This window comes from Rhineura floridana, chromosome 7, assembly GCF_030035675.1.
Source record: "Rhineura floridana isolate rRhiFlo1 chromosome 7, rRhiFlo1.hap2, whole genome shotgun sequence".
Classification (NCBI taxonomy): Eukaryota; Metazoa; Chordata; class Lepidosauria; order Squamata; family Rhineuridae; genus Rhineura; species Rhineura floridana.
The window spans coordinates 34,603,137-34,706,184 of record NC_084486.1 but is presented as its reverse complement, the minus strand read 5'-3'; the positions used below and the strand labels follow the sequence as shown (position 1 = coordinate 34,706,184).

Sequence of the window (103,048 nt, the reverse complement as noted above, 5' to 3'; positions counted from 1 at the left end):
TGCAAAAGGAAGATGTTCAACAGGCACTAAAGACAATAGAGATGGTGCCTGTCTAATATGTAATGCTAGGGAGTTCCAAAGGGTAGGTGCTGTCACACTAAAGGCTCAATTCCTACATTGTACAGATCTGACCTCCTGATGAGATAGTGTCCACAGGAGGTCCTTTCCGGCAAAGCATAGGAATTGGTTAGGTGTACACGGGGCAAGAAAATTATTTAGGTATCCTGGTCCCAAGATGTATAGGGCTTTGTACACCAGTATCTTGAATTTGGCCTGTTAGCTAATTGGCAGCCAGTGCAATTGTTTCAGCAGTGGTGTCACATGATGGCTTATCATGCGTCATAAAAGGCAAAATGGAGGCTTGTGTTGTCTTGGGGTTTTTTGTGTAATAACCGTTTCTGTTTTATGCTTTTTAAAATATAGCTATTTAATACTGAGGTCTCGTGTAAGTGATATTTAGCTATATCAATCTGCTTCTTGGTTAGGTGGGGTGGAAAAGGTGGCTATATTACAAAAAAATTAAAAATATCCCATATGCTGCCGTAATTGTTAACAAGACAACCATGCATTCCCCCTGACCTCCCCAAATACAGCAGCAATTAAGTATCAAAATTGTGATAAAGAGATCTTGTCTCTATATTTTTATATTTTTGTAACCCACCAGGGACCTTGTGCTGAAGGGAGGAAAAGCAACTGAATTTAATTAATTAATTATTAATATTAATAATATTATAATGGTCCAATATATGTTCCGTTATTACAGTCTTTAACATAATCCATGTGTACTGTGCAGAGACCTTCAGATAACAGCTCCTCAAAACTGGGTTGTTGGAATTCAGCCACGCCTTCAGCAAGTGGAAATAGGCATTCTGGTGTTGTCTGGGCCACTGAAAACAAACTTATGTGGAAATGTGGAGAACTGAACAACCCTGGAAAAATGAGAATCTGAGAGAAACTGAAAATGACGGATTCGGTCATCCTCATACATACTAACTATTTTAGTCTTATCTTATGTATAGACATTTAGCATATGATCCTATCTCTGTGATCGGGGAAAAAAAGCCCAAGGTCATTTTCAGCAGAAGTAGAAAAATAAGTATAAAAACCACGAATAACTTGAATTAGAGAACATTTGTAAAATCAACGGCAAACAGCTGTTCCATAAAGATCCAATCTATCTGAAACATCATAGAGCAAATGTCTTTCTGAAAGAAAACATAGGCTAACTCAGTTGTATGTCTTGAACTGTATAATCATTAAAATTTCAAGGTGGGTGTCAAAAGGTTTCCAACATTTGTCACTAATTCCCTCCTCCTTTAGCACTGATATATTGACAGATTAATCTCCCTTCAAGAATCCCTTCACATTTCAGAAACAAAGAACTAACCAGCAAAAAAAAAAAAAGCCTGGTCATTTTTTAAACAAATCAGTTTTCAGGCCAGCTGCCAAAAAAGCAAAGACAAAGCTTGCATTTTACCAGCAGCTGACCTTTAGGTTAGTCAACAAGTTTTCCCCCGGGTTCTCCTGTTGACCTGGTAATACTGCTAGATTCTCCCCCCCCAAAAAACTGCCAAAAATCCTAGGAGTGCACAGGCATTTCAGAATAAATGAAAAACTAGCCAACAAGGGCATCCATTCAGTTCAGTTTTTGTCCATTTTGAAACAAATGCATCTAGCAACAAATGGACACTTCTTTTAATTTATACCTCACCTTTTCTCCAAGGAGCTCAAGGTGGCATATATAGTCCTCTCCCTTTCTGTTTTATCCTCACAACAATCCTGTGAGGTAGGGTAGGGTAGGCTGACAGGCAGTGAAGGTTACCCAATGAGTTTCATAGATGACTGGAGATTTAAACTTAGGTCTCCCTAGTCATAGGGATGCTAACATACGGACCACTATGCCAAACAGGATTTTTAATGCAGACATTTGTACCATTTGGGAGTGAGAGAGCATAACGTCCTCTGGCAGCAGCAGAGCTTGTCTCAGCAGCTGTTTTCTGGTGGCCTCCATTTTACTTACTATAATGCCCTGGCCTTTGCACTGTTCCAGGGTACTGTGTGTACGTATGCGCATGTGTAGTGGTGGAAGAGGAATTCTACCAGTGATCTTGAACAAAAATGACTGGGATAAGAAAATGGGGGGGGGGGGAGGGTCTTGCACACTCCTAAAAAATATTGGACTCTGTCCACAGACCGACAACGATAGCACTAGGCTCCACCACAGGATCTGTTCTCGGCCCTGCATCCTAACTAGTACCTCCCAGGCCCTGTCCTGCTACCAGACATTTTTATTTACAGCTGACAATCCTATAAATTAGTGGTCTTTCCTGCACACAAACAAAATCCTGCATAAAAACAGCTGGTATGAGCGGTAGTGCTGTGGCTAATTCAGAAGTGCAGGGTCCCTTCCTGAGAGTCACCCCATGCCCCCTCACAGACATGCCCCCTTTCCACTTCCCCTCATTTCCCTTGCTGTCCATGTTGTCTTCAAGTCCATACTCCACTACAAGAGATGTCCCTAGGAGCCAATCAGCATGATAGGGCAGCCTATGTGTTAGCAATTGAGAAGAGTCTTCTGAGTGGCTGACTGACCTCCTTTCACTCTGATTTGCTCCACTCGGCATGAAGGGACAAGGATTATTCTCAGTGGCTAACAAGCTTCCCTTTTATGATGATTGGCTCATACATAGGGAGCCAGCTGGGACCCTGCTCCCCAAAAAGTAAGGGTTCTATGACCCCCCATGATCCCAAACGACTAAACCCCTGGGTATGAGAGGGAGAAGCCTAGGCTTTCCCTCCCCATATCTAGTTTTCTGTGGGCAGAACAGTATCTATCAGGGCCAATTTAAACCAAGAGTGAGGTCACCACCTCAGGTAGCAGATGCTGGAGGTGGGGAGTGAGGGAGCCATGTATACAATGTGACCTGATGTGTGCTCCCCAGTCCAGCCTGCTGCTATCAGTTGTGGTGGATGTTGCTATTTGCTACCTCAGGGTGAGTGCTGAAGAGTCAACTATCTGTCTGGACAGCTTCTGTACACAGAATGGGAAGGTACCATCTTTTCCTTCACTTCAAGCAGCAAAATGTCTTGGTGGGGCCTTGATTTTTATTGCATGCAGGATCATTCAGTCATGTGAACCCCACCTGCAGTTCTGGAATGATAAGAGTCTAGAAACAGAATTATCCCCTCATCTGCTGCTTCTGAGAACTAGGCCATAGTTAGATAGCATAGTTTTCTGTCCTTTTGTGGCTCAGCGGGTAAGCCCAGCAGTTCCCTTGTTTTCCCCAGCAATTGCTTCATGCTGAGGCTACAAAAGACGTTAAGCAGACATGTTGCAAAACCATGCAATAAACAAAGCACCAAATTTCTTACAGCCCACTCTTACGCATCTTCAAGAGGTCTTCAAGTAATTGTACACCAAACATGCCATCCCATCAATGACTCCCAAGAACCTATCACATTTCAAGAGGCTCCTCCACAGTTAATGAAAGTGGGGATGGTTCATCAATTGACACCTTTATCCCTGCTCCCTTAATGTAAATTATACTGTGTGCGTCTTAGTCTTATCGGACGAGGTGGTGTGTTTGGGGAAACCGTAAGAACAGAGTAGAAGGTTGGTTGTACTGTATTTTCTACTAGCATAACTAGAAGATCTACAGCACAATCCAAGCAAAGCATTTTTGTGTATTTCAGTGGTGGATAGGAAAGTGCCTTATACTGAGCCACACCATTGATCCAAAGAGTTCTGTATTGTCTACACTTTAGGAAGCCCCTCTTCAGGGTTTCAGTTTAGAGTCTTTCCCAGCCCTACCTAGAAACACCAGGGATTGAACCTGGACCTTTTGCATGCAAATCATGTGCTCTGCCACTGAGCTATGGCTCTTCCCCATAACACTCTAATTGAAATCTATAGGACCTCCAGGTAAATCCTGGCTTATGCCTCACCTGTTTAAACCTGTTTAAACCAAGACTTTCTTTTTTTCAACAGCATGATGGATGTGCATGCCAGTTCACATTGCATACATTAAACTTGGTTATCAGCATCCAGTTTCCGCCCCCATCCTAACATTGCTGACATCATTACCAGCTTGGAGAGGAAATTGTGTGGTTGGGATGTACAGCTGTTCTTGCTGTTAATATTTTCTGTACCAACAGACCCGTTATGATTTTCATTGATTCATTTTACATAAACAAAAACACCACAACCCAAGTGGCCAAACAGTCTTTGACAAAACAGTTTGCCTGGGAAGCTATGGAGTGTTACAGTAATTCATGCTTGACTTTTGCAGTCTGCTCAACTGATGCGTGGCTAACTCAGAATGGTCTACCTAGGCTACAATCCTAAACATGCTTACTAGGGAGTAAGCCCTGTTCCGCACCAGAGGGACTTGCTTCTAAGTAAACATGCATAGATCTGCACTGTTACAATGCAACAGGAAAGTGGGGAAATTGCTCCATAATTTTTCCAACACACTGAATGTTAACATAGCATGTATGGTTTTGGAAATCCCCACAATGTTGCAAATAAGAAAGAGGAGCTGCCATGCCTTGAGTCCAGCTTCACTTAACAGCCAAAGTAATGCTGTGATTCTGCACACAGAAAAAGTAGAGAATGTGTAGAAACCAGCAATAACAATAAAGCAAGTTTCTAGCCCTCAGCAGCCAGAGGTGGTGTTGAATAAATTGCCACTGCTTAGAGATGGGGCTTCAGTGACTGGAGTAGCTTCTTTTCTCATCTCTACAACTTTAAACAAAAATAAACATTAAAGATTGCTACAGTAGATTTGTGATGTTAAAAGGTGAGGATGATTTAATTATGTTCACCAGACAGGCAATGTTCCTGTGTACCAACAATGCTCAGGACCAATTTACAGTATGTACACCAGCTGCATCTACAAGAGTCTTTGTTGCACTGAAGAATATTGACTATGAAGGAAAGATGAATGTATGGAAATGAAAAAAAAACAAAACAGGAACTCTAATCAGGTAATCCATCTAAACCAGTTTTTAAAATGTGTAACACAGTTATATACACGTTTACACAGGAGTCAGTCCCACTGTGTTCACTGGGGTTTACTCCCTAATAAATGTGTTTAAGATTGTCACCCAATAAAATTGAAGCCAATGATAGCTTTCAAGTCTAGGAATGCTGGGAGTTGGGCTTCTTAACAAGACATTCTCAACCCTTACATAAAACAACAGTTCTGGGGACTCTGAGGGAGATTATGGCCAGTTAAACTGGCTTAAATTTGTTGCACAGAATGTGAAGAGCCTACATTATACTTAGATATGTATGTTGAACTCTATATTTTTTATCAAATGCAGGGGTAAATCAAAGCATTACCAAGCATGCATTTCAAATTTAGGACATTTATACGCCAGTTTTCCACCACCCAAGTGACCCTCAAACCAGCCTGTAATCATAGTAAAAAAACTATGTAGTGAAACACCTTCCATCAAGAAGAAAATTTCAAAACATTCATAAGGAAGCAGCTAAATCTAGAGTAATTACATTAAAAGCACATTTGGAAAGGTCTGTATTCAGCATACTGGGGTGGGCAGGGAAGAGAATCGGCCTCCTGGGGAACAGAGTTTCAAAATCTAGGAGCCTCCACAGAGAAGGTCCTGTCCTCCATACCTACCAGTCTAACCTCAAATGGATGTGGAATGAGAAGCAGAGCCTTTCAAGGTATGAGCAGATGGGCAGACTTATGTAAGACTTAAGTACCCTGGGCTTTAAAAGGTAATAACCAGCACTTTGAATTGGGCCCAGAAACAAACTAGAAGATTTGGAGATGGATGGTTGCTCAGTAGCAGAGCACAGCCTGGCAGTGCTGAAGATCCCCAGGTCAACCCTTGGCTTCTCCAGTTATTTTTGAAGTATCAGGTAGAGGTGGCATGGAAGGCTTCTGCCTGATACCCCGAAGAACTGCTGCCGGTCAGAATAACCAATACTGGCCTAAAGGGACACATATATTTGCCCTGGCATAAGGCAGCTTCCTAAATCTGAACAGTAATAGAGTGATGTGCTTCAGACAGCTAGTCCCTGACAACGGCATGGCCACAGCACTCTGAAGAAGCAGCAGTTTTCAGGCCATCTTCAAAGGCAGCACCCTGTAGAAGCCATCTCTTATGCTGTGCTCAGGGCTCTCAGTGGCTTGCACAACTATTTGCAATTATACAAGGGGTAAGAACAAAGAGCAAGCATCAAATGTCCTGAACAGCCAGATCCTTCAGCAGCTGCCTTCAGCAGCACAGCTGGCCTTTGTGATGCAACGGGGCCTTACCAGGGCAGGAGGCCACCGCTTAAGCTCTCCACAACAGTGGCTTACTGGCTGCTGCTTGGCAATACTTCCCCTTCCTAATGAGGCTAACATAGAAACCCACCCACCCAAAAAACCCTTATTGTCAAAAAACCTCCCAGTGTTGCCTAGTTCACTAAAAGTATTCCAGACTTAAATAACAGACTTCTAATTCCAGAATGGCTATGTAAGGTACTCGACCTATCATTGAAGAATTCCATAATGCGTCAACCACAGACTGTAACAGTACCGGCACAAACAGTGTAGGGGCTCTGTAGGCAAGCTAAATCAAATATGTAGTTTTCCCAATTATACCTCATGCCTTGTTACAACCAACATTTACCCATGAGCTTGCAATGAACTTACCATTTTAGCATCCTGCTGCTATGGTGCTCCCCTTGAATATAGTAATCTTGTCAATTTGTTAACAGAGTGTAAGGCACCTCATATAGGAGGGACAGATCAATGGAAGTAGGATGGGATCATCAAGTCTACCCATGTCTCTCCCACCCCCATCAAGATGTAGGGAATACTGGAGATGGCAGCCCCTGGGGGCACCTCCCCCCCCCGTTAGCTTTCCATAACTGTACTTCATTAATTAGCAACATATGTTGGTGGCTGAACAGCGAAATGATCAGACTGTTATTTATATCTCCAGTCCAAACTGCAGCGGACATGTTGTACATTCTTGTCCTATAGCATATATGAATAGGCTCTGGATGGTGGTAAACTCTCTCTCCAACCATTGTAGGCATCTTGCTCTTGATTTCCTCTTTCATATTTCTCTTTTTCTCCTTCAAAGCATTTTTCCACCCCCAAGCAACTGTGGTCAGCCTTCTCTTTCTCTTCCATCCAAGACAGCAGTAGAAATTGGCGCTTGTCAAAACAAGCCTGCTGCCCAAAGTTCTCACATTTCTCTGCGGCGAAGGTTTATATTAAATAATCTCTGACTGCTCAAGTATTCTCTATTCTCAACATTTGTACTTGAGAACCACAGATATCCAATTTCAATATTGTGAGGCTTGCATACAACTTCTCAAGCACTTTGCCGTTCAGGTTGTATCTTCTGGTTTCAAGTATGAAGTTGGTGGGCCTTTTTGAAGTCTAGGTTTATTTCACTTATCAGAGGCTACTACATTTCTGCAAGCACAAGAACTCTTTATCCATATATTTCCATCTTATGGATAGATACTTTCAAAGCCCACTCCTATGCATGTTTATTCAGAAGTCAGTGCCACTGAATTCAGTAAGACTCAAAAGTATGCCCATCAGATTAAAGCCTTGGTCTTTTTTTACTGACACCAGAAATAAGGCAATGTATGTCTTCACAATGAATGAGCATATATACACAATAAAAACACATTAAATCTTAAAACACCCACCAGAAAGGGCAAGTCTGGAATGTTGTGGTGTAAATTTGTCTATTTGTTAAGCAGAGAATAGCAGCAGTCTGAAATGCGTGTGTGCCTGTGTGCGTTTACCTAAGAAAGCAGGCTTTTACCCTGCATTGAGATCACTGAGACTTAAGACTTAGTAAAATAAGAAAAGCTACTTTATTTATAGAAGTACATAGTAGATAGAAAAGGCATACCTAGTTCTAACTAACTAACTAAGTTGGTGGTGCAATGCCCAGGCTTGGGAGTTGCCCTCGTGGCTAGGAGAGAGAGAGCAGAGACAAATGTTGTCTCCTCTCTCTTGGACAGTCAAAGAAGAAAAGAGAGGAAAGGGCGGAAGGAGGAGGGGCAGATAAGCTTCCCTTAAGACATATCTGTCTAATGGAAGGAAGTCAGTCAGAGCATCACAGGTAAAGGTAATCAAGCCTATCCATCTGGAGGATCCTAACTCTATCTCCCTTCTGAAGCATAAACAAAAGAACAAAACAGGAGTTGCTCTTGCCTCACTTCCAACATGGAAAAATTGTATGATCAAAGAATACTGAATCAATTGACTCTCAAGTCAGAAAGTCCATCCCACAGCAGATAGCTCAACTGTTAACAGATGTATTGAATATAGATCTTTAGAACAATAAGAAGCACATTAAACAAAAACAAATCTACATGTATAGTATACTTAAGAGCCCTGCATCAGATGCCTACAGGAAGCCCACAAGCAGTACATGAACACAATTTCATAAGAGCAACCATTTATTTTATTTTATTTAGAAGTTTTGAAAATATATATTCATCAACAATCTAAACGATACTACTTTACCCCATTACCCCCCTACATAAATCTTCCCTCTTCACACCCTACCATACATCTTTTATTTTCCATTGAAATACACAGTTATAGAGTCCAAGGAGTATGTTAACTTAGCCATAATCTTTTAAAGGGAGTTGGTACTTGACTCATTCTTTCAAAACCCTCTTTGTTTTTCCTCTTTCCTTTTGCTAATCTTAATTTGATAGTTAATTTTTCTAATAGGGCAATTTCCCACACCTTTCGAAGCCATCTGTCCAATGTGAGACCTTCCAGAATTTTCCAGACCCGTGCAATCACCATTCTGGCAGCCACCAACAAGAAGCCAATCAATTTTGTGTAATGTAAATTCTGATTTCCCTCTGTAAAAAGGTTTAATAAAGCCAGTTCTGCTGTAAAGATTAATTTTTGTCCAGTTATTGTTTGAATTTCTGAGAGACCAAAACTGGGCTACTTTATCACATTCCCACCACATGCATAAACGAGCCACGTCCCCCACATTCACGCCAGCAGGAGGGGTCCCCCGTGTTAGTGATTTGTGCAGGAGTCATGTACCATTTTTGAACAATTTTTGAAATTTTTTAAAAGCCATTTCCCTGAAAGATGAGGCCACTGATTTAAATGGGAATTTTAACCACATGCCCATCGAGATCTCATTTTTCGATTTTACAACTCATTCGGTTTCCCATATTTCTTTAAGTATTTGGTTACTGCCCATATCCTTTCCTAGTAAAAACTTATATAAGGAGGAGCCTAGACCTTTTTCAGTATTGCCTGCATTCAATATTAATTTTTCTCCTTGAGTTCTTTTGTTCCCTGAGTTATAATGTAATTTTTCCTTATAAATGTACTGATTTGGTACCGTGCCAGCCAAGAGATGCCCATATCCCTCAACGTCCTGTGCTGGGTATCTCCAGGTATGGGATTGTTAGTCACATAAAAATCCTTTAATCCAAAAATATCATTTTAATTAACTCTTTGTCATCTATTAATCTTTCTTTCTTATAGAAATCTGGATGATTACACAGAGGAACCAAGGGGGATGAAACAGCTCCTTTCTATATTTCCATATCTCCAATATTGGTGTCGTTGTATGTTCTAATTTTATACTTTTTAAAACTTATTTTTTAATATATGGTAGCCCTTTAGGGTTATTATGATGTAATAGATATATTTCAGTTTGGACCCAATGTCTTTCTGTTTTAAGATCTAAAAATGAAATCATATGCCTAATCTGATAGGCCTCATAATATGAAAGTAAATTAGGTATTCCCCATAATTTATTATGTATGATTTTTTCAACTTTTTGGATACCTGTACCCCTAAATATCTAAAGGTTTGTACTAGTGGAACTCCCAGCTTTTGAGAGAAATGTAGGTGGTGGTTTGGTGGTATATTGTTACAAAGGAGATCTGATTTTTTAAAGTTTATTGTGAATCCTGTTACCTCCCCAAACATTTATAATTCTTTTTGAGTATGAGGTAAGGATTCTATAGGATTTGTTACCATGAGTATGACATCATCTGTGTATAAACTTATTAAGTGCTCTTCCTTCTCCACCTTAACTCCATGAATCTCCCTATCAGTTCTGAGCCTGTTGGCTAAAAATTCCATCACTAAGGTAAATAATAGAGGAGATAACAGGCACCCTTGTTTAGTACTTGCTTTAGCCTGTATCTGTCTTGATTTGGTACCATTAAATTTTATTATAGTTGTTGATTGTGTAGATATGCTTTCCATAACTTTGGTAAATTTAGGGCCAAATTTTAAATTCTCTAATGATTTTAATAAAAAAATCCGTTTATGCTGTCAAAGGACTTATAAACGTCTAAAGCCAATAGGAAATCATTTATTTTACTCAAGTTCATTATACTAAACAAATGTCTCACTGGATCTGCTATGTATCTATCTGGAATAAATCCATATTGGTCTGGATGAACTACTTTGGAGATAACCAGTTTTAAATGATTTGCCATGACTAATGCAAAGATCTTGTAATCCGTATTTAAAAGTGGTATTGGCCTATATGAGTCTGGGGAGGTTGGTGTTTTGCCTAGTTTCAATAGCAAGGTTATATGTGAAGTAGTCCATGTCAGTGGCATACGAGCGTCTGTCAGAATTGAATTAAATAGCCTTGTAAGATGTGGGGTCAATGTATCTTTATATAGTTTATAGAAATTTCCTGTAAACCCATCAGGGCCAGAAGCTTTATTTACTTTGAACTTTAATTGTTGCTTTAACTTCTTCTTCTGAAATTGGCGCATTGAGACTTTATCTCTCTGAAACAGATAGTGTAGGCACGAGAGCCCCCAACTGCTATTCCCTTAATTGTTGTCAGTCTAAATCTTTGTTCTTGTACAAATTTTCATAGAATTTAGCTAATTCCTCTCCAACTAGTTTATCATTTGTGATTAATTGGGTCTGAGTTCCCACTTTTAATGCCCTAATCATATTTTTGGTCCTTCTTTGTTTGGTCCTGTTTGCTAATAACCTGGATCCTTTTCCATCATATTCATAATATTTTTGCTTACAGTACAACATATTGACCATTGTATTATCTATGTCTGCCACATTCATCTCTGTCCTTTTGCACTCTATCTGTCTTATTTGTTGTGAGACTGTCTTTTTATAGAGTTCAGTTAGAGTTTGTCATTCTTTTTCCAGCTGATCTTTCTGTTGATTTTTACTTTTCTTCAAATAACTCCACTCTTGTATGCATATCCCCCTTTTTACTGCTTTCATCGCCTCCCACCTGCTCTCCTCCCCAATTTCTTCTTCTGTGTTGTCTTTCAAGTAAATGTCCAATCCTTCCTGTATCTTAATTTGACTTTGAGGGTGGGACGGCAGGTTGGGATTTAGTCTCCACTGTGGCATATATGACCTGGGTATAAAACTTGCAAGATCTACATTTATTGGGGGTGGTCTGTTATGTTAATTATACCTATTTCAGCTCTCTTCACCCTTGTTAATGAAGCATCAGAGACAATGATGGAGTCTAATCTGGAGAATGTTCCATGAGGCCTTGAGTAGAAAGAATGACATGGTCTGCAAGACACTTCACTAAGCCCTTTTTGGTGAAGCTGTGTAAAGAACTTGTATATCAGTTTTTGTTGTTGTCCTCATGCTTCTCCTCTCTCTCTTCCTGCTCTGTGTGTGCTATCTATTTTTTTGTTAGGGTCAAATCCCTGCATATTCAAATTGGTGTCCCCTCCCAGAATGACAGGTGCTTTTGTAAATTTATTCAATTTGCCCAACAAAGTTTGGAAAAATTCAAGTTGTTTTTTGTTGGGGGCCTAAAATGAGACCAGAGTAATGGTGATTTGAGAGTCTAAGATTCCTTCTACAAAAACATACCTCCCCTTCACATCTATAACTTTTCTACTGGGCATAAAGTCCAGTGATTCATGAATGAGCAATGCTACCCCTCTTGCTTTATCAGATCCCTTAGCCAAACATTTATGTTTTCATTGTTTATTGTTTAGAAACCCATTTAATTTAACTTTGAGTCTCCTGTAACATTAATACTTTTGGTTGTATCTCCCTTATCATTTTCTGCAACCTAGTGCGTTTAATCGAGGTCCCCAGTCCTTTTACGTTCAGTGAAGTCACTCTCAACAGATTATTTGTGTGTGTGTGTGTGTTCCATTCCTCCTCCTGTTCTATTATTCCTTTCACACTCCATATTCCTTACTGTTCTCTCCCCCCCCACTCCTCCCCGATTTCTTTCCCCAATTCCCCTGATTACAAACCCAACACCAAGTATATCTATTACCTAAAACTTTGACGTAGCCCTTAACCGGAGGTGTGGCTACTCTTGCAGTTATGTAACTGCGTTGCACCGCCTTTTTAATTTCTTAACAAAGAAATGAAATATTATTTACACTAGGGTACTACTTATTAACTTACAACTAAGCTTTCAAAAACTTTCAAATGAAAAGGAAAGTTAAATCTAAAAAAGGGCAATCTGATCTATTAATGCATAGATCAGTCACGCAAAACAGGAGACTCTCCCAGCCTCTATCTATAAAGTTATTTATGAAACTCAAGGCCCTTCCTTTCCTCTTTTACTACCCCCCCCTTTTTCGTGCTTTCCTATTAGCACTTGGAACATAATCTTTTCACAGTTTACTAATTACGTGCTTGACGGATAAACTTCTATATTGCTAGTTCTTCCTTAATGCTTCCTGTTAGGCAGATCTCTGAGGGTGCGTTGTGGGGTGAAGTTATTGTTGCAAAAAGGAGCTTCACCCCATCATCTGTCCTGCCGTTCTCTATGTGGTTTCTTCCTCCTTACCACTTCCCATTTGTCTTCTTAAGAACATAAGAACATAAGAAGAGCCTGCTGGATCAGGCCGGTGGCCCATCTAGTCCAGCATCCTGTTCTCACAGTGGCCAACCAGGTGCCTGGGGGAAGCCCGCAAGCAGGACCCGAGTGCAAGAACACTCTCCCCTGCTGAGGCTTCCGGCAACTGGTTTTCAGAAGCATGCTGCCTCTGACTAGGGTGGCAGAGCACAGCCATCATGGCTAGTAGCCATTGATAGCCCTGTCCTCCATGAATTTGTCTAATCTTCTTTTAAAGCCATCCAAGCTGGTGGCCATTACTGCATCTTGTGGGAGCAAATTCCATAGTTTAACTATGCGCTGAGTAAAGAAGTACTTCCTTTTGTCTGTCCTGAATCTTCCAACATTCAGCTTCTTTGAATGTCCACGAGTTCTAGTATTATGAGAGAGGGAGAAGAACTTTTCTCTATCCACTTTCTCAATGCCATGCATAATTTTATACACTTCTATCATGTCTCCTCTGACCCGCCTTTTCTCTAAACTAAAAGCCCCAAATGCTGCTACCTTTCCTCGTAAGGGAGTCGCTCCATCCCCTTGATCATTCTGGTTGCCCTCTTTTGGTTGTATCTCCCTTATCATTTCTTCACCAGCTCTCTCTACTCTGTCATTAGGTTCTTCTTCTTCCCGTTCCTGATCCTTCTGGCGGGTCCAGGTGTAGGATTTTTAGAAGTTTGGTGACTTCTGTTGCCATTGTAGGTGTATATGTAGTCCCCTTGTCTGGGACAATCAACTTAAATGGGAAACCCCAATAGTACTTTAAACTGGCTTTTTGCAGCACCAACGTATATGGCCTCAATTTCCTCTATCTCTGCAGAATTTCTGGTGCTAAATCCTGTAGTGCCAATATCGCTGTATCTTTAAATTTTAATTCACCTAGATCTCTCAGATGATGAAGCAGCTCTTCTTTTTTGGAGTATTTGGAAAAACAAACTGTTATGTCTCTTGATCCTTTTAGGACCCAACGCTCTATGTGTCCTTTCTAAATCTTCTTCCTTCAGTTGGAAGTCTGGGAGCAGAGAAGTCAGCCATTTTACTAAGAACCTCCTTGTTCCACCTCTTCATCCAGATAACGAAAATGCAGGTTGGGGCATCTATATCTGTTCTCCAGGTCTTCGAGCTTGAGTCTTGCTTCTACCTGTGCTTTTTAAAGTGTCTCAACTTTGTCCTCCTGCTCTGCCTTTTCCATCCAGCTAGTCATTAATTCCTGTTTAAAGGAGCAGAGCTGACTAGCAAGTTCTCCTCTAACTATTTCAGCTATTGTGTTTGTGGTCTCTGTCTCTCCCTTTGTTTGCCTACTTGCAGAGATCTTTTGTGATGCAAACACCATAATTGTTTCCTCTGAGGGCATTCTCTCTGCTGTACGCCTCAAAGCTACTTTCCATCCTGTTGCTTTGAAATAAAGTTTAAGATCCACCTCTTTTTTTTTTGAGTTCCAGCTATCATTCCCTCCTTGGGCTTAGCATAGGAAAGGTTGAGTCATTCCTTTTTCTCTCTTAGACATAAATTTTAAAAGAGGCCAAGGAGCCCCACTGTACGTTGCCATTTTTCAGGTGCCCAAGCCCCCTGGTGCTTATTTTACATAATTATGTTTTGCTGGTCTTGGAGATAGACTGACTCGTTCTGGAGAGATGGCAAGGAGTTGTACAGGGCAATCTTAAGAGCAACCATATTATTGGTGCATTTTGCAGCATTTCTGCTAAGAACTGGCAAGACTGACAAGGTATATAATGCATCATTCTGAGGAATAGCATGAGCAAACAGAGGAAGAAGTGGGCAAACAGCCCGAGCCTAGCAATCACATGTTAATGTGAACAGGGACTGAACGTTTGAGAGCTTTATTTTCAATTTCTCTGAATCATCTGTATTATTTTGATTATACATAAACTTTTATGCTGGTGAGGGACTTACAAACATGCTTACACATGGATCAGTTCAAAATAACCTCTCACATAGAGCCCAAATTAAGGAATGCTTCCTCTCCTGTAGTTATATCCATTTATTCCAGCCCTTCTTCCTAAGAAGACTGCCTTGAATCTTTGAACTAAAGAGGCATTGTAAGAAGCTTTCTTAAACCATTAAGGCTTTCAACTTAGGCTTCTTCTGCTGTTTAAGCTCTCTGGTTATGGGAGCTACCAGAGCACCTTTGTAATGATCAGAGTATGTACTTCCACTCAACTGGGGATTCTTGGGATTTTCCAACTAAGGAGGTGCTCTGGCAGGATCTGACAGCTGCAGATTTGACAAACAAGTAGTGGAAAACTCCAGACGGCCTGGTTCACACAATCAATTCCTGGCTTAATAAGCTAGGATCTGCACGAGTTGCATACAGGTGAATGGAGCCCCTTTGCAGCTGCTTCACTTCTCTTTTGGCATGCGTGACTGAACAAGCCAGGATTCCGCTCTCAACCAGGGCTCCAGGAAATTATAGGTCATTTAGCTTAACATCTGTTCCAGGAAAGCTAGTGGTAAGCATGGTAAAGATAGAATTACCAAGCATATAGAACATGTCTTGCTGAAGCAGAATCAGCATGGCTTCTGCAACGGCAAGCCTTGTCTCACTGACCTTTTAAAGTGTCAACAAGCATACCGATAAGAAGTGATCCAGTTGACATTGTGTATTTGACTTTCAAAAAGCTTTGGCAAAATACTTCACCAAAGACCCGAGTAAGCTTAGCAGTCTTGCAATAAGAGCAGAGGTACTTTTATGAACCAGTGACTGGTTAAGAAACAGGAAGCAGAGGGCAGGAAAAAGTGGACAGCTCTCCCAATGGAGGGATGCAGAAATTAGAGTCCCCCAAGGATCAGGATTGTGAAAAAGGTAAATTCCATTTTAGGGATTGTTAAGAAAGGTATTGAAATTAAAACTGCCAATATCATAATGCCATTATACAAATCTATGGTATGACCACACTTGGAATACTTTGTACCGTTCTGGTCGCTGAACCTCAAAAAAAGCATATTGTAGAGCTAGAAAAGGTTTAGGGAAGGGCAACCAAAATGATCAAGGGGACAGAGAATTCTCCTATGAGGAAAGGATGCAGCATTTGAGGGCTTGTTTAGGAAAAAGACAAGTAACAGGATACATGATAGAGGGATTATGTATTGTGTAGAGAAAGCGAATAGAAGGAAGTTTTCCTTCCTCTCTTATAATGCTAGAACCCAGAGTCATCCAATGAAGCTGGCTGTGGGAATATTCAGGACAGACAATATGAAATACTTCTTCATACAGCACATAGTTAAACTAGGGAACTCACTTTCACAAGTTGTACTAATGGCCAGCAACCTGGATGATTTTAAGTGAAGATGAGACAATTTCATGGATGTTAGGGCTATCAACCTCTGCTTAGTTGCTGTTGAAAGCAGATCCCCAGTCTCTGGGGATCACAAGCAGGAGAATGTGCTTGCTGGCTTCCCACAGGCCTCTAACGGGTAACTGTGAGAACAGGATACTGAACCTGGCATTTGGCCTGATCCAGAAGGGCTCTTCTTATTAGTCTCCATCACTGGCTTTCAAAACCACTATTAATAAGAGAATATGACACTGAACACAAATGCCAGCTTCCAGAGAATCTTGACTTTTATTTTCAATAGTAAACTTCTAGACCTTACAGTAAGACAAACTTCAGTTTTAGGACGGGGTAAACAGAGCCCTGACCTACAGGTTGGTAGAAGCCGGACCATATTTAAGATCTGGGTTATAACAGGTGAAGAAAAAAAGAAGCAGGGCTGCACTGCTAAACAGATCACAACACACACACATACACTAAAAAGATGGCAAGAGAATGTACAATCAGACATGTTTATTTATCGATTCCCTTTAACAGGATTCAAAAAAGAACAAGTAAAAAGTAAAGGTGTCCCTGCCCTTGTAGTGCGAGTCGTTTCCGACTGTTAGGGTGACGTCTTGCGACATTTACTAGGCAAACTGTATATATGGGGTGGGATTGCCAGTTCCAAAAATAAATATGACACCATTAAATTAGGGATATGCTAACAAAAAAAAATCTTTTAAGGGACTGTTCATGAGGAACCTAACATTCTGCGTACCTAAAACCTACTTTGTGGGGATGGATTGATTGGACTGTAAACACAACCTATTCAAAAAGTTCCCTTTTGGAAGAAAAAGTTGGAGAGCAGCACTAGAGTTGGAAACTGGACCATGCAGCGAAGGAGAAAAATAAGTCCAGAAGGTGTGCAGGTCAGTACAAAGCAAGCAATACAGAGCACCAGTTGACCATTCACTGTATATTTAATATTGAAGGGTGGGAGAACTACTACATTTGACCATTTTTCATTTTATATAGGTTTTATGCTGCCTGTCACAGTGGGAGCTCACAACAGATGTCAGAATTACTACAAGGCAACTGCCATAAGGGAAACTGTCACTTTGGGCAGAGATCATGTTAATATTGCACATTTCCACGAAAGGAAGAAGTTTAAGTGAAAGTAGAAAGCTTGGTTCTTAGCCTTTCCATTCTTGTTGGAAGAAGTCCAACCATTTCTTTACTGAGTTCTAGCTCAGTTTCAATGGCCTGAACAGCATCTGTGTGTTTCTCACAGTAGTCTACCAAAAATGAGTAATATTCCAAAGAAGTCTGCATGTTCTCCAACTGCTTCTTGCCATCTGAAGTAATAAGCTTGCCATAAAGGCGTGCAATATGAAACTTGGCCACCATTGCAGGGCGAAGAACATCCTCCTCGAGGATCTCAGGGAAAATTTTATCAGGATTCCTCAAAGAATCTAAAAAGAGTTCGTAGAATTTTATTGCCATCTGAGCAAGAGAATTTATTTTCTTTATGGTGTGGGAGTCAAGTTCCTCTAATTTATTACCAATGGCCACTTTTAAATCCATCATCTCATAATAGGTATCAGCTAATTCAAACTGCAACTGCCTACTGAGCAGGAGATAATACTGAGGGTTTAAGCCTGCATATATAGGCTCCAGCATATCTATCCTACGCTTGTGCATCTTGCAACGCCTCTCATAATCTTCTTCAAAGAAAGCCAGCACCTTGAACAAGGCACTGTGGTCCTGAACAATTTCAATGTGGTCAGTGACATACCCATCTACCTGAAAAAACTCTTTTGCTTCATTGACATAATTCTGACCCACTAAGAAGACTTCTCTAGCTTCTTTGAAGTCTAATGGAAACACACAGCTCACTTTTTCTTCCATGGCCAAAATAGAATCACACAGATCACTAGTTCCAAAGAGAACAGCCTTCTTCCTGCCCTCCTCCTTCTCATCCTCTTCTTTTTTCTGCTGGGCTTTAAGCTCCAACTGCCTGTCTGGATCCAGCTCACCAATGTTGTCCTAAAACAAGAACACTTTGTGTAAAATATTTTGCCAGAAGAGGTCCAAAGATGAAATACTGCCAAGTTGCTAAGTTAATCACTTTCAGAGGAATAACCTCTGTTACCCCTATGATGATAACAGAAAACTTTGTCTATTTTGGATTTCTATAAATTCTTTAGTAATTTCATACAGCAGGGACTCCTGAGGGGTCTCCATACATTCTTTTCTCATTTACACTAATTGTTGAATAGAAACATATGTTAAGCTTACAGCAGCAACACAGTGGACATATTAAAGAGTTACTCTGGGATAGTTTTTTTAATATTATCTAAATCATGATGGAGCAAGTGGTTGTCATTCATGCCATTTCATTTTCATCACCCCCACCCCTAAAGAGATTTGACACCTCTTAGGTGCCAGATTTACATCCTTGTGGGGTTCTCTTTATCCACAACTGTATTATCAGATAACAGGAATGACTTTCTTACATTGAAAATTTCAACAGCTCACGTGTATGGAAAACCTAACATGGCAGTGAAAACTGCATAGTTGGTTTTTATAATGGATGAGATGCTGAAATCTACATGCCCACAAGGATATCTGGAAATACCTGTTTCTTGCCTGGCCAAAGATCCACTCTGACAGGACAGTACTAAGTAAGGAGAAAACTGCTGAAGAAGCCAAAGTGGAAAACAGAGTATGTACCACCAATGGCAGATTGGCTTTAACAAGCAGAGCTCTGCTTTCTTGGTGAAATTGTGTCCAGCCTCTAAAACTGAAATCATTTTGACACTGTCAGTAAAGCATCAAGGCCCACGATGAAATCAAGGAAACAGGATCAAAACTGGCAAACAAGATTACTGACCAGACAGAAGACTGCTTTCAGGTTTAAAAATTAAGCACAGATTCCAGGACTGAGCTGATTTTGTCTCAAGTCCTTTGTACACTCAGCAGTTTTATGAATTAATTTACTATAACCTAGAGTCTCAGCATCTCTAGCAGCTGTTAGGTTTAATTGCTATTGCAAACATACAAAAGGTTATTTGCAGCCCTTTTCTTCATTACCTCAAGCAATTTCCGGGCTCCCTGCAACAAGTTCAAGCAGTACTTAATCCAACATCTTGCAACTTCAGCTTTTCTCTGCCGAAGGTCTTGTTGATCTTGCTCTGTTTCATCTGATTAAAAATATTGCGATATTTTTAGACTAGTTGAGAGCTAGATTTTGAAAAGATGTCCCCAGAAAAAAAGTCATTAGTCATCCAAACCCCTTTATGGACTGCACAGAATTCAAGTAACCATTGCTATTATTATTAGATGTTTATAAGGAAGGTTTAATATTCAGTCAGAACACTTTCTAATTCTGAGGCTTTCCCATACTGTAAAGGGGACCAAACAGCACATGATACTTCTGCTAGCAAGAGGCGGGAAGTGGAGACATTTAAGTTCAGGAAAGACAGGATGTAGGAACACTTTGGAACACAGTATTCATAACATAGCTAAAATAGTTTAAGCATTACTTGCATTAACAGTCCTAAAAAGTGAAAAATAAAAGAAGAGCAAGATATTACCAATGCAAGTTACAGCAACAGAGAAAAATGGTACATCTTCTCTCTCTCTAAAATCAAAATATTAAAACCTATTTCCCTTTTTTCATCATCGTGGGGAAAGTCTGCATAATTGAGGAATGCAGCCTTGCTGCAGGAGCAGCTCCTCACCTCCTCAACTTACAGCCTCTTCTAGTCCTACAAAAATCACTGAAATTGTGAAATTAACCAGACCAGATCACAAGCTGAGACAATCAATTTTTAAAAGATAATAAGCAGAGCACTGAACATTTATGCTAACCCATATAATTCAAAGCCACTGCAGTTCAGATTGAAGCGAGATGACTTACTGTCCTCTGCAGATGGCACCTGTCCAGCTTGACCAAAGATGACACTGGCAGCTGCTAAACAATGCCTGGACTCCATGAAACATTGCTGTGAGGAAAAGATATGGTGGTGTTTGTTCTGGCACATAGTGAGATACTTTTCACTTAATATTTAAAAACTATATCGCTAAGTTCTGAAATTGGACGCCTAAATGTGTGATGACTGAAGGATCCAGGGACATAATCTGACAAGACGGTACAGTAGGAAGGCTGAGTGCAAACACAGATTTTTCTCTTAAGGAGCTCCCACATACACACTCCTATCATATCATAAATTGAGGAATAATATTCATTGTAAATTCTTTTCATGCACTTCACCTAAAACATGACTTTTTCTATTTACACTTCTGGCCATATGTAATTTATACGTGGCGTATCCATTCCTATTTTGTTGCCAAGAAAAATTGCTAATCAGAGACTCCAAAGATAATGTGACACTGTTCCTAGCTGAAAATAAATAGAAAATCATTCATTTGTTCAAATGTTATGGTTTCAAAATCCACCTTCAGAATTCAATGACCATTTCCCTAGTAGTTATTTATAATTGGCTTGTAAATATAGACTTTGTAAATGTAGTCAAGGTACACAGTTAAACAGATAGGAAAATATTTTAAGGCAAAGAGAGAACAAGTAAAAGCTGATAGCTGAATGTTGTAAGTGTCCTGACACGGCAGACACCTTCTTAAAACTAAAGTTTTTACAGATTGCATTTTGATAATGAATGGGCTTGTATTGACAATATAGAGCTTTGCCAGAAACTACAGTAGCAATTTCATTCTTAGCTCTAGTGATCGTATATCACTGAATCAGCTTTCTGCAAATAAAATATTACATAACTGAAGAAAGACTGAAAATCAACTTCAGTTGTATTTGACTATAAGCTTAGCTACAAAAACTATAATGGATTACTGCAGCCACCTACTGCTTTTTTGGAGCAGATGGACCAACAAGGGAAACATTTGCGTGTTAAAATTCTATCACAGAATCGTAGAGTTGGAAGGGGCTTATAAGGCCATCGAGTCCAACCCCCTGCTCAATGCAGGAGTCAAACTGAAAGCATACCCGATAGGTGGCTGCCCACCTGTCTCTTGAAGGCCTCCCGTGCTGGACAGCCCACCACCTCCCTAGGAAATGGGCTCCATTACTGTACCGTTCTAACAGTTAGGAAGTTTTTCCTGATGTTCAGTCAAAATCTGGCTTCCTGCAACTTGAGCCCATTATTCCATGTCCCTCCTCTGTGTGCCAACCTTTCAAGTAATTGAAGAGTGCTGTCATATCTCCCCTCAGTCTTCTCTTCTGAAGGCTAAACATGCCATTTCTTTGAGTCTCTCTTCACAGGGCTTTGTTTCCAGTCCATTGTAGCTATATAGTATTCCAAGGATACCATACCTCTACAGCTGACACTCCCTGTATATTAGGCCTTTAAATTCTTAACCCTGTACATGTGTTTATGCAGAAACCTGGTAGTTTGTTAATCTGGCAAAGGACAACAAACTCACTCCTTACAGAGGCAATAGGTTGGATCTTCCAGAATAATAGAGCAATCCAAATTATAGGAAGCCATTGTAAATTACGCCAATTCCAAACTCCACTTATCTTGGCGGATCTTGGGTCTGGATTGCTCTCTTAGTTAAAATTAATGGGACAAGTTCATCATAACTTTCAGTCCCATTGATTTCAAAGGGAACTTAAGAACTAAGTCTAGAATATATGCAACCTGCCAATAAGGATCATACCATAGATGATTTTTTGATTGCTGGTCAAACAGCAACTCTGACTATGGTAGCACCTTAACAAATCAGGTACTCTAGAGAACATTTAAGCAATTACCTTTGTGAGATAATATTGAGACAAAGTAGCTGCATTGAGAGCCCATTCTACTGGATAGTAGCCACTATACTCAAGCTGTCGTTTGAGAGTGGTATGGCAGTACTGCGCAGCCTTCTCAATTATTTCCAGATGTTGGTAGACTTGGGCCAGATAATATAGCGTATGAGTATAGACCTTCTCAAATCTGGGGAAACATGGGGAGGTGGTTAGATTTAATTTTAACACAGATGCTACCCCACTGACCTTTAACTTCTGTTTTAGTCAACATATACCTTTTTGATCTCTCTTGGTCAGTAAGTTGCTCTTCTTCAGCCATAAAATGTTCACTGGAATCAAGTGGAGGATTCCCATTCTGAAAAACATAGCATATGCAAATAAATACATACGCAAGTTTGTACTCTCCCTGCTGGTTGCATATTGGTACTGCGCGGAATGTAAGGCTAAGAGGAAGGACATAAAAGGTAGTTAAATCTGGAGACTTCATTTTGTTTTTGAAAAGCCATTCTTCCTTGCTGTACTGCAAATCTCATAAAAATGCACCTCTAATCCTGCATACTTCTAAAAACCTGTTCTCTCCTCTTGAACAGTTACTTATCTTGGATTTACCACTGATAGTAAGAACGTGATATATTTAAACAAGAATTTCAGTAAATGTGACAATATAGAAACAATGAAAGTTTATCCAGATGCAGAAGTCAGAAACTCTGGAAGAATGTACTTTCAGAAATTCTTGCCTTCCTTGCCACTCAACACACTCAGAGCAAGAGTAGTTGTTACTAGATAAAACACATCACACTGAGGTAAAAAGAACTAATACAATACTAGTATATTCTACTGAATGAATCAGCGTATTCAATAGGGAAATCCAGTCATCATGTTAGGCATCTCTTTAACAACTCAACAGCACAAAATAGTTATACGTTCCTGTAATAAATGTACTTCTCAGGCTTAATTTGTACTAGTTTTTATTCTCTTTACACATCACAAAGTAAGAAAAATACAACAAATTGCATTTTAATTAGAGATGTGCAAAAACACTCCAACACCCCCCCAAATTCCAGTTCTGTGGAATTCTTGAAAAACTTTGAGGATTTTTTTTTGAGAGAGGGGGCAGCATTAGATAAAAATGTAAGTAAATAATAATAGATAGTTAATAAAGCCATCAAGGGGTACATATATTGTTCTTCTAGCGCTATCTCATTGTAGCTCTCTCTCTCTGGAGTTGCACAAAAACTGCAGACCTTCCATTTTTATAGGTGTGATCCATTTCCACTCATAAACTAAGTTGTGACTCTTGATACCTTAGCATGAGAATGCGTCAGCTTTGTAGCAAGCATTACCTCTGGCTCTGCACCAACAGTACCCGATAGGTTTGTATCACTATGTTTATCTGGGGAAAAGCATCTCTCTGTCCTTCCCAATTTTAATAGTGTTTTATTTTAACTCATTCTCTTGCTCACTGCATTACAGCTCTCTGAACACATTAACACACACCCCTTTACTCCATCCCAAAGCACAGAGTATCTTCTCTTTCTTGGCACTTCCACCTTTACCTTTCCCTCTTTCTCTGTACCTGCTAGCATCCCATATTTCTTCCTTTTTTCTCCCAGGACAACTCTGAACCCATTACAGTAACTCTATCCCTGTATTTCCTCAGCCCACATGTATCTGTGCACCCCATCTCCCAGTTTCTCCTCTTTTCTAACTTTTTTTGGCTCTTTTCTCCTGCCGCCCTTCCTCATTTCTGCTCCTCCCTGCTTACTCCAGCAGCAATGCTGCACAAGGATTTCATTCTCCAAGCAATTTAAACATGAAGACAGTTGGAGATGCAGGCAGGCCATGTGGCATCGCTGGCTAACAATGGGCTAAACACACCAGCACCAATTTCACCATGCACAGGAGTGGCAATGGGACACAGTGAAGCAGGAATTCTTCATCCCCCACTTCCATTTTGGATGTAGTTTGGCTGTCCTCAGATGTTCCCAGGAAAATAATGGGAAAGGAGCCCAAACAATGGCCCTTTGGAATTCTCTCAATGGGCTGTAGATAAGCACAGAGAGAGCGGCAATCAGCTCACAACCTATAGATTATGGAGGCCTATTTTTACATAACTGCATATGCATAGTCTGGTTATGCAGTAATTAGCAGCAAATAACTTATAGCAATAATAGGATCACATGTACTGTAAACTCAGTTTTACATCTCAAGCCAAGCTCTGAATCAAGCCAAGCTCTGAATCAAGCCTGACTGAGTGTCCTGTTCTCACCAGGCTCCTTAAGGAGGTGAGAGACTCCCCAGCAGAAAACAAGCGAGGGCAGTGCAAGACAGAATCTAGAGTCATTCCGAAGTCAAGAGTCCAGAGTCTACCTCACAACCAAGGCGGTCGGGCAAGATTCAGGGTTGGAGCAGTCCGGGTCAGAAACCAAGCAGTCTGTAAGCAACGCAAGCAAGGAACAAGGAAAGAGACACGTCCAGGGTCCATAGGAAATCTTTAGATGGGTCAAATGCAGAAGTGGAGTATAGATGTTGTTCCAGCAACCCTTGCAGCCTGGCATTGGGGTTTTTATGCTGGAGCTGCTGAACCATACCTCAAATCTAGGGCTGTGGAGTCAGAGTCAGAAGCAATTTTGGGTGGAGTCAGAGTCAGTAGAAATGTACTAACTCCGACTTCAAAATAAAATTAATAATTTAAATTTTTTGTTTTAATGTATTTTAAGGTCTTTTTATGATGTCTTAAAGTGTTTTTAGTGTTTCTGTTTCCCGCCCTGGGCTCCTGTTGGGAGGAAGGGCGGGTTATAAATCCAATAATAAATACATAAATAAAATAAATAATATACACTTGCCATTTATGAAGGAGTCAGAGAGCAGAAAAATAGTGGAGTCGGAGTTGAAGGTTTGACGTACCAACTCCACAGCCCTGCCCAAATCTCAAGCGACTCCCATTATTTATTTGTTTATGTTTGATTTATGGAAATGGACTGCCTTCAAGTCGATTCCGACTTATGGTGACCCTATGAATAGAGTTTTCATGGTAAGCGGTATTCAGAGGGGGTTTATCACTGCCTTCCTCTGAGGCTGAGAGGGAGTGACTGGCCCAAGGTCACCCAGTGAGCTTCATGGCTGGGTGGGGATTCGAACCCGGGTCTCCCAGGTTGTAGTCCAACACTCTAACCACTACACCACACTGGCTCTCTTGTGTTTGATTTGTATCCCGCCCTTTCTCCCAGAAGGAGCCCAGGGCAGCAAACAAAAGCACTAAAAACACTTTAAAACACCATAAAAACAGACTTTAAAAGATATTAAAACACAACCACCATTAAAAACATTAAAACAAAACATTTTTAAAAAGCTTTAAAATATTTTAAAAGGTTTCAAAATATATTAAAAAGCAATTCCAACACAGATGCAGACTGAGGACTCCAGGCCTGTAGTCAGGCACTCCTCCGGATGGGCTGGGTCTCCATCTGACATCGGGAGGCGATAATAATAATAATAATAATAATAAATTTTATTTCTAGGCCGCCTATCTGGCCGCACAAGCGGCCACTCTAGGCGGCGTACAAGATAAAGTAAAATACAACATACAAACTACATAAAAACCCAAGAACTACAATATAAAACGAAACCGAACCCACCCATAGCTAAAACCAATGGCACCCAAAAGAAAACAAATACAAACAAAAGACAACAACCCAGGCCACCTCAGCCAGCCGGCTCATGTATCCCTCCCAAGAGGGACAGGTGATGGGAATCAGTCACAGCTGGCTGGGTACCTGGGACCTGGTCCTGCAGGAGGCACGTCTGCCAGGCAGCAGTCCCACTGGGAAGGGTGGTGGAGGTGGTGTTCCAACAGCAGCAGCAACAGCAGGCTCTCCTTCCCTGGGTGGCGATGTTCTCCTTCTTCCTGCAGGCACTGGGTCTCCCAGGCCACCTCAGCCAGCCGGCTCATGTATCCCTCCCAAGAGGGACAGGTGATGGGAATCAGTCCCAGCTGGCTGGGTACCTGGGACCTGGTCCTGCAGGAGGCACGTCTGCCAGGCAGCAGTCCCACTGGGAAGGGTGGTGGAGGTGGTGTTCCAACAGCAGCAGCAACAGCAGGCTCTCCTTCCCTGGGTGGCGATGTTCTCCTTCTTCCTGCAGGCACTGGGTCTCCCAGGCCACCTCAGCCAGCCGGCTCATGTATCCCTCCCAAGAGGGACAGGTGATGGGAATCAGTCCCAGCTGGCTGGGTACCTGGGACCTGGTCCTGCAGGAGGCACGTCTGCCAGGCAGCAGTCCCACTGGGAAGGGTGGTGGAGGTGGTGTTCCAACAGCAGCAGCAACAGCAGGCTCTCCTTCCCTGGGTGGCGATGTTCTCCTTCTTCCTGCAGGCACTGGGTCTCCCAGGCCACCTCAGCCAGCCGGCTCATGTATCCCTCCCAAGAGGGACAGGTGATGGGAATCAGTCCCAGCTGGCTGGGTACCTGGGACCTGGTCCTGCAGGAGGCACGTCTGCCAGGCAGCAGTCCCACTGGGAAGGGTGGTGGAGGTGGTGTTCCAACAGCAGCAGCAACAGCAGGCTCTCCTTCCCTGGGTGGCGATGTTCTCCTTCTTCCTGCAGGCACTGGGTCTCCCAGGCCACCTCAGCCAGCCGGCTCATGTATCCCTCCCAAGAGGGACAGGTGATGGGAATCAGTCCCAGCTGGCTGGGTACCTGGGACCTGGTCCTGCAGGAGGCACGTCTGCCAGGCAGCAGTCCCACTGGGAAGGGTGGTGGAGGTGGTGTTCCAACAGCAGCAGCAACAGCAGGCTCTCCTTCCCTGGGTGGCGATGTTCTCCTTCTTCCTGCAGGCACTGGGTCTCCCAGGCCACCTCAGCCAGCCGGCTCATGTATCCCTCCCAAGAGGGACAGGTGATGGGAATCAGTCACAGCTGGCTGGGTACCTGGGACCTGGTCCTGCAGGAGGCACGTCTGCCAGGCAGCAGTCCCACTGGGAAGGGTGGTGGAGGTGGTGTTCCAACAGCAGCAGCAACAGCAGGCTCTCCTTCCCTGGGTGGCGATGTTCTCCTTCTTCCTGCAGGCACTGGGTCTCCCAGGCCACCTCAGCCAGCCGGCTCATGTATCCCTCCCAAGAGGGACAGGTGATGGGAATCAGTCCCAGCTGGCTGGGTACCTGGGACCTGGTCCTGCAGGAGGCACGTCTGCCAGGCAGCAGTCCCACTGGGAAGGGTGGTGGAAGTGGTGTTCCAACAGCAGCAGCAACAGCAGGCTCTCCTTCCCTGGGTGGCGATGTTCTCCTTCTTCCTGCAGGCACTGGGTCTCCCAGGCCACCTCAGCCAGCCGGCTCATGTATCCCTCCCAAGAGGGACAGGTGATGGGAATCAGTCCCAGCTGGCTGGGTACCTGGGACCTGGTCCTGCAGGAGGCACGTCTGCCAGGCAGCAGTCCCACTGGGAAGGGTGGTGGAGGTGGTGTTCCAACAGCAGCAGCAACAGCAGGCTCTCCTTCCCTGGGTGGCGATGTTCTCCTTCCTGCAGGCACTGGGTCTCCCAGGCCACCTCAGCCAGCCGGCTCATGTATCCCTCCCAAGAGGGACAGGTGATGGGAATCAGTCCCAGCTGGCTGGGTACCTGGGACCTGGTCCTGCAGGAGGCACGTCTGCCAGGCAGCAGTCCCACTGGGAAGGGTGGTGGAGGTGGTGTTCCAACAGCAGCAGCAACAGCAGGCTCTCCTTCCCTGGGTGGCGATGTTCTCCTTCTTCCTGCAGGCACTGGGTCTCCCAGGCCACCTCAGCCAGCCGGCTCATGTATCCCTCCCAAGAGGGACAGGTGATGGGAATCAGTCCCAGCTGGCTGGGTACCTGGGACCTGGTCCTGCAGGAGGCACGTCTGCCAGGCAGCAGTCCCACTGGGAAGGGTGGTGGAGGTGGTGTTCCAACAGCAGCAGCAACAGCAGGCTCTCCTTCCCTGGGTGGCGATGTTCTCCTTCTTCCTGCAGGCACTGGGTCTCCCAGGCCACCTCAGCCAGCCGGCTCATGTATCCCTCCCAAGAGGGACAGGTGATGGGAATCAGTCCCAGCTGGCTGGGTACCTGGGACCTGGTCCTGCAGGAGGCACGTCTGCCAGGCAGCAGTCCCACTGGGAAGGGTGGTGGAGGTGGTGTTCCAACAGCAGCAGCAACAGCAGGCTCTCCTTCCCTGGGTGGCGATGTTCTCCTTCTTCCTGCAGGCACTGGGTCTCCCAGGCCACCTCAGCCAGCCGGCTCATGTATCCCTCCCAAGAGGGACAGGTGATGGGAATCAGTCCCAGCTGGCTGGGTACCTGGTCCTGCAGGAGGCACGTCTGCCAGGCAGCAGTCCCACTGGGAAGGGTGGTGGAGGTGGTGTTCCAACAGCAGCAGCAACAGCAGGCTCTCCTTCCCTGGGTGGCGATGTTCTCCTTCTTCCTGCAGGCACTGGGTCTCCCAGGCCACCTCAGCCAGCCGGCTCATGTATCCCTCCCAAGAGGGACAGGTGATGGGAATCAGTCCCAGCTGGCTGGGTACCTGGGACCTGGTCCTGCAGGAGGCACGTCTGCCAGGCAGCAGTCCCACTGGGAAGGGTGGTGGAGGTGGTGTTCCAACAGCAGCAGCAACAGCAGGCTCTCCTTCCCTGGGTGGCGATGTTCTCCTTCTTCCTGCAGGCACTGGGTCTCCCAGGCCACCTCAGCCAGCCGGCTCATGTATCCCTCCCAAGAGGGACAGGTGATGGGAATCAGTCACAGCTGGCTGGGTACCTGGGACCTGGTCCTGCAGGAGGCACGTCTGCCAGGCAGCAGTCCCACTGGGAAGGGTGGTGGAGGTGGTGTTCCAACAGCAGCAGCAACAGCAGGCTCTCCTTCCCTGGGTGGCGATGTTCTCCTTCTTCCTGCAGGCACTGGGTCTCCCAGGCCACCTCAGCCAGCCGGCTCATGTAGCCCTCCCAAGAGGGACAGGTGATGGGAATCAGTCCCAGCTGGCTGGGTACCTGGGACCTGGTCCTGCAGGAGGCACGTCTGCCAGGCAGCAGTCCCACTGGGAAGGGTGGTGGAGGTGGTGTTCCAACAGCAGCAGCAACAGCAGGCTCTCCTTCCCTGGGTGGCGATGTTCTCCTTCTTCCTGCAGGCACTGGGTCTCCCAGGCCACCTCAGCCAGCCGGCTCATGTAGCCCTCCCAAGAGGGACAGGTGATGGGAATCAGTCCCAGCTGGCTGGGTACCTGGGACCTGGTCCTGCAGGAGGCACGTCTGCCAGGCAGCAGTCCCACTGGGAAGGGTGGTGGAGGTGGTGTTCCAACAGCAGCAGCAACAGCAGGCTCTCCTTCCCTGGGTGGCGATGTTCTCCTTCTTCCTGCAGGCACTGGGTCTCCCAGGCCACCTCAGCCAGCCGGCTCATGTATCCCTCCCAAGAGGGACAGGTGATGGGAATCAGTCACAGCTGGCTGGGTACCTGGGACCTGGTCCTGCAGGAGGCACGTCTGCCAGGCAGCAGTCCCACTGGGAAGGGTGGTGGAGGTGGTGTTCCAACAGCAGCAGCAACAGCAGGCTCTCCTTCCCTGGGTGGCGATGTTCTCCTTCTTCCTGCAGGCACTGGGTCTCCCAGGCGATGCCTCTCCCTTGGGCTCAGGGACTGTTAAGCCTCGATGTCAGAGGCTGAACTTGCCCCGGGTGCAGATGGCCCGTCCTGGACCTTCTCACAGTACCCTGAGCCCTCACCCTTAGATGGAGCCTGAGCCAGGGCTGGGTCCAAGACCGGAGCCTCTTGTTATTCCTCTGATGAGGACTCCCCTGGCTGGGACATGACATTAAGTTATTTAAGTGCCAAACTAAGCATCTTCTATCAGTTTTCTTATGAATCAGGTAGACTCCTCTTGTGATGTTATCTGATACTTCAAGCTTTTACTTGGAGATATGCGCTCACTGTGTACCAGTGACCCAATCCTGGAAATCATTAGATGCACCAAATGTTATGGCCCATTTGGTAGCCATTTGGTGTATTAAAACTTGGGGAGGACTTTCTGAAATGTTTGTCCATGAAATGAAGCATCCATAGAGAAGTCCAACTGCTGTGCGGTCACCACAACTCCAGACTCCCAGATTTCTTTCACCAGCACTTCCCAATTATCACCCTACCACTTGAGGAAGAAGAACTACAAGAGCTTTCAGATGAAACTAAGACCAGGGAGCTGCCCACCACTGTGTGTATCTCCCTGTCACTATGAGGCAGCATTCAGCCTGTTAACACTTTTGCTGTCCTAAGTCTGCATATGTAGTGTAAACCAGTTGCCAGGCACAAAGGAAGAGTTGTTCCTTTAGCTATCCAGGTATTCAGTCAAGTAGCAGGTTCTGAATTAAAATACTTTATTCAGATCAGGAACAGAAATATAAAGAGAAAGGAAGGGGGAACAGACAAATAGCATAAGGAATTTCCCCCCCTGAATAACCTAAGAAACAGTATCACAATGAAAACTTAAATGTACTTGCGGGGGGAGGGAGAAGGGTCACTGATGATGTTCAGAAGATGACTAATTTTCATAGGGAATAATTCTCGCTTTTAATCATGCGTAACCAGGAGAAGGGAATTGACAGGATGGGAGAGTTTGATCCTCTAATTAAGGATGACCAAGTGGGACTGGACACAGCTCCTGGGGCAGTGCTTTGACAGTACGGAGATAGCACGTAGACAGAACAGCATGTGGAAAAATGGCCCATTGGCACCTAGCTTCAACAATCCAGGAAGCTGGAAGCAGGTGAGATCTGGAACAGATCTGCAATCCATGCCTAGCAAATAGAACCACTAGAGGAAAATCCCTGACTATGTACATGAAGAATGCTCTAAATGTGATAGGTAGGTTGCTAAGCAATGGAGATTCTACACTGGATGAAACAACAACAAAAAAGGCAGGCACGTTATTCTCAGGCCTTTTTCTGCAGCAATCAAGCAAGTTCAACTAAGTAAGACAAGAACAATGTGAATATGAAGAAACTGAAATATTTTCAGCATCCCTTTTCAGAATTTGCCAAAGTGCAGCATTCCACTGGTTTCATAACAGCCACGTCAGATGACTAACAAACACTGGAAATGCCCCTTGAGGCAGCTCAGCATATAAATAGTGCCTCAGAGGCTGTAACAAAGACCCCATTGTGCAAATGCTATGGCACAGCAGAGTCAACAACTCAGAAGGCAAGGATGCTTGTTATGCGTAAGGAATCCTCCTAACATACAGAAAACCTTTCCTTTTAGAAAAGTAAATCTGCTTGATTCTGTGCAGCATTATGGCCATACAACAATAAGCCCAAGTGCGTTTAGAATACTCCAATTATTATAAATGATGGAAGAGTTGTTGAACTGTTTTATAGATGCTTTATGTGGTTACAGAGGGATGAGAACACAATTGACACTGTGATCTGATGTTAATTTTCTAATCAACTGCTGGCACAGAACACTCTGATTAGATAACTTCAACCATTCTTGAAGTTATCTGAAAATGAAATTCCAACAGTAGCATCGAAACTCCTGGCAACCCAGGTATTTTCTCAAAAAGCATCCCCTGCTTTGTAACTTGAGAAAACGGGCCTGTGTACTCACAAAGCACAAAAACAATGCACCCAAGGAGATTTTGTCTATTATTCCATGACTGTAGCCTATCATATTAGAATTTGCTATTTTGATTATGCTTTGGGGTGCCACCATATTGCAGAAACATAAGACAAGCTCACACCACACTTTACCTCTTTCATGTACTGATTATACAAAGCCTCCGCAGATTCCAAGTAAGTCTGTGCTGTTTTAATGTCATCTCTTTCAGACCACAAGATACCAAGATTATTCTACAAAATAAAAGGGAGAGAAAAGAGTTATTTCTAAAGCTATGAATGGCACAAATCCACAATCATTACACAGGGAACAGGGGGCCACCCTGGAACATATTATACAAGAACTAAATTAAGTGTGAATACTAGACTTATTCTGCCTTAAAAGGCACCTCTTGGAAAAAAGGGCCAGTGATTTGTAGTTCATTATCTCACTCTGATCTATCATGTCCAGGTACTAGCAGGAACATACTAGGAACAGAAGCTTCAAGTCTGTCCATGAGGTTGCCTATTACTCAGCTCTTACGTTACTGTTGGGCAGATGCAGTCCCACATATTTATAGCTCCTAAGTATAAGTCATAGGGATCTAAATGTTATTATTCCTTCCTTGCCGCTACTGCTGGCGCACAAGTGACTTGGATGTAGAGATCCGTTACGCATTCCCTGAACTGCAGTGGTAACTAATCAAGGCTGAGAACACATGAACAAGGAGTTTGTTTTATGCTTCTTGAAATAGAAGCATTACTGCCTTGCACACTCAATATTCCAGGGTCTGGTCTGCCATCGCCACCAGCTCAACCACCGGCACTCTTTTTTGCCTCCTCCTCCTATACTTCACACGCTGTATAGCAATGCATTTCCCCAACTCATCCTGTGCGCTCATTTTTTTTCTTTTTCTTTCCGGCACTAAAGCCAGAATAAACACATGGCTGCAGAACCAGTAGGAGAACACACAAAGCATCCCTATGGGCAGAATAATGAACAAAAATGCGTAGCAACACACGTCTCTTTTGTCTTTGAGACAAGCACAGCTACCACAGGCCACATCAAGTTTCCCCAGGCTTGAAGACACAGGTATGCTAGACCCTGACCATTATGCCAAGGCAGAAAGCAACACAGCTCTTCACCTCAGATAAGGAGGCATGCAGCAAATGGCAAGGCAGTATTAACGCTACTACCATACAAGAACAGAACCACAATGTTTACACATTTAGTTTTAATTACTAGGGTTTTTTTGTAGCATAACACAATTACATCATATTTCTTCTTCTCCAGAATTCAAAGATTACTCTTACAAAAAGGCAAGATAACATGGAGGGGGAAGTAAACTGCTTCAAAAACAGATCACAAAGAGTGCACTTTTAATGTCTGCTATGTAACAATCTACACGTCTTTTTGGGGCTTTATCCAATACATCAACAAGGGTTCCATAGCACCAAACTGAATGACTTAGATCCAGAGAGCTTGTGAGTGGAGTTACTCACTGAACCACCACTCATGGAAAGGGGGAGAAGGAAATATTTTTGCTGATTTCCCCTTCAACCCCTGCTCTTTTGTTCTGGAGGAAATCAGGAACAATGTGGGAAGGGGTTCAGGAGGCTGGTCAAATCAGCAAAATTTGTCTCGTTCCTGCCCCCCTTCCATGAGCCATTAGATTCAACTCTAGATCTAAACCAGCATATTATTCTACTAGACTAAATGATCCCTATCAAAGACCAACTATTTCTGCCCACAGAAAGCTTTTGACCCAGCAGAGGGATCATACAAGTGGAAAGGGAGGGAGGAGGTAGCAACTTTTGCAGACTCCCCCTTCAGTCCCGAGTGCTACCTTCCCATATTATTCCAGAGAATTCTCCAACCCTCCAAAGAGTATTTTTGGAGGGTAAAAGTGGCTGAAGGAGAAAATCAGCAGAAGTCACAGCCTCACTTTTCTACCAGCAAAGTCTGGATCCAAGTCCTTATGACTAAATCTATGCAGTAACATTCAACACTAGAACAGTCCCATCTTGTTTCTCAACCACCACCCCAGTAAGTTGCAGCCAGAATGTATGAATGAGACAAATCCAAGCTTGTGATAAAAGTACATAGGAAAGTGTAATCAACTTTACTTCTGATAAAACAAGGCTCGACTGAATGGAGCCCTACGGGGGCAGCAGCCCAGCCCAGCCGAGCATGCCCTTCCCCACCTGGGCCTGAATGTAGAGAGAGACGCACTCCCGGGAGAGGCGGTGCCGCTCCAGCAGCTGAATGCACTTCACCAGGTGCTCCTCGCCGGCGGAGCACTCCTGGGTGTCGGTATGGTTCACCCCCAACTCGTACTCGACCACAGCCAGCCGCACTGCGCGCAGCCGCTCCGCCTCGTCGTTCCGAGCCGCCTCTTCGCCAGTGCCCGGGGCGCCTTCGGCCTCGCCTGCCTCCTCCTCCTCCTCCGAGCCCAGAAACTGCTTGATGCCTTCCAGCAGCTCCCGCGCGCTGTACTTGGAGCGATACGGCTCGGTCTCCGGGTCTTTCTTGGATTCCACGTACGAGAGGTTCACGGCGCTACGGAACTTCTCGCATAGCGAGGCCCACTCGGCGGGGGTCGCCATCTTCTTATTAGGATTTTTTTCTTAATATCGTCGCCGTTCGTCTCCTTCAATCAGTTTTATGCCCACTCTGACTCCCTCTAGTGGTAATCCGCATGCGTGAAGAAATGCGGGAGATGTCAACTGAACGCTTTAGCCACCATCATTTTTGTTCCCTTAGTTAAAATGGAGGCATGATGGACAGAGGACGTCAGAAGCAGCCGGGGGCGGGATAGAAGCGGTGGTAGAAAACAAGCGAGCAGAGATGCTGCGGCTAGCTCCAAAGCAAAGCATTCGAAACAGTTGGTGCGCGCGATATGGGAATATTTGAACGAGACTATTAAGAAACTTGGAATCAGTGGGTGAATCGACATTATAAGTAGCGGAAGTCACGCTCAAGCCGCGGATCTTTGGGAACTGTAGTTCTGCAGCTTGGCAACCTCATCAAACAAGAATAAGTAGATTCCTTTGGGCAAACCCATGACGTTTAATTAACGGGGAATAAAACTAATACGGCCACAGTACCAGCGGACCTACAGAGTCTCTGGTGGCAACAATGACTAGAAGGGTAGCCTTGTTGGCCTCTTGTGGCACGTTACGCATTTCTTGTGGAATAATCGTTCGTTGTCTACACAGTGGTGTATGAAGTACTATCCCAAAAAGAACATATATGGGGTTTGGGGATGGTGGAGCTGTAAAAAGTCAGTTGGAAATGAAGTGCAGAAAAATATGAACACCACCGTTAATTACAGAATTATCTCTAATTCACAAAACAGATGTTAACACAGACTTCCCGGGGTTGGTAAGATACTTTAATACATAATGTTCAGTTCTCAAGTGGTTGCCTTGAACCTCTTAGTGCAGGAGTTCCCCAACTTTTTTCCCCGTGGATCACTTGAAAATTGCTGATGGTCTCAATGGACCACTTAATGATTTTTCTGCCTGTTGTAGCAATTGTAATGCACTGTGCTAGACACAGTAATGATTTTAATTGTATTTTTATTGCTTCTTTTATTTCTGACATTTATGTTATGTTACTATGGGCTGCACCCCTGCAAGCTTTGCATGCCAACCCCTCCCCTTGCCCCCACATCACCAAGGCACCTGCCCCCTCCCCTTACACTCCACCCGGCCTCACCCACCATACTTCTTTCCTCCCCACCCCCCAAACACGTGCTGCAGGAAAAGAAGGCCTCATGGTAGCAACACTGAGGCCTCCCACAAAGAGGTTCTCAGAGCACTGCCTGCCCCTCACTGGCCTTGCCCTTTCTGCCCCCCCCCCAGCATGGCTGGACCACAGCATGCCACTTGCTTTCCTTCCTTTTTGCTCCGCTGGCCTTGAGCCCAGTGTGGCAGGACCACGGTGCACCTCTCACCTTCCTTGCCCTTTCTTTCCCCCCTTCCAGCAATGAGCCCAGCACTGCTGGGCTGCTGTGCGCTCTCTCATCTTCTTTTTCCAGCTTCCCCCCCCCCCGGCTATGCCACTTTCTGCAGGGTGATGCTTACCAATATATGGGAAGACAATTTGCATTCCACAGAATTCAATATAAGAACCAGTAAAAATACAATTAAAAATAAACGTGAATATTTAATGCAGATATGCTGTGAACCACCTGAATGAAGTTAATGGACCACTAGTGATCCACGCACCACAGCTGGGAACCCCTGTCTTAGTATATTGTTTCAGTTCCTTTGTTCAAGGATGGCCTTAAGGTCAGTTACAGAATGTTCTGTGAGGTAGAAAAGCCATTGGGAAAACATTTCAACCTCCCAGCAGCGCAGTAAGTAGGTGGGGCAAATGTGTGCACATACACACCTTGAGCTTTAAGAACATAAGAACATAAGAAGAGCCTGCTGGATCAGGCCAGTGGCCCATCTAGTCCAGCATCCTGTTCTCACAGTGGCCAACCAGGTGCCTGGGGGAAGCCCGCAAGCAGGACCCGAGTGCAAGAACACTCTCCCCTGCTGAGGCTTCCGGCAACTGGTTTTCAGAAGCATGCTGCCTCTGACTAGGGTGGCAGAGCACAGCCATCATGGCTAGTAGCCATTGATAGCCCTGTCCTCCATGAATTTGTCTAATCTTCTTTTAAAGCCATCCAAGCTGGTGGCCATTACTGCATCTTGTGGGAGCAAATTCCATAGTTTAACTATGCGCTGAGTAAAGAAGTACTTCCTTTTGTCTGTCCTGAATCTTCCAACATTCAGCTTCTTTGAATGTCCACGAGTTCTAGTATTATGAGAGAGGGAGAAGAACTTTTCTCTATCCACTTTCTCAATGCCATGCATAATTTTATACACTTCTATCATGTCTCCTCTGACCCGCCTTTTCTCTAAACTAAAAAGCCCCAAATGCTGCAACCTTTCCTCGTAAGGGAGTCGCTCCATCCCCTTGATCATTCTGGTTGCCCTCTTCTGAACCTTTTCCAACTCTATAATATCCTTTCTGAGATGAGGCGACCAGAACTGTACACAGTATTCCAAATGCGGTCGCACCATAGATTTATACAACGGCATTATGATATCGGCTGTTTTATTTTCAATACCTTTCCTAATTATTGCTAGCATGGAATTTGCCTTTTTCACAGCTGCCGCACACTGGGTCGACATTTTCATCGTGCTGTCCACCACAACCCCGAGGTCTCTCTCCTGGTCGGTCACCGCCAGTTCAGACCCCATGAGCGTATATGTGAAATTAAGATTTTTTGCTCCAATATGCATAATTTTACACTTGTTTATATTGAATTGCATTTGCCATTTTTCTGCCCATTCACTCAGTTTGGAGAGGTCTTTTTGGAGCTCTTCGCAATCCCTTTTTGTTTTAACAACCCTGAACAATTTAGTGTCGTCAGCAAACTTGGCCACTTCACTGCTCACTCCTAATTCTAGGTCATTAATGAACAAGTTGAAAAGTACAGGTCCCAATACTGATCCTTGAGGGACTCCACTTTCTACAGCCCTCCATTGGGAGAACTGTCCGTTTATTCCTACTCTCTGCTTTCTGCTTCTTAACCAATTCCTTATCCACAAGAGGACCTCTCCTCTTATTCCATGACTGCTAAGCTTCCTCAGAAGCCTTTGGTGAGGTACCTTGTCAAACGCTTTTTGAAAGTCTAAGTACACTATGTCCACTGGATCACCTCTATCTATATGCTTGTTGACACTCTCAAAGAATTCTAACAGGTTACTGAGACAGGACTTTCCCTTGCAGAAGCCATGCTGGCTCTGCTTCAGCAAGGCTTGTTCTTCTATGTGCTTAGTTAATCTAGCTTTAATCATACTTTCTACCAGTTTTCCAGGGACAGAAGTTAAGCTAACTGGCCTGTAATTTCCGGGATCCCCTCTGGATCCCTTTTTGAAGATTGGCGTTACATTTGCCACTTTCCAGTCCTCAGGCATGGAGGAGGACCCAAGGGACAAGTTACATATTTTAGTTGGCAGATCAGCAATTTCACATTTGAGTTCTTTGAGAACTCTTGGGTGGATGCCATCCGGGCCTGGTGATTTGTCAGTTTTTATATTGTCCATTAAGATTAGAACTTCCTCTCTCGTTACCACTATTTGTCTCAGTTCCTCAGAATCCCTTCCTGCAAATGTTAGTTCAGGTTCAGAGATCTGCCCTATATCTTCCACTGTGAAGACAGATGCAAAGAATTCATTTAGCTTCTCTGCAATCTCCTTATCGTTCTTTAGTACACCTTTGACTCCCTTATCATCCAAGGGTCCAATTGTCTCCCTAGATGGTCTCCTTTACTTCCATGTCATTAACAGCAGCCATCTGGGAAAAAAGGAACTTCAAAAGAGAGACTGCAACATGAAAGGACTGAATCAGAATACATCAAATGCCATCACTTGTAAACTGAACCCAAAGGATGCTTAGCACATTGTGTTTACCAATGCCGAGGCCTTTGTTCCATCAACAGTGTTTTTGTGAATTACTACAATTACACAACTATCAGTCTATACTTGCCAGCACTTCATTTCTCACTGTCCTCATTGTTTACAATCCCCCCTGCAAAAAAAAAAAAGTTTTTAAAACCCTGCAAAAAAGATAAAGGCTTCATACATCTGATGATTACTATTTATTACATTTGTTAGTTACTTTTTTAGAAGTCTCAAAGTGACAAGATAAAATACAATGAAAACCAGAAAATTTAAAATATAGAATACAAAATACCTAAAATACACATCCGACAACTTAAGGTCAAGTCCTATCCACCCTTCTAAAAGATAAATGTCACCATAGAGGCCAGCTTAATTACCAATGGCTTGAGTGAATAAAAGGTCTTAGCAGGGTGCCTAAAAACTGATCATGATGGTGCCAGGCATGTTTCCCTGGAGACAGCATTCCATAGAGGGTTGCTGCTGAAAAGGTCCATTCTCACGTGCCTACCCTCCACACCTCCCTTGAGTAAGGCAGACAGAGAAGGCTGACTGCAGGATCTAGTGGATTCATATGGAGGGAGGTGGTCCTTAAGATATTGTAGTCCAGCACTGCATAAGGCTTTATCTGATGGACTGTAATCCCTGAAAGCTTGTGCTGTCATAGATTTGTTAGTCTTTAGGGTGCTACAAAACTTTTTCTCTTTGGTAGGGCACTGGAAATTCCTTTAGCTCTAAATATTTTTATATTTTCATACCCCACGGATTCAAAGTGGATTATAATTTGAAGACAAAACTCCCCAAAAAAGCCTCACATAATTTTCACTGTTCTGTATTTAAAATAAAAATTCACCACAGAAAGTATTCATTAACCTTCCAGCCCAGTAGCCTATGCAACTCTTCCCCCATCTCCCTTTTTTATATGAAAAAAAATTATCCTGGGTCTACCCAGCCATTTTGAACACCATTTTTTTTAAAAAAAAATCAGGCTCCCTGGGCAACAATTACTTGTATGATTTAATGATGCCATTTCTCAATGATTTTAATGTCCTTAGGCCATTTCTTTAAACAAGAACCATGCTGCTTTTCTGCAGCCTAGCCTAGATTGCACAGTGGTAATTCGGAGTAACATATCAAAAAATTGCAGAGGGACTTGCTGCATTTCCAACTGACAGATTCCTCTTTTGCCCTATCCATGTTCATGCAGTCTCCTGATAAGATTTCTAAACAATAAAAATAAGGCTCCGATTTATACACAAATGCTTGATAAATGCTATTGAAATTAGTGGGACATGTTTCAAAAAATATGTTTAGAAGCATGATACAAAGTTTAACATCAGAGGCATGAGTAATAACTAATCCCCTGCAATAACTGTTTTGATAAAGAGTTCAGAAGCCTAGGATATTGGTGCAGAATGGGGAAGAAATCAAGCTTTGCTGACAATTCAAGGGGGGAAATGGCTGTGTATTTGGGAGGAAGAAAAAGGTTCTCAGCCTATTAGTAGCACATTGCATGTATTAAAATAGAGGTGATATGGGAAATCCATGCATGTTGTTACTTGTATGTTTTTTTTAAAAAAAGTAGAAATTAAGGCTGCAATCCTGGGAGCAAGTCCCAATGAATTCAATAGGACTTGCTTCTGAATTGACAGTTAGGTTTGTGCTATAAGGACAAACCCACTTGACCTCTGCCCATCTTGACTTCGTAGAGCTAGCCCAATGAGTTGACTGGGTAGATCCAAGGAGTGATCAGTGCTTCCTTGAAGGGAGTGGAAATACCATCAATCTTGAAGGAGGCAGTGGTGCGCCCCTTCCTTAAGACCACCTCCCTGGACCCAGTGGCAAATATACTTTTTTGGCAAAGTGCTCGAGAAGGTGGTAGTTGTCCATTTCAGACATGCTTGGAGGAAACTGTTAACTTTGATCCATTCCAGTCTAGTATCAGGTCCAGTCATGGCACTGACACTGCCTTGGTTGCTGACATTTGTTGGGAGAGATGGGGGAGCGTGACCCTGCTTGTTGTTCTTGATCACTTGGTGGCTTTCGATACTGTTGACCACTTTATCCTTGAGCAGTTCAGGGAGATGGGGATTGGGGGCAGTGTACTTCAGTGGCTCTGCTCCTACCTCCAGGGTAATTTCCAGAAAGTCATTACGGGAGGCATTGGCATCAAAGGAGTTGTCCTACGGTATCCCACAGGGTTCCATCTTGTACCCCATGCTATTTAACATGGAAACTGCCATCAGATTTGGAGTGAGGTGTCACTAATATGTAGACAACACAGAGCACTCTCTGTTCCATCTGAATCAGGAGAGGTGGTTGAGGTGTTAGATCAGTGTTTGGAGGCAATGATGGGCTGCTAACAACTTGAAGCTGAATCCTGAAAAGACCCAGATGTTATCTGTCCTGAGTTCTCAAGTCTGGGAGGTGGGCAGACAACCAGTCCTGGGCAAAGTGTCACTTTCCTTGAAGCAGCAGGTCCAGAGCTCAAGGATGCTCCTGGATCCAACTTTGTCACTAGAGACTCTGATGACATCAGTGGCTAGGAATACATTTTTCCAGCTCCAGCTGGTTTGCAAGCTACAGCCCTTTTGGACAGAAATGAATAGGCTATGGTGCTCTATGATCTGGTAACTTCCAGATTGGATTATTGCAGCACATTCTACATGTGGCTGCCCTTGAAGACAACTTGGAAACTTCAACTGGTCCAAAATGCAGTAGCCAGATTATTGGCTGGGGTTCCCTTTAGGGCTCATATGACTTGTTTTAAAACAACTGTATTGGTTGCCAATTTGCTTCTGGGCCCAATTTAAGGTGCGTTTGGTAGGGTTTAAAGCCCTAAATGACTTAGTCCCCAAATATCTGAAAGGATGCCTCCTTCTCTACAGACCCTCTCAGGTGTTAAGATCAGCAGAAGGGCTCTCTTAATAGTTCCTCCACCCTCAGAAGCTGGATGGTGGCTCCAGAGAGGGCATTCTCTGTGGCAGCTCCGAAGTTGTAGAATTCCTTCCCCACCGAGGTGTGTCCGACACCATCATTGTGCAGCTTTCATTGCACCTCTTTATGCTAGCCTTTGACACTTAGGAAATATAGTTTTAGGACCGCTCTTGTTGCGATTGCAGTTTCAAATTGTTTTTCAAGTTGTGTTTTCCATTGTTGTGACCCACCCTGGGATCTTATAAATCTAACAGCTGTTTGCCTTTGTAAATTAACAACCACAGGCATTTTCGAATTTAAAACAGCATTTCCACACCAACGGCCACTGTGTAATTTAAAATTGTGTGAGAAAGCACAATCTGAGCAGAGTGGCAGTGCAATCCTAGGTCTACCCATAAGGAAGATTTGAGTCCAGTGCAGCCTACTTCCAGTAAGGTGTACATAGGATTGCAGCCTAGAAGGGCTAAAAATTGCAGACTTATGACAGAAGCACCACTTCTTTAACATTAATTAGCTATACTTTTAATGTCATCACTAAGAAAATCAAGGTTTTGAAGTATGAGAGTTGTAGGAATTAATCTTAAACCCACTAAATCAGTGTTCTTCAATCAGCTTAGCCAATGGTCAGAGATGATGGGAGCTGCAGTTCAGCAACATCTGTGGACCCAAGGATGAAGAACACTGCAAAATGGTTTTAGGTGATGTAAAGAATGACTTTAGAGACAAATATAACAAATATTTGAAAAGATTATGTGGACTGTCCCTTAGATTTGCAACCATCTCAACTACTAAAATTCACTGTGTGGTCTTGAAGTCACTCATCAGTGTAGCTTACAACAAAATCTACTCAGGCAATTTGAGGAAGGGTGAGACAAAAATGTTACAAATATGGAAACAGAAAAAGCCACAGAAGTCGTGTGTTTTTCCTCATAAACGAAACTTATTAGAACCCATTTCTCTAGTTCTGGGTTGTTCAGGTTGCTTTTACCCAAATGTGTTGGATGCAGGGGTGGGTGAGATCACCCTTTAACCCTTTTGCTCGAGAAGGCTTTCTTTGCCACTGCTTGGCAATTACTCTCCTGTATGTTGTATTTTCATGCTTTTGTGGAACTTTGGGTCAAAAAGTGGTAAATAAATCTGTGCTGTGGTGCATTTGGTACAGGTGCCTGTTCACCCTACATCATCACTCACTCACACAAACTCTAGTGCAAAGTGCTGGCACAGCAGCCCTTGGGTTGGATTCAGACTTCATACTCTGCAAATACAAAAACTCCTCCTGCCCACAGAAAGCTTTTGACCCAGCAGAGGGATCATGCAAGTGGAAAGGGAGGGAGGAGGTAGCAACTTTTGCAGACTCCCCCTTCAGTCCCGAGTGCTACCTTCCCATATTATTCCAGAGAATTCTCCAACCCTCCAAAGAGTATTTTTGGAGGGTAAAAGTGGCTGAAGGAGAAAATCAGAAGTCACAGCCTCACTTTTCTACCAGCAAAGTCTGGATCCAAGTTCTTATGCCTAAATCTATGCAGTAACATTCAACACTAGAACAGTCCCATCTTGTTTCTCAACCACCACCCCAATAAGTTGCAGCCAGAATGTATGAATGAGACAAATCCAAGCTTGTGATAAAAGTACATAGGAAAGTGTAATCAACTTTACTTCTGATAAAACAAGAGATTTAGTCCCACTTATGTATGACATATTAACGAATGATCAAAAAGCCCGGTCAAAACTTCGTTTTTGGCCCCTGTTTCTGAATCGGTCATGCCTGTTGGCGCCGCCACCTCGCCTTCCATTCCTGAAATCTGAGCCACCGCCACCTCGCCTTCCATTCCTGAAATCTGAGCCATTCTCACGTGATGATTCTTCAAGCTCAGGCAATTCTGTTGCCACAGAAAGTTGCCAGCGTCTTGTATCTTGCCATGTTTGCTAATAACAAACAAATTATTTGGTTATCTCTACAATCAGCACTGAATTGACAAGCCTGTACCAAACCAGTATTTACAATCAATAAAATAAAGGATAACCTATTAAGAGCGACAGAGAAGACACTTTCCCACAAAAAGGCAGAACAAGGCATCAAAATAAATCAGTTAAGAAAATTACCTTACACCTTGACACCTCAAGTCAAGAATAAGTAGGGGATGCTATTTCCTCTTTTACTATAACAATACCATTATAAAAATTTATTTGAAGGAATGCTTTAAAACTCCAAGAAGCAACCTTTTCTTTTTTAACTATGTTTCTTCTTTCTCCATTATGTTTACCTTAAACAGTGTTTTTAGACAACACTTCATAAATGTCATTCAACCCATGAAAAGTTAATTACACTGCCCCCAAGTATTAGATGTAATATGAAACAATAAGTTACTAAAATGAAATCAAATCTTTGGTAAGACGTATTACAATAAAGAAGACTAGTATTATCTTCAGTTTCACCCCTTGATTAAGCAGCACCGTGTCCCGTTTCTCACTTAAAATGATACTTCTGATCTAAGCATACTCTCAAATCTTTCCAATATGTTAACAGCACATGACTGAGGCCCTTGGGTTTTGATGTCAACTTAAATACAACCTTTCCAGTTTTCATGAAAGTTTATTTTGATGGTAGGCTGTATCCCCCTCCCCAATTTAAATATTGTTAAAGAAGTGAAAATCCATCAAGTGGTCTCACCTGTATTTTACTTAGTTCAGCTGTAGGAATGTCAAAACACACGCCCTAAATACAAGAGATACATCGACAGTCAGCCACTGAATAAAGAAATTTGAAACACTCTTTGGAGAATCAAACTTATTGATTCACACATTAAGACATAGCAGTAAGTACCTGAAAAAGCACTGCATTTGATTTGATTAGTTCGAAGGAAAATTGTAGGAGTAGGATCAAGTTAACTACTGGTGCTGGTGAGGACTAAGCTTTTTTTTACAGACCAGCATAAAGAACTAGGAAAGGCTGCTACTTTGTCTCATAAAAACACAGGATGCAGATTTGTGAATAACTGAATAAAAGTCAAATGGAGAAGGATGAATGGATTGGTCAGTCATTAATGCTCTTCACAAGTAATAACTATACCTGAAAGTTTTCCTGCCAAAATATGAAGTCTACAAAAAAAGTGCTTTAATTTTTGACACAGAAGTCAAGCAACCTTTGCTTCCAAACTTGTTATAAATGGTACAATATGCTTTATAATCCTTATTCACAGTCATCCTAGAATACATTATTACTATTTACAGTGTTGGAAAGCTAGGAAGGCTGAGACATATTAATGGCAACGCTAAGTGAGGATTCAAACTAGCATATTTCAATGTAGGTCTGAAGTTCTATCCTAGGACAACACTAACTCCAGTTATAAAAAATCCTCCTCATATCCCTTACCAACAATGTTTTGGTTTTCAACTGCAAAATTTGTGATTTGGACATTACCAGATTAGACAAGGAGAAAAAACAAATACTACAAAACAACTACCAATACCTAAAAATGCATAGGGCAATATGTCTTACCATCTTTCCCTTGAGAAAGCGCATTCTAGACACTTTGTTGTCTATGTCCTCACCCAGCTGCTCCTTCAAGCCTCGCCAAGCATAGCCAATAGTGTGCATTTCTACTGAACACTGAAACGTCATGGTCACATAACCCTTAAAAAAAAGGCAAACACTGATAAATATTTACAGTAAAAAATGATGGTTATAATTGGGTTAAGAATTTTGACTAAGCCCTGATTCAGATATAACAGTAAATTATGGTTTGTTTAGCTGAAGTGTGGTTTGTTTAAATGTCCAAACCCAATACAGCAGACTAACCATGGTTTGTTTTCTGGTAACAAACCATATGGAGCCATGGTTTATTGTTGGCTTACAAACCATGGTTTGGCATTATACTAGACCCAAATACAATTTAAGACTTTAGAGTGGGGGAGCACTCCAACCTCTTGTAATTTACTACTTGTAGTGGGGGCAGGACTATATCATTCCAATACATGTCCAGGACATAACACAAAATAAGGCACTCAACATAAAGTAGGAGTAATCACAGAAACCTGTGTTGCCAGTATTACGTGGGAGACAATATTTTAGCAATGATGACTGCTGGACAAGCAATGTATAGGGAACAATAAAATGAGTTATACTACAAATTATGAAATTACTGAATATAATGTTTAGCTTTAGTAATATTCATATGTATTCAGGATTCCATAATACATCCTCAACAGGATGCCAGTCAGATAATATATTTCCATATAGGGCCAATGCACATGCATTCACAAAGCAAGGTCCAAGGGAATCCTGGTTAGCCTTAACAGTTAAGAGTGGTACAGTCATAATGCTCAATGACCACTAATGTGTGCGTAGGGGTTTTTTTTGCCAGGGGATTGGTGGGAAAGGAAGTTCATGGTCTCTAAATTGTGGTTCTAAAGTTATAACTCCCTTGGCCCTTCATCAAGACAAGAATGTATTGGTATGCAATCAATCAATGCATGAATGGGAAAAATGCGATTCTGGAGATGCGATTTCCCTGTGTTCACATACAAGTAATGGGAAATCCTTTCAGAAAAGTTAATTATGCTTAATGAGCTCCTAGACTACGTAAATGGTACACAACTGCATGCCATCATATTTACCGCATCAGAGTTGAGCAAAGAACGCTGTTCAATGGAAGTAGCTCCTGAAATGTGAGCCAGGGCAGCGGCCAGAGCTTCCACTGCCCCCTTTTCCTCTATCAGCCGCTCAGCAGCCTGTCTGAAGTAGTCAATGGCAGATGGAGGAACAGAATCCAAAGATCTGAATAAAAGATAAAAGTCAGTATATTCTAAACTAATGAAATAAAGGGCATACATTTTGTAAACATGTAAGACTGAAGTAAAACTCAATAGGCTGCAATCCTAAACACACTCACTAGAGAGTAAGCCCCCCTATTTAGGAGCTTACTTCGGAACAAACATGTATAGGACTGCAGCTTGCACAGTTTTCCCTCCTCCCACTCTGCACCCTATGAAAAGCCTCTCCAGAGGTTTGGGGCGGGGCTCTCTTGAACAGGGCTGCATTGGGAGGAATTGGGCAGAGGAATGATTTCAGGCGATTCCCCCCTCCCCTCCCAATGCAGACCATATTGCAGTACATACTGTTCAGGACAGCCCCCCCACCCCACCCCTGAAGCAGCTTTTTGAGGAGTGTAGAGGATGCAGAGCAGGAGCAAAGGAAGACCAGCAGGATGCAACCCCCTGAATATTATCCCAATTTCCCCTCCCCCCCAATCTATCTGCTTCCCGTAGTTTGTTTCACAGCTTTTCCCGCTAGGTTCAGATCAAATCAGTACAAGCCCAGATACTCTCCCCAACTGACAAAAGGACTGATTATCATGCTGCAGATGAACAGGATGTACAAGTGTTACTGTTCTTGTGAGCTAAAAGAGAAGGTAGTTCAGCTGAATCTTTAAGCGGTTATCATTAAGCAAATATTCCTGACGGTATACAAATATGGCTGAGAAGATTAATGCAAGTTCACAGCATGTGCTACACACTGCATTAAGTTGTTTGGGTTTATGTTTACCTAAGTTTTCAAAGGCCTTGCAAGAACGCCGAGAACACTGTGTTGTGCCCCATCAAGATTATGTTTAAAATTAATCACATACCACTTTAGAGAGAGCAACTTCAGTGTTACCAATACATTTTTAATGTATAATTGAACATTCAAAATAAATTTTATTTTCACTGGGTGGACACTAGGTAGTCATCCACTGATAGAAGGAATCCATCAGCAGAATGGAGGGAGGGAATTTTCAGCAGGCCCTCCCCCACCTCAAAAATCTGCTTCAGAGGATGAAAACTGCCTCCTCCCATCCCCCATTCTGCCAATACATTCCACTGGTAAACAGACAGCATGGACACCACTCATTATCAAAACAATATTTGAAATATGTATCAACAAAACTTTTACCAAATGTATATATCAACATTTGAGGTATGTAGTGCCAGAGGACCACTACAAAGGAAATCTTCCCCTCTGCTGTAACCAGACTAGACACACACACCCAAGCCTGGGGGATGACCTTTTGAACCCCTCAACAGAATTGGAGATCCTTACAGTCAATTACTAGAGGTGACATGGAGCAGTCTTATCTAGTGCTCCCCCAGCCAAGCCTCTTAGTTGCCTGATCCAGTTGGTCCCTGAACTCTTTGCTGGCTTGAATTGTACTTGCAGGGTTTGGCAACCCAGAGGGTGTCACCACCTCCCCTGAGGCAGCACCCAACATCAAAATGCCTGCATTTGTGGCATTAGCATTACTTGAGGAGACAGGCCCGCATCAGGCTGAGAAGCATCCTCCAGTAAGGCCAAGGTAAACAGTTTACTTGTCCTTGGGGCCATGTCTTATAAACAAAACATTATCTGCTCAAGGTTCATCTCTGAGGGGGTGTCCCTCTTTTGCAGGCCCAGATAATAAAAAGAAAAAGAAAAAAAAGTATGCTGACAAGGCTACACTCCTAGCTGCAACGCCAAGGCTTACACTGAGAACTAGAGAGAAAGGAACTGAAGATGTCGCCCTCCCACACTGTGAGGTAAGCATGCTTCATTTGTGTATTCTTGCCTGGTGGAGTGAGTGGGAGGAATAGCCTATCTGAGGACCAGCTCTTCCATTGCAGGAAAATGTGCTGTTACTTGGGGAGATATATTTCTATGATGGTGTATACACCTATAGCTTTCTGCAGGGCAAATAAAATCTGTTGAATCAAGTCTGGTGAATACTATTCTATAAAGTCAGATGTCTACAAAACCCAAATAAAATACACACATGTGCAAGCACACACACACAGATGAACATCTTGACAATCAAGAAGACTAGTAAAACAATTCCCCTCAAACAGAGATTTTTGCAATGGAAAGAGAAACTAACTTTTAATTAATTTATTACATTTGTATACTGCCCCATAGCCGAAGCTCTCTGGGCTGTTTACAACAATTAAAACATTAAAAACAAATATACAAATTTAAAAACACATTTTTAAAAAACAATTTAAAAGCACATGCTAAAATGCCTGGAAGAGGAGAGTCTTAACCTGGCGCTGAAAAGATAACATAAGGCATAACCCCAAATATAAACCAAAAATGAACGTACCTGATAGCATCTTTACTGGACGCTTTAATTATGTCCGTCGCTGTAGGAACACCTACGCGTTTAAATGTAATCCCCTGAAGTTAGAGGGTACATTACTCAATTAATAGAAGTTCATCACAAAAGTAGCTGTACTGACATTTTAGTCATAACTATAAATAGCACTTAAAATATCTACAGTGCTTTTCAATGCATGAAGTGCTTAAGAATGTGTACATTATTCAAATAAAAACTCACTCCTAGAGATACATGCTGTGGCTTAGACACCCAATACATAAATGACACAAAAGATGGAAGAAGCCCAAAGATAATTACCGCTTTTTGTTCTACTTGTCTTAGCTGATAATCTTCTTTCCGCTGATAGAAACAGATACACATCCCAGTTCGTCCAGCTCGACCTGTGCGCCCAGAACGATGAATGTAGGACTCTACATCCTTCATAAATAAAAGCCATATGAGAAATCCTTACACGCTACAGAGAATCCAAAAGTTTGCATTTACTGACATGTAAGAGCATTTAGCTAGCTACATAAAATGGACGACTGACTGTCAAAAACACTACGTGTCATCCAATGATGTCTGCCCACTTGTACAACGGGTCTCTGCTTTATCTCCTTCTCCCCCCTGCAACAACCCCATCTATAGCAGGTTCTGGTGGTGTGGAGGGCTGCAGGGGAAGAGGAAGGAGCAGTCCCATTATGCGAGTGGATGCCTCCTAGCTCTACACTGGAACTTCCCCCTATGATTGCAAAAAGGTATACATCTGTGAGAAAACAAGTGTTATGAATTGCCTCATTAGCTATCCTATCATCCTGCAGCCTCCAAAGCTGAAAATTCAAGTTCACCAAACACATACTGTACCCCTTCATAAGACTAGATTTCACATTTCACTACAAATGGCCTATTAAAGGCCTCCTGAAAGCAAGACTACATCTGAGTGAATCTGTCCAATTATCCACACAAGAATTTTACATAAATATGCCTACAATAATTATTTTAATATTAAGATCCCTTGTAAAATATCTCAAATGTGTAAAAAAAGATAAACAGTTGAACTCAGCTAAGATAAATATCATGATGTAAGAAGACACTGTTAGAATAGAACAGCGTTCTTGCCCTTGAAAGAACGTAACAGATTTTGCAATCCTGACACTTCAGCTGTGCTATATTCTTAAACAGATGATTTCCAAGGAAGAGTGCGTGAACCATATGAGGATCCCAAACAATGTTCAACTGGTGGTTCTATACAACAAACTAGAAAACTGCCTCGTGTCACTTTAAGCAAGCAACATTAGTCTACCCGTTCTATGTTACGTACAATTAAATATGGTTCTCTCCAACTAGTAATTTACCTTTGGTGGTGAACTTTGTATTACCAGATCAACCTCTGGGATATCTAAACCACGGGCAGCTACATTGGTTGCAACAAGAACTCCAAATGATCCATTCCGAAAGCCTTTCAGTGTTACCTCTCTCTGCTTTTGTGGAATATCACCATGTAAAGACTGTGCATCCTACATCCAGTTAATGAAAAAATGTTAAGACAAAAGTGACAAATTACAAGAGCCATGCTTTCTTTCCCTAAGCAATTTAAACAAGGCCTCAAACATTCTGGTTGTCAGAGAAACACATGCCTTGAATTCTGACACATTGTTTTCTCCATTTTCCCCCATTCATGAAAAACACTATGCCCCAAACATCCAAAGGTGCATGGATGCCATTCCAGACAAATCCATGCAGAAAACAGGATACTTTGCATTATGGGACTATCAGAACGGCATCCACTTCAGCGAGGCACCTAAGAACAAGAAAGGCATCTGGGAACTCTGTGCCTGCTAGCAACATACTAAGTGGAAAGGAACTTATTCAAAATAAATGTTGGATATATTATAAAGAAATGACGACATTGCAATAGGTCATGAGCCAGTCTATTTTACCTATATGGCATACAGAAGTTCACAAAAGGGTGCGAAACAGAGCAGGGTAGGCAAAAGCTAATTTACAAATGCAAACCAGCAAGAGATCCAATGGGATGGGGGGATTACAATTAAGTACTCTTTGTTTGCTTTTAACTTTTGTTGTTAACCACCCAGAGGAAATTATTAAATAGGCAGAATGCAAATGATGTAAATAAATGGGAATTAAGATTATTCTTACTCTGATGCCTTAAATTCCAAGGCGCATAACCCAAGCCCAATGAACAAGCCTCACTGAACTGCAGTGAAGTAAAAAAAAACATTTCATATATAAAATACCAAGTCTGCATCTGTGTTGGAATTGTTTTTTAATATATTTTTAAAATTTTTAAACCAACGTTTTTAACCTTCTTACAAAAACATCTTGAAAGCTTTTTAAAAAGTGTTTTTAGAGATTTTTTGTTTTAATGTATTTTAAAGTCTGTTTTTATGATGTTTTATGATGTTTAAAGTGTTTTTAGTGCTTTTGTTTGCTGCTCTGGGCTCCTGCTGGGAGGAAGGACGGGATATAAATCAAATAAATAAATAAAACAAAACAAATCAAGTTCAGAAACAGAGTTATTTCACATATGGAGAACAGGATCAATAAAGCCTGATTTCATAAATTTAGAAGCATTTTCAAATAAGTAATCATTTCGAATAGAAACCGCATGCTTAGGATGCAAAGATTTCTTGTTAAACTGTTAATCCTTCTCCAGTCACCCACAATCAATTCAAGAAATGTTAAATTTGTAGCAATCCTCTTCAGACATGAGGGGTCATTGTACCTGTTTTATGGAGGCATTCAGTGCCAGTTCAGTTGCCTCCTTTTTTGTCTCACAAAAAATGATGGTCCGTCCATGACTACCACTATAGACTTGAATGACATCTCCAATGACTGCAGCTCTTTGGGACCAATGACATTCAATAGCCAAATGCTATCAGGAAATGAAATGAATGCTGGTTAGCAATGAAAGAGTAAAACAGACCAAAGCAATGGACTGGATCAACCCTCACTTAGTTGAACATTGGTCCCACTGAAATCTATGGGACAAGTTAGGCTGCAATCCTAGCCCCATTTACCTGGACGTAAGCCCTAATGAATTCAATAGGAGTTACACCTAAGTATATATGGTTAAGACTGTGCTATTAATCATGACTTAAGTCCAAGTGATTTCAGTTACAACTCAGTGCAACTAACCTACACAGCAGTCCAACTCAGGGGAAGCTGGTGGAAGGGAAGCCAGCAGGACTGTCTGTGGCATCCAGTAGCCTCCGGGCTGGCTGAACACCAAGCCAGGAGCTGCACACAGGGACCAGAAAGTAAAAGCCAGCTCTCACAAATACCCCTACCGGAAAGTATGCACTCTCAATTATTGACTTCCATTGCAATTGTTCTTTTAGACCGACCTTTTTCCTGGCGTAACTTTTGCGTGGATCGGGACCTGCAAGAGTGCTCCAAACACAAAGTTGGATGAGGCCCAAGTCCTCCCCTTGGCGCCTCCTCCGTCACCCCCCGAATGCCCCTTTCTCGGGCCTTCCACTGGCTCACCCCGAGCTGAGCTATCTGGGTCCTAGCTCCACTGTGGCTGAGCCAGGATGAGGGGCTTCTGTTGACGTAGCCTGGCTGAACCGGGACCCAGCCACAGCTGGGGGTCCGCCATATCCAACTCCCCTCAGCCCAATGTAAATAGCAGTTGGATTGCGCCCTTAGTCTGGATCCAACTCAATTATATTTACAGATTTTTTTTAAAAAGAACTACACTTGCAGCACACAAAGTTAATCATGTTTCAGTGAAAGAAATTACTTACTTCTACAGTCATAGCAGTCTTTTGAGTCCTCTTTCCAATAAGATCAATTTGCTCATATCTGGTTTTCATATATTTCTTTGCTACATCATAAACCCAATGTGGGCACGTTGCAGAAAAGAGTAATGTCTGTGGATTGTCTTCAGAATCTTTAACAAAAAACACATTGTGTGATACAAAGTTAAAGCTATGTTAATCTCGACGATAAAATATACAGGAAAATCTCTACTCACAACAAACAGTGGCAAAAGAACACTCAGAATAAAAGGAGAAAATACATTATTAGAAAATATGGGGGTTCAAATGTTTTCCCAACATGTCTTCTCAAAGCACTACTTTTGGATAGGAACAGATGTAGAAAGGATAATAGGAATCAATTTGATTATGCATGTCTTGTACAATATAATGCCCCCTACTACACTTCCCAATAATTTCCTGTTTTAAGTTTTTACAAGCTTTAACAGAAAAGCATTTCTGAAATGCCTTTAGGAAGACAACTCCTTATCAAATCTTTTCAGAGCATAATTCCTTTTTACATATGATGTGTGACGCTGGACATTTCAATGTATTTAAAAAATCAACTTTTAAATAAAAACATCAATTGATAATTTGAAGCCAATGTACATACAGGCAGGCATTCCCAATATGATTTTTTCTTTCTAACCAACCAGTATCTTATGTTTTTATGAATTTTTTTCTTTTTACTGATTTTACTATATTTTTTATGTTGTATACTTCCTTGATATGCTTTATGAAACTGCAGGTTATAAATATTTCAATGAATAATATTGCAATTTCTTGGGAACGGTTTCAGTTGATGCGGCCTGATGACGTGGACAAGGTGCTTGCGATGATGCAGCCAGCAACATGTCTTCTTCTTCTTTTAATCTGTATCCCACCCTTCCTCCCAGCAGGAGCCCAAGGTGTCTGTTTGACCCTTACCCTTCTTGGCTTATTAAAGCTTGCCGAGGGGGTCTGACCAAGTGGATCCAGGGTGTGGTCAACGCATCACTGTGGGAGTGGTTCCAGCTGCCTTGAAAGACCTTGTGTTTGTCTCGGGAGGGGGAGAAAGTGCTCTGAAAATGGAGGCTGTTTCTTCGAACCCCATGTCATGGTCAGATCACTATCTGATGAACATGGACCTCTCATTGCAGCACACCCTCCGCAGGGGAAAGGGACCTATTATGATGGTCCGTCCCAGACGCCTGATGGAGCCAAAGGGATTCCTGAATGCGCTGGGAGATCTGGAGCCGTCAGAAGGTTGCCCGGTTGAAACCCTGGTGACAGAGTGGAATAGGGAGATCACCAGGGCAATAGACCAGGTGGCTCCGAAACGTCCTCTCCCCCTGAATAGAACTCAGATTGCGCCCTGGTATACACCACGCTTACGGAGTCTGAGGCAGGAGGTGAGACGACTAGAGCGCCGGTGGCGGAAATCTTGCTCCGAAGACGATCGGACACTGGTTAGAGCAGCAATAGCTGCCTATCAAGTGGCAACAAAGGCAACAAAGAGGGATTTCTTTGCTGCCTCTATTGCATCCGCAGAGTGTTGTCCCAGGAGGTTGTTCCAAGTGGTCCGAAGCCTGGTCGGTCCAGTGGCTCAGGAACCCATGGGGCATTCTAAAGCCTCCTGTGACTCATTTGCCAAACACTTTGCTGATAAAATCGAGCGCCTGAAGAACACGATTCCGTACGCCGTGGATACAGGAAGTGGGCCAGAGTCGGCCAGTTGCATCCCGGTCCGGTGGGATCGGTTTCAGCCTCTTCCCTCTGAGGAAGTGGACAAGGTGCTCTCTACTGTGAGGCCGACCACCTGTCTGTTTGACCCTTGCCCTACGTGGCTCATTATGGGCTGCAAAGAGAGACTGAGCGAAGGGATCAAGGCAGTGGTAAATGCTTCCTTGGAAGAGGGTGCAATGCCATTAGCCCTTAAGGAGGCGGTAATAAAGCCCATTCTGAAAAAGTCCTCCTTGGATCCCCAAGAGTTGAACAACTTTCGCCCAGTCTCTAATCTACCATTTTTGGGCAAGGTGATTGAGCGAGTGGTGGCCACACAGTTACAGACACACTTGGATGAAGCAGATTATTTAGATCCATTCCAATCAGGCTTCAGGACTGGACATGGAACTGAAACAGCCTTGGTCACTCTAGTGGATGATTTGAGGAGGGCATTGGATAGGGGAGAACATGCATTCCTGGATCTCTCAGCAGCTTTCGATACCGTTGACCACGGTATCCTCTTGGATCGCCTGGAGGGGATGGGAATAGGGGGCACTGTTTTACGGTGGTTCCGTTCCTATCTCTCGGACAGGCACCAACGGGTGGCATTGGGAGATGAGGTTTCAGACCCTTGGCCTCTCAATTGTGGTGTGCCACAGGGTTCTATCCTCTCTCCCATGCTATTTAACATCTATGTAAAGCCGCTGGGGGCCATCATCAGGAGATTTGGGTTGCAGTGCCACCAATATGCGGATGACACTCAGCTCTATCTCTCATTTAAGTCCTCACCAGAGTTGGCTGTGGATACCATTTCCAAGTGCCTGGAGTCCGTAAGTGAATGGATGGGAGGCAATAGGCTGAAACTGAACCCCGACAAGACTGAGGTACTGCTTGTGGGAGACAAGAAAGGTTGGGAGATATTGACCTGGTGTTGAATGGGGTAAGATTGCCCCTGAAGGACCAGGTTTGCAGCCTCGGGGTCATTCTTGACTCCCAGCTGTCCATGAAGGCTCAGGTTTTAGCAGCGAGCCGGGCAGCTTGATATCAATTACATCTAATACAGAAGCTGCGACCCTACCTTCCTGTCCATCTGCTCCCATGGGTGGTACATGCCCTGGTCTCCTCTCGCTTAGACTACTGTAATGCGCTCTACGTTGGGTTACCCTTGAAGACGGTCCGGAAACTACAGCTGGTTCAGAATGCGGCGGCACGTTTGATTAAGAACCGCCGCTGCCGTGATCATATCACTCCAGTGCTAGAAGATCTGCACTGGTTACCAGTTGTTTACCGGGCCCAATTCAAGGTGTTGGTATTAACCTTTAAAGCCCTACACGGTTTCGGTCCAGTTTATCAAAAGGAGCGACTCCAGCATCATCAAATATGCCGCCTGACGAGATCAGCCCCACAAGACCTTCTCTCAGTCCCGCCAGTTAAAACAGCTAGGCTGGTGCGGACCAGAGAGACAGCATTTTCGATTGTGGCCCCCACCCTCAAGAATTCTCTGCCCTATGACATCCGCCATGCCTCCTCCCTGGCAGGTTTCCGCCGAGAACTGAAAACCTGGCTGTTTCGGCGGGCCTATGGGACTTTTGGGTAATCTCGTTTTATTCTGTAAAGATGTGGGTGGGTTTTGATTATGTAGAGTTGCTGTTCATTTGTATTTATATGTTATTTTATTCTTTTGTACGTTGCCTAGAGTGGCCGTTTCATACAGCCAGATAGGCAACTTAGAAATAAAATTTATTATTATATATTATAAAGAGGCGGTGATTCGACCACTCATGAAAAAGCCCACCTTGGACCCATTGGTTTGTGACAACCACCAACCGGTTGCTCTTGGATGAAACAGATTGTCTTGACCCATCCCAGGCTGGATTCAGGCCTGGTTAGGGGAATGAATCGGCCTTGGGTCACCCTGATGGATGACCTTTATCGGGAGAAGGGCAGGGGGAGTGCAACCCTGTTGTTCTTACTTGATCTCTCAGCGGCTTTTGATACCATTGACCATGGTATCCTTCTGGGCCGACTTGGTGAGATGGGTATTGAAGGCACTGTTTTACAGTGGTTCAGATCCTATCTCCAGGGTCGTTCTCAGAGAATAGCATTAGGTGACTGTATTTCAGCCCCTTGGCAGTTGTGCTGTGGGGTGCCGCAGGGTACCATCTTGTCCCCCATTCTGTTTAACATCTATATGAAGCCCTTGGGAGCAGTCATCAGGAGATTTGGGGCGAGGTGTCAGCAGTATGCTGATGATACCCAGCTCTACTTCACCGTAACATCTGAATCAGGAGAGGCCGTGCAAGCCCTGGACCGCTGCCTGGACTCAGTGGTGGGCTGGATGAGGGCCAATAAACTGAGTCTGAATCCTAGCAAGACGGAGGCGCTGTGGGTTGGTGGTTCCCGAGTTCAAATAATTGGTCAGTTGCCTGCTTTGGATGGGGTCATACTCCCTCTGAAAGAGCAGGTCCATAGCCTGGGGGTGCTCCTGGATCCACCTTTGTCGCTACAGGCTCAGGTGACCTCTATGGCTAGGAGTGCCTTTTACCAGCTTCGGCTGGTGAGACAGCTGCGGCCATTTCTGGACCGGGATAGCCTGACCACTGTTATCCATACACTGGTAACCTCCAGACTAGATTACTGTAATGCGCTGTATGTGGGGCTGCCCTTGAGGTTGGTCCGGGAGCTGCAGCTTGTGCAAATGCGGTGGCGAGACTGCTCACTGGAGCAGGGTATTGCCAACATGTCACCCTGCTACTGAAAGAATTGCACTGGCTGCCCATTTGCTACTGGGCCAAGTTCAAGGTTCTAGTCTTGGTGAACAAAGCCCTATACAGATCAGGACCAGGATACCTGAAAGACCATCTTACCCCTTACATACCCAGTCAATCACTGCGCTCTGCAGGTGAGGGCCTCCTGCAGATACCATCTTATCAGGCGGTTCATTCATTACAATATAGGAAACGGACCTTTAATGTGGCAGCACCTACCCTGTGGAATTCCCTCCCTTTGAATATGCTATCTTTTTGGCGCCTTTTGAAGACTTTTATTTTTCAACAAGCCTCTTAAGTTGACAGCTATCCCAGTCTGTGTCAGAATTGCTTAATATGTTTTTTAATAATGTTTTTAACCCTTTTAAAATGATTTAAATGTTTTTAAAGCTGTTTTGTCTTAATGTATTTTAAGATTTGTTTTTATGATGTTTTAAAGTGTTTTTAGTGGCCTGTTTGCCGCCCTGGGCTCCTGCTGGGAGGAAGGGCGGGATACAAATTAAATCAATCAATCAATCAATCAATAAATAAACAAACTCTATTTCTTCATATATGGGCTATATTATCAATAAAACAATTAAAAAAATATGGGCTATATTACACTATGGACTCAAATTTTATTGAAAGTCCTTTGATATAGAAATGGTGTTAGAAAGATCCAAACAGCTCTTAAATTCAATCCTCTGATTGACCACCTAGCCATCAATCCTCCACAGTAGTTACAATTCAAGTCAAAGAATATGAGCAACAAAGTGGATTGCAGTGTGTCTATCAAGCAAATAGATTTAGATACAAGACCTCTATGGTTAGATATGACAGTTGCAAACATTTCAGTATTTACCTTTCTTATAGGCATATGCTAAGATTTCCTCTACTTGTTCAGCAAACCCCATGTCCAACATCTGGTCAACTTCATCCAAGACAACATGCTTTAGATTGGAAATGTCCAACTTGCCACTCTGAAGATGGTCTTTAATTCGGCCTGGAGTCCCAACCAGGATGTCAATGCCATTACGAATAAGATCAACTGAAAAATAACATTAATTATGTTTACATATTCAACTGCTGAAGAATTATTTTCAAGGATTGTGAAAGAGTGCCATGTGACGCTGAAACAGTACTGCTAAATTTGAACAGCACATTTAAAAAAAAAAAAGTTTCTTGTGATATATATCTAGGGCAATGTTCTGAGGTTTGCTGGAACTCTGGTAGAACCCCAAATCTTAATTCATGCCACTCTCCAAAATGTGCAACTTAATTCTCATTTAGACATTTTTTTGTGCTTCCATTAATCCCTTTGCTTTAGAGAATGATCTGAGGCTGCAATACTGCTTCCTTCATTTTTAAAAAAGCAGATAGATTGTAAGACATATTTAGCTTTTTTTAAAGTAGGGATATAAAGACAACCAATACTAACATTATGTAGCACACAGTAATTTAACCAAATCCAAAAGCAACACAATTTCTTTACATTCGCATAGTCATTTTACATTGTCTTCATGTGGTTTCTACCCACCCACCCACCCCACCTGCACAAAGGGTAACATGTGGAGAGAGGAGACAGTTTTATTTCTTTAAAAAAATCTGTGTTACTACCACCAAAAAGCAGATTGTTATGATTTCTTACATTGTCCATTGTAGGCTGTTCCTCCATAGAAGCAAGCCACACTGAGTTTCTTTGTGATATCTTTAAAGTCTCTGGCTACTTGCATTGCCAACTCTCTGGTTGGAGTGAGAACTAGCACCTAAATCATTTTTAAAAATAATTAAGAAATTCAGTTATTGTTATTTGAGAGCTGTACCACTCCAGGCTGAATTATCTTTTGGTTTAAATCTTCAGAGTTTTCTCAAGTTATTCTTTTTTCTAGAAAATACACCCTTATACACATGCTACTATAACTATTTTGTGTGTGGTAGGTTATATTCAGTGTTCCACAGGTGAAATCCCCCTTCTCCTACCACCTGCACCCACCACCACCGCCATCTGCTCTGCGCAGTCTCTGGAGGGACTCTGTTGCTCCCCAGATAGAGTTTACGATTGCTCCACCCAGCTACAATCCTATCTTCACCAACCTGGGAGTAATCCCCATTGAATGTAGTGAGACTTACTTCTGAGCAAAGATGCATAGAATCATGCTGCCAATTACCTTTGGTGTGCGACCTCTTTTTCTTTCCTGGGGATCTCCCTGAAGTTTTTCAATTAAAGGAACGGCAAAAGAAAAGGTTTTCCCAGTTCCAGTCCGAGCTTGGGCTATCACATCTTTGCCATCAGATATATACTTGTAAGTCTTTACTTGAACTGGAAACAGGTAGTTAACTCCACGAACTGTGGAAGGATAAAGTTAGGCTTTTATCTAGAAAGATGTACATTCATTGTAATTCAATGGCTGACAATAACACAAAAAACAAATTCACAACAAGAAAACAAATTGAGCATTTTTATTCACATATTTAAGAAAATGGATGTTAATGTTCCATGCATTTCATTATATACATTGTGAATCATTTTTCCAGTCCAGCCAAGAACCCTAGCAATAGTCGCATAAGCCAGATGCTTCTGTAACTCATAAACATGATGACTGCCCCATCACCTCTTTATCTTCATCATTTATTAATCAGAATGTTATTGCCTCTGAAAAATGGTAGCTGCATTTAATTATCATAGCAGAACATTGGTCAAGGACATACCAGTGAATTTGTCTTACCCTCCTTAAAGCTATCCAAGTTAGTTATCTAAGCAATGAATTTCATAATTTATTAAGTGAAAATATATTTTCTCTTTTTTCCTGCCTTGAGTCTACTGCTAGTCAGTTTGCACTGGACCACCCAGAATTCTAACACTTGAGAAAATTCTCTCTCTCACACACACAAAAGTATGAAAAGAATTACAAACTGATGTTTCAAAAGTAATTTCAGAGATGTAAAAGTATTAAGAAATAAGAGTAACAGAAAAATATAGCCAGGAATATCTAAAATATCATTTACAAAACACTAATCTAATTACAAAATTAAGAAGAGATTGGTAATGTTAGGTGGAGCTGTAGTTTGAAATCATTATAATCTAGAAACGGGCATGAAATCTGATTTGTCAATTTTTATCAGATGTTTTTGTGTTTCCATAATTAACTGAACTTACAATTGTATATACCATTTAACTGTGGTAGATTCTGTCAGGCTTTACCACACAGTTCTTGCTGCTATCAAATGGTGTTAAAGGGCATTTTTATACACAAAGTCAGCTTGTTTCTTGGGAAAAATGCATAGAATTACTAGCACTGAAATTTTAGGCAAACTATTTTGTTATTATTTTATTATTTCTTGAATTTATATCCCACCCTTCCTCCTGAAGCCATTCAGGATGTACTGCATTGAAAATTTCACCCCCAAATGCAGAGGCAACAGAGAACCTGCACAATATATACATTATGGTCTCAGGTTCACTGCATTCTCTGCAGCATGTATCTGATATTTAAAGAAGTTTCCACTGTGAGTTTGGGTGCCCTGAAATCTATAAATGAAGGCTGCTAAGGGCCTTCATGAAAGTTTCTTTCCTGTATGTAAGCCTTGCTCTGTAAAGCCTACCTATTATCAGTTTCCCAAACTGGTAAAACTTCCAGTGATCTGCAAAACTTTAGGTTATCCACAAATGAATTAAATTAATATTCAATACAACAATGAAACCATTCCCTCAGCAGGTACTTTGGTTACTGTTTTGGTAGTGATATATTAGAAGCATTGAACTTGTAAGTATTGGTACCATGAAGCTTTAGTATCCTCTCTTTTCCGTCCCCAAAGGTATTTTAAGGGGATGCATCCCCCATCTGAAATGGAAAGATACATTCTCTCTCTAGAATTGGCAAGAAGCTTCTTTAGATTTAGTCATGAGTTCTGTATGATCTAGGAACAACATTAGTGGTAAACCCAAGAGGAATTAATGACTTGACCTATTGTTTCCAAATAGATCAGAGTTAGCATGGATAAGTTCTTGATTTGATATTAATTTTTGAGAGCCACTTAAGTACTGAAAATGTTTTGAACTAGAAGTCCTTAACCTTATGTACATAGGAAGATACATAAAACAAATGTTAAATGAAGACATGTAACTTCTCTAGCGCTATGACATCCATTTTGATAGGAGACAATTGAAATGGCATACTATGCAAATGTGGCCACTCCATAAGCATTATGATACATGCCATTTTATTTTCCATTCATTTCTAAATTCCCAGTATCAAATTTACTTTGTCATTGCCACAATGCACAGCTGTTTTCAGTTAGCTTTCAACTATAATTCTGCAATCTCTTTGCTGGGTGTTCACAAGTCAAATTAGAACTCATCAGCATATTTGTAAAGTTTTGAATACTGTCCCAACGTACATCATTTTGTACTCAAATCTCATCTACTATCACTCAACCACTGCTATAGGTGTAATCAGATAACTAGACATAGTGAGGCCAGGATTAAAAGGGGCATGCAGGGGGAAGAGGACGCATCTTTTACTTCAGAACGTACCTTTGAGAAGGTCAACAGTTGCTTTAGATATACCAAAGTTGGCAAAGGCTCCTTCCTTTTGTTCTTCAGTCAATTCCTGTTGGATGTTTTTTTTAAAGCAAAAGTTTGGTTTAGGAAAAGACTGATTTATCACAAAAATCAATTTAAAATATTCCAAAAAGTGTTGGAAGGGGCAAAAGGAAAAAAATATGTGTTTACTGCATTTGGTAAAAGCATTTAGAAGTTCAAATATCTTGAGAGAAAATAATGAACACAAGGCAAGAGATACAAAGATATTCTGTACATAAGGCTCCCATAATCTTTTAGTATAAAGTAATAAAACAAGAACAGAAATCTCTGTAGAAAAAGAGTATCATATGGCAAGTGCACTGGTGACAAACATAATTCATCAGCAGAAGAAGCAATGGGAAATTGTGAGCTGCCAAATGACAAATCAAACTATTGGTCCTTCTAGCTTAGTTATTAACATTGATCGGCAGCAGTTCTCTGGGTTCATTTCTCAGCCCTACTTGCAGATACCAGAGAATGAATCTGGGAACTTCTGCATACAAAGCATGTGCTCTACAACTAAACTGTGAACTTACTTTGATGACTATTCCCTAGAAAACACAGCTTCATTGGCTACCCATCTGTTTCCTAACACAATGCCAGTGCACATCTTTTAGGTTTTTTACAGTTTAGGACCTGGGTACCTCAAATACTGTATTATTTCATATGTACCTACCCATGCATTAAAATCTTTGGAGACCCTCCTCTGAGTTCCCTCACCTTCTAAAGTTAAACTAGAAGCAACCAGAGTGGGAGATGTTTCAACTATGACACTACAATTGTGAGCCACTTTTTTTTTAGGGACTTTCACCTGGCACTTACTCATGCCTTTTTCATGCCAGGCAAAAACCTTTTTTATTTTCCTAGGCCTTTTAAACACCCGTTGAGCTGTTTTTAACCAATGACCTGATGCTATTCATTTTTATGCTACTGCTGTTTTTACTATTGTGGTGTTTTACTGTACGTTTGAACGTTACTGCTAAATTGTTTTAACTGTTGCTCTGGGACTGCTTTGTACTGAAGGTTCAATATTAATTATTAAATAAATAAAGTTTTTTATGTATAAGGAAACAGAAAAGAACATGGTGGCTGACCTGTGGCTCTCTAGATGTTGTTGGAATCCAATTCCCACCAGCCCCATCCAGCATATGAATTGTAGTCCAGCAACATCTGCAAGGCCACAGGTTAGCTACCCCTGCATTAGAGCATTTACTGTCACAACATCTAAAATAAAATGACCCTTTATCCTCAAGTTGAACTCAGAAAATGGAAACCTTCAGACTGATTCCATGCATGTTTCCTTGAACTCTTAAAGTCTGTGGACCTGAAGTCTCAAGGTTGACAATATGCCCTGGCATCCCCAATGTACTGAATATTTGAACCGAACTTGCACACGCTGAAAAAAAAGCAGATGAATAAACTAAACTGGGGAAATAAGAATATGAGGTATGTTCTATTGTTATTTATTAGCGTAGTTCCCTTCAGTCAATATTTTAATAAATGCTAAAGGCTCCCAAGATGACCTACAACAAAATGTAACACAAAAGTCTTTACAATAATATAAACATCACAATACAAATCAGCAATTAATAGGTACAATTAAAAACTTAGAACCTAACGTGACTGGTAGGATTAAAAAGTATTTATCTGCTGACAAAATGATTACCAACTATCACATCTCAAGTAGCAGTGGCACAAGGGGAGCTTCTGCATGTAGGCAGAGTGATATGTAAAAATGAATTCCATTCGATACCCAGGTCCCCGACTAGGTCAGGGTTTAAAAGCGAAGATCTAACCTTTTGAATTACGCTTGGAAGAGGAATTATGATTACACCTTGGCTTGGTATGTGGGTTAATTCACTGATCTTTCCCAACCTTAACAATTAAATGGAATTTAAAAAACAACTAAAATTAGTGTTCTGCCACATTCAAGAGAACCGAACAAATTAAGTAGACAAAATGAAAGGTCTGAAGGAATCATCTCACCTGATCTTGATCACTTTCACACTCTGTATTTGATTCTCCATCAAAATTACTCTGCTTTTTTGAGCAGTCAACCCCATTAGTCAGAGAGGATGTTGTAATGTGTTCTGCAATTATGCCTTCAATATCATCATAAACTTCTTTCTTTTTTTTCATTTTCTTTGGTTTGGGAGGTTCTAATTCTGTATCAGACAGCTCATCTTCCTCTGGCTGAGAGTTTTGCAATTTCAGTTTCTGCTTTTTAGATTTATCTTTTTTATCCTTCTGAAAGATTATTAACAGAAGTGAACAAATAACCTCAGACAAGTACATCGCCCACAGGAAATCACAATCCCTCCCTCTTATTATTTGGTACTATGCAAAATTACATCCTTATCTAGGAGTATGTCTCATTGTCCTCTGCCAGGCTTACTTCTTGATAGGCATGCATAGGATCACAATGTTAACTGCTTACACAACACAAACGGTTCTTCAGTTCGCCCTCTCAACCAAGCACTAGCCCTCAGCATTTTACTATTTACGCACAACTGACCTCTGAAGGTCTTTTAAGCTTGATTCCCCCCCCGCCCCCAAAAAACCCGGCGAGATCCACGTTGTTAAAGCAGCCGCGTGGCAGTACTTCATCCTACGCTGTGTAGAGAACTCGACTAGGCGCCCAAAACAGCCCACCTTCAACCAGGCCGCCGCCGCCGCCACCCGCTTTCAGGCTGAAAATCAGCACCTGAGGCCGCTCTCAGTTCCAAAGAAAAGCCGCCACAGTCGTCTTTAGCCCTTCTCCCCGGGCCCGGCTTCCCGCTGCACTCGCTGCCTCAGCCACGAGGCCCGGTCGGGCCGCCGGCCTTACATAAACCTTTCCCACCCCTTCAATACCTTATGCTTTTTGCCGCTGCTGCTCTCCAAGGCGCTCTCGGACTCCATGGGGGTCTCAGGCTCCAGCTCGTCCTCACTTTCGTAGTCTGGTCGGGGGGCTGCGGGCATTTCCTGGGACTCTTCGCCGCTGAGATGGTGGGAAAAGCGGCTGTTCAGGGCCGAGGCCGGTGCAAAAGGAAAGAGCCCCGCCCCGCTTACGAGGAAGTGAGGCGGTGCCTGCCTGAGGGAATAGACGGCGGCGGCTCTAGGCCAGGCCCACCTTCGCCAACGGGGGGAACGAAGCGGGGAAAGAGCAGGCGGAGAGGAGATGGCCGAGAAGCTGCTGCTCTTGCGGGCGCGGGAGAGCAGAGCCCGGGAACGGAGACCTAAACTCTGCAGAGCCGGCGAGACTAAATGCTGCGTCAGGCAGCGGCCAAACCATCCCATGCCTTCCCATGCGGTAGCTCCAACTGCTACCGGCGAGGAGCTCTTGCTGCTCCGCCCACCCTGAGGTGAAGCGTGGTTAAGGGTTGTTTCTAAAGTCCACTCCTCCCCCCTTCAGTTAATCTTCTCCGCGTTAATGCAGCCGCTGCACTAGAGGGCGGAAGAGAGAGAGACGCAAGAGAAAAGGAAGGCGGTTCGGGTTAGTAATGCTAAAAGGTTTCCGTATCCTTCAGCATCATCCCTAGATCAGTGGTGACCCAAGACATTTTGGTGCCTGAGGCGGAGCAGTAAATAGTACGCGCCCCCAGCCCCGAATTCCAGGTCTGTAAGAACTTGCAAAAATACATGTTGTAGCAGAAATTTGCCTGTGACTATCAATAAAATTGGGCTGTTATAACTGTTATTCCGATTATCTCTCTGCTCCCGATCTCCCGCTTTCCATGTTTTAAAAAGATCCCATAATTCAGATCTAAGAATGTTTCGACGTAAGAAAACTTCCTCCTCCCTTACGTGTTGCTGCTGGATTTGCACCCTGCATTTGCGCTGAGGCAACCACTTCCTTATTTTTAGGACCATGTATTTTCTAAGCTGAACTCGACTCTTAAAAGCATGCTAAGGTGTGCGAAAGGATATCTTAAGAATTCAACAATTTCTCTGGAACATGCCAAAAGTGCATCTCTAGTCCAGCACCTTTTGTTTCCCCAAAGTAGCCAACCAGGCGATAGCCCCCCCCATAGTATGTCCTCAACATTTGGTATGCTGCCTCTGAATATAGAAACTATTTTTCTTTCATGACTAATATCAAGTTACCCTTCTCCTCCATAAATTTGTCTTTCCCTTTAAGACACACCTGAGCCTGTGGCCATCAGCTTATCTTGTTGCAGCAAATTGCAATGAATTCATGTTTTATGTGAAGACAAAATTCTGTTAGTCTGGAGCACATAGTTAAACTATGGAATTTGCTACAAGAGGCAGTGATGGCCACCAACTTGGATGATGGAAATGGCCTTCAAATCGATCCCGACTTATGGCGACCCTACGAATAGGGTTTTCATGGTATGCAGTATTCAGAGGTGGTTTACCATTGCCTTCCTCTGAAGCTGAGAGGCAGTGACAGGCCCAACAAGGTCACCCAGTAAGTTTCATGGCTGTGTGGGGATTTGAACCCTGGTCTCCCAGGTCCTAGTCCAACACCTTAAGCACTACACCACACTGGCTCTTGATCACCAACTTGGATGGCTTTAAAAGATTAGACATAGTCATTGAGGAGAAAGCTATCCATGGCTACTAGCCATGATGGCTGTGCTCTACTACCATAGTCAGAAGCAGTACGCTTCTGAAAACCAGTTGCTACTGGTAGCCGCTGGAGGGGAGAGTGCTCTTTGCTCTCAGGTCCTGTTTATGGGCTTCCCATGGGCATCTAGTCGGCTGATGTGAGAACAGGATGCTGGACTAGATGGGCCACTAGCTTGATCTAGCACCTATTTTGAGGTGCATCTGTAAAACACCCTTGGGATCTTTGCCTTGGACTTGCCTAGCACAATCATTAAATAGCAATTAGAACATGTTGGCATCCTAATAGTTGGTGACCACGGAATGAAATGTAGCTTTAGTTCATAATGTACTACTAGAAATAAAACATTTGAAAAAGACACTGAAAAATGTTTATTATAAAGTTTTCATGTCTTAGGAGGAGAATATAATGATCTCACCTGTTTTAACATATTTGACAGTTCAAGGCATTTACAGTAACTATATTAACATATTTACAAAAGAATTATCAAACTCTGGTAAGAAAAAAAAATCAAATATTCATGACTGGAGTCAACTGAAGCAAAGAGTTTCGTGTCAGAGTCTTTCCATTCTGTATTGTCTTTTCTATGCCTTCCAAGTTCAAGAGAAAGCTTTGTCTTTTCTTCAGTCCTTCTAAAATGGCAGAATTAGCAGATGCCAGACTTCGTGTTCTAAAAAGAATTATTTTGTAAACAGAAGATTCAGTAAGAAGCCAGTATATCCATATTCAACCATAGTGACTAATTTCCCCAGAAATTATCTTCAGGCAAAACCAGAAGACATAGTGGCTGGCAGAATGAGTGCAAAAAAAAGTAATATTTATTTTGAAACAGCTCAAAGTATTATGGGAATAAGAGATTTGTTTCATTTTAAGGGTGTTCTTAATATTTCCTTGTAGAACTGTATACATCAGCCTTCGTCAGGCTGGTATCCTTCAGATGTCTTTGACTACAATTTCCATCAGCCTTAGCCAGCTGGCTGGGACAGATGGGTAGTGTAGTCCTAAACATCTGGAGGGAACCAGGTTGGCCTAGACTGGTATATATAATTTAGCTTCCAGAAAATATTTAAATATGTAAAGACTTCCAGAGAAAAGCATGTTGAACACTCTTCAGATCTGAGTTCTTATGTTTTAAAAGTTCACCAAACTTGGAGAATACATTATATAATCTTCCAAAATAATGTCTCATAATGAAGGAGCATAATCTCACAGCCCAATAACCTCTTATGGCTGGGCTTTTGACACACTTGCCAAAATACTAATGCTTTTACATGGGATCCTCAGTTATTGTACATAATAGCCCTTTCCTGGTCATTTTTCCTGACATTTTCTACAGCTGCCCACTGCTTCTTCCTTGCTGCTCCCCCCTCCATAGTTTTCAGCAAGTCCTGCCTCCCATGACCTAACAGGCTGCTTCTTCTCATCTATTTATGCCAGGTGTAAGGAATCTCCAACCCTCAGACCAAATTTGGCCTGGCATGGGTCCCAATTTGGCCCACAAGGCCATTTTCCTCAAGTCATGCCCAAGTGATATCGTATGTGACGTCAAGTGTGGGGCAGATAACTGACACAGCTGGATTGGCTGTGTGACTGAATTCCCCCCAAGGAACTCCATCACACAGCTGATCCCTGCAGAAAGCAGGTTGAACATACTGCCCATGAACTGATGGGCGGTGAGTTCAAGCCTGCTGGATTAGCTGCACAACCAATTTCCACATGGGGAACTCAATCGCGCAGTCAATCCTTGCAGAAAGCAGAAACCCCTGGCTGTTGAGCACTTTACTTGGGAAACACTGCTCAAGGGACTTTGACAAGAGGGTGGGACAACTCATCTGTCAATCATCTGGTGTCATAATGACATCAGGTAATTGACAGATGGCTTGTCCTGCATGCCTGTCAAAGCTCATTGGGGTGGCGACAGATTATGATTTGGCCTACCATGCCATAAAGGTCCCCCACCCTTGATTTATGCCTCGCTCCTGAATGTACTTGACAGCTTGCCCAGACCCGCTTACTGGAATCTCCTGCTTGGCCTTTTCTTGCTTTCCTGTAGTATCAGATTTGCCATTCTTTCTGTATTGGTGCTGTTCCTGAGCAACAGAAGCAAGTACACAATGATAGCACTGGGAAGAGGGCTTCTTCCAGCTGCTGTGCCACAGACCGAGTACTCCCCTGCTATGGCGTACTGTTCCCTGCAGACATCAAGGCTTGTCTTAAGGTTCCTTACATCAGGACTAACTGAATACAATTTCTTCCCTTTGCAGTTCAGAATATGAGAGGTAACATTAGTGTCTCTCATTAACGGGTATTCAAGATAACATGAACTTTTAACTACTTGCTTGTCTTTTTCATAGTTTTAGCTTGGCAGCTGTGTACATTATACCAGAGCGCACTTTTGACCATGGCAGCATATTATAGCTCTTTTAAAAAGTTTTTTAAAGATGTGGGCATAGATATCCAAGCATTCATTAGGATTTCTCACCAGCTCATTCAAGGAGACAAAAAATGCAAATGCAATGTTTCATTATGAGATTGTGCTTTCCCAGTCTTTTAAGGTCAAAACATACTCATGAAAAACTCATGTGTACAGAGTTGAGAGTTATATATGTCAAAAGGCAATCAACATTTTTTTCCAGTACACATTACCTGAAAGCCACATAAAAACTTTAGGTTTATGATATAAGTGTAGAAGAAACATCACTAGCATTTCTTAGACGTGCAAGCAAATTAACTTTTGTCCTTACCTTGGTGAATCTATCCCACTGTCTCCAGTTATGCTGTGGTTTCCTGTCCCTTCCAAGTGGCTTTGCTCATATTGGACACTTTGCTCTAGAATAGCAGCATCAGTGTTATCAAATGGCTGTTGCTTTCCCACAAGTTTTGAATTAATTTCCCAGCCTTTGGGTGGCAGCATCAAAGATGCTAATTTCCCACCCACTTCATTTACTGACTTCTGCCAAACTCTAGTCTTTGCTTCATGCACATCACAGAAATCAAACATGCAGGGTTCAGCAGTATCAGATGTCTGCCCATGTTCATAACCATTCTCTCTCTCTTCATTGTTTTGGTAAGCATACTGAGATATCTGGTGGCACACAAAACTTTCTCCTTCAAGGCTTATTTTCTGATGCTCTTTTAAGCTATCCTTTGACCTACAAAGACTACAAATTTCATTTTCTTCACACTCACAGGAATCAACCTTGTCTGTATCCATTCTGCATCCTAAGAAGTGAGAATTAACACTTCCATTTTCCAATACTGTTGTGCTAGTAGGATCCTGTTCTAGGCTATTCCACTTCTTCGTATCTAAAGAACTATATGGGAGTTGGTTGGATTGTAGTTTGGACAACTCCTTATGCTGTTGCTGTTCATAATCATGATACAGAGAACTACAAGTGTCACCACCATCCACTTCTTGATATGGAGTCTGTTTATTGTAAGTGAATCCTTCATATTGTGGGTTAAAAGACTCAAGCCATTTGTTTGTGTTACTAGACTTGAACTCACTCTTTAAATCATCATTTTGTCTGTGAGCAACAATATTTTCAGATGGTTTAAATTGTTGAGCTGCGTCTGTATCACTGGAGAGATGAGTATTAGTTAGCTGATCTACATTTTGACCCAGCAAGCCGACTTGATCACACTGGTGAGTTTGACTGGAGTTCTGAGGATGCTTTTTCTCTGCTGCTGCTTCATCCATGCATGTGGCATAAGTGCTAGAAGCTACCTGGATCCCCACTGTACTTTTGGGGTTTTCTCCTCTACGCAAATTACGTTTACAAGCTGCACTCCCCCTCAGATAATCATAATTGACTTCTTTTTGCAAAACCTTGATTGGTGGGTGATCTAGCTGTTTCTTTTTATCTTCAACATCACATGTGACAATGAATGACTGTTTGGCTTTACAGTTCACAGTTCTTGAGGAATCCAAACACCAAGACCTTGGAAAATTCTTCTCTGATCTTGGAGCCCTGGACTTTACATTGTTGTTTTTCTGATTTTTATGTCCTTTTGTTGATCTGTTTCCTCTACATGGAATGTCTTGAAATGGATTAGCAACTTCTTTTTTGTATATAAAATGAGATTCAACATTGATTGCATCCTCACACAACTGTTGATTGCATATAGCTTCGTTTGTAACACAGGATGATGGATCTTCAGCATAGTTTTCCAGTTTGCCATTAGCTGGTATTTGTTCATTACTTATAAACTCTCTCTGTGACTTACTAATTTGCTTTTCTTTTTTGGACTGCGCTTTCCTGCGATGCTTTGTAGCTTTGTTTTGTTTTTTCTGGGTGCACCCTTTGGAAAGATGTTTGTGCTTCATTGCCAACACTTCTGTAGAGGTTCCTTTACTGATGTATTTTTTCTGTTCCTCTATTTTCTGCATCAGTGTGGTGTGTTTAATTATATTGTCCACAGTCAGCACAGGGTTGATGCGCTTGATAATTTCATGTTCAACGTCACGTGGGATATTATCCAAATTATCTTCATCCCTGACTGGCCATTCTTCAGGAGGAAACTGTGCAGAAAATGAAGCATGCACTTTTTTAACTTTTTCTTTCTTAGCACTGTTGCGCCAGAAAAGGCTAAAACCAAACTTCTTAGCCTTCTTTTCTTTCACTGCCTGTACACAGTGAGCAGCTTCACAACAATGGTTGCCAACAAATGTATCAGTGGCTAGATTCTGAACTGAAAATCTGGATTCACAACATCCTGTGTGACGTTTTCCATTAGGCTCATGGCTAACTAGTTGCTGAGCTTTCTGTTCATTCACTGCAATCTGCCCAGGGAAACAATGGCAGGATCTGCAATGGGACGCAGTAGGAAAATTATCTTGTAGAAATTCTGCAGCATTCTCAACACTTACAAGGTATGTAATAGAAGGCTCTGGAGGGCAATTATCTCCCAACAGAACCCTCTTGTTGTTCTTCTTAGCATTATTAGAGATAAAGTAGGTAGTTGGAGTCACTATGAAGTATCCTTCCCCAGTGTGATATATCTTCCGTTCTTTAATTAGCATCCCAAGTGTACTATATAGAATATCATGTGTGGGAGTTGCAATGCCTAGAATAGAAAGGATGAAAATACAATATTATTCATTTCTGCAATATAGTCAATATGTAAAATACTTATCATAGTCTGGCTCAGAACAAAGGGCTCCTGCTTGGGAGTAAAGGGGGGATATAAATAAAATAATAAATAAATAAATTTGTGGTAAGCCACTGTTATAGCACAATCTTATGTGTGCTTTCTCAGAAGAAAGTCCCAATGAGTTCAGTGGGCCCTGTTCCTAAGTAAGTGTGCGTACCATTGCAGCCCTAATTTGTGTTACAAATGGAAATCTGAGACAGAGAGAGTGAATTGCTCATGGCCAAACGACCATGTCTACATGGAGATTAGAATTTCCAAATCATAAGCTCAAGCTGAGATCTTTATTTTCTGGACCACAATTACCACAATACTAAATACATAATAAATTCTGTAGTTAGAAATAAGATGGGTACAGAAATTTGGAAAAGCTTATAGCAAATGTAGAATAAAATGTGCATCCAAAATCTGAGATCTGAGCACACAGACTCAATTATTAAAAGATCAAATTAAACAGAAGAACTTCATAAATCATTGGTGTAATCAAGACACCTGGCCTAACTATTAGACAGTGAGATGCCTGTCTTAGGCACCTGATTTGGAGATCTATTAAAGGGCCTACAAATTGTTAATTGTTGGTTGTATTTTTCTACTGGGGAAAAATATACAGATCTTCTGACTATGGCATGAAAATGTCCTGGGCTAGTTATGGCTACACTTGTACTAGTAATAGTAACTAATGCAACTATGATTTCTATACTTATGTTACCTCCTACAAATAACTCCTACAAATAACTATCCAATTAGGAACACAAATGAATAAGTAGCAAGTTACTTAATTTAATTATTAAATTAATAAAGTACCCCACAAAAACAGCCTGTGGAGAGGGTGTTGGAAGCCGCAAAGTGGCATCCTTTCCAGAAACTACAGCCTGAAGCACCTGTTTCATAAGGTCACCTCTTAACATACATGTGAAATGCTGAGTCCAGAGCCATATAGATAAATAAAAAACCTATTCTTTGAGTGTAGATTCTTATTTAGCCAGAATAACAACACCCATGCACAAGAAAGAGATCAAGGCAGGCTCAGAGATCAAGTTTTGGGGAAGTAAAATTAAGATGGGGGAGGGAATAAGGGATCCCCACACACACACACAAAAACAGCTTAATGACGACTGAGCATGCTCAGTGGCTACAGAATGCTGACTGATTGGTAAAAGGAAAATTGGGGGGAGGATGGGGTGTGTGAAATGCAGCATTCTGGATGATAGCATGGCTGCCTGGAATCTTGAGATGGACTTCTCAGTACAACATTTTGTTGCAGGACCCACTTGTATAGATATATTATAGACTTTTATATGGAACAGTTGTCTTCCAGTGTTTGACTACAACCTGGGAGACCAGGGTTTGAATCCCCACACAGCCATGAAGCTCACTAGGTGACTTGGGGCCAGTCACTGCCTCTCAGCCTCAGAGAAAGGCAATGGTAATTACCATGAAAACCCTATTCCTAGGGTCACCATAAGTCGGGACTGACTTGAAGGCAGTCCATTTTTTTCAATGGAATGATGCCTTCTCCCAGTCAGACAGGAGGAGGCAGCAAATACACATTAAAGGGGCTGTAACGAACACATGAACAATGAAGTCCTTATATAAGATACTTCCAGATGGAAAGTTTCCCCTATGTGTGACTTCCTAGCACATCCATCTTCTCCCTCAACTTCATTTTTTTCAACCAGACTAAGTAAAAACAGGTTCCTTTGCCACTCTGGAAATGGATCTGGTTCAGTGAGGAGTTATTTGGAAAGGTACAGGGGAGGGCACCATGACATCTATTTATTTGTAAGTTAGCAAAATATCTGTGATTATGGTGAATGAGGCATACAAGGAAGGAGGACTGATATACGATCCCTCAAGGGAAGATCTCTGTGTACAATCTGTGCTGCAGACACACACTGCACATGTTGCCTCCTAAGGGCACCAGGGGAAGCGGATAGATGTTGTACTCTCTACAATAGCATCTCCACATGCAGCACGTTCACTTTTTCCTTGGAGAATGGAAGGACTGCCATTCATTCTGATGATGGAAGTAAAGGGGTATGTGGATCTGCTTCCTGCATCTGGCAGCTACAGCCATTGAGAATCAACTCATCGTATCTACACTGCCCCATCCTGGGTTCGGTTTCTCAGTCATGCAAAAGCAGAGGTGGGGAGCCTGTAGCCTTCCAGATGTTGTTAGACTACAGCTCCCACCATCCCTCACCACTAACCATGCTGCCTGGGGCTAATGGGAGCTGGAGTCAAGCAGGTTTCCCATCCCTGTGCTGAAGTGTGAAAGGAAGTTGGGAGTTATCTTTCTATATACAAAAAATAAAGGCATCGGCATGCCATTGATCCTGTTGCTTAATAAGGGATTTTTAAATGTACATTATCTAAATATATATAGATTCATGCATAGCATACCTAAAAATTTAAAGTGTTACTGTGACAAACAGATGCTTCACACAGATGTGCTCATCAGGTACATTCTTCTTTACAAGCAGTGTTTTCACACAATCATCTTTATGGTCCTGATATTTATTCTCCCCCCAAAGAATTTTGATGACTGCAAACTGGCAGTCCCTATTTGCAATGCCGAGTGAGTTAGAACACTTAGATCCTGTTTTGTTTTTCATATGTGGATTTACAATGGGAGTTCTAATTACTTTCCCAGTCCCAGACAGCACACATTCTTTCACTCTGTTAGCTGCAAATCCTCTAAGCTGAATGTTTATATGAAGTGTCAACAACCCATGATTTAACAGATTACCTGGGTAATGTTTCCCCAACTGATCCTGTAAGGTTTCCTGTGTAACCGTAATTTGAGCTGCATTCATATCGGATATAGCACAACACAAGACTTCTGCCAAAGGAACAAACTGGGACTGTGAAATGGGATTCATGCACACTGGAGATACATCACCTAAAAGGAACACAGAGGGGAGAAGAAAAAAGAAATAAACTTCTTCACTACCTTTGAATAGTTTATCTTTTTTTTTTCCAGTTGCCCTTTCAAAATGTTGGCTTCTTTTAGCTTGAGCAAGGTGGATAAATGATTATGGTTCTAAAGAAGTAAAAGCCATTTCAGCAATCACTTCAAAAACAAACATCTTGTAGCATGTTAAGCAGATGTTGCAGGCATATAGGCGTATTCAAATGCTTAGATTAGAAATGTATATCACAAGCTCTCTGGGCTTTCCTTGAATACTTGTAAGATAAAGCGAGCCCGCTATAAGTCTTTCTTGGAACGATGTGAAGCACGCATCCTATTTAAACTTTTTAGAAGATGTTACAGGACTCTTCACAAGACATTTGTGCAATTTAATGAATAATGCAATATAATTCAGATTTAAATTAAATGTCTTGTGTTACAGCTAGGGCAAGAAAAGGTATCTTTAGAATTATTTCTCTTAAGTCAACAAAATAAACAACAGCCACTTTTGAAGATGTTGTTAAATAGTTCTTGACCTCTGCTTTACAACTGGCAATGGTTATGTTCAACAGAACGTGTTTAGAGACGTTCCTAAGAATTTCCTCAATGATGTTGCTAAGCTACTACCAGCAGGTGTATAAATCAGTGTCAGCTTGCTTTGTGTGGAACAGGAGAATTCAAGAAAAACCACTGTGAACAGTACACCACTGGGACGAGTTACTGTAAACAGAAATGCTGGTTTCACAAGTCCTTGCAAAGCATACCTTAAAACGGCTATTGTTTGATCTTCGCTAGTATTACAAAGTTTATTTTCCAGGAAAAACCAAGGTGCCAAACAAAAGGTAGACCAGCATCAGCATGTATGATATACTAATTTCTTCCCAAAGATGCTTCTCTTGGGGTATTGTTAACACATTTCTCAGGTCCTCTTATTTTTCAGCTGAACAAACCCAGCAGGACCCACCTGCAAAGGTCATCTTATTCCCTTATTTAAAAAGGTTAATCTATATACTTAAATGGTATAAAAGATAAAGACAACATAATGTCTGATTCATTGTTCATATCCAGAACAATTTTGGGTTGCAAACACTAAACATTTAAATATATATAAAACTGGGAAAATTTGTCCACCAGAGTAAGTTAACCAACTGAACATGGAGAAGCTCACAATGTGTTGAAAGATGTTAATATATGAACTAGGTTGGATCTGAAAGTTCTCTCCTGCTAATGGAAGTTTTCATTCACATAAGAAGTTCAGGAAAAGAAGCACCTTCCATTCATAGAACAGAAGCTTTGAATCCAACTTAATGTCATTGCTCAAAGGATGCACCGTTATTTTTTAAAAATCAAACTCACCTTTGAGGTCGAGCTCTGCTATAGTCTCACAGGCCAATTTGTATGACCAAATTTGCATGCTGAATATATGAGTTGAGTGAATCTTTGCCAAGACTTGGCATGTGGCAAAGTGGATGCTGCATGACAACTTCAACAACAACTACTGCTACTACTATTACTACTCTACTATCATTATTATAACTACCTGACCTTTACAAGTAGATCCCAGGGTGGGCTACAGCAGTTTAAAATTCAGTATTAAAAACAATTAAAACAGATTACAATCACAGGAATAGGGTGGGTCCTGAAACATACGTTTCAAGTGTTAGCCAAGGTAAAGAGATGTATTTTTACTTTTGGATCCAAGTTAGTGCATATACTAACATCTTTCAACACATTGTGAGTTTCTCCACGTTCAGCTGGTTTACTTTTTCTGTTGGACATGTTTTATAAAGAGAGAGACAGAAAGAGACAGCAACATGCCTAATTTGCCTCACATCCCACAAGCCCTGCTCCTGTCTGCCATTCCTGATACTTGGCAGAGGTAGGAATATATTTTTTGTAGGTGGACAGTGCCACAACCTGCTGTCCCTGGCCTTTTAGTGCTGGCCTTTTGGTGGTTTCCCTATCAATTGCTACAATCCATGATTTCAGAAAGCTGTTAGAAATTAATCCAGCCTATCCTATGTTAGACAAAGAATGGGATGGGGCAAGAGAGAAGAAATCCACCTGGTTCAAACACATAAAAGGTTAGAACACATAAATGGCATCAACAAATATGCTCTGCCGGACTTCCGGGAAGGGTGACTTAGCCTGTGCCTGCTCTTGAGACGGGCTCCTGCCCCAAAAGAAGCTTATTCAGATATATCAGTCAGATTTTTTCTTTTTTTGACTGATTAAACTTCTCCCGGGTAGGGAGAAACGAAGAGATTAACCTCAAAGCCTATTTTTGTTGGGACGACCAGATCTCATTAATTTATGGGACGAGGTCCAGCCGACGAAGGTGGGACGGATTTTTAACAACAAGCTCTATCTGGAAAAGCGAACGTTCATCTTATCTTCTAAGAGAGAACGCACTAACAGGCAAGCACCCTTCTTTCTATATTTTTCTTTTACTTGACTTAAATTGTTGCTGTTTAAAAGAGATTTGCCAGATTGATCGGTTTTTGACATCTCACTGGGGAGCCATAACTTCTCTCTGCTACTCATTAATTAATAGCTTATATCTGTTTTTGTTGCAAAAAGCTGTCCTGGATTTGCATTCTAAAGATATACACAGAAGAGGGATTTCTATTCCAGATTTTTATTTTGAAGAATATTATATTGTCTGAGACTACTCTCTTTTTGGTCTATTTTATTTTGACGAATCTGTTTTCTGACGACCGCCATTAATTGTTTCGATCCTGGGAACTGCATTTTGTTTACTTAAACATGGAGAGATAAGGCTGTCTGCTCTGTTTATACTGTGATGTCACCAAGTTTGGAGTATTAACCCAATTGTTGCTGAAATAAGAAGTGGTTTTCCTATATTTTTCTTTTAAAATGGCAATTAAGAAAGTGGCTGAGAAGCTGGAAATAACTATGTTTCAGAAAATAATGGATGAGATTGAGATAACGAAACAAAACCTGCGACAGGGTTGTAAGGAGCTGAAAATTGAATTGAGTAAAATGAAGCAGGAGATTAAAGATATAGGGGTCCCTGTGAGAGAGGTGACCCTGGAAGGGGTCCCTGTGAGAGAGGAGACCCCGGAGATTGGAACAAACGTGGAACAGGAAAAAGATTTGGAGTCTATGGACTTTAGAAACAAAATTTATTGTTTGGAGACACAGGAGATTAAAGACATAGGGGTCCTTGTGAGAGAGGAGACCCTGGAGACTGGAACAGGGGTCCCTGTGAGAGAGGAGACCCTGGAGACTGGAACAGGGGTCCCTGTGAGAGAGGAGATCCCGGAGATTGGAACAAACGTGGAACAGGAACAAGATTTGGAGTCTATGGACTTTAGAAATAAAATCTATTGTTTGGAACTCAATGTTATCTCTGAAGAAATTAATGAAGATTCTAGAGATAAAGTTATCAATGGCATGGATAATCTTCTGGACTGGAATGATGTGATGGAGCCCAATATAGAGAAAATCTATGGAATTAACTGCAGCCATGTGACAATGGAAAAACTTTCAAGAGATGACCCAGTGTATTTTGAAAAAAAGAACAGAGATATGATTTTACAGCAGTATTTCAGCAACCTATTCAGAATGGATGGCAAGAAAATATTTGGGATAGAGGTAATTCCCATCAGACTCTTACTATATGACTATGGCTTTGACAGCAAGATTATTATGGAATACTGATAATGGAAGATTGGATACTGAAATTACTGGACTTAACAAGACTACTGAAGATGGAAGATGGAAAATGGAACTAATAGGGATAATAGAACAATGGCTACTGAAATTACTGAACCTAACAGATTCTGATGTGATGGATTAATTGAAATGTTTATTTTGACTATGGTTATGACAACAAGATTATCATAATTAGTAATGAGATGGATTAATCGATATGCTTATCTGGAAAAAAAAAATTGATAGATATATTTCTTAAAGAATTGAAACCTCTCTTTGACTTTTTGTGGAAAGAATAAAGTAATGTTTATGAGATTTGATGATTAAGTAAGATAACTACTGGAGGAAAGTGATTTTATAATATGACTTAAGAGACAGGATTGTTATATATTATAGACTTATAACTGATTTGATCTTTGACAAATGGGAAGTCAATATTTTACTCTTTATTTTTTATTTTTGTTTTTTTTTCTTTTTTTCTTTTTGTTTAACTATTTTTGATTTTGTTTTTTGTCTTTGAATGTTTTATGATTTTGTCTTGTATGTTTTATGAAAACCTGAATAAAAATTATTGAAAAAAAAAAAAACAAATATGCTCTGCCTATCCAAATCTTGGCTAAAAGCAAACTGAACTGCAATTTAGACATAGTATTTCCATTCTTCACTCTCCCCCTTTATATACGTAAATATCTGTCCGGTTTTGAAAAGGATCAGAGATGTATTTTGATATGCTTTGAAACTCTGCACTACAGATGCATATAGATGCTGGTCCTATTTTGTCATTTATTTCTTCAGTTCCTGTTAATTCACACCACAGAAATAAAACATCAGTACCAGCTCTGCATTCTTAACCAGACATGGGGAACCTGTGACACCCTAGATATGGTTGGACTCCAATCATATTCCCCACTCAGCATGGGCAACGGTCAGGGATGATAGGAGTTGTAGTCTATCAACATATGGAGGGCCACAGTTTCCCCATCCCAGTTCTTTACAATCAGCTTTAAGAAGGAAGGAAAGTTACCTTATTTCCTTAGGAAGTCGTTCACCCACTGCTCTTTCTAGGCATCTAGTTTGATGTCTTTAAAAAAAAGCATTTTCACCACAGTACAAATTTGGACCTACAGTCCTGTCCCTACCTCAACCGTCCTATAAACAAAGTATAGAAACCAAGCACCAGAAACCCATGCACCCAGCAGTTATTGGTTGGTTACGAGTGAGTCACACCGTGCTAATGTAACAATTACCATTCTGTGGGAGCAGAAATGAAGCACACCTTCTGGCATGGCACTTCTCATAACAATACCTTTAAAGCTTGCCAATAATATTTGTTTTGGCCCAGAGAGAAGAAACCTGACACCCATCAAGTAAAGCAAATGCAAACCCTCATTGATTACTAAAATACAGCACAACTTCCACACTGGGGAAAGTAAGTTTAAAAAAAGAATTTACCAAACTCCAGCCTAGGCAGCCTGCCAATAATTCATGTATTATTGACCTTCAAATGATTTTACCAGTCTACTCAAGCGCAGCTAATTGTTTACACAAGAGAAATCTGAGAACACATTTTCAGAATATATATTGAAACTCAATGTGGGAAAGTCATCTGCTATACCAGAGTCAGATAACAAAACATAGCAAACAAAAAGTCTCTGGATACGCTTCACCAACATAAAAGGATGTTTTGTTCTGTCCTGGTAACTTGAGTGCTGCTAGATTAATAGTCCCTTCACTGGGCAGGTAGCACATTTCTGTCTTTCCTTTGAGATTCAGACTCAGATGTAGAGCAAGTCAGCATAAATCTGTTATGGTCAACAGATCTGATTCACATGAGAGCTCACCTTTACCTTAACAATGTTAAAGCTGAACACATTGGGTAGCTCACAACACTGATTATATTTAGGGCCAAACTACAGGAGACATGGAAGATCATGACATTTCTGTTTTTACTTGACAACACCACAGAGACTGGGGGACTGTGAATTTGATCAGAGCAGCAGCACTGAAGAAGAGGGACTTACTCCTTTCCCCTCAACATGTTTCCATCTAAATTGCACCCCCACACACACACAAAATGCTGCTCCTGAGTTTCTGCCCCACAAACAGTGCATTGTATACATGTCTACTCAGAGGTAAGCCTCACTGTGTTAAATAACACTTGCTTCCAGGTAAGTGTGTATAGGATTAAAGCCTAAATCAGTTTTCATCTTCAACATAAAGATGAATAGGTCATTTTCATTGAGCTATCCATCACAATTCCAAGATGTCTTTCCTGGTCAGTCGCTGCTGGTTCAGACTCCATTAATGTATGAGTGAAGCTAGGATTTCTTGCCCCAAGGAGCATCACTTTACACCTGTTTTTACCGAATCACATTTGCCATTTTAATGACCATTAACCAAGTTTGAAGAAATCCTTTTGGACTGCCTTCCTTATATTCTGACTCATCAACAGACTTTGCCCACTTTTTGCCATTTTCAATCTTTCCTCAGTGATCATGAGAACTAGCAACTTCTTTTTAAAAAACAAAAAGAAGCAAGCTGACATTGTCAGACAGCCAGAGCTAGATTTCATGTTGTGTGGTATATAACCCTAGCTGTTAGAAATCAAAAAACAAATTCTAATAAGTTTTGCAAAGTGGTGGTTAGATTCCCAAGTCACATTTCTTCTATAATCACAGAATGGTTCACATTATGTCATTTGAACAGTTGTCACACCATAAATGCTCAGAGAAATATATGCTCTGGGATGATGAAAACCAACATGAAGCCAGTGTCTGCCTTCAAGTCAGTCCTAAATGGAACCATCAGTGGCAACTTATCATTACAAGGTGAAAGGTGGAACACTCCCTGATTAAAGGGCAGGATGATCTTACTGAATTATCACTTTTAGTATAATAATTTAGATACTTTATAGATAATATAGTGTGCCATTACTGATTGTAAATGTTGCATTTATATGAACTGTATTTGCATGAAGTTCATTGCTGCAAGTCACTCTGAGACTCTTTTGTAGAAAATGACAAATTAAATACATAACAAGTATGTGACGGAGGGAGTGAAGTGGCAGATTGCCTGCCACTTCCGAAGTCCTGCTGGCTGATGCCAGCCAAGGCAAGCCATGTGTTGGGTCTGTGTGTTTCTCTTCTTTTTTTGTGCAGCAGAGCTACATTTTGTAATACCAGCCCACCCACTGAAATCAATGAGGAAGAATTAACTATGACAGCTCCAAACTGGCATAGTAGATTATCCTGATCTTGAAGGTTCTTGGAGGAATGAAGGGATTCCTTTGGTTCCAGCCTGTTTGGGGCCCAATGCTAGCTACTGCTGGCAAAAACGATGTCACCACAACTTTTTGTGGAGCTTTTATTTCTGAACACCAGAAATAAAATTTTCTTCCTTATAGTAAAGGCTTCCCAGAGGAGAGGGAGGGCTCATGAATGAAGATCAGAATGGAACAGGAACTTATCAATGATTTCTACCTCTTTTTTTCCAAAAATGCTACATTCTACATAAGACTCTGCCTGTTTGTCTCCAATTCTTCCACTGTCCCAGTTCTTCGCATACAGCATTTTGCATTGCCAACCAAATCCAAAGAAAGTTAGTCACACTATAAAGTCCCATTGAAATTAATGGAAGCTATAAACCCTTCCAGGACAGTCTAGGTCCCAGACGTTCCACTGATAATGCCTGTAAGGATTTTCCTGTTGCAATTTGCTGGACCTATTCACTCCAACCTGGCTCCATTCTCTGCCTGTCCTTCACTTTACTGCTTGACTCAGCCTTTGCGAACCTGTGCTAGCTGGGGTGATGAGAGTTGTAGTCCAAACCATCTGGTGGGTGGGTGCCAGATTGGTGAAGACCAGCTTTTAACTGCTTCCTTGGACTTCCAACTTCTAGCTTCCACTTGCTTCGTATAAAAGTCAGCCCCCAAAATGACTGCCTGTGAGCCTACTACCCCCCATGTTTTTCACTGCTGTAGTATTTGGTCAGCTGCTACATAAGTTAGATTTGACTTCAGCTTTATATAAACTGCTTAGAGGGTTTTGATGATTAAGTGATATCTACATCCTGTTAAATAAATAAAATAAAAATGTAAAAAATCAGCACCAGATCATCTAATGAAATTAAACTAATGAAAACCTTCCACTGTGCCATGATGTAACCAGATTTTATGTATCAGATAAAGATGATTTTAGAATTATTTCAATTACTACAGGTGTGATCAAAGAAGTATGAGACCTAAGCTCAGTCGATTACTTGACCATCTCTGCTCAGTTAAAATAACTATCCTGACCTTTGTCAAATTTTTCATTCAGTGTAGCTACACTTAATTCTGCATGTTTGTGTACATCATATTATAGCATCATGTTGCAGATTGCAACAAACACAATCCTTTATTAACTCATCTGCAAATTAAAAGGAATAAAAAAGGTGCTATGAGAACATTCACAGATCTGTCTGACAGTAATAGGCAATTTATTAAGTGACTGGCTTTCTCTTGCCTTACCTGTCAAATGGAGCAAATAAATCCTTATCCTCCATTAACATCAGTATAGGATTAACTCAGGATTTAAAGAGGTGAATAATGACTAATGCCAATTCCATTTCAAAGTTAATTTCTAACTAACCCACCCTCCCCCTTTTTAAGACCATGTGTTCTTTTTTTTTTTTTTGCTCCAAAATGGTATTCATCCCTGTAGCTATGATGAGGGTTTTAAAAAAAAAATTCTTTATGCACACATTTCAAACAAACACCCTACACTATTGGCAAATGCCCAATCTAGTAAGATCCAGTTGGGTATCTAAACATCTCTGAAACCATGCACAGGGAAGCCTGAAACATGGAAGTGACCACACAGGAGACAAGATGTTAAGCCTATTCATCTTCAAAGGATGGGAGACTTTTTATCAATCTCCAAGAAATTGTTACAAGAATAAAGGAGATTTAATTCAGATGGAACATGCTGACAATATTCATAAAGAATCACATTAAATATATATCACTACAACTGGAAATAGGTAACAACACTGATGCATTTGGGTCATTCTATTAGTTGCTATGGATGCTGGTATATAAGGATGCTAAATAAGACCCATTACCTTTTGGCAGTTCAAAAGCCTAAGAACCAATCTAGGTGAGAGTTTGGGAAATCTGTGACTGGTTCTACCATGCTTTTTTTAAATTGAGGCCGCAGTGATGAGGGAGGAGGGAATTAAACCTTTTCCTCTCACACTCTGCAGGGGGGAACTTACAGGGGTGGAGAACATGAGGCCTTTCAGACCCTGCTGGACTGGACTGCAACTCCTGTCATCCCTGACCATTGGCCATGCTGGCTAGGGCTGATGGGAACTGAAATCCAATAGCATTTAGAGGGCCAGAAGGGTTCCTCATTCCTGTTGTATGATTTTCTCCTAGTTAAAATCCCTTCCCCCTAGTCTGAATTGGGGGCCCTCTGGGTACTTTTCAGCTTTTTAAAAGAAGTGTGATCTCTGTTTGTGAATCCTCCAGTATTTCCTCTAGTTTGGCCCTCAGAAACATGTCTTTGAAATGGATTTTTAAATAATCGAACCATGAAAGTGGTGCAGTTTGTTTGGTTTTACATATGTAATTGTCATGCTGAGAGTTTCTTTTAAGAGCTATGCAGACTTTTAAAGTTGATCTTTTGGATGCCGTACTGAGGTAGAAACATTTGGGTTCACTTTAGATTTATATAATTTGCTCTATTATACACTGACCCAGAGACATTATTTTTAGTAATCTTTTTTAAAAAAGTTTTCACATGTATAATTTAAAAAGAGTGCTATTGTGATACTTTATGATGTGTGGGGGAAATTTTGAATAAAAAGGCTGTCTATACTGGCTAAGGAAGATTGCCAAGTAAACTATGATTACTGAAAAAATTCAATGTGTTTAAACTAGGGGTTGTCAGCCATTCTGGACCAGTGGGCACATTTTGAAATTTGAGAAAGTGCTATGAGCACCAGTCACAAAATGGCTGCCTTGTGGGTATGGCATAACACAAAATGGCTGCCTTGTGGGTATGGCATAACACAAAAAGGCTGCAATGCATACACTGCATAACATAAAATGTGTGACAGTACAGTCATTGCTGCTCCATCCCTCCTCTGCCCTAGAATAATCTCAGGCTTACCATGGGAAGTCACCTATGTCTCGCTGATCCTGATTGTGGAGATCACACAATATTGATTCTCTCTCTCTCTCTCTCACACACACACACACATACACAAACATTGATGCTGTTGCTGTCTAATAATAACAGGGAGCATTCCTCAGTATCAGGAAAAATATACAAGGTGGCCACATCACACTCATTCTCTTGTGTACACACTCACAGCACACATACAGACCACAGAGTAGTACTGTTAAGGGTTAATTTCTTCTGTTATATAGTACCGCCTTCAGGGTGGCATCTGTTCTGTCATGACTTAGCACCTCCATTCCATAACGGATGTTCTGCATCCGCCATCTTAGAAATATAAGCTGATCGTGCACTGTGGCCGGAAGCATGACTCAGGGAATACTCTGGGAGAGCCAGTTTAACACACTGTAGTATTACCTTATTTGGAGTTCCTACTGTTACCTTATTTGGAGTTCCTACTGTAAGCTTCCCGTACGTTCACTGAAGGGTATAAAAATCAGGGAACGAAGTTAGTTATGGTCGACCCACCCACACTGCTTGCCATTTGTGTGTCTTTTTTAATAAATATTTTTATATTTTTCTTATAAACTGCTATCTGACTCCTTCTTAAAGACCAGAGCAAGACACAGACTCCTGTTTACCATAACACTAGACACACATGCATCTCTCTCTCACTCAGTCATACATACATACTTCACATATAGATCGCTCCTTCTCTCATTGGTGGCTGTGCATTTTGCCTCATATCTCAGGCTCAAAAAAGCTAGACACTTACTCTGAGTTGTACTGAGTGTAGCACTAAGTAGTCCCATCAATGCAAGGATTTCAGCTTGTGCAATAGAATTTCCTCCTCTCCTTCCCCTGGGCACCCCCTAAAACTGTTTTAAGGATTCCCACAACCATCAGAGCCAATTTGGGGAGGGTGCGGGGTGCACACTGGGGGAGGAGAGAGGGAAGTCTATTGTGCTAGTGGTAAAACTTGTGCTAACAGGACAGGTTAGTTGAATACCGCCACCTCTTTTTAAAAAAATGAAAGCTGGAAATATGGGGATTATGGTTAATTCCAGGGGCACCAAAGAAGGCCTTTGCAGGTGCCGGGTTGGCAACTCCTGATAAGCTGCTATGAACAAACTATGCTGTTGAGCACTGGGTTTTATAATATACATATTAAGATTATTGGCTATATTCAGTTATTTTTTGGTAAAAAAATGAGGTGCTGGTGGTCATGTCTTGATAAGTGTCATGGGTGCCAGCAAAAATGGTTGCTACAGAGATACCGGTACTCTGTACCAATTGGTATTATCACAGTAAAAACCCTGGCTATATTGTTAGTTTTACTGATTTTTTAGTACATGTGTCAACAAATATACTCTTTGCCTGTTTTCTTAACTCTGAGGATTGCTGGATTCAGTTGGGGCCAGGACAGCATTCCTATTGTGTCACTTTATAGACTAGTACTGATTGAGGGATGGGATATATATCCACACTCCATCTGGTGGTCTGTGGAATGACCTTGTTTATGTGAAAGCACTCACACTCTGATCACCTGAACATGTATACGGCAAAGCCATCTATAGCCAGGCCTATGTGCATTATACAATTCTGTGGGAGACCAGAAAAAGTACAGAATTTGGCTTCTTGATCATCTCATCTTTCTTTAAACAAAAAAGAAGCTTCTAGCCATTATGGCTAGAAAATGTGTGGATAATGCTAGTGATATGTGAAAAGTTGGATAAGCGTGAAAGATTTTCACTGGTTTGGACAGAGCTTTAGTGTCCTTGTCAGTTCCATGTTTACCAAAATCAGAATTATCCAAAATAAAATAAATTAGTAATTATGTAAATTTGCTCTATATGTAAAATTCATATGGGGTACAGTTTTTATTTGCACAAAGTTTTGCATGTCTGAGCACTGGATTTAATTTTATTTTACGTATAAAATACATACAGCTCCATCTACACCAGTCCCTTTAGACAAGGACCAGCTCCTCAAACTGATCCTTTGATTCTCTAAGCGCATGAAGTTACCTACTGCCACATCTGGAAACACTAGATGTTACTCCATCCTATTTTTGCTCTAAGTGCTCATTCCTGTGAAATAACATTGCAGAACTGTCGCACAACACATAGTTAACCTACAGAATTAATTATTAAGGGATGTTGTTATAGTCAATAGCATAAACAGAAGGCTCAGGAGCTTACATCTATTCACAGTACATGTTCTGATGCAGTATATACCTCTCAGTTCCACATGATGGAAACAAACAGGTTTGGATATTTCCATCTTGACCTGCTTGTGCGTTTTCCCTGGAGTATATGGCTGGCTATTTAATGAGGCAAACAGCATTAGCAGAACTATCTGTAAGGCTATTTTAGCAACTCTTTGATCCAATGCAAGGATATTCTATGTATTTCAGACTACCAAGTTATTTGAACTTCGTTAACAAGTATGAATGCATGAAATTATTATGAATGATAAAAATCAGTACTTCTTAAGACCAATATTAATGGGCCATGAGTTTTCAAATCTATGCTCATTTGCCAGATGGGATCAAAACATGGATGAAAGACAAACCATGAAAAGAATCCAAGCGGCATAAAACACACACACATACCCTGCTGATTTGCCATCCCTCATTAGGCTTAAGTGGCATTGGTAGCGCATACTGTATATCCCACAGAACAAATGGCTAATGCAAGATTCATATATATTTTGGCATTTACACAAAGTTCAGGTGTGCTGCTTCCAAAGCACACATTTCCCTTACATTTTAACATGCCAGCATAATGCTCCCAACTGCATATGCTACTAAAACGTTCAAAATGATGATATAAATTATATTTCCCTGTCTCTTCTCCCCATTATCAATAGCTTCTTTCTTACCCTCTTATTCTGTGCAATTCTTTTTAAAAAAACTCGAAGTAATGTCATAGAATTTAAAAGGTGACCATTGGCAAAATTCTATTTCAAATAGAAATTCACATAGTCAACTGTAAAAATATCAGCATCGACACTGAATCAGTCACTGGCTTCCCTACTTGGACCAGGCCTTTTCTCTATCGGCAAAAGGCCTTTGCTGCATTTTCTACCTTTTCTTTTGCTCTATAGATAAAAGTTTGATTTCAAGGCCAATGACAATTGAAAAGCGGTTAATTTTTAACTTTTCACATCTTCTGTAACAGAAGGGCAAAGAAATAAGGAGTGATCTGATACATGCCCATATAACTATTACCTAAAAATAGTGGCTAGGATCTAAAGGGTTGTGCTCTGAGGCATTTTCTGACACCCGTTCTCACCTTGGTTCTCATGCTCCCTGAAAATAAACTGAACGGTGGGGACCCAGAGGAGTGGTATTCAATGCAACACAATAGGATGCTGCCAGAAAGGGAAGTTGGTAATTTGTTTTGTGTGCGTGTAGAAGCATATTAAGCCAATGACCAAGAGCAGGGCAAGGGGGAAGTGACTCTATCCATTATAATAAGTTCTGGCAATGGCACTACTGTTAGAAATTGGGGTTCCAGAATTCTGACAGCAGCTCCCAGGATCAGCTTTCATTCTCTGTGTTTTTGTGTCCTTGTAACCTGCAGTTTCAGCACAGAAAGTAGAGGAGTGTGACCTTCCTCTTTCCCTCCAGTCCAGCGGTATCCTCATCCTTACCCAAGGTGCAAAGGAACCTATACAGGCTCTAGAGAAGTAATGATACAGAAAAAATGGTGGAGGGGAACTTTCCCTATTTTTTCTTTAGGGTTTCACATCTCTTGAGTACAGATGTCTCCATTGCAACCCAGACTAGAAACACACCCCACCACTGTTTAATGACCAGTAATGTGTCCTCAACCCCCAAAGGACTTTGTTTAAACCATGGGTAGCCAACATGGTGCCCTCCAGATGTTGTTGGGCTACAGCTCCAATCATTCCTGAGCACTAGCCATGCTGGCTGGGGGGGTGATGGGAACTAGAGTCCAACATCATTTGAAGGGCAACAACATTGGCTACCTCCGGTTTATACCAATGGTATTCCTTCAACACAAGTATCTAAATTGCACTATCAAATATATTTAGTCTAGGAAGAAAAAACCTTCTGTTTAAGAGAAGAGTTAAAGCACTTAAAAATTCATGCACCAAAAAAAAAAATATTGTATGTTAAGGCACCTTCTTTAACTTCTGTACCATGTAAGCAGTACATATTGTGCTCACTTACAACGTAACCTCTAGGCACCTCTACTTTGTTTCAGCCCCAGTCTTCCTCTACAAACTGAGGAAGAGTTTCACCTGATTTGTTTTGATGCCTGGAGCTCCATTCATCATACAACATAACAAATGGACAAAGGACTATTTTCTGAGCACGAAACTTGCATAATATGGCACCTCCGTTTGCAGGCAAATAAAGAAACAACCACACAATGCGTTTCAATATACTTTAGCGCACTAAAGCTAATGTTTTTTCGAGTTAATGCGTGTAACCAATTGCTAAAGGAGCTTTCCTGACTGCTGAGCAGGCATTATTTGTACATAACGGAAACATGAAATAAACCTTTAACTAAGATTGCTTCCACAGTATCTGCTTATTGTGCATTCATCCTGATTTACTTGCGCAAAGTTCTCAGGGAAGTTATATGAAGTTGGATGTTGATTAAGCATTCATTCTGATTTGTTTGAAAGGAGGTTGGTTATATGATGTTGTGTGACACAATTGTTATACTATAGTTTCCAGTGCATTTTCCAGTCACTGCTTTCTGCAAAAAGTTCATTTTTTAAAAAAGTGCGTGTATTGTACAAGAGCATCAAATCCACTTTAATGACACAACCTGAATTTACTGATATGGGATTGAATCCCAGCTGCAAAAAAGCAACAGTCTGGAAGTGCCCTAAGCTGAGCAGCACTGCAATGTGGATCTGCAGAAAATATTGTACTTCAGGAAAGGGTGTGTTACACCAGCAATGTTTGCTGATTTATTTATTATTTAATTTTTATCCCAACTTTCCTCCAAGGAGCTGAAAATGGCACATTGTTACCACCACCACCACCATTTTAACAACCCTATAAGATAGGTGGAGAGGCAATGACTGACCCATGATCATCCAGCGAGTTTCATAGCCAAGTGGGGATCTGAGCCTGGGTCTCCCCAATTACTGCTGTAATTGCATTCCAAGAAAACAAGATTAATGAGAGAGGCCCTGCTATATATCACATTTTTTTTCATCTCAAGAAAGGTGCTGTGTGGTGCCACAATGATTGTTTCAAAAGAGGGCTTGTTTATATAACCACTAAGCACATTGCTGGCAGCTTTTCTGGGAGGACCTCAATTCCTATTCTCCCATGTCAAATATTTCATGAGAGCTTCACCACAGACTCACAGTGGGCCTAGATATATCATTGTTAAACACACAACTGGGCTGCGGTGGAGCCCTCAGAAAATCAGTTTGGCATGAGTAAATTGTGATCTAGACTTGGGAAGGGAGAAGGAACAATTCATGTTTTCAGTGATCATATGAACCACTCCTGGTTTTGAAACAAGTAAGAAAACATAGTAGGACAGGGAAATGAAGCATAAGATATTTCAAGAGACACAGTGGGACTGATAACTTTCACATTACTGTGTCAGTAACTAAAAGAGACCATTGATTTTGGAGAAACCTAAAACCCAAGTACTCCAGAGGGTATGCAGGAATACCTACAAAATGGTATCAAGCACCAGCTAAAAAGAGGAAGGAAGGATTATTTGGGCTTAGCAATCAAAATATGAGGCACAAAAGTCAGCAGCAGATGGTTGTGCTCCTGGAGCTCATATATAACACAGACTTTGTTCTTGCCCTTAGAGGAGATATTTGGGGTGGGGGTGGGGAGCGAAAGGAACCACCAGGTTTAAATTGAAACCATTTCACTAAAAGCCCAGAAAACATATGGAACACATTACAAGGTAAAAGCCACAAAGGCAAGCCACATGAATGTGTTCCACAGGCATCGGGACGTTTTTATGGAATGAAAAGATACCATAGGGAGCTGTCCCGTCCAGAGCCCAAAGAATGAGGCTGGAGTGTGTGTGCAAGTAAATCTCGTTTTATTAGAGTAATGGATACATCAAAGGCATTGCGCTTCATAGGAAACCCTACGCTAACTCACTAGAGTCCCTAACTATACTCTAGACATGCTCTGCCTCCTGCCCCTTCTGAGTTGGCTGCAGCGCAACAGGAGCGGGAACACACAAAGGAACAGATGTAAGAGGAGGAGATGGTTTATTGGGCCAAAGAAGTCTGTCCTGTGGAGCATGTTATAGAGTTCTAATATTAGTCCTGAATACTCAAAGTACAATGTATCAACTGTTGCCAGATTAAAGGTGTGGAAAATGCACCTTGGCTTGGTTTACCTGAACAGTGCTGGAATGTTCTCCAGCACAAGTCCCATTCATATAGATAGGAGTCGCACAAGAGCACGGTAGTGAGGTTTGCACAGGAGAACTTCCCTGTGGATAGTGCTTTGGCCCACAAAGCATTAAAGCAAAGCTATCACTAGCAGGGCCCTGCAATTTTGTGTTTGTTTTTCCTGGACTTTTTGGAAGCTATTCACTCTGCCTTTCTAGTGTAGAACCTCCTATCTTCCGCTTTTAAAAAGAAAAAAGGCAGAAATATTATCCTTCTGTGCAAAGCTATACTAGCCTTCCCTCCCTATACATTAAATAGGTGCAGGATATTGTACCACTAGCACTGGATCAACTTGGGGAGTGTGTACTAAGAATGAAATGGAGGGGCAAGCTGTCATCTGGAAAGGCTCTGAGAGAACTCCCACTGGATGCTCTCAGCTTTCCCTTCTGTACAAAGTTATTGTTCCAACATTTCCTGAGCAAGTGTTAATAATTACCACCTTATAAGCTCGGCACCTTGTTGTAATATGTACACACATTAGATCTTCAGGCTCAAGCAAGCCTGTACATGACATACAACAAGCATATAGCTTAATGATTAGCTGCAGCGCAAAACACACGTTAGATTTTTGCTAAGATCACTCTACAGACTGCCATATTACCATGTCAAAAGTGATCCAAGATAATCAGTAAACTGTAATCCAAGCTCCAAAGCACCCTTCAAAATAGTTCGGGAGTCCTGTAATCCAACTGTAATTTGTTATGGGCATGCACGTGTGGAAACATTAATGTTGTAATAACACACATATTGATTAATGGCAAACATCACAAAGAACTATTATAATTTTTAACTTTATGCTACTTTTTCAGTCCACCATCAATTAGGAAATTTGGCTATTTAGGATACTAGCTGTTAAAAGGATAGCTGATTGTTGCATATAAAAGAAAAAGAGAAATTATTCTGATATACATGATACAAGATAGGTAAATCATTGATTTTAGCACTTCCCAATCCAAGCTCTATACCTAACATATGCTAGAATGCTTGTTAGGGTTCAATTGACTATTTTCCACTTTTTGTCCTGCAACAACATTCACTGGCACACAGATATGGCACAGGCAATTTTAGTATGGCATGTGAAAATATCTCCAGTTTCATCTTTAGAAGGTGTATTGAAAGATTAATGCAATGATTCTCACTAGGGTTGAGCATCTGACTATCAAAGAACATGTGGTTAATTAGCTAAAATATTGGTCAAATAATTGCAAAATAAGTCAAGTATTTGTAAAACATTTAATTTATTAGAATAATATTAGAAATGAGAAAAATAAAGAGAAAATTTAACGTCAACAGGTTTGATGATCACACTAATTAAGAACAAATTAGTTAATTCCTATCAAGAAATAATAAAATTAAATATGAATTATTATAACTTTGAACCATGCTAAGTAAGATTTCTATAATCTAACCAATGCACTAACAGTTCTTCTCTTTGGTGTTTCATATTGGAACACTAGGACCAGCCTATTTATAATTATTTTAAAAATGAAATTAAAATAGAAAACACAAGAAAGAACGTCTTTGCATAATCTGCATCATCATCATCAGTATCACTCTTCATTAAATGTTTGGCCATTGTCAAATAATAGGCAGTCAGTTGACAATGGTTGCATTCAGACGAACATAACCAGCAACATAACCTCCCGACCCTTGCCCTTCTTGGCTTATTAAAGCTTGCCAAAGGGGTTTGACTGAGTGGATCCAGAGTGTGGTCAACACATCATTGCGGGAGGGAGTGGTTCCAGCCGCCTTGACAGAGGCAGTGATCCGACCACTCCTGAAAAAGCCCACCCTGGACCCATTGGTTTGTGACAACTACCAACCGGTTGCAAATACCCCCTTTTTAGGGAAGGTGATTGAGAGGGTTGTGGCGCAGCAGTTGCAGGTACTCTTGGATGAAACAGATTGTCTTGACTCATCCCAGTCTGGGTTCAGGCCTGGTTATGGGACTGAATCGGCCTTGGTCGCCCTGATGGATGACCTTTATTGGGAGGACAGGGGGAGTGCGACCCTGTTATTCTTATTTGATCTCTCAGCGGCTTTTGATACCATTGACCATGGTATCCTTCTGGGCCGACTTGGTGAGATGGGTATTGGAGGCACTGTTTTACAGTGGTTCCGATCCTATCTCCAGGGTTGCTCTCAGAGAATAGCATTGAGTGACTGTCTTTCGGCCCCCTGGCAGCTGTTCTGTGGGGTGCCGCAGGGTACCATCTTGTCCCCCATGCTGTTTAACATCTATATGGAGCCCTTGGGAGCAGTCATCAGGAGCTTTGGGGCGAGGTGTCAGCAGTATGCTGACGATACCCAGCTCTATTTCTCCATAACATCTGAATTGGGAGAGGCCGTGCAAACCCTGGACCGCTGCCTGGACTCGGTGGTGGGCTGGATGAGGGCCAATAAACTGAGTCTGGATCCTAACAACACGGAGGCACTGTGGGTTGGTGGTTCCCCGGTTTGGATGGTTGGTCGGTTGCCTCCTTTGGATGGGTTCGTACTCCCTCTGAAAGAGCAAGTTCGTAGTCTGTGGGTGCTCCTGGACCAATCTTTGTCGCTAGAAGCCCAGGTGACCTCTATGGCTATGAGTGCCTTTTACCAGCTTCAACTGATAAGAAAGCCTGACCACTGTTGTCCATGCACTGGTAACCTCCAGGCTGGATTACTGTAATGCGCTCTATGGGGGGCTGCTCTTGAGGTTGGTCTGGAAGTTGCAGCTGGTTCAAAATGTGGCGGTGAGACTGCTCACTGGGGCAGGGTATCGCAAACATGTCACCCCACTGCTGAAAGAATTGCACTGGCTGCCCATTTGCTAATGGGCCAAGTTCAAGGTACTAGTTCTGGTGTACAAAGCCCTATACAGCTTAGAACCAGGATACCTGAAAGACTGTCTTACCCCTTATATACCCAGTCAATCACTGCACTTTGCAGGTGAGGGCCTCCTGCAGATACCATCTTATCAGGAGGTCCGTTCTGCACAACATAGGAAACGGACCTTTAGTGTGGTAGCACCTACCCTGTGGAATTCCCTCCCCTTAAATATTAGGCAGGCGCCATCTCTGTTATCTTTTCGGCGCCTATTGAAGACTTTCCTCTTTCAAGAAGCCTTTTAAGTTAAGACCTATCGCAGTCTGCATCTGTGTTGGAATTGTTTTTAATATTTTTTAAAAACATTTTCCCCCTAAACAATATGTTTTTTTAAACATTTTTATTTAAGATGTTTTAAAAGCTTTTTTAAAGAATGTTTTAAAAGTTGTTTTGTTTTAATGTATTTTAAGGTCTGTTTTTATGATGTTTTGAAGTGTTTTTTTCTGCTTTTGTTTGCCACCCTGGGCTCCTGTTGGGAGGAAGGGTGGGATATAAATTAAATAATAAATACATAACTTATGCCAGTTTCCTCCCCCTTTTGTGCAAGCAAGCAAACATATCAGTAAGTCTTCCTGTACTTCTCACTGCAAGCTGCCCCTGTTGAAAGAGAGCAAATCTCTTCAGATATAGGAAATGCCTCACATTCCTTCCTTCTGATCCCTTAGCAACAGTGATTTAGGCTGCAATCCAATACACACTTACCTGGGAGTAAGTCCCAATCAACCCAATGGAGTTTACTTCTGAGTAGACATGTATTGGATTGCAGCCTAAGTGACCTTATCAACAACAGTCCCTCTGTATCTGCCTAACAAGCCTTAGAAAGTTGCCTCCAAGTTTTGCCTTCTAACTTTCTTTATAGATGTCCAATTGACATCAAGCTAAGTGTCTGGATGTCCTGTTTGGGGGGATGTGAAGATGAACTAGAAATCTTTCAGTTTTACCCCACAATGAACTTAATTCACACTTAGTTCACCTGACAATTACAGGAACTACTTTCAGGTGCAGTACAGAGATTTTTGAACTTCATTCAACTGAACCCTGGAACGATATTCCACTTAATCCACGTCAATGTAGTTAAGAATGAGCTGTGTGATGAAAAAATATGTTATTTGATTTACTCTAACAACAGACTCAAACCAACATATGAAAGGGAAATACACAGGTATATTGTGGTGTACTTCCTTCTTATTTCTAGAGTGAATATTTTCCCCTGTACCTTGTTGAAATGTTATGCTTACTTGTTTCTGGAAGACTATGCAATTGCAAGCAAGGACACATGGTGTATAATCTAATTTACACAATACCTGTTCAAACTGTCTTGCTCCTTTGTTTTAAAAACCATTCAGTCTGAGCATCTAACACTGGGATGGATCCAGACTTAATCATGCTTAGAGTAGATGCATTAAAATCAGTGGGATTTAAGTTAGACATGACTACTCTGCTCTTAGCATAACTGAGTCTGGATTCAACCCACTATCTTTTATTTTTGCTTTGGACACTTACATTTAAAGAAGAGTTCTATGTAACTCAAAACTCAGTTCCAGCATTCTAAATGTTAGTTGGTCCAGTATAGGTCTCACCTTCCTATGTTTATTGTTTGTTCAGTGATACTAATGTGGCTCTCAAAATTCTTATCCAACATAATAACCAAGGAGGCCACAGGTGTGCAGTCTGAAGCAGGATAATTCTGACTAATGTCTGCAGACATAACAACAGCTATATTCAATTATGAGATGAGATTAAGAAGATTTAAAAAAGAACTAGTTTATACAACCACTAATCCAGAAATAACCTTTTCACTTACTTCAGTCTGTGACTTGCTTATAGTCATGGTATAATTTGCCTCTCACTTTCTTTCCTGGAATGAATAAACATTATTCTTGGGGTGAACAGATAAGTGGTAACTGTACCTTCCCCTCTCTTTCCTGCCACAGACAGCCTGTCTACAGACACGACACAGCCTTAATCTGATTCAGTACTGATCCATCTAGCCTATGGTGACTTTTCCTCACAAAGGTAATCTCTGTGGTTTTATCATTTTTGTTGGAAAATTAGTGATTTGTATTCTGTCTATGTATGAGGTTAGCCAAAATCAGCACTTGGAAGTTTAACTACTATTGTGCGATCAGTTCATACTAAGTTATACAGGTCCCAATATGTGAATCTTCTCAACTGTCTTGGGGGTGTGAAAATGTAAGAAGGCAGACTATAATTTAATTAATTTATTGCAGCCTATTAGTTATTAATCAGTGGTTCTCTCTGGTGCTAGAATCACTTTTGCATCCATGAAAAAACAGACACAGAAAGTTCCAAAAATTGAATAATATTTACTTTGGTAAAAATGGAACTAGATGGGCATTTACTGAATAGCGAAGAAAAAGAAGAACAGGCCAAACTAGTGCAACATTCTGTTCCCACAGGGGCCAACCAGATGCCTGTGGAAAGTCCACCAGCAGTACCTGAGCACAACAGCACTATACCCACTTGTGCACCCCAACAACTGATATTTAGATGCATTTTTTGCTAGAGGATCAGCAATTTCACATTTACGTTAAGAACCCTTGGGTGGATGCCATCTGGACCCAGTGATTTGTTCATTTTTAATTTGTCAATATATTCTATAATGGTGATATGGATTTGCTAAGCCCAGCTAAACTCCCAGAAACTTAAGCTCCATCTAGTATAGATGAAATCAAGGAAGGCATCTGAAGGGCAACTGCAGACTTAAAGCAGTCCGATGTGGAGAGGTTATAGAGGGGCAGCATATACCATCGGATATCTAGTGGTAGCAGCAAAGAAAGTAATTTGGTGTTTGTGTATTTTTGGGGTGAAAGGGCATAAGGAGGAAACTATCCTCAGGTCTAGTAATTTAAGAGTGCATACAACAATTTCATTACAATATAGAAGTGCATTTCTATCCCTCATGAATGTGGAAGCAAAATTCAAAATGTATGGGCTACCTCTGTTGCAGCCTGCAACTTTTCAACTTGAGAATCAAACAGTTTTTGGTATTTGCTGGACTTGCCATCTACGGCACAGGTGTCTTTGGTTATGAGATGGGCTGGCTTGCTGGTTCCCAAACAGCTTAGAGCCAAATCGAAGTTGACAAGGAATAACATAACTGGCCTTTAGGGAAGGGGGATTCCAGCTGCACACTTGCCAATAAATGATCAGAATTTGGTGGCTCAATTCACCACCAAAGTCAGCAACAACTCTGAGACTTGAGACTGCTTAAATCTTAACTCAAGGTGAACTCATTCTCAGTTCTGCATTAACATGGCTACTATTTTCTGCACTCCTTTCCCTATTTTCCATCAATCCCTAATCTCTATTCCATACCATGTTCAGCCTCTTACTGAGGGCCAAACTAGATGTGACAGCAACAGAGCTGCATACAGAATCAGGTCTCCCACTGAATCCTATGAAAGAGGTGGACAGAGGAGGAAATTTAAAGTACAAGCTTGGGCAGCAGCAGCTGAACCCCTCCCTGCTTGTTCTTCCTCACAGCTACTTTTTTCAGTCATTTTATTCTTGGAGGAGCATTCTGGCAAGAAGTAATCCCCCAATGGGAGGAAAAACATCTAAAAATAAGAGCTTGGGGTGGAAAAGTGCAGGCGAGGGCCCTCTGTAGGGATTAGCAGCAGACTAAATTCTGCGCACTGGTCTGCCACATTCTAGTTTACATGTTCGTTGCACAGAAACATTATATATGTGAAGCACTTAATATATGGCACTTTTCCTAAGAATTCTTCTTATATTATTACCACCTTAGGAAACCCCTACAGATATTATTAGCCTGAGATTTTACCAGTATTAATCAGGCCCTTATTGTTAAAATGGTAATCACAGGCTGAAGCATGTAGGCAAGATCTAGGAGAAGAGCTCCTCAGTAACCACAGGACTCTTGCCTCTTCCTAATTCCTCTGACGGTAAGGAAACATGTAAGAGCACCAGCACAGTCCTTACAAATGTGATAAAGGAAACTCAATCACCCTAAACTCAGTGTTGTATAATTAGGCAAGAATCCTGAAAATATGAACTTTCAGCTACTCTGATCATGAGCATTTCTACAAAGAACTTTGTGCAATCTTTTTAATGGATTTCTTGCACTTGAATATGAGACCATGTGCACCCCCACTTGCAAGAAATTCCTGAAAGACTAACACAGAAGGAATTGTATTACTTGGTGGTTAATTTCAACAGTACTCCGCATGAGCACAAGAGTCTCCCATATGGATCCAATTGCAGGATCAAACAGATAGCTGTTAAGTGAAAACTTACAACAGTGTTTATAGAATTCAGCATTTGTAACCATTTCCTTTATATGTTGGCTTTCACTCATAGTACATATGAAGTCAAGAGTACTACACTAGAGAGTATGGCTGAAAATTGCTACACTTATAGGAACAATCATGTTTTCTCTAACATACTGGTTTTACTATGCACACAGGTGTCACAAAATCCATACAAGGTCCCCGCTTTGCAGTGCCACGGGAGATTAATATTCACCAAAGCAAAACCACACAAATATAAATATTTAAGTGTCTGGGTTTAAGGGGAAAATATGTAGGAAGTCTTTAAATAAAGTTTGACTGAGGCAACCCAAAACTTGCTAACATCTCAGCAGTTAAAACAAATAGTATTTTCATCCTGCTTGAAAATTTTATTCTTTTCTTTAAAAAAATTAGTCGTTTAACTTGAGGGCATGTGGGTATCCCCAGAAGAGCTTATTCCTCTCTGAAATAAAAGAGCCTTTTTCTTTTTTCAATTAAAATAGCAGTATGCTCCCACTAGCCCCACAGAGCCAGCAAGAAAGGAAAAGATTAACCTTTGGAGGGCCTACATTGTGTGACAAATCCTTGTTTGCCTTCTCCCCACCCTTCCATCTCTCTAAACACAATAGCACAACCACAAGGTTCTCTCTGGTGAGCTAAGGAACCCTTAGGTAGGGCAATGAAGAGATTACAGTCAACATGACACACACACACCAACTAACAGGAAACACTGGACATTTTTCTTCAGTCACCGTCCTAAGCCTAACAAGGAATGCATAGCCCAAATGCTCGCTTCCAATATTGTTTTTTTAAAAGTTGGTTCAGTAAGAGGTTAACGGTTTACTTGCCCTATATTTCTTAACCTGAGTTGTGGTAATCAAGGACCTCCCACCATACTGAACAATCAGATTGAAATTATTGGGGGGGGGGAGGAAACAGCTTTTTCTGAAAGCATGAAGTTCACACCCTTTTAACTCAGGTTAAAAGCTAAATGCCAGTGTACACTTGGAAGCTGACTTAAAAGAATTTGCATGGTGAACTGTTCATTTGTAATTTCTTTATTATTTCTTTATTAAAATTTTTAGTCGCTTTCCTTCCTAAAAATGAACCCAAAGAGACATACAGTAAAAAGATTAAAACCAATGTAAAACTAACACAAATAAAAAATTAGAAAAACACAATACATGGATAAGATGGTGGAACAATCCATCCCCTAAAAGGGGCTACAACGTCAAAAGCCTTCCACCACCACCCCCTCATTAAGAGCCAAATGCCTGGGAGAAGTGGAATGCTTTTGCCTGGCACCTAAAGATAGATAATGATGGTGCCAAGTGTGGCTCTCTGTAGGGTGCAGTCCATAAGCAGGGGCCACCACTGAGAAAGCCTGTTCTTGTATCACCACCCTCCGCACCTCTCTCGGAGGAGGCACACAAAGAAGGGCCTCAGATGCTGAATGCAGAGTCTGGGTTGGTTCATATGGGGAGAGGTGGCCTTTGAGATATTCGGATCCTGAACCGTATAAGGTTTTATAGGTCAAAATCAGCACTTTGAATTGAGCCCAGAAACTAATTGGTAACCAGTGCAGTTGAGCTGGAATTGGTGTTACCTTCTTGCCCCAATGAGCAATCTGGCTGTTGAATTCTGCATTAGCTGCAGTTTTTGAACTTTCAACGGCAGCCCCACGTATAATGCACTGCAATAATCTAGTTTAGAAGTTACTATTTGGGCAATTTTCTCATCACCATCACAAACACAAAAAGAGAGAAAGACTCTGTGGTACCAGAGAGAGAAGTCTAGGCCACAACACATGGCATGGAGCAACTTAAATTGGCTTCCACACAGTGGCTATAACATGTTCCATCACTTTTAGCCACCATCCCGATGCCGTATTCATAAATGTTATTTACAGCCTGCTCTCCCGGGCCTTCACACATAACTGTATTACACCTGCAGGGGGCCTTGTAACACTCTTTTATCAACCCCCTAACAGTTATTACTAATTTTTATAACTCTTCTGGGAGTTCATGTTTCGTCATTCTCTTTTGACTCTATTGTAAAGGCAGAACTGTGTCTTAAGATCGGATATCTTACAAACGAATCGCTCTGACTTCCTTTGATTTAGTTAGCACATTTTATATTCTCCCTTTCTTCTATTACAGAACTCGTTTGGTTCTCAGCGCAGTCTCCCATCCAGGCACTGACCAGGTCCAGAACTCTTAGGCCTGCATCACATGCCCTGAGACCATGAGGTAAGAGCGCCAACTGCAGGAAGAAAAAAAATGCTCTGCAGGTGCTCAAACACACGCCATTAATACTGCACATGCTCAGGGGTTAACCGCATCCTTAAGGTTGCCATTTTCCCCAACCCCAATACTTCAAAAGGATCCAGAACCAGGTTAAGCAACACCTAGTGGATAAAAGATCCAGAGGTCGGTTCTGGATTAAGCCGGCAGATGAAGAAACAGAACACGGATTGGATCCAGCGCGTAAAGGGAGGAGCCAAGAGAGAAGCTTGCGGCTTACAGGTGGGAGCTTGGCTCAACCTGGCGTTTTAGCGACTTTTTCTGAGTCCGACACCGGCGAGTGGGTAAGAACGCACCTTTCCTGCCGGGACCAGTAAAATACCGGCTGCTGGACCAACGTGCTCGCTCACGCTCACTCACCCACAGCCCTGATGAGAAAGCCCTTGGGCGGGCGCAGCGCCCTGCGGAGCCAAGCATCGCGGAGGAGCTGCAGCGGGGCGCTGGGGCCCTGCAGCAAGAGCACGCCGCCCCTCAGCCAGCCCTGCAGCCAAACCCGCGCAACGGCGTGCGCCAGCCCGGCGTTCCAGTAGCAGGCGGCGTTGGCGCGCCGGAACGCCTGGAACACGGCCGCGCCGCTCGCCTCGTCGTCCCAGCAGCCCGGCTCCGGCTCGTCCGGGGTTGCCTCCTCTTCGTTCTGCTCATGCAGGCGGCGCAACACCAGAGCCAGCGAGTTGGGGGCCAGCTGCACGGCGCGCCGAGGCGGCGTTGGCGACGACGACATCGACATCTTGGAGAGGGATATACAGGCTGCGGCGACGCGGAACTCTGACCGTTATTCCCGCTCGGTACTACTCCGCCTTCCGCCGCTACCAAGGGAACCGAGCTCTCCTGGCAGGGGGCGGGGAAGAAGCTGGCCTGTCTCCACACGGTGGGCAGGGCCAGTCGGAGAGCCACTTGCTGCTGCTCGACCCTTCTGCCTGCCTAGTGAAAGAGCACGTACAGCAATCCTCTTTCCCAACTCAGCCTGTAACCCTGTAGCTCGCTTACCTGGTAGCAAGCAGACACGGGACTGACTTATAAGGCAGCTCGGTCGTGCTCGGAGTAGCATCGAGAGTTTAAGAACGGAAACACACCCAATAAAGAATGGCATTTTCACCAAGTTTTTGCCATGTCGAACAGACATAATGCAATCCAGCTATACCGACCACCTCCGGGATAATAAGAACTAACTGTAAAGGAGGAGCGTGTTGAACATCCCCTTATAAAATTAGATTACGGAGACGTTTTCTGCAGTTAAATTCAAAGGGCTACAGTTACAAGTAGGAAGAAAGCGCTGGAATAGATGAAAGAATTTTGGGGGGATTTAAAAGAACCAATTTTACTACATCTGACCAAACACATGCACTTGTTTTTATTTTCTTTGGAGAACAAGACCCCTGCTTCATCAGACCATAGCATAGGCCTATCTAGCCCAACATCCTGTTTTCCACCATGGCCTATCAGAAGCTTATGGTCTGCTGGGAGAGCAGGTGGCAGTGTCACAACTTTTGCTTCTCTCTGTTGGAAAAAATTGCGCTGGTTGAATCTCTACCCATCAAGCATCTGCTGAAGGTGTAGGAATGTTGCCAGAAAAATTAGCAGTAGCTCTAGAAAATGAATTGTCTCCAAAAAGTTAAGAACAATACTAAAATAAATTCAACATTTGAAGAAAATCACGAGAACTAAGTATATACATAACTTAATTCCGTGTGGGAGGGAGAGATTAATTGTAAATGCCAAAAAAGACTGCTGTCTGGAAATTCTAGAATACCTACAAGCAGAGAAGACGGAATTTGAGAGAAAATTGGGGGGGGGATGTTCCATATCAACTATTCTTGTCTGGCAACAGAAAGGAATGTGTAGTCATGGTCCAGAAAATTTTATTGATGGGCAACAAGAGAAAACGACTATAAGATATATTTATGGTATTTTACACCTTTGGACTTGCAAACAAAGTATAAATTATTTAATGCAATATGCCAGAGATGTGGTCATGACCTTGTGGACTTTAGATGCATTGGGTGGTCATATAATTACTGTGTATAATGGGCCCTGTGGTTATTTTATTAGGAAAGTTGGAAGGGTTAGTGACAACTAAGTGCAAAAAAAAAAATAGCAAACATGCTTGGACCACCCTGGATTTTTGTTGCTAAAAACCGGAACAAAACATAATTGCCATCTATAAAACAATGGGAAAATAATGTTTGGCACAGAATGTTAAGATCTCATACCTTAAAAGATCAATCAGAGAGGGAGAGAGTGCGTTGAGTAGGGCAGAAGGTGGACAAACTGCCCAAGAGTCCTGTTGGGTGCATCGCAACAAGATAGAAGGGAAGGAGCTGTGTTTGACCTTTCTAGTCTAATTTTTTTTAAAAAATATCCCTCCCATAATTTCAAACAGGCAAAAAATGCATCCATCTCCCCTTTAGTTTCAGCGGCATGTTTAGGGAATGAGATCTGCTCCTTTTAAGTTCTGCTGTAGAAGTTCCAGCTTAGGTTGTGAGGCAAGGCCTGTGGCTAGCCTGTAGTACCTGTTTCCAAAGTAGTTAGAAGGGGTAATGCGAGGTCAGATCTCCTCCTCTGAAGTCAGGTCTCTCTTTCCACTCTTGGGATGCCTGCCCAAGGACCACAGGATTGAAGACTAAATTATTCTGAGAGAAATGATTATTAAAAAGACTCACTGGAACAAGTTGTCTAATTCTGGACCTGAAAAACAACTATTATAACAAGAGATATTGGAGGTTTTATTGTAAAAATCAATATAAATCTAATTTTATTAGATAAATATATTTTGTCACAAGAACTGAATGTGGTTTAAGTACAGGTAATGCATAATTTCATTAAGCCTTTAAGAAGAGAACTTATTCCAGTCTGCGTCTGTGCTAGAATTGCTTTTAAAGATGTTTTGTTTTAATATCTTTTTAAATATGTTTTATTTTTGTTCTATTAAGATGTTTTAAAGGGCTTTTAGTGCTATTGTTTGCCACTCTGGGTTCCTTGCGAGATATAAATTGAATAAGTAAATAAATGGATTTTTAAAAATGCTTTACCCAATTGTGGCTATGTAAATTATCCCATGGAATTGAACATGGATTGTGTATTTTTAGTTATCTTGTTCTTTTTCCGTTTATTGATTAAATAATATATATTTAAAATAAAATGCTGAATGGCTTGGGATAAAATTATTTGAAGGACAGCCTGCACCTGCCCAGGCTTCAATATCTACTGCAGAGGCTTTGCTTGCAGGACTTGCAAGTAAGGTTTACCAGGTTTTCAGGTAGAAAAGGCAGGGTCTTTTCATTGGTGACTCCGTTACTGTGGAATTCCTTCTCATGGGAGGTGCTTTTTACTTCCTTGTTGATTACAGTAATACCTCAGTTAACAAGCCTTCCTGAAAAGAAACTCCTTTTAACAAAGTCTTTTTTGGGTGCATGGGGGCTACTAGGGTTGCCAGGTGTCTGGTTTTCACCTGGAGACTCTGGTTTTTGGGGATCCTCTCTGGGTGACTCACTTTAATCTCTGGACTCTTAGCTTTCATTTAAAAGAAAAGTAAGTTTCTAGGTGGTCTGGTTCAAAAGATATAAACCAATATGTCCGGGGGGCCCCGGCACCCTCTGTTGTTTCCAGCTGCTCTAATCCTTGCTCTTTCAGGTTTTTAGCCAATAGCTGAAGTCAGGGTTGTGATTGACAAGATTTAACCCCAGGCAATACCTAAACTCGGTTTCCTTTTCCTGCTTGTCTCACATCAGGAATTCAGTAAATATATAGCTTTCAGCAGCATAAAGAGTACGTTCTCTGTACAGGATTGGGACTTGCTTCTGAGTAAATATGCATAGGATTGCACTACAACAGAAGATCACAGCAGGATCTTGGTAGACATAACAGTATACATGCAGGGCTTTTTTAATTACTTGCAAAAATAGCATATTATACATTTTATCTTTCAA

At 41.9% G+C, this 103,048-nt stretch overlaps 3 protein-coding genes across 5 annotated transcripts; all 3 read right to left on the bottom strand.

Annotated features, from left to right (window-relative positions):
- Positions 1 to 16,397: 16,397 nt before the first annotated feature.
- KIFBP (kinesin family binding protein) lies at positions 16,398 to 34,245 on the bottom strand. The gene is made up of 7 exons (XM_061635195.1): positions 33,675 to 34,245; positions 31,626 to 31,724; positions 22,173 to 22,252; positions 21,901 to 22,084; positions 20,035 to 20,119; positions 19,206 to 19,315; positions 16,398 to 18,158 (listed from the first exon to the last, which is right to left on the bottom strand). Exons 1-7 carry the CDS (start codon positions 34,074 to 34,076, stop codon positions 17,280 to 17,282), a joined length of 1,839 nt encoding a protein of 612 aa, XP_061491179.1. The 5' UTR covers positions 34,077 to 34,245; the 3' UTR covers positions 16,398 to 17,279.
- An 8,246-nt stretch (positions 34,246 to 42,491) lies between these two features.
- Positions 42,492 to 64,119, bottom strand: LOC133388815 (nucleolar RNA helicase 2-like). The gene is made up of 15 exons (XM_061635194.1): positions 63,640 to 64,119; positions 62,773 to 63,033; positions 60,739 to 60,814; positions 58,373 to 58,551; positions 57,853 to 57,970; positions 57,067 to 57,252; positions 51,742 to 51,887; positions 50,718 to 50,867; positions 49,327 to 49,488; positions 48,290 to 48,409; positions 47,978 to 48,051; positions 45,486 to 45,645; positions 44,368 to 44,502; positions 43,540 to 43,584; positions 42,492 to 42,794 (listed from the first exon to the last, which is right to left on the bottom strand). The coding sequence occupies exons 1-15, from the start codon at positions 64,063 to 64,065 to the stop codon at positions 42,579 to 42,581; spliced, it is 2,454 nt and encodes an 817-aa protein (XP_061491178.1). The 5' UTR covers positions 64,066 to 64,119; the 3' UTR covers positions 42,492 to 42,578.
- Positions 64,120 to 65,712: 1,593 nt separating this feature from the next.
- Positions 65,713 to 100,080, bottom strand: STOX1 (storkhead box 1). Of its 3 annotated transcripts, none has more exons than XM_061635191.1 (4): positions 99,483 to 100,079; positions 73,257 to 73,409; positions 68,101 to 70,423; positions 65,713 to 66,026 (listed from the first exon to the last, which is right to left on the bottom strand). In XM_061635191.1, the coding sequence occupies exons 1-4, from the start codon at positions 99,847 to 99,849 to the stop codon at positions 65,867 to 65,869; spliced, it is 3,003 nt and encodes a 1,000-aa protein (XP_061491175.1). In that variant the 5' UTR covers positions 99,850 to 100,079; the 3' UTR covers positions 65,713 to 65,866. The 3 variants fall into 3 exon arrangements, with proteins under 3 accessions (XP_061491175.1, XP_061491177.1, XP_061491176.1); XM_061635193.1 differs by having other exon boundaries at positions 99,419 to 99,639; XM_061635192.1 differs by lacking the exon at positions 73,257 to 73,409 and having other exon boundaries at positions 99,483 to 100,080.
- Between the last annotated feature and the right edge of the window lie 2,968 nt (positions 100,081 to 103,048).

What these genes read in the sequence shown, in the direction of transcription:
- LOC133388815 (XM_061635194.1), bottom strand. Translation starts at nt 64,065, where the DNA reads ATGGGATGGTTTGGCCGCTGCCTGACGCAGCATTTAGTCTCGCCGGCT. An exon ending in AGACTGCTATGACTGTAGAA is followed by an intron (nt 50,868 to 51,741) that starts GTAAGTAATTTC and finishes ATTTCCTGATAG; the next exon opens with CATTTGGCTATTGAATGTCA. An exon ending in TGAATGCCTCCATAAAACAG is followed by an intron (nt 49,489 to 50,717) that starts GTACAATGACCC and finishes AACTGGATGTAG; the next exon opens with GATGCACAGTCTTTACATGG.
- STOX1 (XM_061635191.1), bottom strand. Translation starts at nt 99,849, where the DNA reads ATGTCGATGTCGTCGTCGCCAACGCCGCCTCGGCGCGCCGTGCAGCTG. An exon ending in CTTTCTCATCAGGGCTGTGG is followed by an intron (nt 73,410 to 99,482) that starts GTGAGTGAGCGT and finishes TGTTCCTTTTAG; the next exon opens with GTGATGTATCTCCAGTGTGC. An exon ending in GTTGGGGAAACATTACCCAG is followed by an intron (nt 70,424 to 73,256) that starts GTAATCTGTTAA and finishes TTTCTATTCTAG; the next exon opens with GCATTGCAACTCCCACACAT.
- KIFBP (XM_061635195.1), bottom strand. Translation starts at nt 34,076, where the DNA reads ATGGCGACCCCCGCCGAGTGGGCCTCGCTATGCGAGAAGTTCCGTAGC. An exon ending in CTCAATATTATCTCACAAAG is followed by an intron (nt 20,120 to 21,900) that starts GTAATTGCTTAA and finishes TTTTCCTCACAG; the next exon opens with CAATGTTTCATGGAGTCCAG. An exon ending in GGTGCCATCTGCAGAGGACA is followed by an intron (nt 19,316 to 20,034) that starts GTAAGTCATCTC and finishes ATTTTTAATCAG; the next exon opens with ATGAAACAGAGCAAGATCAA.